The sequence below is a fragment of the Schistocerca cancellata genome, chromosome 4 (assembly GCF_023864275.1).
Source record: "Schistocerca cancellata isolate TAMUIC-IGC-003103 chromosome 4, iqSchCanc2.1, whole genome shotgun sequence".
NCBI classification, from domain to species: Eukaryota; Metazoa; Arthropoda; class Insecta; order Orthoptera; family Acrididae; genus Schistocerca; species Schistocerca cancellata.
The window spans coordinates 268,601,417-268,745,595 of NC_064629.1; positions in this window are offsets into that span (position 1 = coordinate 268,601,417).

Sequence of the window (144,179 nt, forward strand, 5' to 3'; positions counted from 1 at the left end):
CATTCCCTTGCACTTTGCAAATGGTTAGTCATGGTTCTTAATAGTACATAAGCAGTCCTAATGAGATGGCGGGTGTGGGAAAAGGGGGAGGTGAGGAGGGGGGGGGGGGGCAAAATGCATGGGGCGTAGGCTTCACGGGTGCCCTTGTGTCTTAAGGAATTGGGTTCCCCTGGGTTCTCATTTCGCAAAAGTCAGACTGCTGCACTGCTATTGTAAGATAAATTTTGTATAGTATAATAAATAAAAGAACATTATCCCAGCATCAGCATAGCCATTTAAATCTTACTTTGAATTTCAATTTTTCACTTTTGTGGGTCTCACATGTCAACAAATTACAATTCTATTTCATGTTTAATGTTGAATGCACAATATTTTCATTAGACATCATGGACTGAAAGCACTTTGGGAGAGAGTCAAAAATGTGCTTTCTTTAAATGCTGTTGGGAATCCTGCCAAGACATATCACCAAAAAGTGAAAACGACAGCTGCCATGAAACATCAGCATAACTCAGTAGATTTGCACAAGTTGTTCAAACATAAGGGACTTTGAAATCCATCACATGGTGATTTTACATAAAACATTCAGAAAATATTTTGCATTTGTGAGCAAGCACCAAATAAAATATTTCTATTTATATAATTGTCCTAGAACAACTGTAAAGATGAAGAAATGAAGTGATGCAATAGAGGTACATTGGGCACACTGATGCTCAGAAGTAGAGAGGTAATGTTCTTCTTTTCTATGTCTGTTGGATAGCCAACTGACGTGATACGTGATGTCATTGTTTCTCAGTCAAAGAGGTTAGGGTTTCAGAGCATCATCTCACAAAATTGAAGATCCAAATAATGAAAATTTCCTTGCAATATTAAAACTCTTGAGTCACCTTTATCCAGTTCTTACAAAACACCTTAGCAAGGTCAGACAAGGCCAAGGAGCTGGAATATGTTTACAAGGCATTATCTGTCAAGTGATACTCAGAATACAAGTCTAGCTGTGCCCATTATGTCACGACTGCCAACCTGAAATAGAGCAAAGATGAAAAGCGTTATTCCATTACTGTTGATGGAACTCCTGATTCAAATTATGTTGAAGAGACAACGATCGTCCTGTGCTATATTTGCTTCAATAAGTAAACTGAAGAATGTAAAATAAATGAATGGTTTCCGGAATTCATTGAGTGTAATCAAATGCCTGGAGATGCTAGTCCATGTTTAATTTGATCAATACTCACAAAATACCGAATTACAATCAGTGGCTACCATGGGCAAGGTTATGATAAGGTTATGTGAAGCATAGATGAAGGGCAACAGGCAGTTTCCCATTCCTAGATTTCCAGAAAGTGTTTGACATGTAGTCCCACTGCAGACTGTTAACAAATCATACAGAATAGGTTCTCACGTATGTGACTGGCCTGAAGATTTCAGAAGTAATAGAGCTTACTCAAAATTTGTAGTTGGCATGACGAATGACAACATGCTCTAAACGTACAAAAATATAAGTTATTTCAGGTTAACAGGTAAAATGATCCTGTATTGATTGAATACAGTGTTAGTTGTGTACTTTTTTCCCCAGTCATGTCTATTAAATATCTATGCATAGTAAAGCAATATAAAATGGCATGAACACATAAGATTGGTAGTAGGGAAGGCAAATTGTTAACTTTGGTTTATTAGAAGGACTTTAGGAAAGTGTGGTTTTTCTGTAAAGGAGATCATCTATAGAACACTAGTGCAACCCATTCTTTAGTATAACTTGAGTGCTTCAGATCCCCACCAGGTTGTGTTAAAGGAAGACATCAAACTAGTTCAGAGTGGAGCTGCTAAATTTGTTACAAGTGAGATTGATCAACATGCAAGTATTATGGAAAGCCTTGTGAACTGAAGTGGAAATCCCTGGAGGGAACATGATGTTCTTTTACCGAAAAAAAAACTGAGAAATTTGGAGAAGTGGCATTTGAAACAGAATGCAGAACAAGTCTTCTGCCAGTTAAAAAATTCTGCATAAGGGGGTAAAAGATAAGAGCAATTGAGTCTCTTATGGAGGCATATAGATAGCCTTTTTTGCTCTGTTTGTGTGCTGAACAGGAAAGGAAATTACTATTAGTGGTACAAGGTATGTTCTGCCGCACACCATACTGAAACTTGTAATGTATGAATGAATGTAGGCAGAGATGTAGAGTGGGTCTTGTAAAGGAGTGAGGCCACATTTTCTTCAGTTGAATCATCTTGGAAAATTTTCTCTGTGTGATTGTCATAGCCTTATGTGGAACACATGAAGCTGATACCTGCCATGAAGCAGTTACTTTTTTAGGATAGTTCAGTTTCCTTACAACCTGTTCAGTTGCAGTTCATAGTGATAGGAAATCCCAAAACAGTGTGGTGGAAATTCTTTTTGTTCCATGTCTGATACCTTTTGGAGTGCTTGAGTTGACACTGCAAGGCCAATTATGGTTCACTTGAATAAGATGTTTTGGATTATGTGAGGTCTTCCAAGTGTTTATTCACAGCATCAGTTTGGTCAGAATTGTTAGTACCAATTGGCTATAGAAGCAAATTATTACAAACTCAAAATACTACTATTGTTGTTGAGGCAAGACACTGAGTGCTTATTAAATGACTTAAAATATCTACATGAAAACTGTAACACTATTTTCTCTGAATCGAAGGTGGTTGTCAGTGCAATGAATATCAGTCTTGAATTTCCAGGCCTTGCAATAAGAAGAGGAAATTATTTCGTGGTGAAATCAAGAGTGAAGTGACAGATGTGAATTGAGAAGACTTGTTCAAGATAAATGTTTTTCACATAATTGAAAACCTGATGAGAAACAGTGAAGATTTTATGTGAAACGTTTGGGTTTTTATGGAAATACTCAAACATGATTGAAGATCAGTTTGCTCAGGTATGGAAGTTATTTATCAATGAATACCTTAATGGTGTTACAACAGATTTAGAAGATGTAATTAAATATTTGAATACAGTTCATACTTTAAAGTGGGAATGCATTGCTTTACAGTCTTTTGAGTGCTTGAATAATATGCATGAACTTAAAATTTCAAGCTTATTTTCCAATATATGTGCAGCTATGCTCGTCTTATACAATCTTCCAGTTACTTTAGCTGAAGCAGAACTGTCATTCAGCACCCTGGCTTGCATTAAAAATTGTCTGAGATCAACTATGTGATACATGGCAGTTTTACCCAAGACTGTCATGCAAGTTGTCACATATTGTATGCTGATACCTTCATTCAGTGTAGTTTCATTCTTACAGTGCCCGATAATTGCAGACAGTATTTGCTGCTACCAGTGACTGCCCAGCTAATAGCTGATTTTCTTTGCTCCTTTTATTATATTGAGGATTTGATTTTTTTTTTTTTTTTTTTTTTTTTTTCCAGACCTGAAAGCCTCCAAACTGGCTGGGATGAGATAGGAGATTACGCAAAGGAACAGGGAGCAGAATCATAAACATGATAGAACAAAGGGTGAGTTACAGCACAGGTAGGTGTTGGAAGAATTGTCATTGCCTGCCCTCATTCTCCATCAGGTCGACAGGACCAGCTATTTGTTAAGAACTGGAGTTGTTCTCATGTGTGAAAATCATTTTATAAAGATAAAAATCGAAGCCAGAGGGAGCGTTTGAGAGACACTGCAGTGTGAGAAACACTGTTTGCCTCTGCAGCCATACTGTGGAAGAATGTTCCATTTAAACATGTGGAACAGGTGTCCCCATTGTTTCATAATGTTATTTTCTTTAGAGCACATGCTCTCTTGTACATGCCTATATGTAAGACTACTTATTTGTCAGCTTCAGAATTGAACCATGGTGTGGGAGATGTTTCCATTTCCATTAAGTTGTTAATGGATTTTGTGGTCATAGATTTATTAATTTGATGATAATAATGCTTCTAAACATGAAATAAGAACATGAATGATGAGGAAACCATGTTAAACTTTGAAATATAGGTTACCTCAAATACCATTATCCTTTCCTCCCATTCCTGTTACATTTGTGAATAGTGTGTGGGAAGTAACACTGCCAGTTAAACTGCTTATCAGCTCTGATTTTTGCATCATGGGAATTTCATGTACCCATGTACTGAAGGATTAATAATTCCCAGTCTTTCTTGGAAGGTGTGCTCTAAGAACTCAGGCAGCTACTCATGTACAGTTCATTGATAGATGACCTCAAGTTTGTCTGAACTCTTCATTTAGGACTGCTTCTGTTAATGAACACTGAAAGCATACATCTATACCCCACGTATCAGAATACTTCCATGTAGTGGAGAGCACTTCTGATTTAATTCCCATTCCTTTTTGTTCCAGGTACAATGTAATGAGATGTGTTGAAAGTTCTCTTTATGAGCACTAATTTGTCAGTTGATTTTATCTTCATCACATTTGGAGCAATTAGCAGGAGAAAGTAATAGTTTGCCTGACCAATCTTGGAATGTATGTACTCAGAATTTTGACAGAGAATCATTATCAGTGAATTAATAAGCATTTTGTAGTTCTCAGATTTTCTTGTTACAGGGTAATAACATTTATAAATTTTAAAGATCAACATGAATTCTCAGCATACCTACCTAAAAAGTGTAATAATAGGGAACTTGGGGAACCTACTGGTTTCCTCCCATCCCTGTTGCTTTTACGAAGAATGTTTGTGAAGAAACACTCTTGATTAGACTCTCTATTAGCTCTGATGGTAATTTTCAGGACCCAAGTGTTAGAGGATGTTATAATTTGCAAAGTTATTCAGGAACATAGTCTGTTATAGTTTGGGCACTTGGTCGTGTACAGTACTACTTTACAGGGGCATTCAATAAGTAATCCCACTCTTTTTTTACTGGCCAATTTCAGGTGAAAAATGCAGAATTTACCGTAGGACATTATGGAATAATGTTGTTTCAGCTCTTATAATTTTGTTAATTTCTGGTGGGTGGTGGCACCAGACACAGCCTTCAGAATGACAACTGTGACGTAGGTGTATACCAAGCAGAGAGCTGTCATTGAGTTCTTTTGGCTGAAAACCAGTGCATCATGGATATTTGTAGGAACTAGCAGAATGGCTAGGGAGATCTGGCAATGGACTAAAGCAAAAAAGATTTGACTCCCAAAATACTGAAACTAGCTGACACTCTTATTTGAGGTGATTAGTGGATCACAATCAAACATCTTATTGCACATCTCTAAGTCTTTGTTGGTAGTGCTGACACAGCCATCCAGCAGTTGGGATACTCAAAGTTGTTTTCTGACTACCCAACAGTGTGTCATAAAGAGCAATGAAGGAGCATCTGTGCAGAAATGCTTGCATGTTGCTTGGTGAATCGTGATACTTTTTTTGTCAAACATCATGACAGGTGATGAAACATGGGTTTATCACTTCAAATCAGAAACAAAACTGCAGTCCAAGGAGTGGCACCACACCACCTCTCCTCAGAACAAAAAGTTCAAAGCAGCTGCCCCAACTGGTAAAGTCGTGGTGACAGTGTTTTGGGACTCTAGAGGGGGTTATTCTGATTGATAAACTCCCTTATGATAAAATGATCAAATCTGAAGTGTATTGTGCTAACCTCTGGAAATTGTGGATATGACTTCAGTGTGTTTGTCACCACTAATATGCAAATGAACCTACATCACAATACAAACCCTCACACAAGTCTGCACACATGGGGGAGGTCATAACAGTTCGTTGGGTAGTTCTCCCTCATCCACCCTACAGCTCAGATCTCGCAACTTCCTACTCCCTTCCCTTTGGCCCAACGAAGAATGCACTCTGCAGGAAGCAGTACATGGATGATATGGAGGATATTGACATTGACTCATATGAAGACCAGCAGAGTGGTACCATACCAGAATACAAGCCCTCCAGTTAGTGGCATAAGACCATCACATTCAATGGAGAAGATGTTAAAAAATTGAATTTTGTAGTGAAAAGAGTGAAGGGGAGTATGGAATCCCCAATAAAATCAACCTCCTTCCAGAAAAAGTAAATGTTACATTACTTACGGAGCACCTCTCATAATTCTTTGACTTTAAGATGGTCTGATCTCCTTGTTTACCGTTATGTATTTTAACCCTTTCATGGGCCATGGGGGATATACTTGCCACTAAACATATTTCTGAGCAATGTTTGTGGTCCTTGGGCAGCATACGTACCACCATGTTAGGGGTACCCCAAAGCTTTTCTGTCTATGCCTAACATCTTGTGGTAGTACACTGTACCATGAGTATGAAAACTACTACAACAAGTTTGTGTTTGTTGTGGGATCACTACTTTAGTCAGAACACACTGCTTCACTTCTGTAATATACATTATTGTGACCCATATCAGGTCATACCTTTATTGTGTGAAAGAAATTCAAGGACTGTTTTCACATTGTGATAGGTAAATGTTAATACCAGTAACAGTTACTTTTTAAATAAAGGAAAAGAAAACATAAAATAAAAACTGAATACTCTGTTCATTACTTTTTATGTGCAATGGCAACACATAACAGCTTACAAAGGAAAGTGTGAAATTCATTTACCACCACAGTTTTAATACCTCGCAAACATACCATCATGATATATGGTCCTAGATCACAATAACAAAAATACCAAGAAATAAATATAATCAGTTGGTCACAATTCTATCAGCATAGCAAAAAAAATTATCTTTGCTGCGATGCTACAAAAGATGTCCCCCCTAATGGGTTAAAGAACACTGAAAACTTTTTATCTACACACCACATGCCAGCTTATGTTACGTACTGCAGAGAACTTTTGGTTCTGCAGCTATCTCGACTTATTTGAGAAGAATCATGAATGGTATGAAAACACTTATTGCCATTCCTCCTTATGGATTCTTGTGTATCAGATGCTCTTCTCTCTGCAGCTTCTAGTAGCAACTTGAAGTAGGAAATAATATTTAAACTCCACCAGGATTGAAATGTCTGTGAACCACTTGGATTTAATTGAAAATGGACTATTGATGTTGTTGCATCTACTTAATATATAGCTAATAATGTTGACACACATTACAGATCTATGTGTTTATTGAGGAAACCACCTTACAGTCTGTAGTAGGGCATACTTCTCTATTACTTCCCATCACTGTGACATTTGCAAATGGCATATGCCAAGAACTGTGTTCGAATAACATCCTTATAAGCTCCCTTTTCTTCTACATGGAAATTTTGTGTAGACATATACTTGAGGATATAATAATTTTCCCAAGCTTCATTAGAAGTTATGTTGTCATAATTCAGACAGTTAGCCCTATTTAGTAAATAGATAATTGACTTCGAATTTGCGAGATCTTCTAGTTTATGGTTACTTCTGTTCAAGAATATTGTAGATATGTGTCTGTATTCTGTATACCATCTTAGTGGTTTGTGGACATGATATTTTCTGTTTCCACAATGAATTCCATTTATTTCAAATAAAATCATAGCTAATACTGGGGAGCAGAATAGTTGAAAATCATCCTCGTAGGCTCTAAGTAGTCACATATTCTTGTCTGCATAACTTCTATGAGCAATGTGTAGGAGGAAGTAATTTTTCGCCTGACTGATCTTCGACAGTACACTGTCAGAAGTGTTCCAGTGGATCATATTTGTTTAATTTATAATGGACTTCGAGGTTGTCAGATCTACTTCCTACGTTGCTAATCATGTTTATTAACATTAAAGAGCGACATGAGTACTCGGAGAGTACCTTACACTGTGTAGTAGAGAGTAATTCTGGTATCACTATCATCTGCACCCATCCTTGCTGCATTTGCAAATATCACATGAAAATTATGATGGTTGATTAAGCAGCTTATAGAAACTGATTATTCCATCATGCTGATTTTATCAGCCCAGTAATTGGAGGACATTAAAATTACTCCACCTCTCCTTGGAAGTTACGCACACACAATTGGGACAGCTAGTCATGTATGGCAAATGGATACTTGAAATTTAGACTGTCTAATTGTCCTGTTTAAGGTTTCTTCTGTTAAAGGACTCTGAAAACGTATATGTATACTCCACAAGCCAGTTTAATGCCTTGTGATAGAGAGTACCTCTGCTTCAATCCCCAATTAATTTTGTTCCATATACAACCATGAATGTTTTGTATGGTGTCAGCTGTTGATTATACTCAGTATGAGCTCCAGTCCTCAGATCACATTGTCTTCATCATTTTAAGGGAAACTAGTTGGAGAAAGTAAAACTGTGCTCGACCGGTCTTGGGGTTACATATTCAGAATTTTGACTGGACATAATTATCATTAGAAGAACAATGGTTTTTGTGGTTGTCAGATTTACTTGTTTGATGGTAATAATATTTATTAATTTTAAAGAAGAACATAAGTACAGAGAAAACCACCTTACCGTGTGAATTAAAAAGCACTTGTGACACCACTGTCATTTCTACCTTTCTCTGTTGCATCTGAGAATGGTGGTTGAGAAGAAATGTCTTATAAACTCAGACTCTTTTTCATGATAGTAATTTCATGGGCCCTTATACAGGGCTGCTGAGAGCTAGGTCGTGGCCTTGGACAGGATGTGTGGTTGGGACCCATCTCCAAATACACCAGTCCAATTTTAATCTTATTTGAAAGAAGTTCTGACATGATTTACTTCTTGGAGATTAACAAAATTACTTATTGGGATGAAATATAGAATAAATATAATTTCTTATTAAAGACTAAAAATATATTCAAAAATGCAATGTATCATATGGTACTACACTCCTGGAAATTGAAATAAGAACACCGTGAATTCATTGTCCCAGGAAGGGGAAACTTTATTGACACATTCCTGGGGTCAGATACATCACATGATCACACTGACAGAACCACAGGCACATAGACACAGGCAACAGAGCATGCACAATGTCGGCACTAGTACAGTGTACATCCACCTTTCGCAGCAATGCAGGCTGCTATTCTCCCATGGAGACGATCGTAGAGATGCTGGATGTAGTCCTGTGGAACGGCTTGCCATGCCATTTCCACCTGGCGCCTCAGTTGGACCAGCGTTCGTGCTGGACGTGCAGACCGCGTGAGACGACGCTTCATCCAGTCCCAAACATGCTCAATGGGGGACAGATCCGGAGATCTTGCTGGCCAGGGTAGTAGACTTACACCTTCTAGAGCACGTTGGGTGGCACGGGATACATGCGGACGTGCATTGTCCTGTTGGAACAGCAAGTTCCCTTGCCGGTCTAGGAATGGTAGAACAATGGGTTCGATGACGGTTTGGATGTACCATGCACTATTCAGTGTCCCCTCGACGATCACCAGTGGTGTACGGCCAGTGTAGGAGATCGCTCCCCACACCATGATGCCGGGTGTTGGCCCTGTGTGCCTCGGTCGTATGCAGTCCTGATTGTGGCACTCACCTGCATGGCACCAAACACGCATACAACCATCATTGGCACCAAGGCAGAAGCGACTCTCATCGCTGAAGACAACACGTCTCCATTCGTCCCTCCATTCACGCCTGTCGCGACACCACTGGAGGCGGGCTGCACGATGTTGGGGCGTGAGCGGAAGACGGCCTAACGGTGTGCGGGACCGTAGCCCAGCTTCATGGAGACGGTTGCGAATGGTCCTCGCCGATACCCCAGGAGCAACAGTGTCCCTAATTTGCTGGGAAGTGGCGGTGCGGTCCCCTACGGCACTGCGTAGGATCCTACGGTCTTGGCGTGCATCCGTGCGTCGCTGCGGTCCGGTCCCAGGTCGACGGGCACGTGCACCTTCCGCCGACCACTGGCGACAACATCGATGTACTGTGGAGACCTCACGCCCCACGTGTTGAGCAATTCGGCGGTACGTCCACCCGGCCTCCCGCATGCCCACTATACGCCCTCGATTAAAGTCCGTCAACTGCACATACGGTTCACGTCCACACTGTCGCGGCATGCTACCAGTGTTAAAGACTGCGATGGAGCTCCGTATGCCATGGCAAACTGGCTGACACTGATGGCGGCGGTGCACAAATGCTGCGCAGCTAGCGCCATTCGACGGCCAACACCGCGGTTCCTGGTGTGTCCGCTGTGCCGTGCGTGTGATCATTGCTTGTACAGCAAGCAGTGTCTGGAGCAAGTATGGTGGGTCTGACACACCGGTGTCAATGTGTTCTTTTTTCCATTTCCAGGAGTGTATATATTGTAAGAATATAATAGAGGGAAACATTCCACGTGGGAAAAATATATCTAAAAATAAAGATGATGAGACTTACCAAACAAAAGCACTGGCAGGTCGATAGAAACACAAACAAACACAAACATACACACAAAATTCAAGCTTTCGCAACCAATGGTTGCCTCATCAGGAAAGAGGGAAAGAGAGGGAAAGACGAAAGGATTTGGGTTTTAAGGGAGGGGGTAAGGAGTCATTCCAATCCCGGGAGTGGAAAGACTTACCTTAGGGGGAAAAAAGGACAGGTACACACTCGCGTGCACACACACACACACATATCCATGCGCATATACACAGACACAAGCAGACATTTGGCCTTTACAAATGTCTGCTTGTGTCTGTGTATATGCGGATGGATATGAGTGTGTGTGCGAGTGTTTACCTGTCCTTTTCTCCCCCTAAGGTAAGTCTTTCCGCTCCCGGGATTGGAATGACTCCTTACCCTCTCCCTTAAAACCCAAATCCTTTCGTCTTTCCCTCTCTTTCCCTCTTTCCTGATGAGGCAACCGTTGGTTGCGAAAGCTTGAATTTCGTGTGTATGTTTGTGTTTGTTTGTGTGTCTATCGACCTGCCAGCGCTTTTGTTTGGTAAGTCTCATCATCTTTCTTTTTAGATATATATATTGTAAGAGATATAGACGATATAGTTAGAGTGAGGTAACAGTGATTCATTGCGGAGCAGGTTGAATCAGGTTTCATGGTAGTATGCACATGTGTTTGATCGAGCTAGTATTAATGGCACTATGTTTGTCTGCATGTTTGATGGGGTGTTACCCTGTATTACAAACCCTTTGAGCATTAGACACTTATGCAGTCTGTGACACATCATTGCCTTGTATTTTGAAAGCAGCTGCCCTAAAGAAATCAAATGAAGTTTTCTGATGCAGAACAGAAAGTTAATACACAGGTGTATCAAGTAAGTGTTCCTAATTTCCTGATGTCGTAGTGGACATGAACATTAACATTATTTAAGGAAGAAAAGGCAAACCTGCATTTCTAGCATTTGTAGACTTAGCGAAAGCTTTTGACAGTGTTGACTGGAATACTCTTTCAAATTCTGAAGGTGGCAGGGGTAAAATACAGGGAGCGAAAGGCTATTTACAATTTGTACAGAAACCAGTTGGCAATTATAAGAGTTGAGGGTCATGAAAGGGAAGTGGTGGTTGGGAAGGGAGTGAGACAGGGTTGTAGCCTCTCCCCAATGTTATTCAATCTGTATATTGAGCAAGCAATAAAGGAAACAAAAGAAAAGTTTGGAGTAGGTATTAAAATCCATGGAGAAGGAATAAAAACTTTAAGGTTCCCCGATGACATTGTGGAATGGACAGTGTCTTGAAAGGAGGATATACAATGGACACCAACAAAAGCAAAACGAGCATAATGGAATGTAGTCGAGTTAACTCGGGTGATGCTGAGGGAATTAGATTAGGAAATGAGACACTTAAAGTAGTAAAGGAGTTTGCCATTAGGGGAGCAAAATAACTGATAATGGTTGAATTAGAGAGGATATAAAATGCAGACTGGCAATGGCAAGGAAAGCGTTTTTGAAGAAGAGAAATTTGTTAACATGGAATATAGATTTAAGTGTCAGGAAGTCATTTCTGAAAGTATTTGTATGGAGTGTAGCCATGTATGGAAGTGAAATATGGACGATAAATAGTTTGGACAAGAAGAGAACAGAAGCTTTCGAAATGTGTTGCTACAGAAGAATGCTGAAGATTAGATGGGTAGATCATATAACTAATGAGGAGGTATTGAATAGCATGAATGTAGTAAAATAGAAAATAGTCATAAACTATGGATCCAGTTTCCCACTGTAGCTTTGAAAGAACTAACACACCATGTGGATGAACCATGCAAGGTTAAATATACCATAAAGAATACCAACACCATGATCCTTTCAAGATGTAGGAGATTGAAAGAATAGGAATAAATATCAGTTTGAAAAGTAGTGAGTTAGTTATGTGTTCCATTGATCAATAGCACGGAAAACCGTTATGAAGTGGAACATGTCAAATGCACAAGAAGTGCACACAGGAAACAAGATTTTTTGTTGTTTACATTCTAGTGTTATACCTAAATATTTCTATTAGCTATACCATTCCCTTAAATGGCACAAAATTCATATATTATATCTCCAGATTTATATCTCATATTCAAAAATTCATTCATGGTTGGCAAGGAGGTATGTTTTCAATTTGTTCTTGAAACAATTACTGCTGTCTATTGGACATTTTATTCTATCTGGTAATTTATCAAAAGGTTTCATAGCAGCATATTTACCCCTTTCTGTGTCAAAGATAGATTAAGTAGAGGATAGTGAAGGTATTTCTTTTTTCTGGTGTTGTAATCATGAATGTTGCTGTTCATTTTAAACGGGTCCATGTTATTGAGAAAAAATTTCATTACTGAGTAAATGTACTGTGAAGCAGTTGTAAGAATTCCTAACCTTTTAAACAGATGCCTATAAAATGTGTGAGTATGGACCCCACACATTATTCTAATTACTTTCTTTTGAGCAGTGAATACGTTTTGCCTAAGTATTGAGTTGCCCCAGAATATTATTCCAAATGACATCAGAGAGTGGAAGTATGCCAAGTATGTTAGCTTATTAATTTCTACATCCTCAAAACTGACAGTTATTCTGATTTCAAAAGTTGCTGAACCTAGTCGCTTTAGGAGATCCAAAATATGAATTTTCCAGTTCAGATTCTCATATATATGTACACCCAACTACTTAGTATGCTCTACTGACTTCTTTTGATGTGTTATATTTATTGAAGGAATTATACCTTTTGCAGCAGAAAATTGGATGTACTGTGTTTGTTCATAGTTCAGAGCAAGCCCATTTGCAGAAAACCAATTAATAACTTTTCCAAAGAACTTATTTGTATCATTTTCTTTCGGAATTTCTGTTACTGGATTATTAATTATGCTTGTATCATCAGCAAACAGTGTCAGTTCAGCATCTTGTCTCACATGAGAAGGGAGGTCATTCACATATATCAAGAACCGGAGGGGACCCATGATTGAACCTTGTGGAACACCTATTGTAATTTCACCGCAGTTAGATGAAATGGCAAACTCCTTTGAATCAGTTGAAGCATATACAGGCCTTTTGCTTCCTGTTCTGTAGATATGACTTAAACCACTCATCTGCTGTTCCATTTATACCATAGAATTGTAATTTCTCCTACATAAGTGATGGTTCACACAATCAAATGCTTTGGATAAGTCACTGAATATTCCTACTGGTGACATTTTACTATTCAAAGACTTTATTATGTGGACAGTGAAATTGCATAATGCTGTCTCAGTGGAACAGCATCTCTGAAATCCAAACTGTAATTTACAAACCATCCCATTACTGTGAGATGGCTAACCACTCTCGAGTACATTCCTTTCTCTATGATTTTTGAAAATGCTGTACACAATGATACTGGCTGGTAATTGACATATGTGGTTTTCCCCTTTTGTAGAGAGGCCTGAGAATGGTGTATTTTAACCTGTTTGGAAAATTACCCTGAGTCAGTAATGCATTACATATGTGACTCGAAACATCAGCTGTAATTGCTCCACATTGTTTTAATAACTTTTTAGAGATGTCATCTACTCCAACAGAACATTTATTTTTCAAATATTTTATAATATTCCTTCTTTCAAAATAGGTTCTTAGATGAAACTTGAGCTGACTAAAATTTTTCAAAACTGACTCTTCCATGTACTGCCTGGATTTTTCTTCTGAACTATTCTCACCAATTGTTTCTCCTACACTTAAAAAATGTAGTACTGTTCGTTAAGATGATCTTTCTCTTTGACAGTAATACCACCTACCCCAGTGGTTACTTTTCCTGTCTTCCTTCTAACAACATTCCATACTGATTTGATTTTACTGCTGGAGTTTTAATTTCTTCTCTAACATAGATATTTCATGATATCCTTACAACTCTTCTCAGTATGTTACAATACTTTTTATAGTGTAAAACTACTTCTGGATTTGTTCTAGTTCTTGCTGTCTCATAAAGTTTTCTTTTTCTTTTTTGAAGACACTTTAATACCTGTAGTAATCCAAGGTTTCTTTGAAAAGTTTGTGGTGTTACATTTAGTATTTTTCTTTGGAAAACAATGTTCAAAAAAGGATATAAATTTATAAGGAAATATGCTGCATTTATCATTAGCATTTGGCTCATTATATAAATATTCCCAGTTTACATTTCCTAAACTTTCTGTGAAGTCCTCTATAGATACTGGGTTGAGCACCCTCACACTTTTACTTAATGGTTTCTGAAGTGTACACCCTGTTAGGTTTTGTAAGTTAATCAGTTGTGCATCATGGTCAGATAATCCATTTACCACAGGGAAATCATGTGTCTGTTGTATATCCTAGTGCTGTAGTAATACATTATCTATTATAGTACTACTGTCCTGAGCTATATGTGTAGTGAAATTGATCACTGATTCTAATTTATGTTGTTAACAATACTTCTAGTTCACTTTTCCTATCAGAATTGCTAAGAAAGTTAACACTGAAATCACCACAGATTAATAACTTCTTTTTGTCTGACAGACAGCATAATAGGGAGTCAAACTTTCTTATGAATAGCTCCCAATCTCCTAGTGGAGACCTGTACACTGTTGCTAATATCAACACAATATTATCTAGCTGAAGTTCACATGCACATGCCTCAAAGTGCTGATCAACAAAAAATTTGCTTACTTCAACAGTTCTGTATTTATACACTTGTTTTATGAAAATGGCAACTCTTTTATTCATAGTATATCTACAAGTGTAAGGTGCTAAATTATACCAATTTCTACTGACATTTTCCATCCCCAGAGTTAAATGGTGCTCAGACAGACAAAGTATATCAATCTCATTCTTATTCTTGAGATCATTTAAACGCATTATCAGCTCATCTACTTTATTTTTTATTCCCCTGATATTTTGGTGAAGTAAGTTGATACCACCCTTAGCTTTATCCCTATTTGCTGTGCATGATGTTTCTTTTCTTCTATTTTTCTTGGTTGTCGTCTATCTGGAATTTGGCTTTAACCTAAGAAACCTGTCTGCTTGGTCCCAATAACCACAGGCTTCACCCCTTTTGTGACTGTGGCCTGCCTTACAGTATCTGCTAATAGAGAAGCTAACTTATCTTTCGTCTTCCTATTAAGGTGCAGGCCTTGTGTAATGTAACCCCACCTACCAATAGCATCAACTGGAACAACACCCATGAGAGACTTTCCTGGTGTCTGGAGCATCCCGTTCAACTCATTGTTAACTTGCCTTACAGCAGTGTTTACCCATGGTGCTGAAAGACCTCCACAAACCCCATATTTGTGTGCCAAGTTTATGCTCCTATTTTATCCAGGTCACTACTAATACTATATCTTGGATTCATAACCAGGCTGTTTCCTGCTCCCCCCAACTGTAATTATCTAATGTTCCTTCTCAGAGTCCTTGCATAGCTGGCATAAGTTTTCTGTCACCTGGCTATGACTAGCACTTGGTTTCACAAAACTTGTGACCTGGTAGGCTACTCTGTGCCAAATTTCTCCTGAAGCTGTTGGCCCACACCCCTCCTATAACTGATACCTGTAAGCAGAGTTCTTCTATTCCTATTCTGGTTTGTTCCCGACCTGTCTTTTTTCTTTAAGCTGGTATTCTGCTTCAATGTACATTCAACTATATCTGAATGAAGCCCTTCCTCCATAACTTCACATAGCAAGCAAAACTGATTTGCTAACGGAATTTCAGAAGTTTCATCAGTTTCCCTTTTTTGCCCTTTGCTTGCTGCCTTTTCCCAGCGCACAGTCCTTTTGCTCCCTTAGCTTACATAATTCCAAATTCGCGATTTCTAACTCAGACTTAAGGGCATAAATCTTTGCCTCCTGTTCCGTGATTTTTCTGTCCTTTCAACGCAACCTACACTGCCATGGAAGAGCCTCATTATCTACCCTCGTTACCTCTCTACTGCACTCGCCCCAACTAAACCACAACCTACAATCTATACAGAACACCCCCTCTTTCAAATTTCTATGGCAACCACCACAGTTGTCACACATGGTCTGATAGTAAAACGTAACACAAAAGCGGAAAATAACTTCAACGCAATAGTTTCGTAACCTATACTAGTACATAAGTAAACACTAACGTAAACAAACTTATAATCTTGCTTCAGAAACTTTTAATTAACCACACAAATTCTGAATGAGAGACACGAATTAATTTAACTTTGATGTGCTAAGTCTAGTCAAAAACAAATATCTACGCTCATACGTAATTTACGCCTAAGTATGTAAACAAACTCGCGACTGCCGGCCTTTACGAAATAATTCTTTTCGATGTAATTACGTCTAGAAAAGCGAAACCTTCAATAGATAGATTAGATAAGAAGTAAATGAACTAGTCTAAAATGTAATATTAACTACATTAGTCCCCTTATTTCAATATTGATCGCTTAACTAAGTGAGAGCTTCATACACACGCGTCTGCCTGGCTGATGCAGATAGTTGTTCATAAGGAAAGACTACCACAGGTAGGGAAATGAGTGATAGCTTCACTGAGACCTACATTCCAAGACAGAAAAGATACATGAAATTCGAACTTAAAAGTGCACCTTCAGATGCTACTCAATAATGAATTATTGTAAAATGAGTATACACTTTTTTTTTAATTCCATCTTTTTAATTGAATTTATTTTCATTTCTCTTTAAAACAAGACACCAATATTATACTATTTGCACAGTGATGAAATGTCTGTGCCAGTAATGCTGCCATAAATAAGATTAGATTAGATTAATACTTGTTCCATAGATTATAAATACGACCCTTTGTAATGATGTGGAATGTGTCAGGTTAATTAAAGTGCTGTACAAGATATTACATTACACAAAATATTGCATGACACTAATGTTTAACTTTTTCCCCCTTAATTTATATCTAAAAATTCAGCCAATGAGTAGGAGGAGTTGTCATCTAGAAATTCTTTTAATTTGTTTTTAAATGTTAGTTGGCTATCTGCCAGGCTTTTGATGCTGTTTGATAGGGGACCAAAGACTCTTGTGGCAGTATAATTTACCCCTTTCTGTGCCGAAGTCAGATTTAACCCTGCATAGTGAAGATCATCCTTTCTCCTAGTGTTACACCTGTGCTCATTGCTATTACTTTCGAACTGGGTTGGATTATTAACAACAAATTTCATAAGTGAATATATATATACTGTGAGGTTACTGTGAGGATCCCTACATCCTTAAATTGATGTCTGCAGGATGACTGTGAGTGGGCTCCAGCAATTATTCTGATTACACGTTTTTGAGCAATGAATACTTTTCTACTCAACGATAAATTACCCCAGAATATGATGCTATACGAAAGCAGTGACGCAAAGTAGGCATAGCAAGCTAATTTACTGAGATTCTTATCACCAAAATTTGCAATAACCCTAATAGCATACGTAGCTGAACTCAGACGTTTCAGCTTCCAGTTTAACCTCTCAACAATGGACACAGCTAAAAATTTTCAAAATTCTACCTTAGCTACAGACCTCTGTTCAAAGTCTATATTTATTACTGGTGTTGTTCCATTTACTGTACAGAACTGTATATACTGTGTTTTATCCAAATTTGAAGAGTCCGTTTGCTGAGAACCACTTAATAATTTTGTGAAAAACATCATTTACAATTACATGACTTAGTTCTTGGTTTTTGGATTTTATTACTATACTTGTATCATCAGCAAAAAGAACTAACTTTGCATCTTCATCAATGTGGAAAGGTAAGTCATTAATGTATATCAAGAACAGTAAAGGACCTATGACGGAACCCTGAGGGACCCCGTACTTGATAGCTCCCCAATTTGAGGATTGAGCTGTTGTTTTAACATTACATGAACCACTTATTTCAACTTTCTGCATTCTTCCAGTTAAGTATGAATTAAACCATTTGTGCACTGCCCCACTCAAACCATAATGATTTAGCTTGTCTAAAAGAATCCCATAATTTACACAATGAAAGGCCTTTGAGAGATCACAAAAAATACCAATGGGTGATGTCCGGTTATTCAGAGCATTTAACATTTGATCAGTGAAAGCGTATATAGCATTTTATGTTGAAAAGCCTTTCTGAAAACCAAACTGACATTTTGTTAGTACTTTATTTTTACAAATATGGGAGGCTACTCTCGAATACACTACTTTCTCAAAAATTTTTGACAGAGCTGTCAGAAGAGAGACTGGGCAGTAGTTGTTGACATCTGACGATCCCACTTTTTATGCAGTGGTTTTACAATGGCATATTTCAGTCTATCGGGGAAAACACCGTGCTCCAAAGTGCTATTACATACGTGGCTGAGAATCCTACTTATCTGTGTGGAACAAGCTTTAAGTACCTTGCTGGAAATGGTATCAATTCCGTAAGAGCTTTTACTTTTCAGCGAGTTTATAATTTTACTGATTTCAGAGGGAGAGGTTGGTGGAATTACAGTTGTTTCAAACTGCACAGGTATGGCCTCTTCTATTAGTAGCCTTGCCTCTTCTAGTGAAGATCTAGATCCTATTTTCTCCACTACATTTAAAAAAAATGATTATCGAAAATATTTTTAATTTCTGATTGTTTGTTAGTACACTTCTCATTCAGTTTTATGGCACTAAAATCTTCCTGTGCTCTTGGTTGCCCTGTTTCCCTTTCAATAATATTCCAAATTGGTTTAATTTTATTATCAGAGTTACTGATCTCAGACATGATACACATGCTTCTGGACTTCTTAATAACTTTTCTTAGTAACGCACAATAGTTTTTATAATATTGAACACTATCGGGGTCAGTACTCCCTCTTGCTGTTAGATACAGTTCTCTTTTACGGTTGCAAGATATTCTTAATCCTTTAGTTAGCCATGGTTTTTTATACGTTTTCTTGGAATTATGTTCAACTATTTTCTTGGGAAAACAATTTTCAAATACCCCTAAAAATGTATCGTGAAATAAGCTATATTTCAAGTTTGCATCGGGTTCCTTATACACTTCATCCTAGTCTAGCTGCTGTAGGCTTTCCCTACAGTTTGCAGTATTTATATTGTAATTGAACGCACTGCTTTGAAAGTCTGATTTGAGTTACTGCATGGAGCTATGTCATGTACTGTAACTAGCTGTGCACCATGATCTGAAAGACCATTCTGAACAGGATAAGCATTTATGTCTTTAAACATATCTTGGTCTATAAAAAAGTTATCTATCAATGTACTGCTGCTCTTTGTTATCCGAGTAGGAAAATCGATGATGGAGCTCAAATTGAAAGAACTGAGTAATTGTTGGTAAGGCGGGTACCAGGTTGAGATTCATTGGGAGAGTCCTTAGAAAATGTAGTCCATCAACAAAGGAGGTGGCTTACAAAACACTCGTTCGACCTATACTTGAGTATTGCTCATCAGTGTGGGATCCGTACCAGATCGGGTTGATGGAGGAGATAGAGAAGATCCAAAGAAGAGCGGCGCGTTTCGTCACAGGGTTATTTGGTAACCGTGATAGCGTTACGGAGATGTTTAACAAACTCAAGTGGCAGACTCTGCAAGAGAGGCGCTCTGCATCGCGGTGTAGCTTGCTCGCCAGGTTTTGAGAGGGTGCGTTTCTGGATGAGGTATCGAATATATTGCTTCCCCCTACTTATACCTCCTGAGGAAATCACGAATGTAAAATTAGAGAGATTAGAGCGCGCACAGAGGCTTTCAGACAGTCGTTCTTCCCGCGAACCATACGCGACTGGAACAGGAAAGGGAGATAATGACAGTGGCACGTAAAGTGCCCTCTGCCACACACCGTTGGGTGGCTTGCGGAGTATAAATGTAGAAATGTAGATGTAGATCCTACAAGGTCATTCTTCCTATTGCACTCTTTCAGGGAATCAACATTGAAATCCCCACAAATGATAATTTGCTTCACCCTGTCTGACAGATAGCACAACAAAGCAACCAAGTTTTCAAAAAATAGCTGGAAATTCCCTGAGGGGGACCTATACACTGTTACAATTATGAAAGTGCCTTCATTTAGTTTAAGTTCTGTGGCACATGCTTCCATATGTTGCTCTACACACAATTTTGTAGTTTCTAAATTTTTTCAACTGTGGAAGCTTTTGACATATATGGCAGCCCTGTCTACATCTACTTCTGTGAGAGGCTCATCAGTTTCTGACTGAGGCAACAGGTCAAACCTATTTTGTCCATTAATAACAAAGCTGTCAGAAGAATTTCTTGGCCTGTTCCGTATGACTGTTGCCACTTCCCAGCCCTGTTTATCCTTCTCCCCCTTAACCTGCCCAGTTCTCACCTAGCCTCATCTAACTCAGCCTGAAGGGCACCAATTTCCCCTCTTGTTCCACAATCTTTCTATCTCTACTGCATAGCCTACAGAACCACTGTAGAGTCTCGCTCATTTTCCCAATTCCCACGCCACTACAATCGCCCCAATGAAAAAAGTTACTACATCCATTACACCAGACCCCGGAGCTAACGATTCTACGGCATGTCAGGCACTTTACACTCATGGTACAAATCGATTTTAGTGACAGAAAGACAATTAAGTTACCGGAAAACAATGAAAATACGTGTACGAAAAATTAGGCCTACTCGCTACTGTGTAAACAGTGTTCAGAAGTTTTTTTTACTAGAAATTACTTAAGAGATGACGGTTCTCAACAGATATAAAGGGGCAGCAAACGTATTTAGCACACTAAACTATCAGTAAATGCACTTAAAATTGCGGTATGAAGTTTAATCTGAAAGCTCAAAAGTTCGGCCTGGCCGCGATATGTAGGCCTAAACAAAACGAACTTTACGTGATTACTGTGAAAATACGCGAGTAAGACAAAAACTTTTAATGGTACGCTTGAAGCGCACAAAAATAACGTAATAAATTAGTTTAAAGTGTTAAAAACAGTTTATTACTACTTAAATTACTTACCTTGTACGAGAGCTGTGACTCAGGCGTCCGTATAGCAGGCGCAGGGCTATTCTGTCTACGCTTTTTCCCTGGTGTGTCCACACATTTCAGTAAGCAGACAGCAGTGCACTCACAAGCAAATCGCAATGAGTTATTTAGTTAAAATTACCGAATATTCAGCAAGCACATGGACCCCACCACACACAAGTTATGTAGTTATCACTATATTATAACGTACTTGTCTATAAAACTGTCAGTGGCACATTGCAAACATTTGTTCAGCAAATTTCTGATTCACTGAACCAGAGTTTGGTTGCCTTGCCAAATTATATTCAGCTGCAAGGTACCCAAATCTATGAAATGCTTTTGATGCCTTCTACATGAAAGACACACTTTATCATGAGCCACAATGCTGTATGACTTTTTTGTTCCAACTACAGTCCCTGGAAGAGTATGAAGGATGTGCATAACTACACACATAGGCAGACATAAGTTGAACTTTCAAGCCATCCATCTTACTAAAGAGGAATAAGAGTTCAAGAGTAGTGTCTTCAATGATTGAAGCATTAATTGCTTTCAAATATTTACTAAAGCTGTTCTGACATTATTATGGTATTCATTGATTAACTATGTGCATATCTGTGACCTATCTCCAGTCATTTCCATAAGAACCCAAATGTTTCATCAGATCTTCTGAATTTACATCTGCCACTTCATTCTGGGTTCCATGATGAAATTGTTTCCTCTTTTTAGTGTGCACCTCTGAAAATTCAGAACCAATATTAATTTCACCGCCAGTAACTTTAGGTATAGGGAAAATTGTGTTCATATTTTTTGTGCAGATGTTTTAAGTATTTCAATAAGTTCTTTATCTGTTTCACATCAGCATCAGTGGAAGTACTTTGGGCTTTTAATAATTGGCTTCTATGGTCTATTGTTACCAACAACTTTACGCAAATTGATGTCGTGGTTAAGCACTTGAAAAATCTCACATAATCCAAAACACACCACAGCATAGAATGTTTTCCAGCTGACAATTTTAACTTGCTGAGAGTTTGACTAGCAAACTCTGTCTTTGCCAGGTGAACAGCAGTATAAAGAAAACTAATACACTGGTCTACAAGTTACCACTGTTGTGGACAGCAGAAGCATAGGTTGTAAAGAAGTTGCGTTATTATGAAGAAAATATATGCTTCATGACATCTCTCAACTGTGAGTAATTCACATTATAATAAATCAGAGTGTGATGAAACTTTTGCTGAGATAACAAAATATGTGATACCACCTAAATTATGGCCAGATTTGAATTTATTTTCAATGGAAAGTTATGTTATCCATACCTGTGGATGGGCAGCAAGTTTTCCAGTTGTCACGCAAAATCTTGGCATAAATATACTTTTTAATTTATATATTGGGAGGTTGACATACTGCAAGTATACCTATGAAGATAAGTTTGCATATAATTAACAGCAAATGTTCTAAAAACAAAACTGCATTGTTTATTATTATTTCACCATACAACTGTAAATGCAGACGAAAACATATGTTACTATTTATATATGTTTTATTTTTATAATGTTTTTATGTAACCAACAACACAATGTAACAGATTGTGTACATTTTATAAGTATTATCAATGGATCAGATGCATGTGATTGTTATTTGCATAGTGGAAAAAAAGTGCTTTGCGATTTGTTGCCAAACATGCTGAAGTTAACCAATGCTGTTCAGACTATGCACTATATTTAAGTCTCTACACACCGACACCATCTTGAAGTTGAGTGAAATTTGTAACGAACTGTAAAGCGTTAGCCCCCTTAAAATTCGAAGTACATTGCTACAAAAATATTCTACACTATTTTTCAATGTTGTGAAGAGAACGAACAGTTTTCTAATTGCTATAGTAAGCGAGAGTCATTATATGTGGGTGTTCTTGCCAGGATCATAGACGTTTTTGACTGAGGCACTATGAGTTTTCTGAGTTCAGACAAACATTACCAGAATATGTATATGTATGATGCACATAATAAAGAGACTTGGATCCTTGATTGGAGATTGTAAAAGAATTTTACTTGTAGACAGAACACAAGTAAATGAAAAACAAGAAACAACAATTATGAAATGTATAGATTGCTACTCACAGTAAAGATGACACATAAAGTTGCACACATGCATAACAAAAAGACTGTTACACATTAAGGATTGTTCCAATGTGATCTTCAGAAAAGAAAGGGTAGCAAACAGATTTGCACAAAAGACACATCTAATCCACATGCTACCAGTATTTCCAGCTATTCTGGCCAGACTGCCAATCAAGAAACAACCTGACAAAATGCGCATGAGACTATGGAACAAAAAACAAGTGCTCAGACTTACAAAACTCAGTTCTCTTTGGGACAAAATACTTTATAAGAATATTAAAATGAATGAAAGTGAACAGAAAGTGAAGCTCCAGGGGATCTTAGATGTAGGTCAAGGTATTTTTGGCAATTCATATGATGTGCAAGCTGAGAGAAAACGTGATCAGAATGACGTACTAACAATGATATTAGGTAAATGGGAGGGATGCAAACAGAAATGGAAGCTAATAGGGACCAAATGATACCCAACACCAACTTTTTAAAAACGGAACTTCAAAGTATAGTGCAAAAAACCAGTGACCATTCATATTTGAAACTGGAAAAAATTAAAATGCATCTTGGAGGCTAACAGTGAACAAACAAGTAATCAGCTTACTGAAGCAAATAATTCTTTCAACGGCATAGTAAATAAAATTAGCAGCATACTTAGTCCAGTTATTGAAGAGGAACGTTCAGATGTAGAAACTAGTTCTGCTATTGTTGTGCAAGAAAATACTGTTAACATAGCCCCACCAAACATTGTCTTGTCTCTGTTGCACGAAGTAGAAAAAATACTAATACACTAATAGAACTGTCGAGAAAACTATTTCAATTTTATTGATTTATTGATCCATTTTCATCCACAGCTGCACAATGTTCAAGAGATACTTGGATTATTATGTTAATATTAACAGTTTTACATATAATATATATTTGTACATAATAACTCACATTAATATATCTATTAATGATGAATACTTAAATAAATGTTATTACACTATATACAGAGAGATAAAATACAAATGTTCTTCTGAATCAGACCACATTGGGTTAATGCAGAAAAATGTAGTTTTGTAGGTATTCAATTACTGTGTAAAAGCAGTGATCAACCAAGTACAACTTCAGTTTAGATTTGAAGTGACCAATGTTTTGTATGCATTTAATGGTACCTGGTAAGGCACTGTATAGTTTGATACTAGGATAGAGAAGGCCATTTTGAAACAAATTTGTGTTGGCACTTTGAACATGTACATCCAATTTTTGTCTTGTATCATAGCTGTGTATTGTGTGATTTTGAGTGATGAATGGTCTTTTTGTTTGTAAGTTTTGCTTTAAATACATTATATTTTCAAGTATATATATGCAAGGAAGTGTCAGGATCATCCATTTTTGAAACAATGGTCTACATGATTTGCAATTATCTACCCCTTCCATTATTCTTATTTGTTTTTTGAATTTTCAATGTTTTGATGGCATCTCCAGAATTTCCCCAGAACATAATCCCATACTGGAGTTGAGAGTGTACAACTGCATAATATACACACTGTGTTGTGTTGTAGCTGGTACAATTTTTTAATGTGTGTAACACAAAACAAGAAGTACTTAATTTTTTGTTCATTTGCTCAATATGTGCTTTCCGTTTCAAGTTGGCTTCTAGATGAAGTCCAAGAAATTTGGTACAGGCTGTTTTGGCAATTGTCAGTCCATATAGATCTAGATTGGATGATATCAGATTTTTTGTATGTACTGTGTGTGTATCCATAGCTACAGTTTTTTTAGTGTTTATTATTAAACCATTGTCATCAAAGTAACATGTTAGCCGGTCAGTGGCTTCTTTTATTTTTTTTTTACAAGAGTTTCTTCTGAGTTTCCTGTAATTAGCACACTCATATAATCAGCAAACAGAAATATTTTACTTCTGACATTGCATATGTTGAGATCATTTACATTAGGAACAGAACAGGACCCATTAGTGATCCTTGTGGTGCTCCATATTTAACAGTCAGTAGTTTGGAATTATATTTCCTAATGACATTGTCCCTTTCTTGATCTATTTCCACATACTGTTCCCTGTTCTTAAAATAAGAGCTGAGCCAGTTGTTAGCTGTTCCCCTAATGACAAGATTTTCTAGCTTGTGTAGCAATTTGTCATGATTTATGGTGTCAAATGCCTTTGATAAATCTAAAAATATGCCCATGGTAATTTTGTTGTCGTCTAATGCTATCAGTGCCTCTAATAGACAGGAATGAACCGCTAATTCGGTTGAGCAGTTTGTTCTAAATCCATGCTGAGATTCTTACAGAATGCCATTATCCTCTAATAAGTCTGTTAAGCCTCTTATTGAAAAGCCATTCTAATACTTTTGAGAAAACAGAAGTGCCCCTGGTCTTTAGTTGGAAATATCATCTTTGGTTCCTTCCTTGTATAATGGCTTAACTTTTGTTATTTTCAAACATGAAGGAAAAGTTCCTGCAGCAAAAGACAGGTTACATAGATGCGTTAAGGGCCCACTAATCAAGTCCCCACACTCCTTTAAAATGAAATCAGGTGTATCATCTACACCTGCAGAGTATTTCATTTTGAGACTTATTATTGTAACCTGTACTTCTTCTAGATTTGATAGGTACAGAAACATTTATCTGCTTGAGGTTTTTTCCCTGCTTCTGAATCCTGTTTTCTATTAGATGTCTGTTGTAGTAGTTTCTATGTTGCATTTATAAAATAGTCATTAAACATATTAGCTACTACCAGTGGGTTATTAATGTTTTCTGGGGCAGCCTTTAATACTATATTATTAACTCTAGTTTTGTAAGGTTTGGTTTCTTTCTGTACAACTTGCCAGATTGCTTTGGTTCTGTTTGAAGCATCTTCTATGTATTTGTCATTGTCTCATTTCTTTGCCTCCTTTATTATATTATTTAAGATAGATTTATATTTTTTAAAGTAACTATCAAACTCCTGAGTTGTGTTGTAGCTTCTTGCAATATTGTGAAGATATCATTTTCTAGCACAAGATTTCCTTATACCATTAATAATCCACTTGCTGCTTTTAGTGGTTAGAGTTGTTTTGGTTTTCAGTGGAAAAGCAAAATCAAAATAACATTTAAAAATAATCATGAATGTCTGATATTTATCAGAAATACTTTCTGTACTATACACTATCTCCGATGATTCTTGTTGGAGATAACTAAGGAATGTTTGCACTGCAGTATTACTGAAAGTTCTGGCCATGTGTGTAGTCTGCCTCATATAATTATAGGATGGATTAGTGTTTACACAAAAGCTTATAGCCTGTGCATGATGGTCTGCCAGTCCAGCTTTAATTACAACTGATTTATATTTTGTTTTGGAGCTAATTATTATTAGGTCTATGGTAGTACTAGAATGATTCGTTTCACGTGTAGGGGGAGTGGATTGTAGTATCCAATTACCACTTCTTCCTGTTGCTGGGGTGGTAGTAGTTGATTGTTGGTGTTCACTGATACATGTAAAATTATATGTCCTTGGTGATACTTTTGAGACTGGATCTGCTGATATCCTTTGTGGGTCTCCTTTAGGTACTGCTTCTGGTTTCCTGTGCCCAGTTATTCTTGTTGTATCTTGAATATCTTCAGGTGTGGCACTTGGTTCTGCTACTTTTTTTTGGGTTAGATGCTTTTGCCGGTATCACAGCCTGGTTTAGTAGATGGTAGTTTTGTTTCACTTTGTCTTCTATGAGTGATGAAAGTGTAGGGAAGTACGGAAGTGTCCGATACCGCCCGTCTGCTTTGACCCATGACGTCACAAATATGTGGGAAATGACCATAAACCACGATTCCAATATGGCGCATATAAAGTCGTTATGTACACATTATGAGGACGAACATACATCGAAAAACAGACACAAATACAAACAAAAACAAACATATAAACAAGCCTAATGACACAAATGAGAGAAGTGTTGGAAATAGGGGTATTTTGGGTGGGGACAAACTAAATATAAACAAATTTAGACACCCACCCCCATACAAAACCACGCAAAACGACAAAAAAGCCAGACCACAAAACCCCGAAATACCACTTAACACATCATCTGGAATCGGACACTTCCCTTGACCTATAAAGCTCAACAACAACTCACGATCCATTAAATTGGGATTGAACACTTCCCTTTACCTATATAGCTCAACAGCAGCCCCCGATCTCATAAATTGGGATCGAACACTATCCTTGACCTGATATCCTTACGACATTTCCACATACAGCCGTCCGTGGTCTGAGACACCGGAACTTTAAGTAAGCCTCATTACTTCACGGCCTACTAAACACTTCATGACTTCATCAAAAAATCCGAATAGTTGAAGAAATTTTATTAGAGACAACGCACTGTCCCCAATCGTAGCCGACTACCGAAAACTGTTGACCCTGTCAGTCATATCCATACCTACCAAACACATAAAAAAAGCAAACTAAATATAAACAAATTTAGACACCCACCCCTATACAAAACCACACAAAAAGACCAAAAAACCGACATCACAAAACTCCCCAAATACCACTAATCACAATATCGTCTGGAATCGGACACGTCTCTTGACCGATATAGTTCAACAGCAACTCCCGATTCCATAAATTAGGATCAAACACTTCTCTTGGCCTATATAGTGCAAAAACATCTCCCAATACCAATACCAACATACACAGCCTCACATTGGGATCGAACACTTCCCTTGACCTGCGCACTGTTAATTTTATCCGTCACATCCATTCCTGAACAAAGCAATCGATTAATTTTACTAAAATTACCACAAGACGTACAGCAAACAACCCTAAATTAAGCTTCACACAAAATCGTTAACTCACTGATCAAATTCCACTACAAACACAGCCGACACTCTAACAATTCTGGATAATGGGTAAAAGCAAACTGAGCCCATTACGCCACACAGTCAAAAACCCTGAACATACCACCAGAGAGCACAACAAACCACAACACGACGTCATCTAGAAACACGCCACATGCACAAACCAAACTCAGCGCCGTCATGACGTCACACACAACACCCTTACGTCACGGGCCAAAGCCGACGCATGGGATCGGACCACAAACCAAACTCCGTGCCGTTATGATGTCACACACGAAAACACCGTTATGTCACGGGTCAAAGCCGACGTGTGGGATCGGGCGCTTCTGTTTTGAAAGACTGTAAAAACGATAATTACATGACACAAAGTGAATGCATTGTAATACTGGGCGGCGCAAAGGAAGTGTATAAAAATGAACTAATAGTAGATAACAGAGTGTTGAGAGATGCGTTACGTACAACAGAGGATCAAAAAGTTATTGTTCTAGGCATACCACACAGGCATGACCTTACTGAATCTTCTTGTGTGAACAGAAATTCAAAGAGCAAACAGGGTGTATAAAAAGATCTGCAAGACCACTTCAAATGCTTTTTTCCTCAGTACTGACGATCTTGAAAGACAGCATTTCATAAGTCATGGAATACATTTAAAGAAATGGGGCAAATCGCTGCTCAGTCAAAAGATCAAAATTTTAGAAGACAGTGTTCCTCCTAGACGTAAGAAAATTGATCCTATTCCACTACCACTGGTAAAGAACGCCTGCAAAGTATTTTCCCTACCATGTACTCCAGTTGCAGCAGTAACACAACATCAGGTATCACTGATTACAAAAGAATGTGTTGGGAGAGAATAAGCTGTAACTACAGTTACAACAGGTTGAACACCCCATTCAGGAACTAAGATAATAGAAACAGCAAAGGTGGCAGCATATTGACCAACAAGTGTACCAACAGGTGATCCAGCTATCCATTATGCAGCGACATTTGAACTACCTACAGTGGGAACCCAGCCACTTAGATCATGTCATGAACAAGAAGAAAACAGACCTCCAAGAGTAGAAGCAGTATCAAGTGTAGCGGGCAAACGGAAAACTGTACCTCCATTATGTCTAAATGATTTTTAGTAGAAGGCAGCAAGGGGAAGAAGTCCATAAGATAAATAGTCCCAGAGATTTGATAGCCTCTCAGCAAAATAGTGCATATGTAAAGAACGAAAGGTTTGATTTTAGATTTTATAATCTCTTATGTTAACACTGAAGGAGTAAGGGATAAAGAATTTATTTTCAATGACTTTGGAATAGAAAAAAAGTTTGTTATCTTTTGTTTAAGTGGTTAGTGAGAGTGAACTCATTTTTACTAAATTTGATAATTATAATCTAGCCAGTAGCTACTGCAGAAAATTGCATTTAAGAGGTGGTGGGGCAATCTATGTTAAAAAGTCACTTAGTGGCACAGTCAATATATTAGATCTAGGTTTTCTGTGTGATGAACAAAACTTTGAAGCTGCTGGCATAGTAATAGACAGTTTCAAGTTAGTTGTAATCTCCCTGTACAGGTCACCTAGGGGTATAACCAATGTATTTTTAGAAAAACTGGACCTGCTGTTACATTTAATTATAGATAATAGATGGATACATTATGATATTGTGATAGAAGAAGGAGATTTAAATGCTGAATTCGATGTTACATCACAAAAACGTTCTGTCACTGAACTGCAAAACCTACTAAGACAGTGCAACTAACATTCAGTCAATAACAAGCCTACAACAGAACATGCATGTCTTCACAATATTTTTGTAATTTTAAAACAGCAGAAGAATCATGTTTTGTGACAGTATTTCCATATTCTGATCATGATTTAGTATCTTTAAATTGCACAAGTAGGTTCCCTCGAAGAAGAGACAAAATTAGTATCTCTCCCCAGGAATTTAATGACTTTTTATTAAATCAGTTGAGAAGTAGGAAGTGCTATAATTAAACCTGAAATCAGCTCATCACACTTACTGTCAAAAAATGTTGCTAGGTCATCAACAAACACAAGTAACTTCAATTATTCTGAGGTCTCACCTGGTTTTGTGTTAAGAATAGTGAAGCAGTTAAAATCAGACAGTGTAGACATATATGACCTGTTTTGTAACATGCTGAAGAAAGTAATAGACTGTATATTGTACAAACAAGTGTATACAGGAGGGTTTTTTTCCCTGATGAGCTTAAACTGTCTAGGGTAGTTCCAGTACATAAAAAAGGAGATAAAAATTCTGTCTCAAGTTACAGGCCAATATCCAAAGTCCCAGTTTTTACAAAAGTTCCAGAATGCATAATTTACCAACAATTATCTGTTTACTTTGATAACATAGGGTTGACTGTGTAGAACATACACTAAAACTAGAAAAAATGGACTTTTATGGTGTTAAATGTAACAACCATAAGCTATTAAGATCATCTTTAAAAAACTGTAAGCAACCCGTCTGTGTTGGGAAAGAAATGTCCAGTATAGAACAAGATAAGGTAGGTGTTCCACAGGGATTCGTGCTGTGCCCTTTCCTTTTACTAATAATGATAAATGACCTGCCATCATTTATTAAATTCAGAACAGTACTCTATGCTGATGATACAACGTTTCTGAGCAGCAGTAATGAGCAATGAACAAGCTTCACTCTAGTTTAAAGCAAATGGGTTCTTGCTTAATGAAAGCAAAACCCTAGAGATGGTATTTAACTTAAAAGACAAGTTTCCATCAGATGATCCTAGTTGTGTTCAATTTTTGGGGGTATATTTGGTTGACGAACTTTCTTGGAATCCACATATTAAGTATATTAGTGGTAAATTGTTTAGGGTTATCTATTTGTTAAGGCGATTAATGCTCTGTGTACCTAAAATTATGTTAGAGTATTTTATTACTCATTTTTTCAAAGCATCATATGCTGTGGTATTATTTTATGGGGAAACCCCAATTGTGTGCATGATATACTGTTGCAGCAAAAGAAAGCTATTAGAATAATTACAGACTCACCATACAAGGCTCATTGTAGACCTTTTTTTACTCAACAAAAAAATCATGATAGTAATAAACCTACACAAGAAAGAGCTTACCTAAAGAAAAACCCAGGACAAATATACATTGTTACAACATTAGGACAAACAGTTGTATCTATACACCCTACCACAGACTGTCAAAATCAGTTATCAGTTATGAACTTATGGGCTACAAATTATGTAACATTCTTCCACAGGCTATACAAAATTTGCCTGAGCAACAATACAAACAAACACTTTGACTGTTTAGTTGTAAACCCTTTCTATAATATAAAGGATTTCATGACCTGTGATATGTAATGTTAATAACAATTCTGTTCTTTTATACCATGTACTGTATTGTATTATGTATATGACCTTGTCTACTGCTGTAATGGCTTAAAGACAATAAGATTATTATTATTCTTTCTTTCTTTTCTCAGACCTTATGTCTGGTCAAAAATGGAAAGTGACATGGACCTTGATCAAGCGTGACTTCCTTTTAACTGTGCGGTATATGCTATATTGCATTTAGGAACTTTGGGGTAATTGAACATGTATCAATAATTACGGATTTCTGTAGCTGTATATATAAGTTTGGATGTAGCTGTATTGCATTGATGTACTGGTGGATATTGTGTGGTATGACTCCTGTAGTTGATAGTATAATTGGTATAATGTCAATTTTATCCTGATGCCACATGTCCTTGACTTCCTCAGCCAGTTGGATGTATTTTTCATTTCTTCCCCTGTTTTCTTTTGTATATTTGTTGTATTGGGTATGGATATTTCGATTAGTTGTGTTAATTTCTTCTTTTTATTGGTGAGTTTGATGTCAGGTTTGTTATGTTGTGTTGTTTTATCTGTTATAATGGTTCTGTTCCAGTATAATTTGTATTCATCATTCTCCAGTACATTTTGTGGTGCATATTTGTAGATGGGAACGTGTTGTTTTATTAGTTTATGTTGTATGGAAAGTTGTTGATGTATTATTTTTGCTACATTGTAATGTCTTCTGGGGTATTCTGTATTTGCTAGTATTGTACATCCACTTGTGATGTGATCTACTGTTTCTATTTGTTGTTTGCAAAGTCTGCATTTATCTGTTGTGGTATTGGGATCTTTAATAATATGCTTACTGTAATATTTGGTGTTTGTTTGATTCTGTATTGCAATCATGAATCCTTCCATCTCACTGTATATATTGCCTTTTCTTAGCCATGTGTTGGATGCGTCTTGATCGATGTGTGGCTGTGTTAGATGATACGGGTGCTTGCCATGTAGTGTTTTCTTTTTCCAATTTACTTTCTTCGTATCTGTTGATGTTATGTGATCTAGAGGGTTGTAGAAGTGGTTATGAAATTGCAGTGGTGTAGCTGATGTATTTATATGAGTGATTGCTTTGTGTGTTTTGCTAGTTTCTGCTCGTTCTAGAAAGAATTTTCTTCAATTGTCTACCAGTCCATAATGTAGGTTTTTTATGATGATAAATTCCCTTCCTCCTTCCTTTCTGCTTAATGTGAATCTTTCAGTTGCTGAATGCATGTGATGTATTATATGTTTGTGGCATTGTGATCGTGTAAGTGTATTGAGTGCTTCTAGGTCTGTGTTACTCCATTTCACTACTCCATATGAGTAGGTCAGTATTGGTATAGCATAATTATTTATAGCTTTTGTCTTGTTTCTTGCTGTCAATTGTGTTTTCAGTATTTTTGTTAGTCTTTGTCTATATTTTTCTTTTAGTTCTTCTTTAATATTTGTATTATCTATTCCTATTTTTTGTCTGTATCCTAGATATTTATAGGCATCTGTTTTTTCCATCACTTCTATGTGGTCGCTGTGGTTATCCAATAAGTAATCTTCTTGTTTAGTGTGTTTTCCCTTGACTATGCTATTTTTCTTACATTTGTCTGTTCCAAAAGCCATATTTATATCATTGCTGAATACTTCTGTTATCTTTAGTAATTGGTTGAGTTGTTGATTTGTTGCTGCCAGTAGTTTTAGATCATCCATGTATAGCAAATGTGTGATATTGTGTTGGTATGTTCCAGTAATATTGTATCCATAATTTGTATTATTTAGCATGTTGGATAGTGGGTTCAGAGAAAGGCAGAACCAGAAAGGACTTAATGAGTCTCCTTGGTATATCCCACACTTAATCTGTATTGGTCGTGATGTGATATTATTAGAATTTGTTTGGATATTAAGTGTGGTTTCCCAATTTTTCATTACTATGTGTAGGAACTGTATCAATTTAGGATCTACTTTGTATATTTCCAATATTTGTAGTAACCATGAGTGGGGTACACTATCAAAAGCTTTTTTGTAAACAATGTATGCGTAGTGTAGCGACCTTTGTTTAGTTTTAGCTTGATATGTCACCCCTGCATCTATTATCAGTTGCTCTTTACATCCTTGTGCTCCTTTGCAACAGCCTCTTTGTTCTTCATTTATAATTTTGTTCTGTGTTGTATGTGTCATTAATTTCTGTGTAATGACTGAAGTTCATATTTTGTATATTGTTGGTAGGCATGTTATGGGGCAATATTTAGCTGGGTTTGCTGTGTCTGCTTGATCTTTAGGTTTCAGATAAGTTATTCCATGTGTAAGTGCATCAGGGAATGTGTATGGGTCTGCAATGTAACTGTTAAATAATTTAGTTAGATGTGAATGTGTTGAGGTGAACTTCTTTAGCCAGAAATTTGCTATTTTATCTTTTCCAGGGGCTTTCCGATTGTGAGTACAATTAATTGCTTGGGTGACTTCATGTTGCAAAATTATCACTTCAGGCATTTGTGGTATCATCTTGTATGTATCTGTTTCTGCTTGTATCCACCGTGCATGCATGTTATGTTGTATCGGGTTTGACCATATGTTGCTCCAGAAGTGTTCCATGTCTCTTATGTTTGGTGGATCGTCTATTTCAATGTGTGTGTTATCTATTGTCTGGTAAAATTTCTTTTAGTTTGTGTTGAATGTTTGGTTTTGTTTCCTTCTATTTTCACTTGTTTTGTATCTTCTAAGTCTTTGGCCAATGCTTGTAATTTCAGCTTCTTTTCATCTAATTGCTCTATCGCTTCTTGTTGTGAGATTTTACCTAACCTTTTTCGTTTTTTTTCTGACTTTTCATTTCCTATAAATTGTGTTAGCTGTCCGATGTCTTTTCTCAGTTTTTCTATTCTGACCTGTAGCCTGTGTTGCCATGCTGGTTTTGTGGGTTTCTTCTGTGTGTTGGTTGGTTCTGATCTCTGCCTAGTGTGTAAATTTATTGTAGTGAGTGCTCCTATATAAACCAGTAGTTGAAACTCTTCCATAGTTGTGCTTTCATTTATTTTGTTGTGTATGATTGTGTTGATAGTTTTTGTTGTTGTTTCGACTTGTGGGTAATTTGGCGGTCAATGCAAGAATAGTCTAATGTCTGCATTTGTGTCTTTGTATTCTATATATGTCAACTGAAATTTTTCTTCTATATCTAACATGTGTGTCACTTCATGTTCTATTTGTGCTTGTGCTGGTGGCTGTCTTAAGATTTCGTTTTCATCTGATTGTTTAATTGATGCGTGTTGTTCTTTGTTCGTTTGCTCTGGGATGTTTGAGTCCATTACTGTATTTTCTACTTCTGATTACACATTATTTTGTTCCAGTATTCAGAACATGAGGTGTCGATTAACTTCATCTGACCATCTCATCCCCTGCCTTTGTTTTCCTTCGAGGGTGGTTGCAGGAAGCATATCCTGCAAAACACCTCTATTTGGATTTAAATCATTTTCCTGTGGGCTAGCAGTTTCGTTACCATTGTGGGTGGGCATAGGGTTCAAGCGTCGTCCCCGACCATGACAGCGCTTGTCCGAGGGTTCTTTAGTTTTGTCCTGAACCAACTAATCACACTAAAAGGGGGGTTAGCCCTATTAGTGGTTTGTTCTTTTTGTCTCCTTTTCTGACTGGCAGAACATACCAAAGGCCTATTCATTTCCAAGGCCTCCCCGGGGTTTATTATTATTATTATAATTAGTATTAGTATTTTTATAATTAGTATTATTACCATTATTATTCTTAGATAGAGAATCAGTGTCTGACTTAGCTGGAAACCAAGAGAATAATGTTCAGGAACTGTATCAGTAAAGTACTCAGTTGATCACGAGTTTGTGATACAGGATTAGCTAACCTGTGGCGGTGATCCTCTTGCAACATTTCTTCAAAAAGTCTTGAACTAATGTTCTACATGTCCTCGACTTCTCATATTTATATCTTTTTGCAACTATCTCACTATCAATCAACCTTCATCTTTTTCCTAGTATAATAATGATGCTGTAGTAATGCAGTGGCAAATAATCTCAGAGCAATCATTAAATATGTGCTGCTGAAAATGGGACTGAGGATGTGTAAGGAGAAATAAGATTTACTACTGTTTATGTTGGAGAAACATTCAAAAATAAAGTAACATTATTTACACTTCTGAAATAATTCCTGAGGGTCGGATATATGAAGTTCACACAAAATTATGTTGAAAATATGAAACTCCACTTGCTTGTTGCTGAATGTAATTTAATTTTGATTGTTATTATGCAATCTGTGGTATGCTTTTTTATATTTGTTGTTTACAATGTATTTAAGATGTGGTGAGTGTAACAATATATATGTTAACAACATTAACAAATAAACAATAGTCAGGTAATGGACAGTCAATGTTCTGAGATGTATCTCTGGTGTGTGTTTATGTTCTTCAAATTCTGTTTTAAAGCTTATTGCTTAAAAATGTGGTCCTCTTTCGTTTTAGAGGCAAATTAAGTACTTTGTTTTGAAAATGTATCCAAGCATATATCGTCTACCCTAAAGCAGGGACCCCAAGTTTGAGTGAATTTGTTTCTATTCCTGTAAGTGTACTTTAGCATTCTTGTATCATGGATAATCTGGCACTCACAATGATGATGGAACAGCAAGGTTTGCTGATATTCAGCTCTGCTCCTCAGCCTTATGTCCCTGCAGTTCTCAACAATATTTCTGATGGTGACAGTGGTTTCAGATTGGGAAACAAAAATTCTGCCTTTCTGGTTTCCTTGACTTCAGTTGTGATTCACTTAGAGAGAGGCCATTTTCGATCTTCTTGGCTCTGTTTCTGGTGCCAACAGATTTGCTACAGTTATATACCAGTTGGAACTGGGTTTCTCATTGAACAACTGGATGATATTTTAACAAATGATGCATTTGGGATGTTTAAGATACTATTTACAGTGTTTCTTGATACCACTGGAATCACATCTGAGTTGAGCTGTGGATACTGAATTTTGGGCTGTGTTTTCTCCATCAAAATGCTGCATTTGCTTCGCACTTTGCTGGGGCAGAACATTATTCAGAGCAATCAGTGAAACTTTTTAGGCTGTGGTATTTACTTCAATATGTTTGTGCAGTACTATCCAGTTTCTTATACTTTCAGTTGAAGATTTAGCAAAGATTGTGGTTACAGTATCAGTCACTAGTGCTAGTAATAGTAAATCATTCACTGCTTTAAACAAGGTTATGGAGGACGACACTGAACTGCTCATGCCTGGTGAGAGTGGTCTGTAGTTACAGATTTTACATATTTATGGATCTCAAGAGAGCCACATATGGACACAATTGTCTGTGTATTGGCTAGGCTCAATGCTAAATTTGACAACAGCAGGAGGATGAGAATAACTAAGGAATATGAACAGTCTCCTCTCCAAAGTGAACGCTGTTGATACCACAGAAATTTTGCCTGAAGTGCAAGACAATATACAATGCACTGCAATTTCCCAATGCAGACCTACACATGTATAAACTGGTGTCCAAAATTAAAGCAAGAAACTGCTGTTTCACTGTTCTGTGTCTAATTCAAGATATAATCACACAAACCGTCAACAGGAGTCCATATAATCATGTTCAGCAGAGAAGTTGGCATTGTGGTCAATGGACAACCATGACAACGGTGATGTAAGGGTGTCTGTGATACGGGGTAGTGTTTCCCGGGTAGTCCCTTACCCACAATTGTTATGTACTCCATCACAGATGGTGGACCTGCCCTTCCCCCACTTCCCTCGTCCAAGGCCATACCAGTGGCCAATGACTTCACACAACTGACTCTACAAAACTTCGGGATTCTGATGGAACCTATTGTGAGAAAAGGATGATATAAACACTGTATAGTTCATCACATTCACACCACACACAGACAGCCTGTTGTGAGCACACCAAGCGGGATGCCTCCAGAAAAGTTAGTGTGCAAAAGCAGCATTTCATGATATGTTAGTGGATTGGGTACTTTCACACTTACATCATGTAGGATGCACCTTTGCAAATGATTAAGAAATCAAATGTATCCTAACATATATGCAGGAATTATAGCGTCCTAAACTGTAGAAAAATTCCTGACATATAGCCTGTTATAAATACCTTAGACTTTAAATGTAACTTAAATGGTGCTAGTATTTTCATTGTGGCAGACTGTGCCAAAGCATTTGCACAAATATCCATGTCCAAGATGGACAAGCACAAGACTTATGTTATGACTCCATTCATTCACAGGGTGATAACTGTTTATTCTGCTATGTTGACTATGTATTTATCTGTAGGAGTATGGAAGAGAATGTCTACCATTTGCATGAGGTTATGTAAAGCAGAAAAGACTATAACATATGAATTAACAAGGAAAAAAGCCTGTTTGACAAAGGCAAGGTCCCCTTTCTAGGGTACCAGACATAGTTTCTCATACTGGCAACCTTTGTAACCCAGAAAAGGTCTCGGATATTTTGAATGTGCCCTACCAATTTCATACAAAGACCTTTTTAGATGTCTAGGCAATGATAAATTGTTATTGTTGGCATTTACCTCATTTGCCTGAGACTATTTCTCCAACCAATAATTTATTTAAAACGAAAGACACTAAGGGAAGGAGGAAAGTGCCCTGAAATAGTGATGCTAAGGAAACTTGTGGGCTCATAAGACTACTCTGGCATCAGCTACACTTTTCATGGACCTATAGTGGCATTAATTGTCGATGTGATTCAGTCCACATTAGGAGATTTGTCGCAGCAATGGGTGATGGCAAAATGGGATTCATTAACACTTTTATCTAAGAATCTCTCATCACAACAGATGAGCTTGAGCCCTTATGATAGGTAGTTTCTAGTTACTTACCTCACAGTGAAGTATTTCTCCCAGTATCTAGAATGGCAGGAGGTCAAGATCTTTAATCCTTTATTTGGCAAATAGTGAAAATAAACACAAAAAATTTTTCAGTGCCTATATTTATTTATTATGCTTAAAGAAATACAATTCAGTCAGTTTTAGAAATTTTTCACAAAAATTATGAAAATTATGAAATGTTGCTTATAAGCAACATTGCCAGCAGTAGACCACATTTATACATATTATAAAAAAAAGTGTTTGCCAATAACCTCAAACAAAAGGTTTCCTGTACCTGAATAATTTAATTTATAAACACATTGATGCATTCCTGCTGTGTAATTGAGCTGTTTCATTTTCCCTTCTAGTTCTTCTTGCAATGGAATTTTTGGAAACTCCAGACACACCAGCACGAACAAAAATCTTAAAACCCCATTTGTGTGGCTTGTTTTGAATATATTGGCGCAAATTACCTGCTGTTGTACCTTTATATGGAACCATCATCTCATTTATAGAATTTCCCAACTCTTGTTTCTGCTCATTGCAGTTCTTTACAATTGACTCAAGAACAGGTCTTATTTTGAAACGTCTGTCAGAAGAGTTCACAGCATTCTCATTGTTCGTAAAATGCAGGTGTCGGAGGAGTTTCTGAAAGCGCTTCAAACTGAAAATGCTGGTGATTTTTTCACAATTCATTGACAGAGACCAATAGTCAATGTACGAAGGCATAGAAACAAGGCCCATGTATATCAGAACACCGAAAAATTGGAAAAATTGTTCCATTTCATTTATATTGGCGCTTACTGACATGGTAGTTCGTTGCACAGAGTATAAGTTCGTTTCCTGCACAATTTTGTCGATTAGTTCTGAATCAAAGAATCTTCTGAAATAACCCAGTAGTGTATTGCCTTCATCAGAAAACACAGGAGAGAGACTCTCTGCCCTAGCAGTTATATCTTCCTTTACCCACATGTAAGTGACGGCTTTTGTAATTTTCTTTTTTACTTGACTGACACTTTCACTAGAAGGATTCACTGCAGAATATCTTTGCACATGTTCAGCTTCTGAGATTTCACTTCCTGAATCAGAATTAGTTTCTAGTATAACTAGGTTATGGAACTGAGATTGACGCTCTGGAATAAAGTCCGGATAATCATCACTACAGTCTGCCAAAACTTCGAGTTCTGAGTCTTCAGATTCACTTAGATCAGACAAAGCCCGGTTTTCTGTTGGAACTACTATTCCTCTCGCTTTTTAAATTTCATAAAATATTCTGGAATCCATAGCTAAAAAGGCCCCAGAAATAAAAATGTCTACTGTGTCACACCGTAAGGATACGTAATATACTAATGGCACATGTCCCAACTATGGGCAATGTTGCTAACAGGCAACATAAAAGTTTTATACTATTTACGTAATTCAAAAAAATATTACATTGAAATAGTTCTGCTGTAAACTCACCTCTGGGTATTTCTTGAAGAAAATCTGCTAAGATTACAGCCAATTTATTGAAATCCACTTATTCAGAACCAAAATAAGACACCCCTGTTGCTCACACAAGGAGATATCTGTAACACCGCCTCACAAACTGCCATCTCGTGTGGAAAACCTTGAACTATTACAATAACTGGCATTTGCAGTGTGTAAAGGAACGTTGCTTGGAGGCAACAGTGCCAGTAAAAGGCACTTGGAAGTGTTTGTTGTCCCATAAGGCCAACGTAAATTTGATGGTGCTTGAGAGCAACACTGCCAAATAAAGGGTTAAGGAGCATAAACTCTTAACTGTGATTTTCCAAATAGTGTCTGAGCTAAATTCGCCACACCAAGTACAGTATGCAGAACACATTGCTCAACTATGCAGTGATATGAATCGTGTTGCTGGTTTCCAAATGTCATTGCTCATTGTCTGTCACATACCTTCATGGCCATCTCGATGGTGAATTGAGAAAAAGAGGCTACAAAATAGGAAATCAATTCTTTTTCTTTTGAAGTGCCCTTCGTAATCTGTTTCTGCTGGGCTATAGCTACAACAGGTGCAGCTTCATGGATCGCATATTCTGGTCTGGTACGTCATGGTAAATGGTAAGGTGCAACCATTCGTCCCATCATGTTGGGGATGTGTAGTAATCAACGCTCCCCATGAATTGGTGCATTGGTGTAGCTGGGTGTCAAGCAAGAGTATCAGTGGTGAGTCTGTTGTTACCCACAATGCCAAAGGCACAAGACCAGTCACCATAAATCAGCCCACAATGGATGCATTTCCCCCTCCATCTGTTAGAATTGCATTTATGGATGTAGATATTGTTGGTCTCCTTCCTTCTTCTTCTGATGATTTCCATTTTGTCATAACTATGACTGACATATTTACTCGTACATGGTGGCCAGAGGCAATTACAATGCAGAACATTTCTGTGATTTTTGTTGACTGTTAGTTGTGTCTAGTTAGTTTTCAAGATTTGGTATTCCTGAAATCATAGTTTCTGCCAGAGGTAGGCAGTTTGACTGCCAGCTGTTTGACAAACCCACATGTAAATGCTTCAACTGACCTGTCCCCATATGGTACAGGCATTTGTCTACCCAAAGGAATTATTCATTAGTCGTTTTGTGTAGGTTAAGGGATGACACAGTCAACCTACTTGTCTTTTCCCTGTGCAGCAGTCTGTTTCTTGTCATTGATAAAAATGATAAGGCCTTTATTGTGGTTGGGAATGGGAAGAGGCACACTGCTTCAGTTAACTGTTCGACACTGTCATTCTTTGATGTTGATATGTCCCAATTTAGGACACATTGGGGCATATTCATCCCAAACAGCATCTTGCCAGATCTTTTTCCCTTTCTTCCATTCTTCCTACCACACCAATGCTAAAATGCACTCTGGCAGATAACTATTCTTTTCTGTGGGTATGTGGTGCCCTTGGATTCTCTGTTACCATAAATTAAATCTTCTTCTAGCTAGCTCACTGAAAATAGGGTGGGGGGCAGAGAGAGAGAATCTGATACACAGAGTGCAACATTAAATATGGCAGAAATGTTAATAAATGAACAATAGTTGAATAATGGACAGTTTGTGTTATGTGACGTATCTCTGGTGTGTGTTTATATCCTCTGCAGTCTATTCTAGTGCTTATTGCTTAAGTGTGTGGTTCTCTGCCTCTCTATATTTGCAAATGAAGTGTTTTATATAAGAAGTGCATCCTCACATACATTATCTGTCCCAGAAGATAAAAGGTAATGAGTCTTAAATATTATTGAGAAAGTTATGTGCATTAAGAAAAGAAATATTGATTTATACATAAGAAGTAGTCAGATAAACATATTTATTGTTCGTTGGGATTATAGGTAGCTGTTGTTAGTAACACAAAAACATCTAATGTCTTGATACATGGAAAAAATGTTTCAAAAATATGAAAATGTGATTTTTGAAAGCTAGGTAAGGTCCATTGCTGTTGTTGTGCCATTGTGAGAGAATGGCCTTATGATAAATGGTGTTTTTCCGACCAAAGCACAAGAAATGATTCTGAGATGGCAGGTTGTGATGCCTCTTGATCAACAGAACTCGGATGCACAAAGAAAAAAAAGTTCAAGGCAGTATTTTACCTGTCTTCATTTTCTTTTTTAATTACAAATTTTTGAAAGATATATGTGTCCTTTTTGGGACCTGGATGTAAATTTTAAAGTCATTGGTTTAGTAAGATTTCATTTCTTTGGTGAGTGGTGTTGTGCAATATTCTGTGATACCAAGCAAATTGTAAATCAGTAATCTAGCTGTAAGACAATATGATAAACTGAATTGTTAAATTTTTTCTCACACACAATGGTATTGTGGTAGCTGTTGTGTTGAAGCATAGGTAGGGCTACGGTATAAAATTTTAGCATCATTCTCATGTCACATAAGTTTGTGCTAAAAATTTTTGGTGTCCTACTAAGTACATGGTATCTCATTAGAGGAACTGAAACTTAGTGATAATCAATTAATTCTCAAAGAACTGCAACAAAATTCCTTGCCTCTGTGATGTGCTTTGTTTAAAGTATAGCCTTCCATAACTGTGACAGTCAAGTGCAAAGCTTATTTGTTGTCTCTGAACACAGTTATTTTCATAACATGTACTACATTATTTAGTTACCTACATTTTCAACACTATAAGTTGGGTCAGGGTGACACTGTATTGAAGTCTTACTTGAATGCAAAGTAAATACTGCAGCACATGTTAGAGGATTACATATTTATGAAATTGCCTTGAAACTTGTTGTGGTTGTTCTGAATGTGTTGTCTCAATTACTTGTTGGAAGCTTACAAGTATTCTTCTTAATTGTTTTGAATGATCCTTTAAGCACAAAATGGTCACAAATGATGTTCAACCCATACTTGGGCCTAGTCCTCCCTATCCTAGGCAACCTCACACTGTAGCTGCATAGCAGAATAGACACGTAAGTTACAATATAATATATTTTTATTGAGCAACACTTTCCCAAAAAACACAAAAAGTCCCTACTTTTCAATAAATTGGTTTAAATGATACAAATAATATCAAATATTTGATAAAATAAGTTGCATGTGGTAGCCCAGTTAATGCTTTATTATATGGGATAACAATAATGATATCCCATTTTGTGTAGCACTGAACAATGTCCCTCCTTCTATTTATGTGTAGCTATACCTTTATTACCTCATAATATTTAATCTGAATACAAAACCGCTTAAATATTGCAGAATTTCTACAAACTTAACATAACCCTATAAATTTACCTGTAACAGAAAAATATCTCTGAATATAAATGATCACAAATAAGTACCTAACACATCACCCTAACATCATCATGCATCACGTAAATACAGAATACTATGTAAAATTACATCTCAACATAAACCTCCTGAACATTGCAGAATCTCTATAAACATAACTCCATAAACATACATGAAAAAGAAAAATCATTCTGAATGCAATCTGTATATTCCATCCATAATAATACAACATGTGTTTTGAACCATAGATACGTTTTGCATCATAAGCAATCTTTCATGTATCTTATTATAGCCTTACTTGTGCTTTGGTCTGAAAAACATCATTTATCATAAGGCCAATCTCTCACAATGGCACCACAACAGTAATGGACCTTACCTAGCTTTCAAAAATCTCATTTTCATATTTATGAAACATTTTTTTTTCCACGTATCAAGACACTAGATGTTTCCGTGTTACTAACAACAGCTACCTATAAACCCAACGAACAATAAAATTTTTTTTATCTGACTTCTCCTTATGTATAAATCCATATTTCTTTTCTTAATGCACATAAATTTCTCAAAAATATTTTAGACTCATTACCTTTCATCTTCTGGGGCAGATAATATATGTGTGGCATTCCTTTTTATATAAAACACTTTATTTGCAAATATAGAGAGGCAGAGAACCACACACTTCAGAAATAAGCACTAGAATGGACTGCAGAGGATATAAACACACACCAGAGATACGTCACATAACACAAACTGTCCATTATTCAGCTATTGTTCATTTATTAACATCTCTGCCATATTTAAAATTGCACTCTCTGTATCAGATTCTCTCCCCCCCCCCCCCCCCCCCCCCCATTTTCAGTGAGCAGTGAGCTAGCTAGAAGAAGACTTAATTCATGGTAACAGAGAATCCAGAGCGTTGGTGTGGTAGGAAGAATGGAAGAAAGGGAAAAAGATCTGGCAAGATGCTGTTTGGGATGAATATGCCCCAATGTGTCCTCAATAGGGGAAATATCAACATCAAAGAATGAAAGAATGACAGTTTCAAACAGGTAACTGAAACAGTGTGCCTCTTCTCATTTCCATTCACAATAAAGGTCTTATCATATTTATCAATGACAAGAAACAAACTGCTGTACAGGGAGAAGATATGTAGGTTGACTGTGTCATCCCTTACCCACACAAAACGACTAATGATTAATTCCTTGGGATAGAAAAATGCCTGTACCACATGGGGACAGGTCAGTTGAAGCATTTACATGTGGGTTTGTCAAACAGCTGGCAGTCAAACTGCCTACCTCTGGCAGAAACTATGATTTCAGGAATACCAAATCTTGAAAACTAACTAGACACTACTACCAGTCAACGAAAATCACAGAAATGTTCTGCATTGTAATTGCCTTTGGCCACCATGTACGAGTAAATACGTCAGTCACAGTTATGACAAAATGGAAATCATCGGAAGAAGAAGGGAGGAGACCAATAATATCTACATCCATATATGCAGTTCTAACAGATGGAGGGGGAAATGCATCCATTGTGGGCTGATTTATGGTGACTGATCTTGTGCCTTTGGCATTGTGGGTAACAACAGATTCACCACTGATAATCTTGCTTGATACCCAGCTACACAACTTAATCCAAAACTAACCTGGGATATGCACTGATTCCAGGATGCACCAATTCATGGAGAGCATTGATTACTACATATCCCCAACATGCTAGGATGAATGGTTGCACCTTACCATTTGCCATGATGTACCAGACCAGAATATGAGATCCATGAAGCTGCACCTGTTGTAGCTATAGCCCAGCAGAAGCAGAGTCCGAAGGGCCCTTCAAAAGAAAAAGAATTGATTTCCTTTTTTGTAGCCTCTTTCTCCCAATTAATCATTATGATGGCCATGCAGGTCTGTGACAGACAATGAGCAATGAAATTTGGAAGCCAGTAACATGGTTCATATCACTGCATAGTTGTGCAGTGTATTCCGCATACTGTACTTGGTGGGTCGAGATTAGCTCAGACATGTTTTGGAAAATCACAGTTATGGGTTTATGCTCCTTAAAAATCTTAAACTCATGCCATTCTAGATACTGGGAGAAATATTTCATTCTGAGGTAAATAACTACAAACTACCTATCAGAAGCACTCCAGCTCATCAGTTGAGGAGAGGGATTCTTGGAAAGAAATGTTAATGGATCCCACGTTGCCATCACCCATTTTTGCAATAAATCTCCTAATGTGGACTGACTCACATCCACAAATAATGCAACTGGAGCTCCATGAAGAGGGTGTGCAAAAAGTGTAGCTTATGACAGAGTAGTCTTATGAACCTCATGAGGTTTCTTAGCTTTACTATTCAGGGCACTTTCTCCCTTCCCTAAGTTACTTTTGTTATCAATAAATTATTGGATGTAGAGATTGTCTCATCCAAATGAAGTAAATGTCATCAATAATAATTTATCATTGCCTAGACATCTAAAAAGGTTTTTGTATATAATTGTTAGGGCACATTAAAAATATCTGAGACCTTTTCAGGGCTACGAAGATTGCCAGTTCAGGAAACTATGTATGGTCCCCTAGAAAGGGGAACCTCGCCTTTGCCAAACAGGCATTTGTCCCTGTTAATTCATATGTTATATTCATTTGAGCTTTACATAACCTCATGCAACTGTGAGACATGCTCATCCATATTCCTTGAGATAAACAAAACATAGTCAACATAGCAGAATACACAGTCATCAACCTGCAGCAACTCATCCATGAAATGCTGCCTTGTCTGGGCAGTGGTCTGGAGTATAAAAAGTGTTGTGTTATGCTAAGACAAACTGGATGGAGTCATAACATCAGTCATGTGCTTGTCCATATTGGACACAGGTATTTGTGCAAATGCTTTAGCACAGTCAACTACATTGAAAACAGTAGCACCATTCAGATTACATTTAAAGTCTAAGGTATTCAGAACAGGCTATCTGTCAGGGATTGTTTGAGAGTGTAGGACCATATAATTCCTCAAAATGGAAGGATAAATCCTTTTTCTCAGCCATTTACAATGGTGCAGCCTACATAGTATGTCAGTGTGAAACCACACCATCCACTAACATTTCATAAAACACCACTGTAGCACACTTTAACTTTTCTGAAGGCAACGCTCTTGGTGTGCTCACAATGGGCAGTCTGTGTATAGTGTGGACATGATACATTATACAGTTTTTATAACACTCTTTTGTTACAACAGGTTACGTTAGTACCACGAAGTTTTGTAAAGCCATTTGTGTGAAGTTGTTGCACACTGGTGTGGCCTTGGAGGAGGGAAGAGGGGGAAGGGAGAGGTCGACCAATAGAGGTGCAGCAACCATCCACTAGTGACGTATCTCTGCCTGTACGTCTTGAAGTAGCTTTTCTGTAACCACAACGTGTCACCTTTGAACTTCATTGTGTTTGTCCAACAAATCTGCCTCTTCTTGTAACAGTTGATACAAAACAACAACCTGCTCACACTTTGTCCCAACACCACACATTTTATGACTGATGCAGCTACTTCCATAGAATAATGAGATATGTATGGAGAACTCCTCTTGCATGATACATGCAAGTGCATTCTGCAATGTAACAAAGAAGAACATGGGACAACTTTCTGTTTCACAGAAGATACAGGAGTCACAGATATCATCATGCATTTTGTAATGGAGGCATTGCACATAATATGGTCCATTGTGGTTGCAAGCCTAGCTGCAAGGATAATAGTTATCAGCCAACTGTTACATAAGTGTGGTGCTAGGGAGAAATAAGACAGAAAATTGGCACCTAGGATAGACCCCAAAACCTCTGCCACCAAAAAGAATGATGTTGGAGAAAAATCATGTTCCAAATCCACTCTCACCCATCTTCCTGCCAAATGTTTGAATTTGAGAGTTGTTTACTTCTGTTAATATTGGCAAACCAGAGGACTGGGGCACATCATAAGCACTCCTTGGAATCACACTAACCTCAGATCCCAAACCCACTGAGAACCATAATCCTGGTGTCCTGTTGGTTATGAGAAGCTTCTCTGAACCACTCATAGCTGGAACCACACTTGAGACAAGGTAGGTGCTCTGCAACTTTTACATGGGCTCATGTATCTACAATGGTGTCCAAAATTAAACCAACAAACAGAATTTTTCAAGGTTGCATTTATTTTGCCACAAAACAGAATACACAGGTGATAGTAAAGTAGAAACAATGCAAAGAATATAGAATGTAAGCAACAGAAACATGCACAATGGTAGACACAAATATTCTTTATTTTTTCCAACTTAACAGATTTGTGCACACATTCTGACAATCGGTTAATGTCTCAGTATAATGTGTAACCACCTCTGGCAACAATACAAGCATGACAATGATGGGACATTCTGAGAAAGATATCAATCTCATGTTCAGCCAATATCAACTGTTCCCCCTGAAGAGCTGCTAGCAAGTCTTCTACAGTTGTCAGTGAGAGCTGATGTGATGCATCCCACCTGCCTGTTCATTCCAGACATGTTCTAAGGGATTCAAATTGGGTGAGTGAGTGCACAATACAACACGTGTGCAATATCTGTTGTTTCAAAGAAACATCACTCACCAATGCTCTATGATGTCAAGCATTATCGTCCATCAATAGGAAGTCAGAGACCATAGCACCTCACAGTAACTACACATGATGTCCCAAGACCGTGTCAAAATATCTGACAGAAGTTAGACCTTGCCAATTCACCCATACAATTTTGTGAAGGGGTGTTTGTGTGGTTAACATAATCCCCGTACAAACTGTTAGGGATTGTCCTCAATATTGGCCTTTTTCACAATGTTTGGTTCTCAAAATCAAATTCCACATTCCCACTAGATGCGAATTCACCAAGAACCACTCTAGAGACCAAACTGGAAGTAATGTGTGAAAAGAAGACTGGCCCACAGTTCTTCCATCCAGGTGACATGCTGACCTTCCCATCCATGAAGGCGCATTAGAAATGCACACATAGCAGGTCTCTGACAATAAAGATCACTCTGCTAAAGGCTTCTGTACACAGTTTACCTTGATGCAACATGTCCAGTGGATGTTGCAGGGTCGGATTTCTGTTGCTGTGCAGTACTAAGATGATACCATCATTCCCTTACAGCCAAATCATGGTCCTCTCTTTCTGATGCCACAAATGCTTGGCCCTCCCCTGATCTTTGGGATACAGTTTCAATATCCATAAAATGCCACCACATCTGAGAAACAACAGAATGATTCAACATAATTCATCGGGCCCCACTAGTTTACGGCTGTCCTGCATCCATTCTTCCTATGACTCTCCACTGCAGAGAGTTTACTAGGCATTTTCCCTGTGCCATACTCTACCATCTGTGATGGAGTACATAACAATTGTGGGTAAGGGACTAGCAAGGAACACTACCCTGTTTCACAGGCACCCTGACGTCGCCATTGTCACGTTTGTTCATTGACCAGAATGCCACATTCTGTGTTGAACATGATTGTATGGACTTCTGTTCACAGTCTGTAAGATTATATATTGAATTAGACACAGAAAAGGGAGACATCAGTTTGTTGCTTTAATTTTGGACACGAGTGTGTACATGTCCAAGTCCACATTTGAGAAATTGCAGGGCACTGTACATTGTCTTGCCCTTCAGGCAAAATTTCGGTTGTATCAACACCGTTCACTTTGTAGATGACATTGTTCATATTCCTTAGTTATTCTCATCCTACTGCTGTTGTCAAACTTAGTATTGAGCCTAGCCAATTCACAGAAAATTGTGTCCGTAGGTGGCTCTCTTCTGAGCCATAAATATGTAAAATCTGTGACTACAGACCACACTCACCAGGCATGTGCAGTTCAGTGTCATCCTCCATAACCTTATTTAAAGCAGTGAATGATTTACTATTACTAGCACTAGTGATTGATACTTAAACCACAATCTTTGCTAAATCTTCAACTGAAAGTATAAAAAACTGGGTAGTACTGCACAAACATATTGAAGTAATCACCACAGCCTAAAAAGTTTCACTGATTGCTCTGAATAATGTTCTGCCCCAGCAAAGTGAGAAGCAAATGCAGCATTTTTGATGGAGAAAACACAGCCCCAAATTCAGTATCCACAATCCAACTCAGATGTGATGTCAGTCTATTAAGAAACACTGTAAACAGTAAGTAAACATCCCAAAATCATGTTTTGTTATAATATCATCCAGTTGTTCTATGAAATTAAGTTCCAACTGGTATATAACTGTAGCAAATCTGTTGGCATCAGAAACAGAGCCTTGAAGCTGGGAAATGGCATATCTCAAAGTGAATCACAACTGAAGTCAAGGATACCAGAAAGGCAGAATTTTTATGTTTCCCAATCTTAAACCACTGTCACCATCAGAAATACTGTTGAGAACTGCAGGGTCAGAAGGCTGAGGAGCAGAACTGAATATCAGCAAACCTTGCTCATCCATCATCACAGTGTGTGCCTGATTACCCATGGTATAAGAGTACTAAAGTATACTTATGGGAATAGAAACAAATTCACTCAAACTTAGGGTCCCCACTTTAGGCTAGATGATATATTCATGGATACATTTTCAAAACAAAGTACTTAATTTAGCTCTAAAATGACAGAGAACCACATTCTTAAGCAATAAGCTTTAAAACAGAATTTGAAGAACATAAAAACACACCAGAGTTATATATCTCAGAACATTGACTGTCCATTACCTGACTATTGTTCATTTGTTAATGTCATTAACATTTTTAATGTTACACTCGCCACATCTTAAATGCACTGTAAACAACAGTAATATAAAAAAGCATATCACAGTTTGCATAATAAAGATCAAAATTAAATTATGTTCAGCAACAAGCAAGTGGAGTTTCATATTTTCAACATAATTTTGCGTAAACATCACATATCTGACACTCAGGAATAATTTCAGAACTGTAAATAATGTTACATTACTTTTGAATGTTTTTCCAGCATGAACAGTAGTAAATCTTATTTTTCCTGTCCCTTCCTCAGTCCCATTTTCAGCTGCACATATTTAATGATTGCTGTGAGATTATTTGCCACTGCATTACTACAGTATCATTATTATACTACTAAAAAAAAAGATGATAGATTGACAGTGAGAGACAGTTGCAAAAAGAAATAAAGATGAGAAACTGTGGACATGTAAAACAACAGTTCCAGTTTTTTGAAGAAATGTTGCAAGAGGATCATTACTCTCTTGGCTTCCAGCTAAGTCAGAAACTGCTTCTATATCAATGAAAAGATTCAATTTTACCCCCACTCTATTCAGTGGGAAAACAGTACACTGCGAAGAAAAATATCTAAACCACCTTTAAGCTGTGTTTTTTGTTAATCTGAGTCAAATATGTGACTAGAAATACCAATTTGAAATTGATCTTTCCAGATTGCAAGTTCTAGCTTTGTTGATACATCACTGGAGCTAAAATTTGTACAAAAACTTCAAACAAATAAAATTTTGTTACTGAATTTCTTGGATAAAATGGGCATCATTGTTTATGATTTACACTTTTCCAGTATATACATCTTCTACAATTTTACATCTGTCCTTGAAAATAGTTTTCTCGACAGTTCTAAAAGTGTAAACAGCAGCTTTCTACTTCGTGCAACTGAGACACGACAATGTTCGGTGGGGTTGTGTTAATACTACTTTCTTGCACAATGAGAGTAGAATTAGTTTCTACATCTGAATGTCCCTCTTCAGTAACTGGACTAAGTATGCTGATAATTTTATTTACTGTGCTGTTCAAAGAATTATTTGCTTCAGTAAGTTGTTTGCTTGTTTGTTCACTGTTAGTTTCCAAAATGCATTTTAATTTATTCCAGTTTCAAACATAAATGGTAACTGTTATTTTGAACTATACCTTTAAAGAGTTAGTGCTGGGTTTCATTTGGTCCCTATTAGCTATCATTTCTGTTTGCATCCCTCCCATTTTCCTAATATTATTGTTAGTATGTGATTCTTATCATGTTTTCTCTCAGTTTGCACATCATATGAATTGTCAAAAATACCTTGAACTACATCTAAGATCCCCTGGAGCTTCACTTCCTGTTTCTTTATTATCATTCATTTTAAAATTATTATAAAGTACTTTGTTCCAAAGAGAACTGAGTTTTGTAAAGTATGAGCACTTTACTTGGTTTTTGTTTGTAGTCTCTTTGTGTCTTGATTGGCAATCTAGCCAGAGTAGCTGGAAATACTGGTCGACAGTGGATTAGATGTGTCTTTTGTGCAAATGTGTTTGTTTCCCTTTCTTTGCTGCAGAACACTTTGGAACAATCCTTAATGTATAACCGTCATTTTGTTATTCATGTGTGCAACTTTGTGTGTCATCTTTACTATGAGTAGCAACCTGTACTTTTCATTATTGTAGTTTCTTGTTTTTCATTTATTTGTGTTTGGTCTACAAGTGAAATTCCTTTACAATCTTTAATCAAAGATGAAAGTCTCTTCAGTGTATTTTATTATGTACATCATAGATATACATATTCTGGTGATGTTTGTGTGAACTCAGAAAACTCATCATGCCTCAGTCAATAACGTCTACGATCCTGGCAAGAACACCCACCTAAATTGCCTCTCACTTACTGTAGCAATTAGAAAAGTGTTCATTCTCTTGATGACATTGAAAAATAGTGTAGAGTATTTTTATAGCAATGTACTTTGAATTTTATGGGAGGTAACGCTATACAGTTCATTAAACGTTTCACCAAATTCCAAGATGGTGTCAGTGTGTAGTGGCTCTCATGTAATGCATAGTTTGAATATCATTGGTTATCTTCATCATGTTTCGCAACAAATAGTGAAGCACATCTTTTTCACTATGCAAATAATGTGGCAAATACAAAAAGATGATCCACAGTCAGTTTCACAGATTCAGTACACAAGAGTGATACATATGACTTAAGACCACTTGTATTGACCCATGTGACAATGATCTTCACTCATCTTTAAGCTATCAACTCCAAAATCAGTCTGATCCAGTTAGTCTTGGGGGACAATAAAATAAAAAAAATGAACCTTCCAGAACATCCTATGAGTCAATACAGTACCACTATGTCTTCCAGTTTTATATTCTACAACATTCTTAATTCACTAAGTATTGTTAGTGAATATATACGTCTTTAAATGTTTTTAAGTGTGCCAACTGTTGATAATACTTATAAAATTTCCATAATATTCTTCTTTGTCTTTGTCTTTGTTATACTGTGTTGTTGGTTACATAAAAACACTATAAAAATAAAACATATATAAATAGTAACATGTTTTTGTCTGCATTTAAATTTGTATGGTGAAAATAATAATAAACAATGTAGTTCTGTTTTTTAGAACATTTGCTGTTAATTATATTCAACATTGCTGCTGATGTGAGACAGATCAAGATCTTATTAAATTACTTAAAATATCTTCACCAAAATTCGAACAAAATTCTGCCTGGACATAAAGTTAATGCCAGTGAAATTAATATTGATTCCGAATTTTCAGAGATGCGCACTAAAATGAGAAATAATTTCATGATGGAACCCAGAATGAAGTGACAGATGTAAATTCAGAAGATCTATTGAAGATATTTTTGTCATTGGCAACTTGAAAACCTGGTATGAAACTGCATAGATTTTAGATGAAACATTTGGATTTTTACAGAACTACTCAAAGATGACTCATGATTCATCACAGAGATATGCATGTAGTTTATCAATAATACCATAATAATGTGAGAACAGATTTAGTAAATATTTGAAAGCTATTAATGCTTCAATCATTGAAGACACTAATCTTGAAACAATATTTCTCTTGAATAAGACATATGGCTTAAAATTTGTACTTTTTTCTGAATGTTTGTGTAGTTATGCACATCCTTTATACTCCTCCAGGGACTGTAGCTGAAACAAAATAGTTGTGGCTCATGATAGAATGTGTCTTACATGTAGGAGGCATCAACAGGGTTTCATAGGTTTGGGGACCTTGCAACTGAATACAATTTGGCAAGGCAACCAAAGTCTGGTGCAGTGAATCAGACATTTGCTGAACAAAAGGCTTGCAATGTGCCACTGACAGTGTTATAGACAATTACATTATATTATAACATAACTCACTGTGGTTTGCATGTGAGTGCACTATTTTCTGTTTACTGAAATGTGTGGGCACACCAGGGAAAAGTGCAGACAGAATAAACCATCATATTGCAGCATTACTGGCACCAGACATTTCATCACTCTGCAAATAGCATAATATTTGTCTCTTGTTTCAAAGAAAAATGAAAATAAATCAATTCAATTAATAAGATAGAATAAAATGAAGTGTATACATATTTTACAGTATTTCATTATTGAGTAGCATCTGAAGTTGCAGTTTTAAGTTTTAAATTGATAAAAGTTTTTTACCTAGAGATTTAGGTCTCTGCCAAGCCACCACTCATTTCCCTTGTTGTGGTAGTCTTGAGTTGTGAGTAACTATTTGCTTCACTACTTTTTAAACTAGTATATATTCCTATTCTTTCAGTCTCCTACATCTCGAAAAGATCTTGTTGTTGGTATTCTTTAATGTATATTTAAACTTGCATGGTCATCCACATGATGTGTTTGTTCTTTCAGAGCTGCAGTGGGAAACTGGATCCATAGTTTATGACTATTTTCTATTTTACTATATTCCAAGTGATTTTCATTGTACTAAAGCATTACACAGAGTGTATAATATGAACTATTTTAGTTTCCTGGCATAATAGAGAGAATTCAATTAATCAGTTTTCTTAAAATGGCAGTGTTCAATAATGCATCATTATGAACTTGTACTCAGATGAAGGAAGCCATGTGTTGTAATAATAGTGCTGGAAGGACTTCATCCCACAATGAGTGTGAAATTCAGGGCACGATCTTGGCAATGGGTCATCATGTAAATATGATACAAACTGTTTTCTTTCTAAAAAATTATTATGATTAAATATGATGAAAACTGCAACTGTATTTGTGAATGTTATTTAAATGTGTGACTACCACAATTTATTCTAATTCTGACTAAAAATATGTGTAGATATCAGAAATGTGAAGGCAAGCAATGTGCTTGGAAATAAATTACATACAGGAGCCAGAAAATTTAACTTTCAGTTACAATTCTGTAATCAGGAAGTCTGTCTTTCTCCACTTACAAAGATATCTATGTTACATATTTTAATACTTGACACTAAGTAAAGATATTTTCCAGAAGATATTCTGCATCTTATAATAACAAACTAACTTCAGTAGTTCACCATTTAAGTGGTAAGAATGCATGTGTGTTTTCAGTGTCCTTTAACAGAAGAAACCATTAACAAGACAATCAGACAGTCTAAATTTCAAGTATCGATTCTCCATGCATGACTAGCTGTCCCAATTGTGTGTGCATAACTTCCAAGGAAGGGTGGAGTAATTTAAATGTACACCAAGTACAGGGCTGATAAAATGAACATGATGAAATAATCAGAGCTCATAAGCTGCTTAATAAACCATCATAATTTTCATGTGACATTTGCAAGGGAGATGATAGTTGTACCAGAATTACACTCTACTAATCATTTCTTTATAATGTTTCATCAACAGAAGTAATCATAAATAAGGGTACTAGTCAGTCTCGAAGTTCAGTGTGTATTTTCTGTATACAACTGACATCCCAAAGTACAAGGACAGACATTGTGAGAATAGTTTAGCAAATTACTACATCCTCCAGTGTGTGAGTTCACATAATTATTATGATGAAAACCCATAGATCTTAAGGATTTTAATGGAGAGTGGTTCCTCTCTAGCATCATTCACACATGCATCAGGGATAGAAGAAAACAGTGGTACTGGATGTACCTGGTAGCTGACTCAGCTTGATAATTTGCAGATCTTTAATGATCATCAACTTTTAGATAATACATAACAAGTATGTGAGATAACCTCAGAGGCCATTGTTGATTATTATGGATTTTTGGTGAAATATTATATATTGTATTAAATTAACTAAATAAATTTTGGCCTTATGTCACAAACTTCATTATTATGTACAGCCTATGTTTCATGTTATAAAACTGTTTTCTAGTATATAATTGATCCCAAAGATAAAAATCAGGCACACATAAAAATAACTTTTCAATTTAGCTAAAATGGGTGAACAGTGGCACTGAGTTTGTACATAAAAAGATAAATATGGGGATACCCTCACTTGTTTCTTAATTTCTAAGATTTCTGAGTGAGATTTGCACAAATTCCCTCTATGCACAGACTTCATCTATTACATATTTCTGGTTTTCATTTTTCATAACAAAACTCTATCTCAGAATCTGGTAGAAAAACCAAAGAGATTCTGGTCATACATAAAGCGCGCCAGTGGTAAGACGCAATCCATACCTTCACTGCACAGTAATAACAGTGAAGTCACCGCTGACAGTGCCACTAAAGCAGAGTTATTAAACATAGTTTTCTTAAACTACTTCACCAAAGAAGATTAAGTAAATATTCCTGAACTCCAATCAAGAACAACTGTGAAGATGAGAAACGTAGAAGTAGATATCCCCAGTGTAGCAAAGCAGCTTAAATCGCTTAATAAAGGCAAAGCCTCCAGTCAGGATTGTATAGCAGTTAGGTTCCTTTCAGATTATGTTGAGGCGATAGCTCTATATTTCGCAATTATATACAACCGTTCGCTCACAGAAAGTTCTGTACCTAAAGACTGGAAAATTGCTCAAGTCACTCCAATACTGAGAAAGGGATGTAGAAGTAATCCACTGAATTATGGGCCCATATCACTAATGTTGATTTGTAGTAGGGTTTTGGGACATATACTGTATTCGAACAATATACATTATCTCAAAGAAAACAATTTATTAACATATAATCAGCATGACTTCGGGAAACATCATTCTTGTGAAACACAATGAAGCTTGTTATACTCATGAAGTAATGAGCTGTTGACAGTGGATGTCAAATTGAAACAGTATTTGCCAAACTTCATTATCAAGATTCTGTGAGCATACATTCCACATTTGGCAGGTAAAACATTACTTAATCCAAAACATTACTTCAAGAAGTGGTAAAGACAAGAATATCTGACAAATTACAGCACACAAGGATGGTTCTCAATAGTTGTTTTTATATGTACCATTTGCAATTTTATCTGCAATAAATGATGACAGCTGTAGAAACAGAAGTTCTCTCCAGTACACTTCACTGGGGTGGCATGTGGAATATGGACATATGTTTTCAATGTTCTTTAACAGTACTAACCTTAAGAAAGGAGCTGAGACTGTCTCAGTGTCAACTATCTATTCCCAGTACACGTATAACTGCCCAATTTATAAGAGAATACTTTCCAGCAATAACTGCATAATGGAGTACAGATATACACTACTGGCCATTAAAATTGCTACACCGAGAAGAAATGCAGATGATAAACGGGTATTCATTGGACAAATATATTTTACTAGAACTGACATGTAATTACATTTTCACGCAATTTGGGAGCATAAAACCTGAGAAATCAGTACCCAGAACAACCACCTCTGGCCGTAATAATAGCCTTGATAGGCCTGGGCATTGAGTCAAACAGAGCTTGGAGGGCATGTACAGGTACAGCTGCCCATGCAGCTTCAACATGATACCACAGTTCATCAAGTGCAGTGACGTGCATATTGTGATGAGCCAGTTGCTCGGCCACCATTGACCAGACGTTTTCAATTGGTGAGAGATCTGGAGAATGTGCTGGCCAGGGCCACAGTCAAACATTTTCTGTATCCAGAAAGGCCCATACAGGACCTGCACCATGCAGTCGTGCATTATCCTACTGAAATGTAGGGTTTCGCAGGGATCAAATGAGGGGTAGAGCTACGGGTCATAACACATCTGAAATGTAACATCCCATGTTCAAAGTGCCGTCAATGTGAACAAGAGGTGACAGAGACGTGTAACTAATGGCACCCCAAACCATCACGCCGGGTGATACGCCGGTATGGCAATGATGAATACACGCTTCCAATGTGTGTTCATCGCGATGTCGCCAAACACAGATGCGACCATCATGATGCTGTAAACACAACCTTGATTCATCCGAAAAACGACGTTTTGCAATTTGTGCACCCAGGTTCATCGTTGAGTACACCATCGCAAGTGCTCCCGTCTGTGATGCAGTGTCTAGGGTAACCGCAGCTATGGTCTCTGAGCTGATAGTCCATCCCGCTGCAAATATCATTGAACTGTTCATTCAGATGGTTTTTGTCTTTAAACGTCCCCATCTGTTGTCTCAGGGGTCAAGACGTGGCTGCACGATTCTCTACAGCATTGTGGATAATATGCCTGTCATCTCAACTGCTAGTGATATGAGATTAGATTTAGATTAGATGAGTTTTTCGTTCAATAGATCTGCGCTGAGGAGATCCTCGTGGATGTGGAACATGTCACTTTTGTTTTTAACCTGAAATAACAATACTAATAAAATGAGTATACACAATACACCATTTGTTTCTATTAAAAAGTTCATCAATGGAGTAGAAGGAGTTGGCCTGTAGTATATCTTTCAGGCTCCTTTTCAACTGATCTTTATTGGTAACTAAATTTTTTATGTTTTCTGGAAAATTATTGAAGATGAGTGTTCCTGAGTATTGGACCCCTTTTTGAACTAAACTAAGTGCTTTTAAGTCCTTGTGCAGATCATTTTTGTTCCTGGTATTGTATGTATGAACTGAGCTGTTTGTTGGAAAAAGAGATATATTATTTAGGACAAATTTCATTAAGGGGTAAATAAACTGAGATGCAGTAGTTAGTATACCCAGTTCTTTGAAGAGGTTTCTGCAGGACATCCGTGAATTTATTCAACAAATAATATGTGTTACACACTTTTGGACTCAGAAAACTTTTGTTTGACTTGAAGAGTTACTCCAAAATATTATACCATATGACATTATGGAATGAAAGTAGGCAGAGTACACAAGCTTTTTCATTTTTATGTCGCCTATGTCTGCTAATACTCGAATTGCAAATACAGATTTGTTAAGGCGTTTCTGCAGTTCTGTGGTGTGCTCCTCCCAACTGAATTTATTATCAAGTTGTAATCTCAGGAATGGAAGACTGTCAACCTCTTGTATCTGCTCTTCTTCATACTTTATGCATATGCTGGGTGGAAACCTCTTACAGGTTCTGAATTTCATATAGTGAGTCTTTCCGAAGCTTAATGCCAGTTAGTTGGCTTCAAACCATTTATTAATATCCATGAAAATATCATTAGCAGATCTTTCTAGAATGAGGCCATTGGGATCCAGCACGGCGTTCTGTATTACCCTCCTGAACCCAGCAATTCCATATTCTAATAACAGTCATTGGATATCGACCAATGCAAGCAGCAATGTCATGATACGATAAACCGCATTCATGATAGGATACAATCCGACCTTTATCAAAGTCGGAAACATGGTGGTACACATTTCTCCTCCTTACACAAGGCATCACAACAACGTTTCAACAGGCAATGCTGGTTAGCTGCTGTTTGTGTATGAGAAATCAGTGGGAAACTTTCCTCATGTCAGCATGTTGTAGGTGTCGCCACTGGTGCCAATCTTGTGTGAATGCTCTGAAAAGCTAATCATTGCATATCACAGCATCATCTTCCTGTCGGTTAAATTTCGTATCTGTAGCACGTCATCTTCATGGTGCAGAAATTTTAATGGCTAGTAGTGTATGTTTTACATGTTCTTAAAGAAAAGGAACTGTAAACATGGAGATAAGTTTGTCTCACTATCAACTGTCCATCCCATGTACATGTTGCACTGCCCAAACTATAAGAGTATAAATTATTGCAGTCTCCAATATATGAGTCAATGAAATTATCATGTCCTAGATATCTGAGGAAATAATAGTATTGACAGAAGCACCCTGTCTTACACACTGTGAGGTTATTTCCAGTGTACTCCAGCAGCTCATTTATATATATATCAACATTATTATCCACATAGAAGTTAAATTTGACAATCTCAAGTTCATTATTAATTAAATGAAAATTAATATCTGGCAGTATTCTGTGAACATCCATTTCAAGACTTAACAATCTAAAAATTACTTCATCCTATAAACTGCTACTAGGATACATATAGACAAGAGCATCAGACAAATCAGAGCCCACAAGGTCTGTCAACAGTTGTCCTCCCATGTACAATTTATGATATAATCTGGAATAAATGGACATCGATGTTGGACTCAGACTTCTCCCCACTGCACATCATTAAATGAAGTATAGAAATATATTTTTCAGTTTCTTTAACAATTAGATCACACAGTCTCAAAGTCTACTATTTGATTACATACATGACTGTCAAAATCCTTAGAACATGTTCTCGAAGAATACTTGGCAAATTATTACATCCTCCAGTATATTGGGCTATTAAATGTCCTTGGTGTAATAATCAGGGCACATAAAGTGTTTAATTGACAGTGTTTGTTGATGTACACCCTATGCAGATGCAAAAGGATTGGAGGAAAATTGTGGTTACAGAAGCACTCTCCATGACATACTGTGCGGAGGGTTTGCTGAGTAATGGTGATTTTGGATGTCCATAAGCAACAAGTAAATCTGGTGATGACTCATTATCCATTTACCAAAAACCATTTCCTGTCAAAATTCAAAGAATATAAAGTCCAAGATTGGTCAGAAATACTATTTCTTCTTCATACCATTTGCTCCTAAACGTGATAAACATTTAACGATCTGGAAAACTAGAGCTCATAATGAGCTTCTTCAACAAGTGACACTATTTACCATTCTTGGTGGACTTGAAATGAAACAGACTGGGAAATGAATCAGAAATACTCTCTTATCACACATCATTAATCTGGCTTGTGGAGTATACATATGATTTCAATGTCATTTGATGTAAGAAAGTGATACGACACTCTGCACAATGCCGAGAAAATATTTTCCAAGTGTTGGCTGGCTAATTACTACTCCATCCTGTAAATTGCTCTTCAAACTTGTAGCAGGGAGATCACATGACAACTAAGAGCCCATAAGAATGACTGTGAACTGTACTTTTCCTGTGTGTTATTTGCGATTTTATCTGGAATAAATGTAAATTACTGTAGATGCATATGACCTCTCCACTATACAGCATAAAGCTGGTATATGGAATATAAACCTATGTTTTCAAAGTTCCTTAACAGAAGTACCTATAAACTAAGAGCTCTGACATGCCCAAAGCCAAGCACCTATTTACCTTGTGCAACTCACTGTCTGGATTATGAGATAATACCTTCCAAGAAACAAAGCTCATAAGGATTTAAATAGAAAATGGCCGTCTAGGACTTTTCAAATGGAGTTTAGTTTAGTATGGTTTTTTCCAAGCACCATTCACTAATGTCACAAGGATGGGACGAAATGATAGTAATGAATATCGTTTGCTTTCAATGAATATCATGTGAACAACTCATTTCGCCAGTGCTGACCTCTCATGGTGATTCCGAAAACTTTTCAAACCACCCTCATACTTTCTCCTATACATTGCCATTAGAAGTGACAGAGACAAGATTGTCTGACAAATTATAGTTCATAATGAGGTTTTTCAGCAAGTGACTTCCCATCCATTACTCATGAATTCGTCTGGAATAAAGGGAAATGGTTGAGGAACCAGTACATCTCTCCACCACATGGCACTGAGTTGTGATTCAATATTTTTCAACTGAATTACCATAAACAAGGTGGTCAGACAGTCTAAAAGTTGAGTATCTACTTACTGTAACAACTAACTTTTCAAATTACAAGAGAATATAGTCCTAGAACAATTGGGCAAATTATTAAATTCTCCAATTCTTGAGTCCACAGAATTACTGTGATGAAACAATCAGAGCTGATGCAGGTTTAAATATATAGCAGTACTTCACACCATTCATAAATGGAACAGGGATGGAGGAAAATTGTACTGTTGCCAGACATACCTTTTACCACACATTGTGAGATGGTTTGTTGAATGCCAATGTAGGTCTCTAAAGTTCATCAAGACTGTTAAACATCAAGCAAGTAGACCTGACAACCTCAAAATCCATTCTCAGTTAAATGAACATGAACTATCGACAAGATTATGAGAACATATATTCCAAGTTTGGGAAGGGTAAATATTATTTCCTCATACACAGTATTATGAGAGGTGATACACCCAAGAACATTCAGCATGTAGCATTCATTATTTTATCTGTTACATATACAAATGGTTGTTGGTACCAGCAGTTCTCTCCACCAAAGAGCTTTATGTGGGCATGTGGTGTATAGATTTATGTTTTCAATATTCATTAACACAAGTATCCATAAACAAGGAGACCAGATGGTCACAAAGGTCAATATCTATTTCTCATACAGCACCAACTTTCCAAATAATAGGAGTACACAATCCAGAAATAGCTGTGCACAATATTACATCCAATATTATGTGGGTCCAAAAAGTTTTGCATCATAAAAAAGATTCAGAGGTCATACACAGGTAAATCGACATTGTTTCTTCACATGCATCTTTAAAACATGCAACAGGGATGAGAGGAAATTATAGTGGTACAAGAAGTGCTCTGCAGTACACATTGTAGATGCTTTGTGGTTTACTCTTGATTAATCTCCATGTTCATCAATGTTAACAACCATTGGGTAAGTAAATGATACAACCTCACAGTCCATTGTGAATTTATTGTGCATGATTTACTCTCAGAATCCCAAGAGCACACCCTAAAAAATTCATTAATTAAATTATCAATTCTTCCAGTATAATGTTCCAATTCATAATAAAAAAAGGACTTCTGACAAGTTACAGCTCATAAAAAGAACTATCAACAATACTCTTCCCATATATCATTATTGACTAGATTAGATTAGATTAATACTAGTGCCATGGATCATGAATACGATATTTCACAATGATGTGGAACGAGTCAATTTTTCCAATACATAACATAATTAAGTTAATTTAACAACATACTTAAGTTAATGTAACAACTTTTTCATTTTTTGTGTCTTTTATATTTATTTTTATTTTTTATTTTTTAAAAATATTTTTTTTAAATTTATATCTAAAAATTCCTCTATGGAGTAGAAGGAGTTGTCATTCAGAAATTCTTTTAATTTCTTCTTAAATACTTGTTGGTTATCTGTCAGACTTTTGATACTATTTGGTAAGTGACCAAAGACTTTATTGCCAGTATAATTCACACGTTTCTGTGCCAAGTTAGATTTAATTAAACCATTTGTGCACTGTCCCACTCATGCCACAATACTTGAGCTTGTCTAGCAGAATTTAATGATTTATGCAATCAAAAGCTTTTGAGAGATCACAAAAAATCCCAATGGGTGGTGTTCGGTTATTCAGATCATTCAAAATTTGATTAGTGAAAGCATATATGGCATTTTCTGTTGAAAAACCTTTCTGGAAACCAAACTGACATTTTGTTAGTACTTCATTGTTACAGATATGTGAAGCTACTCTTCAATACATCATTTTCTCAAAAATTTTGATAAAGCTGTTAGAAGGGAGATTGGATGGTAATTGTTGACATCAGATCTATCCCCCTTTTTATGCAAAGTTATAACAATAGCATATTTCAGTCTATCAGGGAAAATGCCCTGTTCCAGAGAGCTATTACACAGGTGAGAATCTTACTTATCTGTTGAGAACAAGCTTTTAGTATTTTGCTGGAAATGCCATCAATTCCATGTGAGTTTTTGCTTTTAAGCAAGTTTATTATTTTCCTAATTTCAGAGGGAGAAGTGGGTGAGATTTCAGTTGTATCAAATTGCATAGGTATGGCCTCTTCCATTAACAGCCTAGCGTCTTCTAATGAACACCTGGATCCTACTATATCCACAACATTTAGAAAATGATTATTAAAAATATTTTCAATTTCTGACTTTTTGTTCGTAAAGTTTTCATTCAATTTGATGGTAATACTGTCTTCCTGTGCTCTTGGTTGACCTGTTTCTCTTTTAATAATATTGCAAATTGTTTTAATTTTATTATCAGAGTTGCTGATTTGTGTATCTACTTCTGGATTTTTTAATAACTTTTCTTAATATAACACAGTAGTTTATATAATGTTTGATACTTGCTGGGTCACTACTCTTTCTTGCTGTCAGATACATTTCCCTTTTCCAGTTACAAGATATTTTATACCCTTTTTAAGCCATGGTTTGTTACAAGGTTTCTTACGAGTATATTTAACTATTTTCTTGGGGAAGCAGTTTTCAAATCCATTTACAAAAAGTCATGAAATAAATTATATTTTAAATTGCCATCAGGTTCATGGTACACCTCATAAAAGTCTAACTGCTGTAGGCTTTCCCTGAAATTTGCAATTGTTAAATCGTTGACTGAATGTACTACTTTGGAGGACTGTTTAGTATTGCTGAATGGAGCTATGTCATATATTGTAACTAGCTGTGCACTGTGATCAGAAAGACCATTCTCAACAGGCTGAGCATTTATCTGGTTAAACTTATCTTTATTGTCTGTTCTACAAGATTATGGAATAGGAGGCAAACTTTTGCATGCAATTAAAGGTCTTTACATGGATAGTCAGGCAGCAGTTAGAGTTGACGGTAAATTGAGTTCATGGTTCAGAGTAGTTTCAGGGGTAAGACAAGGCTGCAACCTGTCTCCACTGTTGTTCATATTATTTATGGATCATATGTTGAAAATAACAGACCGGCTGGGTGAGATTAAGATATGTGAACACAAAATAAGCAGTCTTGCATATGTGGATGACTTAGTTGTGATGGCAGATTCGATTGAAAGTTTGCAAAGTAATATTTCAGAGCTAGATCAGAAATGTAAGGACTATGGTATGAAGATTAGCATATCCAAAACGAAAGTAATGTCAATGGGAAAGAAATATAAGTGCCAAATAAGAGGAACAAAGTTAGAACAGGTGGACGGTTTCAAGTACTTAGGATGCATATTCTCACAGGATGGCAACATAGTGAAAGAACTGGAAGCGAGGTGTAGCAAAGCTAATGCAGTGAGCACTCAGCTACGATCTACTCTCTTCTGCAAGAAAGAAGTCAGTACCAAGACTAAGTTATCTGTGCACCGTTCAATCTTTTGACCAACTTTGTTGTATGGGAGCGAAAGCTGGGTGGATTCAGGTTACCTTATCAACAAGGTTGAGGTTACGGATTTGAAAGTAGCTAGGATGATTGCAGGTACTAGTAGATGGGAACAATGGCAGGAGGGTGTGCACAATGAGGAAATCAAAGAAAAACTGGGAATTAACTCCATAGATGTAGCAGTCAGGGCGAACAGGCTTAGATGGTGGGGTCATGTTACATGCATGGGAGAAGCAAGGTTACCCAAGAGACTCATGGATTCAGCAGTAGAGGGTAGGAGGAGTTGGGGCAGACTGAGGAGAAGGCACCTGGATTCGGTTAAGAATGATTTTGAAGTAATAGGTTTAACATCAGAAGAGGCACCAATGTTAGCACTGAATAGGGGATCATGGAGGAACTGTATAAGGGGGGCTATGCTCCAGACTGAACGCTGAAAGGCATAATCAGTCTTAAATGATGATGATGATGATGATGATGACTTATCTTGGTCTATAAAGAAGTTATCTATCAGTGAGCTGCTATCCTTTACCACCCGAGTAGGAAAATCCATAACGGGTGTCGAATTGAAAGAACCGAGTAATACTTCAAGGTAATTTTTCCTATTACCCTCTTTCAGAGAATCTACATTGAAGTCCCCACAAATAATAATTTGCTTCCCCCTGTCTGACAGATAGCACAACGAGGAGTCCAAATTTTTCAGAAATAGATGAAAATTTCCTCATGGGGACCTATATACAGTTACAATTATAAATGTGCCTTTATTTAATTTAAGCTCACAGGCACATGAATCTATATGTTTCTCTACACAAAACTTTTTTGTTTCTATACTTTTTGCACAATGATAACTTTTGACATATATGGCAACTCCTCCTTTCTCCATATTTTATCTCATTACATGTGCAGAGAGCTTATATCCACTTACATTTACCTTAACCATATCAGTAACAATGTGATGCTCAGACAGGCATAGTATATCTATTTCATCCTCAGCTTCTAAATCTTCTAAACAAACCAGAAGCTCATCTATTTTATTCTTTAAACTCCCAATATTTGGATGAAATATACTTAAAATTATTTTTAATAATACTTTCATGAGAACCTTTCCTTATTCTAACATTTGCAGTACTCTCCTGTCTGAGTATCTCATCATTGTGCTTAGGCCTAGTTGCTATACCAGTGGTCATATGGTGTTCAGAGAGGCAGATTATGGCAACTGGGTTGGATGACTTTAATTCATCAATGCAATTACCTAGGACTGAGATACAACTTGGTGGAGATAAAATTTCTGGTGATTGGTGAAAATTTATAATTGACAGTTGTGATTGGTGATCCAATGTGGAAAGAATTGAAATGATTGTGGAACAAAACATATTCTCCACTGCACAGCACTGACATTGTACATGGAGGATAGACCCATTTTTGCAATGTTCTTTAACCATTTATGGTAAACAATGACTTCTGGCAGCATACATTCCAGGAATGGTTGGGCATATTGTTACATCCTCCAACACTTAGGTCCATGTAATGAACTTGATGAAAAAGTCACAACTCACAAGGAAATCATGTCACCCATCACTGAAAATTCCAAAATTATTAACAGTACCCTCCCTGTATAACTATGCTATTATCGTTTTTTGTGTACTGGTTTAGAATCATGGAAAGAGAACTGGTTTGGTCACATTTACAATACAAGAAATAAAGTAAAGCTTATGCTCCCTGTTCATCATTTAACTTACATGATCAAACTACTAAATATGTGGGAATGAAAATATAACAAATTAAAAGCCAAGAACATTTTGAGTATGAATCTAGATTCATTGAAAAGAAACCTACATGGTGCTCTGTTTCAGTGATGCTGTTACTCAGTTGAAGATTCCATGAACAATGAACAGAATATCTGAGCAGGCTGTAGTTTATGAACTGTCTTGTTATCTGAACATGTGAAGGTATCGTTTCACAAAAATGTTACATTAATGTTGAAACAGAATTCCATCTTCTCAACTGTAGCTTTATATCAGTGAAATTGTGTTAACTATATTGTGATGCGTTTCCAGTATTCTGATCAAATAATTAGTGTATGTATGTTATGAGACAAATAATTCACAATTCAACAATTTAATTCAGCTTAACAGTGGTTCTTTCCACACATCTTTCACAAATACAACAGGTATGAGAGGAATGTTACAAAAATACAACCTACTGCACAATAATGGCAGTTTGCTGAGCATCCATGTAGATCTTTTCAGTTGAGCAACATTGTTAAACATGAAGCAGGTAGGTATGATAACCTCAGACCCCATTGTCAATTAAATGAACATGATTTACAAATTATATTCAGTGAAATTACATTCTAGTGGCCATCAGCTTTATTAAACATGTAGCAAGAACTTCTAATAACCTCAATTTCCACTCTCAATTAAACTGGCTCAGTTCACTAACATTACTCTGAGGCCATACATAGCAAGGATGTTTGTGGAAATTATACTTTCACTTGTACATTGCTACGAGATTATAAGGAGGAATGTCATCAACTGTCTTCCCATTTATCATTCATCTTTGTATTTGAAATAAAAGATGTGTGTGTTACCATTAATTCTCTCTACAACCCAGCTTCACGCTAGCATGTGAATTATTTATGTATGTCTTCAATGTCCTTTAACAGAAGTAACAATAAGTGAGATCAGTCTCTAATTAAATTATCAGCACTTGTGGGGAAAACGTAGGATGAATGCATCATGGACAAATAACATAGCTCTATGAAACTGGAATCTTACATAGATGGAATTGCTCCATTATAGTATGGAAAGTAACTGACAGAAATTCACAGTGGGACAAACAGAAATGATTCCTTTATTCAAAGACAATAATTACACTGATCGCTTCATTGTTCATGTTGAAGTGTTCAACATTAAAAAGTCTGAGACATTGTTCATAATATGGTGTATGTTCACCATAGACATAAATTGCAGTATTACTCATGCTAGCCAGAAGATTTATTTATTTATTTATTTCGTCCTTTCTTCATATCTAGTACAACATGACATGTAGCTAGCTACAAGAAGTTGTTGTGGTAGAAAGTTCCATACCTCCTTCAATGTACCTGACAACTTGTGGATGGTCACTGGTGCATGTGAATGTGCTGCAATACAAATTCGCCAATGCATCTCACATGAGCTAGATGGGATTTAAGTTGGGTGACTGAGGAAGCCAGTCCATTTGCTGAATATCCTATCATTCCTAGAGCTCCTCCAGCTGCACTATTTGATGCAGTCTTGCAAACTCATCCATAAAGATGAAATCGGGGCCATGTGCACCCCTGAAAATACACATGTGGGGAAGGAGTACAGTGCCCCAACAATGCAGTGAGTGCAAAGTTTTCAAAGAAGTGATGTACCTTCATATCGTGAGTGGTTGGATTGTGTAATACACCCATAATAATTGACATGTATGACAGTTTTACTGCTCTATGAGGTGCGTTGTGGGAATGTATTATGTTGCATGGATGTACTGACACCATACTCATTGGACATAGTACACTCACCAATTGTGGTAATTGCAACACTGTATTATTTCCCAGTGTGCTTTTTTCAGCAGTTCATTTGGCCATGATTCCATTTCAGATAGTACATGTGGGATGTGTTGGGGAGGCCTATTACAGCATGTCCAAATTCATCAATAACCATTCAGCAGTTGTCAAGTGTGCTGGTGGGGGAATGGAATGCTGTACCACAAGAGCCCTTTACCATCCTGGTGGACAGCACGGGATGATATTGCAGTGCTTTTAATATAATTTGGGGTGATCAAATAACCTATTAAGAATCATGTCCAGGATAACATCAACATAATGAATAATGGTGATTTCACTGCAATTACTGTCTTTGAATAAAAGTACCATCTATTGGTCTCATTATGTAGTTCTGTCTATAAAGATCAGTATAACACTTTAGCAGTTCTCTCAATGTATGGTCAGAGTTAGAACAAGCTACATTACATGGCAGTGACACATCATGTGAAACTAAATTTTTAACTTAAGATTATCAGACCAGTGTATTTACCACACACAACTGATTGTCCAAATTATGAGAGCATACAATCCAAGAATATAATGGCAGGTTATTACAGTCTCCAGTAAATGGTTCCACTAACTTACAATGGCTGAAAAATTAGAGCATATGGGTGGTATTTCTTTGCATGTATCATTCACAAATGCAGCAAGGATGAGAGAAAATGACAGTGTTACTGAAAGTACACCGTTAACAATGGATCATCCCACATACCAATCATAAATGCAACAGGGATGGGAGAAAATAACAATGATACCAGAAGAACACTCACGTACTCACTGTTAGGTGGATTCCTGGTACTCATGTTGATCTTTTAAGGTTCATCAGCAATATTAACCACATATGAAGTAGATCCAGCAACCCCAGAGTCAATTATGAGTTCAATGACAGTGATTCATTGGCAAAATTCTGAGGATAACTATTCCAAGATTGGTCAGGCTAAATATTACTTCTACCTAAACATTGTTCTTAAAAGTGATGCAGACAAGTTTAACAAATAAGAGCCCATAGCAAGCACTGGTCATAATTATCTTCCTATCTAACATTAATCTAGCATGTGGTGTAGAGATATATTTACTCAATGTCCTTTAAGAGAAATAGCCATAAACCAGGAGATCAGATGGTCTCAAAACTCAAATGGCTATCTGTCCAAAACACAAAAGGATGCACTCTGTGAACAGTTACAGATATTATTACATCTTCCAATACGTGGGCCCACATAATTACAATATTGAAAAAAATCAGAGCTGAGAAGGAGTTAAATCAACAGCACTTCTTCCCATGCATCATTAGGAAATGGAACAGGGTAGGGAGTTAATGATCATTCTAGTAGAAGTATACTCTACCTTAAACTGTGAGTTGGTTGCTGAGTACACACACAGATATTTAATTATTACAAATATTATTACCTTGAAACAATTAAATCTAACATCCACAAAATCCATCATCACTTTACTGAAAATAAACTTTTGTCAAAATTTCAAGATCATATGTGCCGAGTTTTGTCAGGGTAACTATTACTTCATTTCACACTTGGCTCCTGAAAGTGATGAAGACCAAAACATCTGACAACTAAAAGCTCAGAAGGATGATTATTGACACTTAGCATCATATATACCATCTGTGATTAAACCCAGATCAAAACAAAATGATTACTGAAATATAGAAGTACTCTCCATTATAGAGCATTAAGGTGGCATTTAGAGTATAGATAATGGATTTCAGTGGTCCACAGAAGTAACAAACAAACAGAGAGCTCTGACAGTCTCACCATTGCGTATCTATTTACCATAAACAATTAAATGGCCAAATGCAAGAGAATATTTTTCAAGAATAGATAGGCAATTTATTACATCATTCAATACGTAGGATCACTAAAAAAGAGGATGATGAAAGAATCTAAGATCTTAAAGCCTTCAATGGATTCTAGGTTATCACATGCACCATTCACAATTACAAGAGGGAAGGAAGGAAATAATCCTGGCACCAGATGTTCACTGTAAGCTGGCTTTCTTAATACTCTTGTATATCTTTAATATTCATCACATAATTAATCACATGACAAGCACATGTGACAATCTGAACATCTATTATCAATTTGCTGATCATGATTAATTCTCAGAATTCCAAGACTATACACTCAAATGTTGTTCTTGCTGTTACATCCAAATAGATATTGTTCCCAAAAGCAGTAAAGACATATGACAAATTAGTGCTTATTAGGAGAATTAGTGACAGTTGTCTTCTCATGTAGCTGGAATAACTCTGGAATCAAAAGAAGTGGTTGCAGTACCAGAAGTACTGTGTACCATAATGCATTAATAAGATATATGGAGAATACAATATTGATCAACAAAATAAACCATCAGAGAAGGTGAACTGACAGCCTCAAAGTATCTTCTTATCACGCATTCCTAAATGTACATATACAGATGTTTATATTCAAAACTTCAAAACGAGCAGACCTGTCAGTGTCATCGTACAGTATTTATTTACCATATGCAAATAACTGCCAGATTCTGAAAGCATATGTTCCAAGGAAATTACTAGTAGTGATACAAGGTGCCCTCCCCCATGCACCATACAGTGGCTTGCAGAGTGTAAATGAAGATGGAGATATACATGCAGAACAATTGGTTAAGTGTCCACAAAATGACCATGATAAGGAAAATAGGGCTCTAAAGGAGCTTAATAGCTTGTGATTTTCCCATTCACCACTTTTGAATGGAACAGGGAAGGCAAGCAACTACAATGCAACTTGACGTGCTCTCCACCCACACCATGTAATATAGGTTTTGGTATAGACATTCAGATTTTATGTTATGATTAACAGATTTACTAACAAACAAGAAGAATGCCAAAGTCTATGTTAGGTTACAGTTTGTTGTATGAGTGTTATTTTTGAAATTCCTAGACTGTACAGTTCAGGGATAGTAGACCAACACACTTTTTACTCACATGTAGTGCACCCAAGACGACCACCATGGTGCAGTTAGTGTAATTAGAATTTATATGCAGGTTTATCAGTAGTAGATCTTCCTGGGCGCCATTCATAGATGGACTATGGATGGAATAAAAGTATAATGGTACTAGAAATGCAATCTACCATACACAACAAGGTGGTTTGTGGAGTATAGCATAGCTATACATCATTCATGAAATAGAGTTTACCATCCAGAAAAGATAATAGTTGATGCCTAAGCAAAATATCAGTTTCAACTTCCAACTGTGCCCATACTCACAATCATGCTCATTGTGAATGTCAATTAGAATATCTCTGGTGTAGTTAAAATAGTATAAATCAACTAGTTTGTGTTTCCAAGATTATTAGAATATTATGCTGAAGAAAGTGGGAAGTGTACATAATACGAGGGACACATACAACAAGAGTTGCCAAAATTTCGTCACTAGGAATACTACTACTAATAAGAATGGATATTATTGCCAGGTGGGAAGTGTAGTTTACACTGAGAGAATAGGAAACAATTCCAGCAAAACAGGAGGCTTGCAGTTAGTTGCAGAAGAAATACTAGGGGAGTATATTTTTACTCAAAATACTTCTGCAGACTGACTCATTGCCAGAGATGAAGGGAAACTACAATGAGATCAAAACCAATGGTATTACAGAAATTAGCCGGCCGGAGTGGGCGAGCTCTTAAAGGCGCTACAGTCTGGAACCGCACGACCGCAACGGTCGCAGGTTCGAATCCTGCCTCGGGGATGGATGTGTGTGATGTCCTTAGGTTAGTTAGGTTTAAGTAGTTCTAAGTTCAAGGGGACTTATGACCACAGCAGTTGAGTCCCATAGTGCTCAGAGCCATTTGAACCATTACAGATATTAGTCATGCCAGTGACACATATTTGAAACCTTGGCGTTGTCAACAGTTAACGACACATACTGAGTGTTTATGAGGACCTGTGCACTATATATCAGAGGGTATACATCATCACATAGTAAATAATACTTAAATTGAATTACTGAGTGCATCAAGATATGTGATGTTCACAAATGGTGCATAAACATCAGAATTTTAAAATCCAATGACATTGAATAAACACAGTTTCTAGAGTGCTTTTGGATTAAGAATCTGAATCCTGGTTTGGTCAATAAGGTCTGCTTTTGGGTTCCAAGAAACTAAAGTTCTCTGAAAAGTTCTTGTTTCATGAGCCAAGTTGTATGTCACACTCTTAACATTGACCACTAGTTGCTCTTCTTGAAATGAATGAACTGGCTTTTAACTATATGAAATACTGTATGTTGTGTGTGCAGCTAATGCTGTTGGGAAATAAATGAACACTTAGCATTAGCTTACTACATTACCATATAATTTCTTTTGAAGAATGTGAAAAGAAAATCCTGTTTTACATGAGGGACAAACCAAATGACACAGAACTGGATAAAGGCAGGCTGACTATTTGTCCCTTCCTCCTAGTTCAGATTCTCAGCACTCTCTTGTGTACTTCCTTATTGTCTGATCTGATAAGCTGACAGTCAAGTACAAGTCAACTTGCTTGAAATACTTATGAATGCAGAAATCCACTGTACTATGTCGGGTAATTAGCAATGGAAATTAAAAAGCTTTGTATATAAGCCTGAAATTTGTGAACAAACTCTTGCACGTCTCTTTACATGTTGACGTCTCTTTACATGTTGTTATGTGTAAACATTTATTGCTCCCATCAAGAATGATCATTTTATATTATTTAAAGAGACTCAAAGAATGTAATATTTAAAAGTATGCAGGAAAATAAGATCTCCAAAGTAAATATATGGGAGCTACGGAGGAACTTCTTATCCACATGCAACCAAGAGTTATATTATCAGCCCCATTACTCAAGTTACTTACTCATCTCCATGAAATATGGTCTGAACATAAAATAGGTCCATCATTTTTTAACTGAGTATTTAATTGTTTTGATTATTTGACTGCTCAATGTAGCTACCATTAGACTGACACTTACAAATTTACACACTAATCTAACTAAAAAGAAACAACAACATGATAGTATCCTGGTCCTGCAAAATAACCTTTCTTCCAATTTAACCCCAGTGTCACTACTTTGGTAATAGTAAAGTATGTGACACAAGTTGACCATAAAAAGCATCAGTTACACAGTAACCCACACATGGGATCACACCATGAGAGGACAGTCCAACATACTGGTCACAGATGTACACCCATCCATCAACCATATCTACCAGGATAATAACATGGAAATCTCAATGGTAAACCCTGAGCTTTCTGGGGTCACAGCTCATGAGGTCAGGCCATAAAGTACCTGCTAGTAGATGTACACTCGGTGAGTCATCCTTTCCCATACGTGTGAAAATGACTGCAGTGTATTTGATTTATGGTCAGATTTCTTATGCACTCTGTATTTGATTGCACTCCCATCAGACAGCACGTTGCATAGATTTTACACTAATGATCATGTAAATGAGTTTTTTCTTTACATATAGCTATAGGATTTGAAAGTCTGTGTCCAGATTTCAGTCTACTAAAGCAGTGCAAAATAATTTCAAAAAATAAAATAAAATAAAAAATGTTGCCTCTCAAATTGAGATTATTTCCAAATCTGTTAAGTGGTGGAATACAATTCACACATGTTAATGAGATGTCTTTAGCTGAACATATAGTGTTGCAGGCTGATAGTGAAACAGTATCTGGTTTGAATCTCCAGTATCACATTTTTTTTACTGTTCTTTAAGTTCTATATTTTTTGTCAAGTGTAAATTAAAATAAACAAACACTGAATCATAATTTTCTACTGAAACTAACGTTATCTTATTTTCAAATATGGCTAACATGAAATAAATTAAAACTTGAAACAGATATGTGAACTGACTTAAATACATCAGTAATGCTCCAGAATGAATTTTTGCTCTGCAGAAGAGTGTGCACTAAAATAAAACTTCCTCACAGACTAAAACAAGAATAATGTGCCAGGAAGTTCCATCAATAATACCTATGCATTTCAAATGCTCAGTTCTCCATAGAGTGATGAAAGAAGAAATTAGTGGACATTAGCAGTAAACACATGAGGTACAGAATACCCAGGATAAAGTGTCTTTGCAGTTGACCAGCAGATCTTTCTGTATATACTGCCCACCCTTTTGAATTTTTATGTACTAGAATCTAATAGATAACTACAGTGAAGCATGCCTGTCACAATAATTGCTTGCAAAAACCAAACTTTTCTGACAATGACTCTCAGAGTTATGTGTCACCATATCAGTTTGTTTCTCTCAAAATCATTCTGTTAGACAGAAACATGGCTGCCATAGAGGCATTGGACATTTCTCTCTAATGACAACTCACTGAGTTAGGTATCTTCTGGCAGCACTAGATACCTGTGGCCTCACACTATTAGATCTGATGACCAGAAAGCTCAGGATTTAATGTCGAGTTGGTGGAAACACACTCAACTCAATCAAGGAATTCACTACCACATCAGCTGCAATGGACACACCAACCTTCACGTGGCTGCTTGGCATGGAGTGCTATTCGTTTCACTTTATGTTTTCAGATTTGGTTCATGGAAACTGTAACCCACTAAACTGTTAAAAAAGTCAACATAAAAACCAATAAATCACAGTGAACTATTAAATAGCTCTAGCTGTCTCATCTGCTTGTGTATTAATTAAGGTGGGTGCCATTGCATATAGAAAGCACTTGAATCTCGAAATCTCCTCCCACTTCAAAGAAGTCACATGCAAAGCTGTTTCACATTCTTACTGTACACATGAAGTTTATCATTCCTTTAAAAAAATTATTCTTTTCTATTTATCTGCCAAAATGCTGTAACACATTTTAATACAAACAAAATGAAATAAAGGCTGAGTTATATACCAAGATAGTATGATGGTCATTCAATAAGTAAAACTACATAATACTTTTCTAAGCCAAATTAAGTTAAAATATGCAGAATCTATTGTGGGTATCATGGAATAGACCCACTTCAGCCCTACAGTTTCATTACGTTCTGATAGGTGACAACATTCCAAGCAGAGAGCGGTCATTGAGTTTCTTTTGATGGACAACCAGAGCATCGCATAAGCATTTGCAGAATGTCCACAGAGACTAGGCAAAAGCATGGTGTGTCATTGGGCAAGGTGGCTGTTGTCATTGAAACTAGGTTGCACAACAAACCTGTCTGATCTCCCATGTGCCGGATGACCACACATAGCTGTGGCTACTGCAGTGTTGGTATATGTGGACACTGTCATTCAATATAATCATAGAATCACAATCGAACACGGTATGAATTTGATTGAATTGTTCTCCCTCATCCACCGTACTCCTCAAATTTTGCACCTTCTGACTTCCATGTGTGTGACCCAATGAAGGATGCAGTCCACAGGAAGAGCACCTGGATGATGGAGTGGTTATTGATGCAGCAAGACATTGACTCCAACATTGACCAGTAAAGTGGTTCCTTGCAAGCTTATGGGCTCTCCCAGTACGGTGGCATAAGGCTTCAAAATGAATGGAGATTATGTTGAGATATATGGACTTGTAGCCAAAAGAATGGGGAATCATATGGTGCACTAGAATCCTGAGTAGAACCAACCTGCTATCAAAAAATCGTGCCCCCCCCCCCCCCCCCTTTGTAAATATATTGTTTAGAAATAAGGGCCCACTTGCAGTACAGATGTTTATAGAGAACATCTTCTGACAGCCTTCATAAGATGTGCACAATACAACCCTTGACTGACAAAGTAGTGTTTGTTCCACAACCAGTCATTACCTTTTCAAATCGATCTTACCAATTTAAATATCACAAGCAGAACAAAAGTACCTGTAAACAATTTGTTTGCACAAATAATGGTACTTATATTAGCGTAATGTATAATGGTGCATACTAAAATCATGCATTACCGAGATGAGGATAAGGAGTGCTCAGGATAATGCAGTAAACTAACTCCTAACTACGTAGTTACTTCTGCTGATGAAATAAGAAAACAATGAAATGCATTCACGGTTGTGAATACCAACAATCATCAACCATGTAATGGAATGATGACGCTGAAAATTTGTGCTGAACCAGGACTTGAGGCCAGATTTCCCATTTACCATGCCCAATCACCTTACCATTAGGCAATCCAAGCATGCTTCATGGTCAGACAGAAACTTCCATTTCTCATCAACCGTATGTCTACCTCATGCATTCATACATTCCGTATGTATATCCTCACACTGGGGAGACATTTTAATAGAAAATCGCTTGCCTAAAGTTGTTGGATAAATATGATATTGCAGTGTGGTCATTTCTCTTCAACCAGAATGTGTAACATCAACTGTGAACTAAAGAAGACTGGATCATTAATAACAATAAGCTCAATATACCAGTAAGGTGAGAGCATTTTCGTAGAACCTGACTGTTGTAAAAAAAGGTATATAAACCATTTAACAATGATATAAAAATGATAATATGAAAATGAAAAATAATAATCAGACAGTTCTCCTTGCTGACAGTCACAGCAGAGGAATTCTAGGAATGCTTAGCTACCATCAGAATGTAAGGATTACCACGTTTATGAAACTAGCAGTTGGACTGTAGAAAAACCTTGAAGGACTACAGAAACAAGAGTTGTGTGTTACAAAATCAATGTCTCATGATTCTAGGTGGTGCTAATGATGTGTACATAAATGAACACAAGCACAGCCCTGAGATACATTTTCAATAAAATAGACATTCATAAGGCAATTTTAATAGGAATACTATGCAACTTTGAGCTTGTGGAATCTTCTATTATAAACAAAGGGATCTAAAAGGTCAACATGATCTACAGACATATTTGGCAGTCTAGTCCAAATGCTTCTTTTCTCAGCATAGATGATTTGGAAAGAAATAATTTTACAGCACATGACATGCACCTGAATAGAAGGGGCACATCATTACTCAGCTACAGAATTAAAGTGTTTTCAGGAAGTGTTCATTATAGAAATGAGAGCTGTGACACTGTTGGAGTGCCACCAGAATGAAAGATATGCAAATCATTGTACACACTCAAGACCATCATAGAGCTGCAAAATCCTTCTTTACCAGATGATGCTGAGAATGAGTATGCTGTCACTGTAAGCCCATCTGTATCTTAAAAAATATTTCATGAAAATATGCAATCCATAAATAATAAAGTGCAGCAACTAGAATTAGAATTACAAACACTTGGCTGTACCATGGTATTTATGACTGAACACTGGTGTAAGGAAAATGAAACTGTATATTTTCCATTAATATCATATGACCTGGCCTGTTCCTGTAGTAAAATTTCCATGAAAGGTGGGGATTCCTGTATTAATGTGAAGAAAATTGTACATTTAAAATTGGAAAAGACCGTCTAGCATTAAGTAAAGACAAATGTTTTGAATTATCAATGACTGAAATAACAGAAAAAAGCATTAAAAAAAAAGTAATTTTTTTGTATAAATGCACCACAGACAATTTTATGTCAAAATTCAATCATAGGCTAGACAAGGAACCTAGTCCAAAACTGAACATTCCCACATCTGGGAATTTAAATATCAACACAATGAAATCGGATGATGTTTGTTGTACATACTTGAATATTCTCTGCATCCCCAACACAACAACACTCATAAACTGTCCAACGAGACTGACAAAAAGTTCCTATAACATAGACCACATAGCAACAGAGATAGAAAGCAAGCACTGTGAGTTACTTGTTCTACAGCTAGGACTATCAGATCATTTATGTCAGATTCAGAAATAAAATATTTTGCTAGAAAAGTCTGCTACACTGAATAAATAAAAAAAAATGGTCTTTTCAGAATCAAACCTATGTCAGTTATCATCCCAGTGTATGCCGAAACAAATGTAAAAAAATGTTTAATACGCTCATGACAGTTTTTAAACTAATATTTGAGGAAGCATTCCCCAAAACACAGAATTCCACCGGACCTTCAAAAAAATATGCATGTGACAAGAGATATCAAAAAGTCCTCTGATAATCTAAGGTTTCTCACATCCATCAAATTTCAGAATTTTACAAAAATTACACTGCTGTCTATTAGACATTTTATTCTATCTGGTAATTTATCAAAAGGTTTCATAGCAGCATATTTACCCCTTTCTGTGTCAAAGATAGATTAAGTAGAGGATAGTGAAGGTATTTCTTTTTTCTGGTGTTGTAATCATGAATGTTGCTGTTCATTTTAAACGGGTCCATGTTATTGAGAAAAAATTTCATTACTGAGTAAATGTACTGTGAAGCAGTTGTAAGAATTCCCAACCTTTTAAACAGATGCCTATAAAATGTGTGAGTATGGACCCCACACATTATTCTAATTACTTTCTTTTGAGCAGTGAATACGTTTTGCCTAAGTATTGAGTTGCCCCAGAATATTATTCCAAATGACATCAGAGAGTGGAAGTATGCAAAGTATGTTAGCTTACTAATTTCTACATCCTCAAAACTGACAGTTATTCTGATTTCAAAAGTTGCTGAACCTAGTCACTTTAGGAGATCCAAAATATGAATTTTCCAATGCAGATTCTCACCTATATGTACACCCAACTACTTAGTATGCTCTACTGACTTCTTTTGATGTGTTATATTTATTGAAGGAATTATACCTTTTGCAGCAGAAAATTGGATGTACTGTGTTTGTTCAAAGTTCAGAGCAAGCCCATTTGCAGAAAACCAATTAATAACTTTCCCAAAGAACTTATTTGTATCATTTTCTTTCGGAATTTCTGTTACTGGATTATTAATTATGCTTGTATCATCAGCAAACAGTGTCAGTTCAGCATCTTGTTTCACATGAGAAGGGAGGTCATTCACATATATCAAGAACCGGAGGGGACCCATGATTGAACCTTGTGGAACACCTATTGTAATTTCACCCCAGTTAGATGAAATGGCAAACTCCTTTGAATCAGTTGAAGCATATAGAGGCCTTTTGCTTCCTGTTCTGTAGATATGACTTAAACCACTCATCTGCTGTTCCATTTATACCATAGAATTGTAATTTCTCCTACATAAGTGATGGTTCACACAATCAAATGCTTTGGATAAGTCACTGAATATTCCTACTGGTGACATTTTACTATTCAAATACTTTATTATGTGGACAGTGAAATTGCATAATGCTGTCTCAGTGGAACAGCATCTCTGAAATCCAAACTGTAATTTACAAACCATCCCATTACTGTGAGATGGCTAACCACTCTCGAGTACATTCCTTTCTCCATGATTTTTGAAAATGCTGTACACAATGATACTGGCTGGTAATTGACATATGTGGTTTCCCCCTTTTGTAGAGAGGCCTGAGAATGGTGTATTTTAACCTGTCTGGAAAATTACCCTGAGTCAGTAATGCATTACATATGTGACTCGAAACATCAGCTGTAATTGCTCCACATTGTTTTAATAACTTTTTAGAGATGTCATCTACTCCAACAGAACATTTATTTTTCAAATATTTTATAATATTCCTTCTTTCAAAATAGGTTCTTAGATGAAACTTGAGCTGACTAAAATTTTTCAAAACTGACTCTTCCATGTACTGCCTGGCTTTTTCTTTTAAACTATTCTCACCAATTTTTTCTCCTACACTTAAGAAGAACTTAAGTTGTTAAATACATTGGCTACCCGTGTACTGTTTGTTAAGATGGTCTCATTCTCTTTAACAGTAATACTGTCTACCCCATTGGTTACATTTCCTGTCTCCCGTCTAATAAAATTCCATATTGATTTGATTTCATTGCTGGAGTTGTTAATTTGTTCACTACCATAGGTATTTCTTGATTTCCTTCCAACTTTTCTCAGTATGTTACAATAATTTTTATAGTGTAAAACTACTTATGGGTCTTTACTAGTTCTTGCTATATCATGCAGTTTTCTTTTTCTTTCTGAAGACACTTTAATACCTGTAGTAATCCAAGGTTTCTTTGAAAAGTTTGTGGTGTTATATTTAGTTATTTTCTTTGGAAAACAATGTTCAAAAAGGGATATAAACTTATCAAAAAATATGCTGCATTTATCATTAGCATTTGGCTCATTATATTCATCATCCCAGTTTACAATTCCTAAACTTTCTCTGAAGTGATCTATAGATATCGAGTTGAGCACCCTCACAATTTTACTTAAAGGTTTCTGAAGTGTACACCCTGCTAGGTTTTGTAAGTAAATCAGTTGTGCATCATGGTCAGATAATCCATTCACCGCAGGGAAAGCATGTGTTTGTTCTACATCCTCTTGCTGTACAAATACATTATTTATTAGAGTACTACTATCCTAAGCTATACGTGTAGGGAAATTGATCACTGATTCTAAGTTATATGTTGTTAACAACACTTCTAGTTCACTTTTCCTATCAGAATTGCTTAGAAAGTTAACATTGAAATCACCACAGATTAATAACTTCTTCTTTTTGTCTGACAGATATCATAATAGGGAGTCAAACTTCTTTATGAATGGGTCACAATCTTCTAGTGGAGGCTTATACACTGTTGCTAATATCAGCACAACATTATGTAGCTGAAGTTCACATGCACGTACCTCAAAGAGCTAATCAACACAAAATTTGCTTACTTCAACAGTTCTGCATTTATACCCTTGTTCTATGAAAATGGCAAGTCCTCTTTTATCCATACTAGATCTACAAGGGTAAGATGCTAAATTATACCCATTTATACTGACATTTTCCATCCCATCAGTTACATGGTGCTCAGACAGACAAAGTATATCATATATCAATCTCATTCTTATTTTTGAGGTCATCTAAACACATTATCAGCTCATCTACTTTATTTTTTATTCCCCTGATATTTTGGTGAAGTAAGTAGATACCACCCTTAGCTTTATCCCTATTTGCTGTGCATGAAGTTTCTTTTCTTCTATTTTTCTTGGTTGTTGTCCGTCTGAAATTTGGCTCTAACCTAAAAAACCTGTCTGCCTGGTCCCAATAACCACAGGGATCACCCCTTCTGTGACTGTGGCCTCCCTTACAGTATCTGCTAATAGAGAACCTAAGTTATCTTTCCCCTTCCTATCAAGGTGCAGGCCCTGTGTTGTGTAACCCCACCTACCAATAGCATCAACTAGTACAACACTCATGTGAGACTTGGCTGGTGTCTGGAGCATCCCGCTCAGCTCAGTGTTAGCATGCCTTACAGCAGTGTTTGCCCATGGCTCATCATGGCGCTGAAAGACCTCCACAAACCCCACATTTGTGTGCTCGGTTTCTGCTCCTATTTTATCCAGGTCACTCCTAATACTGTATCTTGGATTCATAGCCATGCTGTTTCCTGCTCCCCCAACTATAATTACCTTATCTTCCTTCTCAAAGTCCTTGGATAGCTGACCTAAGTTTTCTGTCACCTGACTAAGGCTAGAACTTAGTTTCACAAAACTTGTGACCTGGTACCCTGCCTCCCATGACTACTACCTATAAGCAGAATTCTTCTTTTCGTATTCTGGTTTGTTCCTGACCTCTCTTTTTTCTTTGAGCTAGTATTCTGCTTCAACCTACATTCAACTACATCTGAATGAGGCCCTTCCTCCACTACTTCAGATAGCAAGGCAAACTGATTTGATAACTGAATTTCAGAAGTTTTATCAATTGTTTCCCTTTCTTCCTCTTTGCTTGCTACCTTTTCCCAGCGCCCAGATTCCTTTTCCTCCCTTAGCTTACATAATGCCAAATTCGTGATTTCTAACTCAGCCTTAAAGGCACAAATGTTTGCCTCCTGATCCGCAGTTTTTCTATCCTTTCTACATAACCTACACGGCCATGGAAGAGCCTCATTATCTTCCCTTGTTTCCTCTCCACTGCACTCGCCCCAATGAAACCACAATCTACATACTATAGAGAACATCCCCTCTTCCAAATTTCTACGGCAACCACCACACTTGTCACACATGGTCTGACAGTAAAATATAACACAAAAGCGGAAAATAACTTCAACACAATAGTTTCGTAACCTGTAGCCTACTAATACATAACTGAACACTAATGTAAAGAAACTTATAAACTTTCTTCAGAAACTTTTAATTAACCACACAAATTCTGCATGAGAGACACGAATTAATTTAACTTTGAAGCGCTAAGTCTAGTCAAAAACAAATATCTGCGCTCGTACGCAATTTACGCCTAAGTACGTAAACAAACTCGCGACTACTGGCCTTTACAGAATAGTTCCTTTTCCATGTAATTACGTTTAGAAAAGCAAAATCTTCAGTAGATGGATTAGATAAGAAGTAAATACACGAATCTAAAATGTAATATTAACTAAATTAGCTCTTATTTCAATATTAATCGCTTAACTAAGAGAGAGCTTCATACACAAGCATCCACCTCGCTGATGCAGATAGTTATTCATAACTCAAGACTACCACAGCTAGGGAAATGAGTGATATTTTGACTGAGACCTACATTCCAAGATAGAAAACTTTTATGAATTTTGAAATAACTGTGCACCTTAAGATGCTACTCAATAATGAATAATTGTAAAATGTGTATACACTTCATTTAATTCTACCTTTTTAACTGAATTAAGTTACATTCATTTCCCTTTGAAACAAGAGACCAACATTATACGATTTGCACAATGATGAAATGTCTGGTGCGAGTAATGCTGCAATATGATGGTGTATTCTGTCTGCACGTTTTCCCTTGTGTGCCCACACATTTCATTAAACAGACAGCAGTGCACTCACATGCATATCACAAGGAGTTATGTAGTTAAAATTACCAAATATGCAGCAACCACATGGAGCCTACCATTCATAATTTATGTAGTTGTCACTATATTATAACGTACTTGACTATAACACTGCCAGTGGCACATTGAAAGCCTTCTGTTCAGTAAATGTCTGATTCACTGAATCAGAGTTTGGTTGCCTTGCCAAATTATATTCAGTTGCAAGGTCCCCAAATCTATGAAATGCTGTTGATGCCTTCTACATGAAAGACACACTTCATCATGAGCCACAATGCTGAATGTTTCAGCTACAGTCTCTGGAAGAGTATAAAGGATGGGCATAACTACACACATAGGCAGAAACAAGTTAAACGTTTAAGCCATACATCTTATTCAAGAGGAACAATGGTTCAAGAATATTGTCTTCAATGCTTGAAGCCTTAATTGCTTTCAAATATTAACTAAATCTGTCCTGATAGTATTATGGTGTTATTGATAAACTACATACATATCTCTGTGACACATCATGAGTCATCTTTGAGTATTTCCATAAAAACCCAAATGTTTCATCTAAAATCTACACAGTTTAGTATCAGGTTTTCAAGTTGACAATGACAAATAAAAATATCTTCAATAGGTCTTCTGAACTGACATCTGTCACTTCATTCTGGGTTCCGTGGTGAAATTATTTCTTCTTTTTAGTGTGCACCCCTGAAAATAAATAAATATTAATTTCACTGGCAATAACTTTAGGCGCAGGGAGAATTGTGTTCAAATTTTTGTTGCAGATATTTTAAGTAATTTAATAAGTTCTTGATCTGCCTCACCTCAGCATCAATGGTAGTATTTTGTGCTTGTAATAATTGGCTTCTATGATCTATTGTTAAAAACAAATTTAAGCAAATAGATGTCATGATTAAGCACTTGAAACATCTCCCATAACACACCACAGCATAGAATGTTTTCCAGCTGACAAATTTAACTTGCTGAGAGTTTCACTAGCAAACTCTGTCTTACCCAGGTGAACATCAGTTGGTCTTACAGTGTGAACCTCAGCACTATAGCAAGTATCAGACACTCAGTATAAAGAAAACAAACACACTGGTCCAGAAGTTACCTATGTTGTGGACTGCAGGAGAATCGGCTGTAAAGAAATTGAGTTATTATGAAGAAGCATGACAGCTCTCAACTGTGTGTAATTCACATTGTAATAAATCAGAATCTGATGGAACTTTTGCTGAGATAACAAAATATGTGATAACACCTAAGCTATGGCCAGATTGGATTCATTTTCAATGGAAAATTATATTATCCGTATCTGTGGATGGGCACCAAGTTTTCCAGTTGTAAGGCAAATTCTTAGCATAAATATACTTTTTTCATTTATATATTAGTATGTTGACATACTGCAATCATACCTATGAAGCTAAGTTTGCATATAGTTAACAGCAAATGTTCTAAAAGACAGAAATACATTGTTATTTATTATTTTCACCATACAACTTTAAATGCAGACAAAAACACATGTTACTATTTGTATATGTTTTATTTTTATAATGTTTTTATGTAACCAACAACACAGTATGACAAGGAGTTTGCATGTTGAATATTGTGGACATTTTATAAGCATTATCAATTGCTCCACCCTTAAAATCCTTTAAAGAATTATATATTCATAAAAATACTTAGTAAACTAAGAATGTTGTAGAATATGAAACTGGAAGTCATACTAGTATTGTATTTACTCATAGGTAGTTCTGGACGGTTCATGAAAAAATAGCATTTCTTATCTTATTGCCCCCTGGGAGGAACTGCATCAGACTGATTTTGGAGATGATAGCTTAAAGATGAGTGAAGATCATTGTCATATGGGGCAACATAAGTGGTGTTAAGTCATTTGTATCACCCTTGTGTACTGAATCTGTGAAACTGAATGTCGATCAGCTGTATGCGATTGCCACATTATTTACATAATGAACAAAATATTCTTCATGATTGGTTGCCAACCATGCTGAAGCTAACCAGTGATATGCAAACTATGCTCTACATGAAAGCCTCTACACACTGGTACCATCTTGAAGTTGAGTGAAAATTTTAATGAACTATATAGCGTTACCTCCATTAAAATTCGAAGTATATTGCTATAAAAATATTCTACACTATTTTTCAATGTCATGAAGAGAATGAACAGTTTTCTAATTGCTACAGTAAGTGAGAGGCAATATAGGTGGGTGTTCTTGCCAGGAATGTAGACGTTTTTGACTGAGGCATGATGAATTTTCTGAGCTCAGACAAACATCACCAGAATATGTATATCTATGGTGCACATAATAAAATTCACTGAACAGACACGGCTCTTTGATTGAAGATTTGAAAAGAATTTAACTTGTCAACAGACCACAAGTAAATGAAAAACAAGAAACTACAATTATGAGAAGATACTTTTCGTAATTGCTACTCACAGTAAAGATGACATAAAGTTGCACACATGCATGACAAAAAGATGGTTACACATTAAGGATTGTTATAAAGTTATCTTTAGAAAAGAAAGGGAAACAAACACATTCACACAAAAGACACATCTAATCCACAGGCATCCAGTATTTTCTGCTCTCTGGCCAGACTGCCAATCAAGAAACAACCTGACGACTTGGGCATGAGACTATGGCACAAAAAACAAGTAAAGTGCTCAGACTTTACAAAACTCAGTTCTCTGTGGAACAAAGTAATTCATAATAATATTAAAATCAATGAAACTAAAGAAACAGGAAGATTGGTTCCAGATTATCTTAGATGTAGGTCAAGATATTTTTGGCAATTCATATGATGTGCAAGCTGAGAGAAAACATGAACGGAATGACAGGCTACCAATAATATTAGGAAAATAGAAGGGATGCAAACAGAAATGAAAGCTAATGGGGACCAAATGAAGCCAAACACAAACTCTTTAAAAACATAACTACAAGGAATAGTGCAAAAAAACAGTGACCACTTTTGTTTGAAACTGGAAAAAATTAAAATTCATTTTGGAGGCTAACAGTGAACAAACGAGCAAACAACTTACTGAAGTAAATAATTCTTTCAATGGTATAGTAAATAAAATTAGCAGCATACTTAGTCCAGTTACTGAAGAGGAACATTCAGATGTACAAACTAGTTCTGCTCTTGTTGTGCAAGAAAATACTCTTAACACAGCCCCACCAAACATTGTCTTGTCTGTGTTACACAAAGTAGAAAAGCTGCTGTTTACACTTGTAGAACTGTCGAGAAAACTATTTTCAAGGACAGATGTAAAACCATAGAATATCCATATACTGGAAAAGTCTACATCATAAACAATGATGCCCATTTGGTCCAAGAAATTCAATAATATGATCTCATTTGTTTAAAGTGTTTGTGCAAATTTTAGCTTCAGCAATGTATCAACAAAGCTAAAAATTGCAATCTGGAAAGTTCAATTTCAAATTGGTATTTCTAGTCACATATTTGACACAGATTAACAAAAAAAACAGCTTAAAGATGGTTTAGATATTTCTTTTGGCAGTGTGCTGTATTTCCACTGAATACAGTGGGGGTAAAATTGATGCTTCTCATTGATACAGAAGCAGTGTCTAACTCAGCCAGAAACCAAGAGAGTAATGTTCAGTAACTGTAGCAGTAAAGCACTCAGTTGTTCAGGAGTTTGTGATACAGGCTTAGCTAACCCATGGCCATGATCCTTTTGCAACATTTCTTCAAAAGTCTTGAACTGTTGGTCTACATGTCCTCAGCTTCTCATCTTTATATCTTTTTGCAACTGTCTCTCACTATCAATCTATCATCTTCTTTTTACTAGTCTAATAATCATGCTGTAGTAATGCACTGGCAAATAATCTCACAGCAATCATTAAGTATGTGCAGCAGAAAATGGGACTGAGGAAGTGAAAGGAAAAATAAGTTTTACTACTGTTTATGCTGGCAAAACATTCAGAAATAAAGTAACATTTTTTACGAGTCTGAAATTATTCCTGAGTGTCAATATATTATGTTTATGCAATATTATGTTGAAAACATGGAACTCCACTTGCTTGTATCTGAACATAATTTAATTTTGATCTTTATTATGCAAACTGTGGTATGCTTTTTTATGTTTCTGTTGTTTACAATGTGTTTAAGATATGGTGAGTGTAACATTAAATATGTTAATGACATTAACAAATGAACAATAGTCAGATAATGGACAGTCAATGTTCTGTGGTATATCTCTGGTGTGTGTTTATGTTCTTTGAAGTATGTTTTAGAGCTTATTGCTTAAGCATGTGGTTCTCTGTCATTCTAGAGGCAAATTAAGTAATTTGTTTTGAAGGTGTATCCAAGCATATATCATCTACCCTAAAGTGGGGACCCTAAGTTTGAGTGAATTGGTTTCTATTCCCACAAGTGTACTTTAGCATACTTGTACCATGTCTAATCTGGTACTCACTGTGATGATGGAAAAGCAAGGTTTTCTGACATTCATCTCTGCCCCTCATCTTCCTGCCACTGCAGTTCTCAACAATATTTCTGATGGTGACACTGGTTTGACCTTGGGAAACATAAAAATTCTGACTTTCTGGCCAACTTGACTTCAATTGTGATTTACTTAGAGAGAGGCCACTTTCAAGCATCGTGGGTCTGTTTCTGATGTCAACAGATTTGCTACAAGTATATACCAGTTGGAACTGAATTTCATTGAACAACTGGATGATAATTTACCAGAACATGCTTTTGGGATGCTTAAGATACTGTTTACGGTGTTTTTTGGTACCGCTGAAATAACATCTGAGTTGAACTGTGGATTGTGAATTTGGGGCTGTGGGTTCCCCATCAAAAATGCAACATTTGCTTTGCACTTTGATGGGGCAGAAATTATTTCAGAGCAATCTGTGAAAGTTTTTAGGCTGCGGTGATTACTTCAATATGTGTGTGCAGTACTACCCACTTTCTCTAAACTTTTAGTTGATGATTTAGCAAAGGTTGGGGTTACAGTAGCAATCAATAGTGCTAGTAATAGTAGATCATGCACTGCTTTAAACAAGGCTATGGAGGATGACACTGAACTGCCCATGCTTGGTGAGTGTGGTCCATACTCACGGATTTTGCATACCTATGGATTACAAGAAAGCCAGCTAGGGACACAATTTTCTGTGAATTGGCTAGGCTCAATGCCAAGTTTGACAACAGCAGGAGGATGAGAATAACTAAGGAATATGAACAGTCTCCTCTCCAAAGTGAACGCTGTTGATACCACAGAAATTTTGCCTGAAGTGCAAGACAATATACAGTGCACTGCAATTTCCCAATGCGGACCTACACATGTATAAACTGGTGTCCAAAATTAAAGCAACAAACTGCTCTTTCAATGTTCTGTGTCTAATTCAAGATATAATCATACAAACTGTCAACAGAAGTCCATATAATCATGTTTAACACAGAAGGTGGCATTCTGGTCTATAGACAACCATGACAACGATGATGTCAGGGTGAATGCGAAATGGCATAGTGTTTCCCAGGTAGTCCCTTACCCACAATTGATATGTACACCATCACTGATGATGCAGTATGGCACAGAGATAATGCCTACTAGACTCTTTGCAGTGGAGAGTCATAGGAAGAATGGTTGCAGGACGGTCGCAAACTCATGGGGCCCACTGAATTAAGGTGAATGATACTGTTGTTTTTCACATGTAATGACTATTTATGGAGACTGAAACTGTAACCCAAGGATCAGGGGAGGGCCAACCATTTGTGACAACAGAAAGAGAGTACCATGATTTGGCTGTAAGGGCATGACAGTACTGCTTTAGTACCGCAAAGCAACTGTCATCTGACCCCGCAACATGCACTGGACATGTTGTATCAAGGCAAACTGTGTACAGAAGCCGTCAGCATAGTGGCCTTTATTGTCAGAGACCGGCTGTATGTGTATTTCCAATACACCTTCATGGATGGGAAGGTCAGCATGTTACCTGGACAGTTGAAATGTGGGCCAACGTTCTTTTCACTCATGAGTCCCAGTTTGGTCTGTAGAGTGATTCTTGGTGAATTTGAATCTGGAGGGAATGTGGAACGCAATTTTGAGAACCAAACATTGTGGATAAAGACTGGTATTGAGCACGGTCCCTAATAGTTTGCACAGGGATTATGTTAAAACCTCACGAACATGTCTTCACAAAATTGTATGGGTGAAATGGCAAGGTTTAACTTCTGTCAGCTATTGTGACAAGATCTTGGGACATCATGTGTTGTTACTGTGAGGTTCTGTGTTCCCTGACTTCCTACTGACGGGTGATAATACTTGACCTCATAGAGCATGGGCGAGTGATGTTTTCTTTGAACGAAAGATACTGCACAGATCGTGTGGCGTGCTCACTCTCCCAATTAGAATCCCATAGAACATGTCTGGAATGCACAGGCAGATGGGACGCATCACGTCAGCTTCCATTGACCACTGTCCAAGACTTTCTACCAGCTCTGCAGGAGGAACAGGTGATATTGGCTGAACATGAGATAGATGACATCTCTCTTAGCATGTCTCATCATTGGCATGCTTGTATTGCTACCAGAGGTGGTTACACCTCATACTGAGTGCATTAACCGATTGTCAGAAAGTGTGCACAAATCAGCAGTGAACAACTGCCGAATTCAAGCATTTGGCAGGAAATGGGAGACACTGGATTTGGAACAAGATTTTTCGTCAACATCATTCCTTTTGATGGCAGAGGTTTTGAGGTCTATGCTAGGTGCCAATTTTCTGTCTTATTTTTCCCTAGCACCACACATATGCAACAGTCAACTGATAACTATTACGCTTGCAGCTAGGCTTGCAACCACAATGGACCATGTTATGTGCAATGTCTCCATTACAGAATGCATGATGATATCTGTGACTCCTGTGTCTTCTGTGAAATGGAAAGTTGTCACATTTACTCCTTTGTCACATTGCAGAATGCACTTGCATGTGTCATGCAAGTAGGTTTCTCCATATATATCTCATGAGTCTACAGAAGTAGCTGAATCAGCCATAGAATGTGTGGTGTTGGGACAAAGTGTGAGCAGGTTGTGGTTTTTATACGAACTGGGACAAGAAGAGGCGGATTTGTTGGACAAACACAATGAAGTTCTAAGGTGACATGTTGTAGTTACAGAGAAGAACTTCAAGATGTACAGGCAAAGAAATGTGGCTAGTGGATGGATGCTGCACCTCCACTGGTGAACCTGTCCCTTCCCCCTCTTCCATTCTCCAATTCCATACCAGTAGCCAACGACTTCACACAAATGGCTCTACAAAACTTTGTGGTGCTAACGGAGCCTGTTGTCACAAAAGGGTGATATAAACAATGCATTATGTATCACATCCACACTACACACAGACAGCCAGTTGTGAGCGCACCAAGAAAGTTGCTTTCAGAAAAGTTAAAGTGTGCTAAAGTGGTGTTTCATGAAATGTTAGTGGATGGGGTGGTTTCACACTCACATAGTATGTAGGCTGCTCTGTTGGAAATGGTTAAGAAAAAGGATTTATCCTTGTATTTTAAAGAACAATCTCTGACAGACAGCCTACTCTGAATATCTTATAATTTAAATGTAACCTGAATGGTGCTACTGTTTTCATTGTGGTAGACTGTGCTAAAGCATTTGCACAACTACCCGTGTCCAAGATGGACAACCATAAGATTGATGTTATAACTCAGTTCAGTTTGTTTAGCATAACACAATACATTTTATACTTCAGAACACTGCCCAGACGAGACAGCATTTCATGGATGAGTTGCTGCAGGGTGATGACTGTGTATTCTGCTATTTTGACTATGTATTGTTTATCTCAAGGATTTTGGAAGAGCATGTCTCCCATTTGCATGAGGTTAGGTAAAGCTGAAATGACTATAACATATGAATTAACAGGGACAAATGCATGTTTGGCAAAGGTGAGGTCCCCTTTCTAGAGTACCATACATTGTTTCCCGAACTGGCAAACTTCGTAACCCTTAAAAGGTCTCAGATATTTTGAATGTGCCCTAACAATTACATACAAAGATCTTTTTAGATGTATAGGCAATGATAAATTATTATTGATGACATTTACCTCATTTGGCTGAGACTCTTCCTCCAACCAATAATTTATTGAAAACAAAAGACACTTAGGGAAGGAGGAAAGTGCTCTGAGATAGTGATGCTAAAGACGTTTTGAGGCTCATAAGTCTACTCTGGCATCACCTACACTTTTGGCACACCCTCTTTGTGGGCCTCCAGTGGCATTATCTGTGGATGTGAGTCAATCTACATTAGGAGATTTTTTGCAGCAATGGATGACGACAACATGGGATCCATTAACATTTTTTCCAAGAATCCCTCTCCGCAACAGATGAGCTGGAGTGCCTATGGTAGGTAGTTTCTAGTTATTTACCTCAGAGTGAAATATTTCTGCCAGTATCTTGAATGTCATGAGTTCAAGACCACTTAACTGTGATTTTACAAAAAGTGTCTGAACTAAACTTGTCCCACCAAGTACAGTATGCAGAATACATTGCTCAACTATGCAGTGATATGAACCATGTTGCTGGCTTCCAAATTTCATTGCTGGTTGTCTGTCACATACCTGCATGACCATCATGATGGTTAATTGGAAGAAATAGGCTAACAAAAAGGAAGTCAATTCTTTTTCTTTTCAAGTGCCCTTCGGACCGTGCTTCTGCTGGGATATAGCTACAACAGGTGCAGCTTCATGGTTCTCATATTCTGGTCTGGTACATCATGGTAAATGGTAAGGTGCAACCATTCATCCCAACATGTTGGGGATGTGTTGTAATCAATGCTCTCCATGAATTGGTGCATACTGGAATCAGTGTATGCCCCAGGCTAGTTTTGGATAATGTTGTGTGGCTGGGTATCATGCAAGATTATCAGTGGTGAGTCTGTTGTTACCCACAATGCCAAAGGCACAAGATCAGTCACCATAAATCAGCCCCCAATGGATGCATTTCCACGTCCATCTGTTAGAATTGCATATATGGATGTAGACATTATTGGCCTCCTCCATTCTTCTTCTGATGATTTCCAATTTGTCATAACTGTGACTGACATATTTACATGGTGGCCAGAGGCAATTCCAATGCAGAGCATTTCTGTGATTATTGTTGACTGGCAGTTCTGTCTTCTTAGTTTTCAAGATTTGGTAATCCTGAAAACATAATATCTGCCAGAGGTAGGCAGTTTCACTGCCAGCTGTTTGACAAGCCCACATGTAAATGCTTCAATTGACCCATCCCCATATGGTACAGGCATTTTTCTATCCAAAGGAATTGATCACTACTCGTTTTGTGTGGGTAAGAGATGACACAGTCAACCTACATGTCTTTTCCCTCTATAGTGGTCTGTTTCTTGTCATTGATAAAGCTGATAAGATGTTTATTGAGGATGGAAATTGGAAGAGGCACACTGTTTCAGTTAACTGTTTGTAACTGTCATTTTTTTATACTGATATTTCCCCTGTTGAGGACAAGTTTGGGCATATCCATGTCATTCCCTTTCTTCCATTCTTCCTACCACACTAATGCTTGAAATGCACTCTGGTAGATAACTGTTCTTTTCTGTGGGTATGTGGTGCCCTTGGATTCTCTGTTATGAATTAAGTCTTCTTCTAGCTAACACACTGAAAAATGGGAGTGGGGTGCAGATTCTGATACAGTGAGTGCAACATTAAATATGTCTGAGAAGTTAATAAATGAACAATAGGTGAGTAATGGACAGTCAGTGTGGTGTTGCATGTCTCTGGTGTGTGTTTAAATGCAGTCCATTCTAGTGCTTATAGCTTAAATGTTTGGTTCTCTGCCTCTCTATATTTGCAAATAAAGTGTTTTATATAAAAAGTGCATCCACACATATTTTATCTGCCCCAGAAAGTAATAGGTAATGAATCTCTAGTATTTTTTAGATTGTTTTGTGCGTTAAGAAAAGAAATTTGGATTTTTACATAAGAAGAAGCCAGATGAAAACATATTTACTGTTCGTTGGGATTATAGGTAGCTAGTGTTAGTAACACAAAAACATACATGGAAAAAATGTTTCAGAAATATGAAAATGAGATTTTGGCAAGCTAGGTAAGCTCCATTACTGTTATGATGCCATTGTGAGAGAAAGGCATTATGATGAATGTTAATTTTCAGACCAAAGCACATGAAAGTTACATGAAAGATCACTTATGATGCAAAACATATTTTTTGGAGCAAAATACATGTTGTATTATTATGGATGGAATATACGAATTGTATTCAGAGCAATTTTTCTCTTTCATGTATACTTATGGAGTTATGTTTATGGAGATTCTGCAATGTTTCAGAGGTTTATGTTGAGATGAAATTTTATGAAGTATTCTGTATTTAAGTGCTGAAAGATGATGTTAGGATGATGATGTGTTAGGGACTCATCTGTGATCGTTTATATTCAGAACAATTTTTCTGTTACAGTTAAAATTATAGAGTTATGTGAAGGTTGTAGAGATTCTGCAATATTTAATCAGTTTTGTATTCAGATGAAATATTATGGAGTAGTAAAGGTATATCTACACATTATTAAACAGAGGGACATTGTTCAGTGCTATACAAAATGTGATATCATTATTGTTATCCCATATATTAAAGTGTTAACTGAGCTACCACATACTACTTACTTTATCAAAAATGTGATATTATTTGGATTATTTAAACTAATTTATGGTAAAGTAGGGATTTTTTGTGTTCTTTGCGAAAGTGTAGTTTAATAAAATATGTTATATTGTAACTTATGAGTCTATTCTGCAATGCAGCTACTGTGTGAGGTTGACTGGGAGGGGGAGGTCTGGGCCCAAGTAAAGGCTGAACATCATTTGTGATCAAAACGTTTGTCTAACATTTTGTGCTGATGGGATCATTCAAAACAATTAAGAAGAGTAGTTGTAAGCTTCTGACAAGTAATTGAGAAAATACATTCAGAACAACCACACAAAGTTTCAAGTCAATTTCATAAATATGTACTCCCCTAACATGTCGTACAGTTTGCATTCAAGTAAGACTTTAATACACGGTCACACTGACCCAACTTATACTATTGAAACTGTAGTTAACTCAATATGTAATACATGGTTATGAAAATATCTGTGTTGAAAGTTTCATTCTGTTCCATTCTGACCAGTATTGACGATGGAAAATAAATGCTTTTCTTACAAAACAGGTTGAAAACATTTATTTACGATGACATGAAAATATTTGTATATGTTGTGCGGTGCTTTGGTACTTAACAGGGGAAGGGAAAATATTGTAACAGCAGTGCATGACAATTAGTTTATTTTGTATGCCATTAGCACAATCTTGCCACAATCATTTACTATAACAATACAGATGGACATACATGTACATGAGCCCTACCATGTCGATAGGTCGCGGTATGTCTACTTTACCTCTAGTGGAGGGTGAGCCATTTTGGAATAAACAAGTAACACTTTCAGAAGTGGGACAGACATCAGCAGGAAGTGAACCAGGAAGGATCTTCAGGCACGGCATGTTGTCATTTGACCCATATGATCTATCCGTATCGGATAACTGGACCTCAGCACTCTACCTGTTGCCATGTCTCCGAGTAGAAGGTGTCAGCCTGGTGGCTCTGGAGGACTTGAGGTGGCTGTAGTTATTCCTACTGCAGAATTTCATGGTTGTGATGCCTTGGTTAAGATGGAAGCATGGAGTCTTAGAACTATTGTAAGGTACTTTACTTCTGTTGAAAGAATTTGGGGACAGTGTGAGGATAAAAATGTGTTCCATTCTTTTGTCTTCACAGCAATTAGAACTCTAAAACTACCAATTCACACTTCCTGTTTGGTTAAGCCATGGTTGTGAGTACATTGATTGTGAGTTCAAGAGGGCGGCACATGTTTGTACCAACTGCTTATTGTACCACCAGTAAATTTGTGATTTTCCATAATTACGACATGGTCTGCTTTTACCTTCTTTTATATGACAGCTTTGTGGACACTGGTTTACTCGTAAGATGCCTCATTTATTGCTGTGAATGGCTTTGATACTTGCTAGTCAACATGTTAATTCTAAGAGAAAAGGATTCATGCCAGTTGCTTTGTATTTAAAGTACTGTCTGCTAATGTAATGGAAGTTTGTTTCCTATCCATGTGCATCCATTCAAATCTTGTTGATTCTCTATCCTGCATGGTGGCCCCTTGTTACAGTTATACCATCAGGCATTGTTTTGAAACTGAGTTGCAGCTGGCTTTTTATCTCCTTGTTGAGGTTTTTGTACCTCTTCAGTAATAAGGCCCAACTTTTTTTTACTATTAATACTGGAGGGTTTGGTCTCTGCCCATTTATTGGTATGTGGTTATGAAATTATGCTCTTAGCCAAATTGTCTTCAGTTTGATGATAGAGAATTAAAGATTATTTATGTATTACTTATATGTTGAATTTAAAGATCCACTATATTGCCAGGTAATATTAACAGTTAGCAGCGCTATGCACAGAATTGCCTCGATTGTCTGGGAGATGTCTGTATCTGATTGAAGCTGAGTCACTACCTGGGTTCGATTGGTTGGATTCTGAGATGGCAGGTTGTGCTGCCTGTTGATCAACAGTACTCAGGCAGCAAAAAAAAAAAAATAAGTTGGATGCAGTATTTTATCTGTCTTCACTTTCTTTTTTAATAACGTATTTTTGAAATATGTATTCGTCCTTTTTGGGACGTGGATGTAAATTTTAGAGTCATTGTTTTAGTAAGTTTTCATTTCTTTGGTGACTGGTGTTGTGCAATATTCTGTGACACCAAGGAAATTGTAAATCAGTAAACTAGCTGTATGACAATGTGGTAAACTAAGTTGTTAAATTGTTTGTCTCACACATAGTTATTGTTGTAGCTGTTGCATTGAAGCTTAGGTACTGTATAAAATTTTAGCATCATTCTTATGTCACATAAGCTTGTGCTAAACAATTTTGATGTCCTAATAATTACTTGGTATCTCATTACAGGTACTGAAACTTAGTGATAAGCAATTAATTCTAAAGGAACTGCAGCAAATTTCCTTGCCTCTGTGAAGTGCTTTGTTGAAAGTATTGCCTTCCATAACTGTGACAGTTAAGTGCAAAGCTTTATTGTTGTCTTTGAACACAGATGTTTTCATAACCGTGTTCTACATTTTGGGTTACCTACATTTTCAACAGTATAAGGTGGGTCAGTGGACAATGTATTAAAGTCTTCATTGATTGACTGATTGATTATAACAGGAGAGCTAAAACAGCTTAGGTCTAACCCACCACTGCCTGCACTGAAACTAGGTTTATTGTGCAGTATTGCTGCCTCTATATCTAGTGAAGCCAACCAGTGCCCTTAAATAGTGCAAGGAGTCCCTCTATTAGTTTTTTGCTAGACACAATTTCTTCCGGTCTAGTTGTCCCAAAGATTCTGCATCTCTTACTCCCCAATGCCGTACAGTCAAAGATTAGGTGTGATGCAGTTTCTTCACCCTAATCATTTAGGGTCCTTTCCATTATACCCATCGTGTGTAGGTATTTTTTGAAGTTCCCATGGCTGGTCATCAATCCAGTCATGAGTCTGATCTCTTTCCTGTTCAATCCCAGGATTACAGACCTTCTATTAAAACATGGCTTGGGCATCATTACCTTACCATGTTTTTGTTTGTGGACATCGGTCCAATATCCTATGTGCTGTTTCCTAAGCCAGTTCCTTAGTTCTAATTGGATCATAGCCTTGGTGATTGTGAAGACAGGTTCCGAACCAATAAATGGAGTTGTTGCTCCCATCCTAGCCAGTTTATCGGCTTGTTCATTGCCACAGATCCCTGAGTGGCCAGGGACCCACACTAGGTACACCCTATTGCTTCCCCCTAGCTCCACCAGAGGCCTGTGGCAATCTGCAACAATCTTAGATCTTGTTGCAGGAGCTGCCAATGATATCAGGGCTGCCTGGCTGTCTGAGTAGATGTAGATGCTACGGTCATTGTAGCACCTACTTATGTTCTCCTCCACACATGCCCTGATTGCAGTAATTTTGTCTTGAAATACAGAGGCCAGTTTCCCTAGAGAGATGCTGCTCTCCAGTCTTGGCTGAACCCCATACAACCCTGCCCCAATGCCTTGATCTGTTGTCAACCCATTGGTTAACCAAACGATGTCGAACTGTTTCCTCTCACTGCTCCCTATTTCCAATTATTATGTTGTTAGGCTTGTCAAAGCAGTTGGGAGTAATTACATAGTCAGCAGGCATTTCCCCAGCCATACCTATTTTTACCTCACTCACTTTATTAAAGTCTTGCTTGAATGCAAAATGGTAGGGGAATACATATTTATGAAATTGCCTTGAAACTTGTTGTGGTTGTTCTGAATGTGTTTTTTCAATTACTTGTTGGAAGCTTACAAGTTATCTTCTTAATTGTTTTGAATGATCCTTTAAGCACAAAACGTTAGACAAGCATTTGGGTCACATATGATGTTCAACCCTTACTTGGGTTTAGTCCTCCCCCTCCAAGACAACCTCACACAGTAGCTTCATAGCAGAACAGGCACGTAAGTTACAATATAACATATTTATATTATGCAACACTTTTCCCAAAAAAACAAAAAGTTCCTACTTTTCAATAAATTAGTTTAAATGATCCAAATAATATCAAATTTTTGATAAAAGAAGTAGTACATAGTAGCCCAGATAATGCTTCAGTGTATGGGATAACAATAATGATATCCCATTTTGTTTAGCACTGAACACCGAAACACTGCAGAATCTCAATAAACATAACTCCATAAATACACATGCAAAAGAAAAATCGTTCTGAATACAATCTGTATATTCCATCCATAATAATACATGTATTTTGAACCAAGAAATATGTATTGCATCATAAGTGAACTTTCATATAACTTGTCATAGCCTTTATTGGTCTGAAAAACAACATTTATCATAATGCCTTTCTCTCACAATGGCATCACAACAGTAATGGAGCCTACCTAGCTTGCAAAAATCTCATTACCGTATTCTGAAACATTTTTTTCCATGTATCAGGACATTAGATGCTTTTGTATTACTAACACCAGCTACCTATAATCCCAACCAACAGTAAAATTTTTTCATCTGACTTCTTCTTATGTAAAAATCCAAATTTCTTTTCTTAAAGCACATAACTTTCTCAAAAATATTTAAGTTCCATTACCTTTTACCTTCTGGGGCAGATAAAATACACTCCTGGAAATTGAAATAAGAACACCGTGAATTCATTGTCCCAGGAAGGGGAAACTTTATTGACACATTCCTGGGGTCAGATACATCACATGATCACACTGACAGAACCACAGGCACATAGACACAGGCAACAGAGCATGCACAATGTCGTCACTAGTACAGTGTATATCCACCTTTCGCAGCAATGCAGGCTGCTATTCTCCCATGGAGACGATCGTAGAGATGCTGGATGTAGTCCTGTGGAACGGCTTGCCATGCCATTTCCACCTGGCGCCTCAGTTGGACCAGCGTTCGTGCTGGACGTGCAGACCGCGTGAGACGACGCTTCATCCAGTCCCAAACATGCTCAATGGGGGACAGATCCGGAGATCTTGCTGGCCAGGGTAGTTGACTTACACCTTCTAGAGCACGTTGGGTGGCATGGGATACATGCGGACGTGCATTGTCCTGTTGGAACAGCAAGTTCCCTTGCCGGTCTAGGAATGGTAGAACGATGGGTTCGATGACGGTTTGGATGTACCGTGCACTATTCAGTGTCCCCTCGATGATCACCTGTGGTGTACAGCCAGTTTAGGAGCTCGCTCCCCACACCATGATGCCGGGTGTTGGCCCTGTGTGCCTCGGTAGTATGCAGTCCTGATTGTGGCGCTCACCTGCACGGCGCCAAACACGCATACGACCATCATTGGCACCAAGGCAGAAGCGACTCTCATCGCTGAAGACGACACGTCTCCATTCGTCCCTCCATTCACGCCTGTCGCGACACCACTGGAGGCGGGCTGCACGATGTTGGGGCGTGAGCGGAAGACGGCCTAACGGTGTGCGGGACCGTAGCCCAGCTTCATGGAGACGGTTGCGAATGGTCCTCGCCGATACCCCAGGAGCAACAGTGTCCCTAATTTGCTGGGAAGTGGCGGTGCGGTCCCCTACGGCACTGCGTAGGATCCTACGGTCTTGGCGTGCATCCGTGCGTCGCTGCGGTCCGGTCCCAGGTCGACGGGCACGTGCACCTTCCGCCGACCACTGGCAACAACGTCGATGTACTGTGGAGACCACACGCCCCACGTGCTGAGCAATTCGGCGGTATGTCCACCCGGCCTCCCGCATGCCCACTATACGCCCTCGCTCAAAGTCCGTCAACTGCACATACGGTTCACGTCCACGCTGTCGCGGCATGCTACCAGTGTTAAAGACTGCGATGGAGCTCCGTATGCCATGGCAAACTGGCTGACACTGACGGCGGCGGTGCACAAATGCTGCGCAGCTAGCGCCATTCGACGGCCAACACCGCGGTTCCTGGTGTGTCAGCTGTGCCGTGCGTGTGATCATTGCTTGTACAGCCCTCTCGCAGTGTCCGGAGCAAGTATGGTGGGTCTGACACACCGGTGTCAATTTGTTCTTTTTTCCATTTCCAGGAGTGTATGTGTGGATGCACTTTTTATATTAAACACTTTATTTGCAAATGTAGAGAGGCAGAGAACCACAGACTTAAGCAATAAGCACTAGAATGGACTGCATTTAAACACACGCCAGAGACATGCCACACAACACTGACTGTCAATTACTTAGCTATTGTTCATTTATTAACTTCTCAGACATATTTAATGTTGCACTCACTGTATCAGAATCTGCACCCCACTCCCATTTTTCAGTGAGTTAGCTAGAAGAAGACTTAATTCATGTTAACAGAGAATCCAAGGGCACCACATACCCACAGAAAAGAACAGTTATGTACCAGAGTGCATTTCAAGCATTAGTGTGGTAGGAGGATTGGAAGAAAGGGAAGAAGATCTATCAAGATGCCGTTGGGATGGATATTCCCCAACGTGTCCTCAACAGGGGAAATATCAATATAAAAAAATGACAGTTTCAAACAGTTAACTGAAACAGTGTGCCTCTTCCAATTTCCATCCTCAATAAATATCTTATCACTTTTATCAGTGACAAGAAACAGACCACTATATAGGGAAAAGAGATGTTGGTTGACTGTGTCATCACTTACCCACAGAAAATGAGTAGTGAACAATTCCTTTGGGTAGAAAAATGCCTGTGCCATATGGGGATGGGTCACTTGAAGCATTTACATGTGGGCTTGTCAAACAGCTGGCAGTGAAACTGCCTACCTCAGGCAGATATTATGATTTCAGGAATACCAAATCTTGAAAACTAAGAAGACAGAACTGCCAGTCAACAATAATCACAGAAATGCTCGGCATTGGAATTGCCTCTGGCCACCACGTAAATATGTCAGTCACAGTTATGACAAAATGGAAATCATCAGAAGAAGAATGGAGGAGGCCAATAATGTCTACATCCATATGTGCAATTCTAACAGATGGACGTGGAAATGCATCGATTGGGGGCTGATTTATGGTGAGTGATCTTGTGCCTTTGGCATTGTGGGTAACAACAGACTCACCACTGATAATCTTGCATGATACCCAGCTACACAACATTATCCAAAACTAGCCTGGGGCATACACTGATTCCAGTATGCACCAATTCATGGAGAGCATTGATTACAACACATCCCCAACATGCTGGGATGAATGGTTGCACCTTACCATTTGCCATGATGTACCAGACCAGAATATGAGATCCATGAAACTGCACCTGTTGTAGCTACAGCCCAGCAGAAGCACGGTCCGAAGGGCACTTGAAAAGAAAAAGAATTGATTTCCTTTTTGTTAGCCTATTTCTTCCAATTAACCATCATGATGGCCGTGCAGGTATGTGACAGACAACCAGCAATGAAATTTGGAAGCCAGCAACATGGTTCATATCACTGCATAGTTGAGCAATGTATTCTGCATACTGTACTTGGTGGGACAAGTTTAGTTCAGACACTTTTTGTAAAATCACAGTTAAGTGTTTATGCTCCTTAAAAATCTTGAATTCGTGCCATTCTAGATACTGGCAGAAATATTTCACTCTGAGGTAAGTAACTTGAAACTACCTATCATAAACACTCCAGCTCATCTGTTGCGGAGAGGGATTGTTGGAAAAAAATGTTAATGGATCCCATGTTGTCATCACCCATTGCTGCAAAAAATCTCCTAATGTAGATTGACTCACATCCACAGATAATGCCGCTGGAGGTCCACAAAGAGGGTGTGCCAAAAGTGTAGGTGATGCCACAGTAGCCTTATGAGGCTCAAAACGTTCCTTAGCATCACTATCTCAGAGCACTTTCCTCCTTCCCTAAGTGTCTTTTGTTTTCATCAACTTATTGGTTGGAGGAAGAGTCTCAGCCAAATGAGGTACATGTCATCAATAATAATTTATCATTGCCTAGACATCTAAAAAGATCTTTGTATGTAATTGTTAGGGCACATTCAAAATATCTGAGACCTTTTAAGGGTTACGAAGTTTGCCAGTTTGGGAAAGTATGTATGGTACCGTAGAAAGGGGCTTTGCCTTTGCCAAACATGCATTTGTCCTTGTTAATTCATATGTTATAGTCATTTCAGCTTTACCTAACCTCATGCGAATGGGAGACATTAGCTTCCATATCCCTTGATATAAACAAAACATGGTCACCACAGCAGAATACATACTGATCACCCTGCTGCAACTCATCCATGAAATGCTGTCAGGGACCACAGCACCTCACAGCAGCTACACATGATGTCCCAAGATCTTGTCACAATAATTGACTGACAGAAATTAAACCTTGCCAGCTCATGCATAGAATTTTGTGAAGAGATGTTTGTGTGGTTAACACAATCATTGAGCAAACCAATGGGGATCTTCCTCAATATCGGTCTTTTGCCAATGTGTTTGGTTCTATAAATCGATTCCACATTCCCTCTAGATGCGAATTCACCAAGAACCACACTACAGGCCAAACTGAGAATCAACTGTGAAAAGAAAATAGGCCCACAGTTTGACTGTCCACATGACATACTGACCTTCCCATCCATGAAGGCGCATTAGAAATACACATAGAGCAGGTCTCTGACAATAAAGGTCACTCTGCTGAAGGCTTCTGTACACAGTTTGCCTTGATACAACACGTCCAGTGGATGTTGCGGCGTCGAATGCCAGTTGCTGTGCAGTACTAAGGCGGTACTGTCATGCACTTACAGCCAAATCATGGTCTTCTCTTTCTTATGTCACAAATGGTTGGCCCTTCCCTGATCTTTGGGATACAGTTTCAATCTCCATAAAGTGTCACCACAACTGAGAAACAACAGAATTATTCACCTTAATTCATTGGGCCCCATGAGTTTGCGACTGTCCTGCATCCATTTTTCCTATGACTCTCCACTGCAGAGTGTCTAGTGGGCATTATCTCTGTGCCATACTGCACCATATGTGATGGTGTACATATCAATTGTGGGTAAGGGACCACCACGGAAATACTACCCCGTTTAGCACGCACCCTGACATCATTGTTGTCATGGTTGTCCGTAGACCAGAATGCCACCTTCTGTGTTAAACATGATTGTATGGACTTCTGTTGACAGTTTTAATGATTATATCTTGAATTAGACACAGAAAAGTGAAACAGCGGTTTGTTGCTTTGTTTTTGGACACCAGTGTATACATGGCTAAGTCCACATTTGGGAATTTGCAGGACACTGTACTTTGCCTTGCCCATCAGGCAAAATGCCTGTTGTACCAACACCATTCAGTTTGGCGAGGAGAATGTTTATATACCTCAGTTATTCTCATCCTGCTGCTGTTGTCAAACTTGGCATTTAGTCTAGCCAATTCACAGAAAATTGTGTCCCTAGCTGGCTTTCTTGTAATCTATAAGTATGCAAAATACGTCAGTATGAACCACACTCATCAAGCACGTTCAATTCATCCTCCATAACCTTGTTTAAAGCAGTGCATGATTTACTATTACTAGCACTATTGATTGCTACTGTAACCCCAACCTTTACTAAATCATCAACTAAAAGTTTAGAGAAAGTGGGTAGTACTGCACACACATATTGAAGTAATCACCGCAGCCTAAAAAGTTTCACTGGTTGCTCTGAAATAAGTTCTGCCCCACCAAAGTGCAAAGCAAATGCAGCATTTTGGATGGGGAACCCACAGCCCCAAATTCACTATCCACAGTTCAACACAGATGTGATTTCAGCGGTACCAAAAAACACTGTAAACAGCATCTTAAACATCCCAAAAGCATGTTTTGGTAAAATATCATCCAGTTGTTCAATGAAATTCAGTTCCAACTAGTATATAACTGTAGCAAATCTGTTGACATCAGAAACAGAGCCATGAAGCTGGAAAGTGGCCTCTCTCTAAGTGAATCACAACTGAAGCCAAGTTGTCCAGAAAGTCAGAATTTTATGTTTCCCAAGGTCAAACAACTGTCACCATCAGAAATATTGTTGAGAACTGCAGTGGCAGAAAGATGAGGAGCAGAGCTGAATATCAGTAAACCTTGCTGTTCCATCATCACAGTGAGTATCAGATTAGCCATGGTACAAGAATGCTAAAGTACACTTATGGGAATAGAAACAAATTCACTCAATCTTGGGGTCCCCACTTTAGGGTAAATGATATATGCTTGGATAAGAGAATTTGCCCCTAGAATCATGCAGAACCACATCCTTAAACAATAAGCTCTAAAACATACTTCAAAGAACATAAACACACACCAGAGATATACCACAGAACACTGACTGTCCATTATCTGACTATTGTTCATTTGTTAATGTCATTAACATATTTAATATTACACTCACCACATCTTAAACAAATTGTAAACAACAGTATCATAAAAAAGCATACCACAGTTTGCATAATAAAGATCAAAATTAAATTATGTTCAGAAACGCGCAAGTGGAGTTTCATATTTTCAACACATTTTTTTGTAAATGTCATATCTGGCACTCAGGAATAATTTCTGAACCGTAAATAATGTTATCCTATTTCTGAATGTCTTTCCAGCATAAACAGTAGTAAATTTTATTTTTCCTTTCACTTCTTCAGTCCCACTTTCAGCTGCACATAACTAATGATTGCTGTGAGATTATTTGCCACTGCATCACCACAGCATGATTATTAGACTAGTAAAAAGATGATGATAGATTGATAGTGAGAGACAGTTGCAAAAAGATATAAAGATGAGAAGCCAAGGACATGTAGAACAACAGTTCAAGACTTTTGAAGAAATGTTGCAAGAGGATCATGGCCATGGGTTAGCTAAGCCTGTATCACAAAATTGTGATCAACTCAGTGCTTTACTGCTACAGTTACTGACCATTACTCTCTTGGTTTTCAACTAAGTCTGACACTGCTTCTGTATCAATGACAAGCTTCAACTCTACCCCAACTGTATTCAGTAGAGAAACCGCAGACAGCCAAGAAAAATATCTAAACCATCTTTAAGCTGTGTTTTATGTTAATCTGTATGAAATATGTGACTAGAAATACCAATTCGAAATTGAACTTTCCAGATTGCAATTTTTAGCTTTGTTGATACATTGCTGAAGCTAAAATATGCACAAAAACTTCAAACAAATAAAATTGTATTGTTGAATTTCTTGGATAAAATGGGCATCATTGTTTATGACGTACACTTTTTCACTATATAGTTCTTCTACGATTTTACATCTGGAGCAGAACTAGTTTCTACATGTGAATGTTCCTCTTCAGCAATTGGACTAATTTTATTTACTATACCATTGAAAGAATTATTTACTTCAGTAATTTGGTTGCTCATTTGTTCACTGTTAGCCTCCAAAATGGATTTTAATTTTTTCCAGTTTCAAACAAAAGTGGTCACTGTTTTTTTGCCCTATTCCTTGTAGTTATGTTTTTAAAGAGTTCGCGTTTGGCTTCATTTGGTCCCCATTAGCTTTCATATCTGTTTGCATCCCTCCAATTTTCCTAATATTATTGTTAGTATGTCATTCCGATCACGTTTTCTCTCAGCTTGCACATCATTTGAATTGCCAAAAATATCTTGACCTACTTCTAAAGTAATCTGCAACCATACTTCCTGTTTCTTTAGTCTAATTGATTTTATTATTATTATGAAGTACTTTGTTCCACAGAGAACTGAGTTTTGTAACCATCTTTTTTTCATGCATGTGTGCTACTTTATTTCATCTTCACTGTGAGTATCAATTATGAAAAGTATCTTTTCATAATTGTAGTTTCTTGTTTTTCATTTACTTGTGGTCTGTCAACAAGTAAAACTCTTTTACAATCTTCAATCAAAGATCCATGTCTGTTCAGTGAATTTTATTATGTGCATCATAGATATACATATCCTGGTGATGTTTGTCTGAGCTCAGAAAATTCATCATGCCTCAGTCAAAAACGTCTATGTTCCTGGCAAGAACACCCACCTATATTGCCTCTCACTTACTGTAGCAATTATAAAACTGTTCATTCTCTTCATGACATTGAAAAATAGTGTAGATTATTTTTATAGCAATGTACTTCGAATTTTAATGGAGGTAACGCTGTACAGTTCATTAAAAGTATCACCCAATTTCAAGATGGTGTCAATGTGCAGAGGCTCTCATGCAGTGCATAGTTTGAATATCAGTGGTTAGCTTCAGCATGTTTGGCAACCAATCATGAAACACGTTTTTCTCATTATGCAAATAATGAGGCAATCACATACAGCTGATCCACATTCAGTTTCTCAGATTCACTACACAAGAGTCATACAAATTACTTAACATCACTTACATTGTCCCATATGTAAATGATCTTCAATCATCTTTAAGCTATCATCTCCTAATTTAGTGTGATGAAATTACTCCCATTGGCCAATTAAATAAGAAATGCTTTTTTTTCATGAACCTTCCAGAACATCCTATGAGTGAATACAATACTAGTATTACATCCAGTTTTATATTCTACATCATTCTTGATTTACTAAGTTTTGTTTGTGAATATAAACTTCTTTAAAGGTTTTTAATGGTGGCAGCCATTAATAATACTTGTGGAATGTCCACAATAGTCAGCCTGCAAACTCCTTGATATACTGTGTTGTTGGTTACATAAGAACATTATAGAAATAAAACATATATAAATAGTAACATATTTTTTGTCTGCCTTTAAAGTAGTATGATGAAAATAATAATAAACAATGCATTTACGTTTTTTACAACGTTTGCTGTTAATTATATGCAAACTTAGCTTCATAGGTATCCTTGGAGTATGCCAACATACCAATATGTTGTTATTGTTGTTGTGGTCTTCAGTCCTGAGACTGGTTTGGTGCAGCTCTCCATGCTATTCTATCCAGTGCAAGATTCTTCATCTCCCAGTACCTGCTGCAACCTACATCCTTCTGAATCAGCTTAGTGTATTCATCTCTTGGTCTCCCCCTACGATTTTTAGCCTCCACGCTGCCCTCCAATACTAAATTGGTGATCCCTTGATGCCTCAGAACATGTCCTACCAACCGATCCCTTCTTCTGGTCAAGTTGTGCCACAAACTTCTCTTCTCCCCAATCCTATTCATTACTTCCTCATTAGTTATTTGGTCTACCCATCTAATCTTCAGCATTCTTCTGTAGCACCACATTTCGAAAGCTTCTATTCTCTTCTTGTCCAAACTATTTACCGTCCATGTTTTACTTTCATACTTGGCTACACTCCATACAAATACTTTCAGAAACAACTTCCTGATACTTAAATCTATACTCGATGTTAGCAAATTTCTCTTCTTCAGAAACAGTTTCCTTGCCATTGCCAGTCTACATTTTATATCCGCTCTACTTCGACCATCATCAGTTATTTTGCTCCCCAAATAGCAAAACTCCTTTACTACTTTAAGTGTCTCATTTCCTAATCTAATACCCTCAACATCACCCAACTTAATTCGACAACATTCCATTATCCTCATTTTGCTTTTGTTGATGTTCTTCTTATATCATCCCTTCAAGACACCATCCATTCTGTTCAACTGCTCTTCCAAGTCCTTTGCTGTCTCTGATAGAATTACAATGTCATCGGCGAACCTCAAAGTTTTTATCTCTTCTCCATGGATTTTAATACCTACTCCAAATTTTTCTTTTGTTTCCTTTACTGCTTGCTCAATATACAGATTGAATTACATCAAGGATAGGCTACAACTCTGTCTTACTCTCTTCCCAACCACTGCTTCCCTTTCATGTCCCTCAACTCTTATAACTGCCATCTGGTTTCTGTACAAATTGTAAATAGCCTTTCGCTCCCTGTATTTTACCCCTGCCACCTTTAGAATTTGAAAGAGAATATTCCAGGCAACATTGTCAAAAGCTTTCTCTAAGTCTACAAATGCTAGAAACATAGGTTTGCCTTTCCTTAATTTTTCTCCTAAGATAAGTCGTAAGGTGAGTATTGCCTCACGTGTTCCAACATTTCTACGGAATCCAAACTGATCATCACCGTGGTCAGCTTCTACTAGTTTTTTCATTCGTCTGTAAAGAATTCGTGTTAGTATTTTGCAGCTGTGGCTTATTAAACTGATTGTTTGGTAATTTTCACATCTGTCAACACCTGATTTCTTTGGGATTGGGATTATTATATTCTTCTTGAAGTCTCAGGGTATTTCGCCTGTTTCATACATCTTGCTCACCAGATGGTAGAGTTTTGTCAGGACTGGCTCTCCCAAGGCCGTCAGTAGTACCAATGGAATGTTGTCTACTCCGGGGGCCTTGTTTCGACTCAGGTCTTTCAGTGCTCTGTCAAACTCTTCATGCAGTATCGTATCTCCCATTTCATCTTCATCTACATCCTCTTCCATTTCCATAATATTGTCTTCAAGTACATCACCCTTGTATAGACCCTCTATATACTCCTTCCACCTTTCTGCTTTCCCTTCTTTGCTTAGAACTGGGTTTCCATCTGAGCTCTTGATGTTCATATATGTTGTTCTCTTATCCCCAAAGGTCTCTTTAATTTTCCTGTAGGCAGTATCTATCTTACCCCTAGTGAGATAAGCCTCTACATCCTTACATTTGTCCTCTAGCCATCCCTGCTTAGCCATTTTGCACTTCCTGTCGATCTCATTTTTGAGACGTTTGTATTCCTTTTTGCCTGCTTCATTTACTGCATTTTTATATTTTCTCCTTTCATCAATTAAATTCAATATTTCTTCTGTTACCCAAGGATTTCTACTAGCCCTCGTCTTTTTACCTACTTGATCCTCTGCTGCCTTCACTACTTCATCCCTCAAAGCTACCCATTCTTCTTCTACTGTATTTCTTTCCCCCATTCCTGTCAATTGTTCCCTTATGCTCTCCCTGAAACTCTGTACAACCTCTGGTTCTTTCAGTTTATCCAGGTCCCATCTCCTTAAATTCCCACCTTTTTGCAGTTTCTTCAGTTTTAATCTACAGGTCATAACCAATAGATTGTGGTCAGAGTCCACATCTGCCCCAGGAAATGTCTTACAATTTAAAACCTGGTTCCTAAATCTCTGTCTTACTATTATATAATCTATCTGATACCTTTTAGTATCTCCAGGGTTCTTCCATGTATACAACCTTCTATCATGATTCTTAAACCAAGTGTTAGCTATGATTAAGTTGTGCTCTGTGCAAAATTCTACCAGGCGGCTTCCTCTTTCATTTCTTAGCCCCAATCCATATTCACCTACTATGTTTCCTTCCCTCCCTTTTCCTACACTCGAATTCCAGTAACCCATCACTATTAAATTTTCGTCTCCCTTCACTATCTGAATAATTTCTTTTATTTCATCATACATTTCTTCAATTTCTTCGTCATCTGCAGAGCTAGTTGGCATATAAACTTGTACTACTGTAGTAGGTGTGGGCTTCGTATCTATCTTGGCCACAGTAATGCGTTCACTATGCTGTTTGTAGTAGCTTACCCGCATTCCTATTTTCCTATTCATTATTAAACCTACTCCTGCATTACCCCTATTTGACTTTGTGTTTATAACCCTGTAGTCACCTGACCAGAAGTCTTGTTCCTCCTGCCACCGAACTTCACTAATTCCCACTATATCTAACTTTAACCTATCCATTTCCCTTTTTAAATTTTCTAACCTACCTGCCCGATTAAGGGATCTGACATTCCATGCTCCGATATGTAGAACGCCAGTTTTCTTTCTCCTGATAACGACATCCTCTTGAGTAGTCCCCACCCGGAGATCCGAATGGGGGACTATTTTACCTCTGGAATATTTTACCCAAGAGGACGCCATCATCATTTAATCATACAGTAAAGCTGCATGCCCTCGGGAAAAATTACGGCCGTAATTTCCCCTTGCTTTCAGCCATTCGCAGTACCAGCACAGCAAGGCCGTATTGGTTATTGTTACAAGGCCAGATCAGTCAATCATCCAGACTGTTGCCCCTGCAACTACTGAAAAGGCTGCTGCCCCTCTTCAGGAACCACACGTTTGTCTGGCCTCTCAACAGATAACCCTCCGTTGTGGTTGTACCTACGGTACGGCTATCTGTATCGCTGAGGCATGCAAGCTTCCCCACCAACGGCAAGGTCCATGGTTCATGATAAAAGTATATTTATGCTAAGATTTTGCCTGACAACTGGAAGACTTGGTGCCCATCCACAGGTATGGATAACATAATTTTCCATTGAAAATGAATTCAATCTGGCCATAACTTAGGTGTTATCACATATTTTGTTATCTCAGCAAAAGTTCCATCACATTCTGATTTATTACAATGTGAATTACACAAAGTTGAGAGCTGTCATGAAGCAGATATTTTCTTCATAATAACTCAATTTCCTTAGAGCCCATTCTCCTGCAGCCCATAACATAGGTAACTTCTGGACCGGTGTGTTAGTTTTCTCTATACTGAATGTCTGATACTTGCTATAGTGCAGAGGTTCACAGCGTAAGACCAACTGATGTTCACCTGGGTAAGACAGAGTTTGCTAGTGAAACTCTCAGCAAGTTAAATTTGTCAGCTGGAAAACATTCTGTGCTGTGGTGTGTTTAGGATTATGTGAGATTTTTCAAGTGCTTAACCAGTACATCAATTTGCATAAAGTTGTTGGTAACAATAGACCATGGAAGCCAACTATTACAAGCACAAGCTACAACCATTCATGCTGAGGTGAGACAGATCAAGAACTTACTAACGTTGATTCTGAATTTTCTGAGGTGCACACTGGAAAGGGGAAATAATTTCGTGATGGAACCCAGTATTTAGTGGCAGATGTAAATTCAGAAGATTTATTGAAGATATTTTTTATTTTTGTCATTACCAACTTGAAAACCTGATATTAAACTGTGTAGATTTTAGATGAAACATATGGATTTTTATGGAAATACTCAAAGATGTATCATGATACGTCACAGAGATATGCATGTATTTTATCAATAATATCATAGTAATGTCAGAACAGATTTAGTAAATATTTGAAAGCAATTAAGGCTTCACTCATTGAAGACAATACTCTTGAATCATTATTCCTCTTGAATAAGATGTATGACTTAAAATTTCTACTTATTTCTGCCTGTGTGCGTAGTTTTACACATCCTTTATACTCTTCCAGGGATAGTAGCTGAAACAAAAAAGTCGTACAACATTGTGGCTGATGATAAAGTGTGTCTTACATGTAGGAGGCATCAACAGGGTTTCATAGATTAGGTGACCTTGCAACTGAATATAATTTGGCAAGGCAATCAAAGTCTGTTGCTGTGAATCAAATATCTGCTGAACAAAAGACTTGCAATGAGTCACTGACGGTGTTATAGAGAAGTGCATTATAATGTAGTGACAACTACATAACTTATTGTTGTTCATATGTGAGTGTACTGCTTTCTGTTTACTGAAATGTGTGGGCACACCAGGGATAAGTGCAGATGAAGTACACCATCATATTGCCGCATTACTGGCACCAGACATCAATTCTGTAATCAGGAAGCCTGTCTTTCTGCACTTACATAGAAATCGATGTTACATATTTTAATACCTGACACTAAGGAAGGAAATTTTCTGCATCTTATAATAACAAACTAACTTCAGTAGATTATCATTTCTGTGGTATGAATACATATATGTTTTCAGTGTCCTTTAACAGAAGAAACCATAAACAAGACAATCAGGCAGTCTAAATTTCAAGTATCCATTTGCCATACATGACTGGCTGTTCCAATTGTGTGTTCATAACTTCCAAGGAAGGGTGGAGTAATTTTAATGTACCCCAACTACTGGTCTGATAAAATGAGCATGATAAAATAATCAAATCACATAAGCTGCTTAATCAACCATCATAATTTTCATGTGACATTTCCATGGGAGATGATAGTGATACCAGAGTTACTGTCTACTACACACTGTAATGTACTCTCATGAGTACTCATGCAGCTCTTTAATATTAATAAACATTATTAACAATGTAGAAAGTAGATCTGACAACCTCAAAGTCCATTATAAATCAAACAAATCTGATTCACAGGAAAACTTCTGACCACACACTGTCCAAGATTGGTCAGGCAAAAAATTACTTCCTTCTACACATTGCTCATAGAATTGAAGCAGACAAGAATGTGTGACTGATTAGAGCCTACAAGGATGATTTTCATCTATTCTGCTCCCCAGTATTAGCTGTGAATTTATTTGAAATGAATGGAATTCATTGTGTAACCAGAAAATATCACCACCACACACCATTAAGCTGATATACAGAATACAGACACATATATACAATATTCTTGAACAGAAGTAACCATAAGCTAGAAGATCTGACAAATTCAAAGCCAATTATCTATTTCCTATATAGGGCTAACTGTCCAAATTATGAGAACATACCTTCTAATGAAGCTTGGGAAAATTACTACATCCTCCAATATATGACTCCACAAAATTTCCATGTAGAACAAAACACAGCTCATAAGAATGTTATTCGAACATGATTCTTTGCATACGCCATTTGCAAATATCTCAGTGGTTGGAGGTAAGGTAGTGGTACCAGTAGTATGCCCTACTACACTCTGTAAAGTGGTTTCCTCAGTATACACATAGATCTGTAATGTGTGCCAACATTATTACCTTTATATTAAGTAGATGCAACAACATCAATAGTCCATTTTCAATTAAACCAAAATGATTCACAGACATTCCAAACCTGGTGGAGTTTAAATATTACTTCTTAGTACAAGTTGCTTCTAGAAGCCACAGAGACAAGAGCATCTGAAACACAAGAACCCATAAGGAGGAGTCTCAATAGGTGTCTTCATACCATTCATGATTCTATCTGGAATAAGTGGAGATAGCTGCAGAACCAAAAGTTCCCTCCAGTACATAACATAAGCTGGTATGTGGTACGTAGATAAAAAGTTTTCAATGTTCTTTAAACCATTACGAGACACATCTTTTATAGCATCTCAGCGAAGATAAGTTTTTTGCTATGTTGATAGAATTGTGATCAACTGACCGTATTTATTTCTTGATAATTTTATTATTGTGATCTAGGACCAAGAACTATGGTGGTACATATATCACCACTCCATGTTTGTGAGGCATTAAAACTGTGGTGTAAATGGATTTCACACTTCCCTTTGTAAGCTGTTATGTGTTGCCATTACACATAAAAATTAATGAACAGTGTATGATGTTTTTATTTTATGTTTTCTTTTCCTACCACGATGTGCAAACAGTCCTTGAAACTTTATCACACAATAAAGGTATGAGCTGATACAGGTCACAATTATGTATATTGCAGAAGTGAAGCAATGTGTTCTGATAACAGTAGTGTTCCTACAACAAACAGTAACTGGTTGGTCTTCAATGGAGCCAATGCCATGCTGCATCAGTATCCTCCTCATCATCCACATACAGCTTCCTGCACAGTGCATCCTTCATTGGGCCAAAGGAAGGGAGTAGGAAGGTGCAAGATCCGGGTTGTAGGGTGTATGAGAGTGAGCAACCCAATATAGCTTTATGACCTCCTAAAGGTGTGCAAACTTTTGTGAGGTTTTGTATTCTCTTGTAGGTTCATTTGCATATTAGTTAGTGGTGACGAACACACTGAAGTCGCTTCCTCAATTTCCTGAGAGTACACAATACACTTCAGAGTTGATTATTGAATCATAAGGGAGGATATCAATCAGAATAACCCCTTTAGAGCCCCAAAACACTGTCACCATGACTTTACCAGTTGAGGGCGCTGCTTTGAACTTTTTCTTATGAGGATTGGTGGTGTGGTGACAATCCTTGGACTGCAGTTTTGTTTCTGGTTTGAAGTGATAAATCCATGTTTAATCACCTGTCGTGATGTTTGACAAAAAAATTGTCATGATTCACCATGCAACGTGCAAGCAATTCTGAACAGATGCTCCTTCATTGTTCTTAATGACACTCTGTTGGGCAGCTAGAAAACAACATTGCGTATCCAAACTGCTGGATGACTGTCAGCACTACCAACAGATACTTACAGATGTGGAGCAAGGTGTGTGATGGTAATCCATTGGTCACCTCAAATAAGACTGTCCGCTTGTTACATTATTTCAGGAGTCAAATCTGTGTCCGGCCAGACTGTTTGCAGGACTTCAGACAGGTTTGCACAACCTTGTTATGGTGATGACAGATGCCTTGCCTAATGAATGACAATGCCTTTATCCATTTCCAGATCTCCCTAGCTATTCTGGAAGTTCCTACTGGTTTTCAGCCAGAAGGAACACAATGACAGCTCTCTGCTTGGAATACACCTACCTCACAGATGCCATTCTGATGGCTTCGCGTGGTGCCGCCACCAACCAGAAACTAATGAAACTATAAGAGCCGAAACGACATTATTCCATAGTGTCCGACAGTAAATTCTGCATTTTTTCAACTGAAATTGGCCTATAAATAAGTGTTGCACTACTTATTGAATGCCACTCAACTGTAGTACTGTACACAACCAACCATCCAAACTATATCAGACTATGTTCCTGAATAACTTTGCAAATTATAACATCCTCCAATACTTGGATCCTTAAAATTCCCATCAGAGCTCATAGAGAGAATAATCAAGAGTGTTTCTTCACAAACATTCTTTGGAAATCAACAGGGATGGGAGGAAACCAGTGGGTTACCGAAGTTCCCTCTATTACACATTGTAGGTAATTCTGCTGAGAATTTATGTTGATCTTTAAAATTTATAAATACTATTACCCTGTAACAAGTATATCTGACAACTTCAAAATGCTTACCAATTCACTGATAATGATTCTCTGTCAAAATTCTGAGTACATACATTTCAAGATTGGTCAGGCAAACTATTACTTTCTCCTGCTAATTGCTCCTAAAAGTGATGAAGATAAAACCAACTGACAAATTACTGCTCATAAGGAGATCTTTCAACACATATCATTGATTGAATCAGAAGTGCTCTCCACTACATGGAGTTATTATGATATGTCGAGTATAGACGTATGCTCTTTGCCCGAAGCAGTTGTAAATGAAGAGTTCAGACAAACTTGAAGTCATTTCTCAATTAACTGTACACGACTAACTGTCCGAGTTCTTAGAGCATAGCTTCCGAGAAAGACTGGGCAAATTATTATATCCTTTAGTATATGGGTCCATGAAATTCACGTGATGCAAAAGTCAGGACTGATAAGCAGTTTTAAGTGGTAGTGTTACTTCCCACACACTATTCACAAATGTAACAGGGATGGGAGGAAAGGATAGTGGTACTTGAGGTACCCTCTATTTCACACTATAACATGGTTTCCTCATTATTCATGTTTATCTTTAATGTTTAGAAGCATTATTATCATCAAATTAATAAATCTATGATCACAAAATCCATTGACAACTTACTGGAAATGGAAACATCTCCCGCACCATGGTACAATTCTAAAGCTGAAAAATGAGTTGTCTTACATATGGGCATGTACAAGAAAGCATGTGCTCCAAAGAAAATACCATTATGAACCAATGGGGACACCTATTCCACATGGATTCATGCAAAGTGTTTCGCGGGAACGGAAGAATGCGACGCGAAATGTGACTGTGGCATGGAATGCTGCACTCTACTAACGGTAGTTTTGTCAAGATACGATAACTGCATAGAAGAAACTGTTACTGCATCGTTTCAGCAAGACCTTGTGCTTGCTAATCGTTACGTAAATGAGTTAGAGGAACTGCTAAACCACCTGAAAACTGTCGATTTAAAAAATGAGTGTAATGAAAAATACCGGCAATTTTCTTTCGAAACAAAACTTCTGCTAGTAGTGAACGAAATCTTTCTGGCGGTATGAAATCATCAGTTAATAGAGTGCAACGAAAAACGGGTGATGAAGACACGACAGGATGAAATGTGAACTCAAAAATAGGACAAGCGAAAGTTGAAGGAATCTAGATCATGTGTGTGTTTTAACGAGAGAAATGTTTCTTCAAAGTGTACTATAAAGCCAATGGAACGAGGGCACTTGGAGAACAACAAATACGCTATCAAATTTGTGTATTAGGTGATAGTCATGCGAAGGCACAAATAATAAATGATCGGCAGTCGCAATTTATAGTAACAGGCATTGTCAAACCTGGCGTTCCCCTTAATGAAATAGTAAATAATTGTGGAAACTTAGTTAAGACTGGAACATGCTGTGTGTTAATTGGTGGAGCAAATGTCATATACGAAAATGAAAGCCAACTAGCGACAAGGGCACTTCAAACAACTTTTAAGAAAGCTGTCAGATCTAAATTTAATGGTTCTCGTTGTAAATATGCCACATAGACATGATATAATCGAGGAATCATGTGTAAACAAAGAAATAAAGTCAACAAATATTAAATTTAGAAAGATCTGCTGTGCTTTTAAGTGTGCAACTTTTGTGGATGCAAACAGCTCAGAGAGAAATCACTTCACGAGGCATGGACAGCTTAGGAATTATTCTGGAAGAAAATATGATGCGTGAAAGATACTAGAAGAAATAAGCCATATATCAATATAAAAGCTCCCTAAAATCCCACTCCAAATGAGGGCAGAAGTAGAAAAATGAAAACCTTAACAAGAGCAACATTAGATGAAGCACTAAAAACATCAACATCTGCTATAGTTTATTTATTTTATTTATTTATTTACGTCCTGAATCTTTGAAGTACACTACTATACGCTAGATGTTTGACAAAATGACATTACATTAATATACTGTTACATTGATTGTATACATTACATTTATAAATTGTTATATTGCTATATTGTTAGATTACATTTTTATATTGTTACAACAGAAATTAACTTAGTTTTCAAGATACTGTGTTACTGAGTAAAAACAGTTTTCCAAGAGATATGAAGTTACAGGCTTTTTAAAGCTATGGATTTGTTTATGGCCTTTAAGTTACTTGGCAACTTATTAAACAAATGTGAACCTGAGTGATATACACCTTCCTTTGCAGTCTGGTATAACAATGATGACTGTGTATGTCACCATTTGCCCTTGTATGGTGTTCATGTACAGATTTATTTTGAACAAATACATTTCCATTTTTTACCACACTTTTTTTTTAGATACATTACAACTTCTAGTATACATATATATGGTAGGCGCAGAATCCCCAGTTCTTTAAAGAATGGTTTGGATGATTTTTGGCTATCAGCATTTTTCATTATCCTCACAATCTTTTTTTGTTTCCCCAGAATATTATGCCATATCTTAATAGGGAGTGTATGCAAGTGTAATACACCACTCTAACTGTTTCAGGACTTGTGTTGTTCCATATAATCCTCATCGCATAAGGCATTTTCGATAGTTTAGAATTTAATGATGTCATGCGGGAATTCCGTTTCAAATGTCTTGTAAGGAGATGCCAAGAAATTTTGTTTCAGTGACACTGTTAATTCTTTGGTTTTCCATGGACATCTTTGGTTTTGATGGGTTTTTATTTTTTTGTGTATGGAAGCGTAAGATGACTGTTTTTTGAGGGTTTATCAGTAATTTGTTCTTCAAAACCACTCTGTGACATTTTCATTTGTGACTTTAGCATTTAAACTTAGAGCCATTTCATTTTCACCTTCAATTAATATGCTCATGTCATCTGCAAATAGCACTGGTTCGGAGTGTTGAACGTGTAGGGGGAAGTCGTTTATGAAAATTAAGAAAAGAAAGCGACCTAAAATTGACCTTGTGTAGGATTTCAGCCACTCGTGTGGCAGGCCTCTTACACCATACCACTCTTTCTTAGGAGAATTTCGTGGTCCATTAAATCAAATGCTTTTGTTTAATCCAGGAAAATCCCCGAAACATTTTTGTGACTATCCACTGAACTTAAAATACGATTTATAAGGCTAAAAGCGGCTGTTTCAGTACTGCACTGAGGCCTGAAGCCATGCTGATATCCTGAGAACATATTTTCTTTGTTAAAGAAATCAGTTAATTATGACAGAACTAGTTTTTCAATGATTTTTGAATAACCTGAGAAGAGTGACACAGGCCAATTGTTGGCTATCTGCTGCCGATCGCCCTTTTTGTAAAGGGGTACAACTTCTGCAGTTTTTAACTGTTGTGGGAAAATACCACTTGATAGTGAAGAACTGCATATATCTAGCAGTGGTATGAGTATCTGTTCAGCTGATATTTTTATAATATAGTGTGGCACATCGTTAACTCCGGCTGAATATTTATTTTTTAACGGCTTTATGGTGGTTAACAGTTCTTCCCTACTTATTGGTCAAAGGAACATGAATGTATTTTGTTGCACTATTTCCAGAAATTTCCTGTAATATTTTGTTTCATGTTTTTCCCATTTTTTCCTTCACTGGATCACCAGCAATATTGGTGTAGTAAGTATTGAAGTGGTTAGCAATTAATTTTGGATCAGTGATCTTGTTGTCCACCTGTGACAATACAAATTTTTTGTATTTTCTAGCGTTAAAAGGTTTTTTGGCTTTTCACATTTAACCAAATATAACATTGATGTTGATAATTCATGGCAATGTTTGCCGACAAGATAAAGAATGCAACCTTTTAACACTAGATTGCGTACTCACGGCAGTTCTCCTTGGCCGTTTCTTGGTACGACTTGGAAAAAGAGAAAAATTAATGAATGATCGATGATGCGTCGGTTCTCGATTGTGTTTAGGAGACGTACGGATTGATTACGTGAAAATAGTTTCTCAAATGACCTCTTAACCCGGATTGCTTTCACGCAATCAGACTCTTCAATGAAATTACCTAAGGGACCTATTTGAATAATAAAAAAAAATTGGAAATGAATGCAAAACAGTGAAATTTTGTAAAAAAAAGTTGTCAGATCGTAAACTGAACACGTTAATGGTCTCCCAAATACAATCGACACACCGCGATAAAGAGCGAACCTGTAACAAAGTTCATTTAAACATAAACATTATTTGTGGTTAATTTAAAGAAAAGAATAAGCATAGATTTTCTGTATAGTGGAGGAAAAGTATATTCTCAAAGAAGAAAGGCGTTAAACTATAAACATTACCAAACTTACAATGAATACAAAACTTACATTTTTATGTTTTTCTCATACATGGAGCAGTCCAACAATCGCTGCTTTTGTATGTGTGATATTTTGTAAAAATTAAATGTCCTGGCGTGCGCGTAAGTATTTTTTTTTCCTCACTAAGTTTACAAAAGCGTTTTCTTTCTTGATGATAACGTGGTTTTTCACACTAAACTTGTAGCGGTGCTACACAAAACGTCTTAACAAGTCGGCAACCAAACATCAAAGGTAATGAAGTACATGTTAACATATCGGCGACCAGAAGTACAACTAACTATAAAGACTCTAGAATTTTCCTAACAAATGATAAATTGTTCTTTCTTCTGTTTCGCAGCTTCTTGCTATCAAGCGCTGCGGCAATGATTTTAAATATCTGCGCCCAGCGAGTCATAGTATTTAAAAGTACCTTTTAAACGCTGGCCGCGCGTCTTGGTGTAGGCGAACGTTATAAACAGATTTCGTTTTTTTTTTTTTACTCTCGTGTTGTCATGCTTAGTATCACTGCAAACTACAGCTTGGTGGCTGTCATTTTCTCATATGCAAAATGTCTGAAATCCAATAATATCACATTGCTTCCCGCGTGAGGAGCGATGACTTCGTCAGGATCATCGAGACTCACGCGTAGTCGTGACAGTATTGCTTTCGTGAAACAAGTTAGTATTACTTGCAAAAATTCTTTACAATAGATTTTACATACTGCATCAGACAAAGTGATTAACATACAGAGTATCAGGTAAGTATATTCGTACGACTGAAATTGATAGTAATTTGTCCATAGGGTAACTACATGACAATTGAACTGTGCCCTTTCTAATATATTGTACAAGGATAACAAATGTTCATTTCTCGGTAAAAGATAATGAAATTAAGATAAAGAGACACATACATAGATACATTATACATGGCATAATAAATATAAAAAAAAACAAAGAAATAAATTACTTGACTTCGCAGGAAGTCTGGGTGCTGTGTGCACTCGTGGAAAAAATATGTTACAAAAGATTGACATTCTTGTTTTACAATGGCATATTACAGGAATATTTTTGTCGTTGTTTCGTCGAAGATTTCTTGCAGTAAATACGTAGCACTTTACTTATTTGTGGCTTTTATGACCTGCAAAAAAAAAAAAAAAAATGTTTCACTACACTTGGGTAGGTATGAGTTGCACTGGGAGTGGTAGAACTTCGGGTATAAATGATAGCACTGCACTTGAGTGGGGAAATTGATTACACTTTCACAGTGGAGGAAAAGTAGGGCATCACTTTCACTGTGGAAGTTGGAGCAGTTGTCGGAGTGTGATGTTGCGTTGGAAATACGTCGTGGGTCAGGAACTGGAAGATTGGTTCTGCAACATGTTGAGCCGTATGGTGGCGGTCTCTATTTCACTTGACACTTGTCCGTGCTTCCATTTATGTTTTCGTACATGAAAAATACAGAAAAAAAAATCTGTATTAGAATGTGCTTACTTACTAATAACTTAGTCTAAAAGAAAATTGGGTTAGGTAAGGATAACAATTGTTTATGTACATAAGGTCTCATTCTCTTAGGAATGCTCAGTTCTCATATTTATCTATTTTTCTGGTTTTATTTGGTTCGACACGTTTTCGTCATTACTCGGCCTGGTCAGTAAATTCGGTAGCTATTGTCAAAATCGAGCTTAAGACTCTTCCGATTAGTGTCTTTATAATTTCACAAGGTACATGAGTGCTTAATTCATTGCTTTATCATATTTTATTTTGAATGCATTTGAAACACATTTGGCATCCGCGCTCGTTGTGCAAAGAAAAATTGATTGTTGAGCGCTCAGGGTACACAGTGTTACGTCCGTTGGTCACAATCACGTGATAATAACTTGACAGTTCCACAACGCTAGCAGCATTATTCTGCGAGAAGCAGAGCGTTAGGTGTCTACTAGCCGTGGTGTGAATTTTTACACAGTTTTTCATCGACTCTGGATTACGGAAGCAGCCAGATGCGGCGACTCCCGCAGCTGTTTCGAAGAATGTGTCCGTGGAAAGGCGTACAGTACCGTTTGTGGTAAGTACAACACTTATTCACTTTCACTCTTCGGCTTTCTACATCGTGGTACAAGTACTTATAACATTACTTCACACGCGGTATTTCACACGTGTCCTTGGAGTTATCACCTTTTCAGTTCACACTTTATTATTAATTCGTGTTCACATTTATTTGGTCGTCATGTTAAGGTTCACACGCACCACTTTTATACGTGTCCATTAATTACTTGTCTATAGTCGGTTCACACGCAGCAGCACATACGTGTCCATTTATTACTGACTGCATTATTACTAAAAAGTACAGTTAACATTTAGTATACATATCATGTCTAAAAATTACTTACAAAGAAATGTTTAGTCTCTGTGACTACAAGGCCTGACGAAAAGCGTGTCTCTTGTTCGTAGTTTGTGCTTCCAAGGCACTTTAGGTTTACACTTTGTTCGAAATCTTGTTATTCTTTTCTTTTTACAATAGTTACTTTTTTCGCAAGTTCAGCTCTTTTATTTTCTCTCTATTACGTCGTTAGTTTGAAGACATAGTCAATGTGGCTTCGTTTACGTGATGAACAGTTCGTGTTCAAACTACCATTAGGGTAATTGGGAAGCTTGGTGTTCCCTGTCGTGCAATTGCACATACCAAATCTTAATTGAACTCGCAATTTGCGAAGAATAAGCATAGCCCGTCGACAACCAATGTGTCACGACTATCCATTCGTATAGCCTGTATGTATCAATCATGCAACCAGCTCGTAAAATTCACTTCTCTACTGGATAAGGTAGGATGGTAAGGATACTGGTTAGAGGAAAACACAAAAGACTTTTATGGAGTGAAGAGATTTGAAGACACAGTGTTAATGACGTATGATATGATGAGCTTAACATAAATTATTAACACCTTAGTTTTTCATGACAAATAGTATAATTAAATCGATACAGTAGTTTCAGTGTCGTCTGATCCAGCTCTCTAAACAATTTTCTATGCATATCTAAAATTACTTAAACCATGCATTAGCAGTGAACTGTGTCTGTTAACTATTTTCTGTTCCATGTATCGTAAAATTGTTTTCTAAAAAAAAATCGTCGTATCTCGAGGACCTGAAATAGATATTTCTAGTACTAAACTAATTTATTTATAAATGATCTTTGTATTTCAGCTGCACTGTGCCGTAAAATTGTTATGAGCGTATACGGTTTTCTCCGTATTATAATAAAATGATTGAGTTGCGCACTTCTTTCCTGCTACCTGGATCGTTATTGACTTACTTGATTCTTATATGCTAAGCTGCTGCTTTTTGCCTGCTGCGTTTCATAGGTGGTCTCATAAAATTTGTTGTCACACACTCCTTATGCATAACATAACATTTACCTCATTAGAGTAAGCGACCTTGATAATTTTTTTTAACCTACGAGCAATCATTCTGGTCTGAATGATCATTTTAATTTATTTCATTCAAGAGGAGAGAGCTTTGCTATACTTAAAACTAGTGGTAGCAGGTGGCACTTAGCACGTCCCTACTATAATATTTATTTGTCAGCTCTTTCGGCTGTGGCCGTTCATGGCTCAATTAACTTAAAACTAACTTACATCTAAGGCAAATCTTGCTCTCCTACAATAAATGTGTTTTACTTAAGGTGCTCATATAAATTACTTATCTTGTTGTGGCAGGTCGACAGGGTGTTAGTCCTGTGCATTACTCTTACATACGTTGGTACTTCACACATAGTATGACAACTTATAGTGTGTGTGTATATTTTCTTTTAGCAGCTTAACTTAACAGATATTTTCAATGGTTGACTCGGTATTTCTTCAAGTCTGCGTGATGAAACAATCCTTTTATTCGTCCAGATACAGGGTCAGCTAATAGATAGCAACCAATGTGCGGCTTTCTTAAGATAATATATGGTCCTTCATACAAGTGCTGCCACTTGCGATTCTTATGATGAATCAAAGATGGTTTGAAGTGGGTCTTTAATAGCACTCGTTCATTTATACGATACGATAAGACTTTGCTAATGTGTTTGTCATGCGCCTTTTTTCTTAGGTTGGCATGAGTTGTTAAAGATATGAGAGCTTGTCTTAACTTGTCGTCTAATGTTACTTCAGGGTGTTGTAATTTTGGGATGGGGTCTACCCATTCATTTCTTTCTAGTCGTTTAGAGACTAGTTCTGATGGTGTGAAACCAGTTGATGTGTGAGGTAAATTATTAACAATCTCTTCAAAGGGTGTGACGAAATCAATCCACCGTGTCTGCTGGTTTGGTATATACGTTCGTATGAAACGATTGAACTCTTTGAATACTCTTTCTGTGGGATTACTTTGCGGTCGATACCGGGATATCAAAATTTGTCTGATGTCGTTGGTTGCAAGGAAATTTCTCCATCGTTTCCCCACGAAAGTTGATGCGTTATCAGATAACATGGCTTCAGGCTTGCCAAAGCGAGGAAAATAGTCTTTCTCAATACGTCTAATTAGTGGAAGTATATTAGATGACTTCATTGCATAGAGTCTCACGTGTTTGGTAAAAAGATCTAACAATACGACCAGATACTTCACACCTCCTCTTCCCTGAGGAAGTGGACCTGCATAATCCAAACTGACGATTTGGTTTGGTCTTTCTGTACGTATCGGGTTTAAAGGTAAGGCATTTGACAAGTTGAAAGGCTTCGCCTTTTGGCAAATGGAACAATTTCTTAATAATTGGTGCACCTTCTTGTGAAGATTAGGTACATAGCAGTATGTTGAAATCTTGCGTTTGCATTTTTCTGGGCCATAGTGACCCCAGGAGAGGTGAGTGTACCAAATGAGATGTTCAACATAATCTTTAGGAATACAGACACACCACCTTCCTGTCAACAGAGAAGTTCGGTGAAACAAAACTCCATTGTGTACTTTATAAAATTTTGACAACGAGTGATCAGGGTTGTCTTGAAGAAGCTGTTTAATTTCTAGCCAATTGCGATCTGTGTCTTGAAGAGTATTCATTTGACGGCAAAGACGCAGAAAGTAACTCCGATGTAGAGGATCTTTCATAAGAAGAATTTTGTGATTAGAAATCTGTTCTATTAATTCAGTAGGCTCCGGCAATCCTTCCGGCATACGTGACAATGCATCAGCAATGATGTTATTCTTGCCCTTTACGTAAATAATTTCAAAATCATACTCTTGTAGAAATAAACACCATCGAGTAAGCCGAGGATGATACAGTTTGCAAGAGAGTAAGAAGCTCAGTGCTTGATGATCTGAGTATACTCTGATTTTATGACCATAAATATAGTAATTAAAGCGGCGAAAAGCCCACACAACGGCTAATCCCTCTAATTCGGTTACCGAATATGATCTCTCACATTCGGTTAAGACCCGACTGGCAAAGCTGATTATTTTGACTTCCTCCTGCCCATCAGTTTTGTCTATTTGAAATAAACATGCACCTAATCCTTGAAACGATGCATCGCAAGAAATGCAGAAATCTAAACTCGTGTTTGGATGACTTAAAATGTTACTCTTTAGAAGAGCTTCTTTGATCTTGTCAAAGGCTTTTTGGCATTCAGAAGTCCACATCCAGTGGACGTTTTTCTTGAGCAAATTTAACAATGCGGGATTGTTCATTGATTGATTCGGAATAAAGCGACGGAAGAATGAAGCTAACCCAATGAAACCTTTTAGTTGCCTTTTAGTGCAAGGCACAGGGAAATTTTCTATTGCTGTTAACTTGCTGGGATCAGGTGAGATTCCTTCCGAAGAAATTATATGTCCTAAAAACTTGACTTCTTTCTTGGCAAATTTGGATTTTTGTAAATTTGCGGTAACACAAAAATCAGAGAATCTTTGAAAGATCTTTTGTAGGAGAGTTAAATGTTCTTCCCAAGAAGTCGTTGCGATCAGTAAATCATCAACATAGACGGTGACTTGGTCAAGTAACTCTGGTCCTAGCACATAATCAAGTGCTGCAATAAAAACACCAGAACTTATGTTGAGACCGAAAGGTACTACACGAAAATGATAGGATCTGCCGGCAAAGATAAAGGCTGTGTACTTCCTCGATGATGATGATAGTTTCACCTGCCAATAGCTACTTCGGAGGTCTATTGAGGATAAGAACCTCACACTATGGAATTTTTGTAGTTGTTCCTCCAGTGGTTCTGGTCTTGTGCATACTGGAATGATGATTTTATTAATATTCCTTGCGTCCAAGACAAGTCTGACGCTTCCATCGTTTTTGAAAACAGGTAACAACGGGCTACTGTAGGGAGAGTCGGACGGTTCTATGATTTTCCACTTAAGCATTTTACGTATTTCTTGTTTGACGGCTTCTTTACGGGACTGCGGAACTGAATAGGTTGTTTTGCAAAAAGTATCATGGGGTTTCACTCTCATGTTAAATTCATAGTCTGCTATGATACCTGGTTTTCTGGAAAAAATGTTCACAAATGTTGCTAATAGGTCGTGTAGTTCATACTTCTGTCTGTCGTCGAGTCCGTCTGTTTCCACAATTTTTATGCGTAACTCGTCGGCAGTTGGTAATAAGTCAGGGTCATTGTTGACGTCACTGAACTCGTCAACCGCACGGTGGTAATGTTGCCTGTCAGAAAGTCTACGTATTTTCACTTTACGTTCCAGGTTGGTTATCCTGACTTTGGTTCTCATTAGATGAATGACCAGTGTCCTATCATCTAGTCTTAACGTGCACTTACCTTCAGCTAAATCAATGATGGCACGATTTCTTCGTAGAAAGTCCATTCCTAACAAGCATGGCACTGACAGGTTCTTTACTACTAAAAATGTGCACGGTATACAGTCGGATTTAAATTGTATTGTTGCTTGTACTTGCAAGCTAACCTTCTGTACTAGGGAGCCTACTGCTCCGGATACAGTACATCCTTGTACAGGAAGTGAAAGAATTTTTGTTACAGAGCATACCTTCTTATATACACACATAGACATAGCATTAATATTTGCACCTGTGTCGATGATGGCAATGATTGGTATATCATAAATGTGAATCAGAGTTGACGCTTGTACTTGGTTTTCCCAAAAGTCGTTGTTTTCGTAGGTGTTCTTTTCGTCTAATAGTTCGTCCCGTAAGTCTCTGTCGTCTTCGTATCTAATTACGTTGATATGTCTTTTAATGAAGTTGCCCCCCATTGGTTCCGCAGCTTCCCCGTGGAGGCCTAAAGAAGCTGCTAATGGTTTTCCGACTGTGGTGGAGCTGAAATGTCAGTTATTTTTACTTGACTAGTATTTTGCGACCTGCCAGGTCGAAAATTCGCGTTCGTATCCCATACGACCTGTGCATCACTTGATTGCGTGTTATTTGACATCGCGTTTGGTGCTTGGCTCGCCTGTGTGTAAAAAATAGTCGGATTTCCTTGGCTATTATAACCGGCTGTGTCAGGAAAAGCATCCGACGAATTGTCCTGACTATTGTTCCTGAACTGTTGGTTCGGTTGGAGAGAAAATGTCGCATTTTTCGGCTGGGAAAAATTTATTTGCTGAGAGGGAGTGAAATGACTCGGCTGACTGTACTGTTGTGGTCTGTTATAATTGGTCCATTTCTTTCCCTTGTGACGATTTCCATTATTCGTCTTGTTGTTCTGGTACTGGTAATTACCGTTATGATTTATCGGTGAATTACCGTATTGCTGCTGTGTGTTTTGATAAATCGGATTGTATCTATTCTGGTGCGGATATTTGTTATATTGTTTTCCATTACGGCGGTTAAAACTGTTATGATTGCCGTAAGGCTGAGCGTTTGGTTGTCCCGTGTTATGTTGGTACGACATTCCATTGACACAGTTTGTTATGTGCTGCTGCGGAGCGGGCGGTCCATTATTATAATTATTCCGCGCGCTCGCACGCACATCCTTATAGATCATATCCAAATTGTCAAGAACAGAAAGAAAGGCTTCTAGGTCTTCTTCACTCACATTAACTAGTTTTTCTCTTATTGACACAGGAAGTTTTGACTTTAAGATCATGATTACATCTTTGGTTGAAATGGGCGTGTCCCAATACTGAATTTTACGTAGATATTTTTCAAAATAACGTCTCAAACCTCCTCCTTTGGTGTTGAAAGGTTCGGCGTTGTAAACCTCCTTTCGGAGTCTTTGTTGTATACCTGAACTCCAGAATTTATTCAAAAAATGCTTTTCAAAATCTGCATAGGTGTGACATTTGTTTATTATTTCTGTACCCCAAATTGATCCTTCACCGTGTACATAGCCTAAGATGAACTGTATCCGCTGCCTGTCGTTCCATGATTCCGGAAAAGCACCTGTGAATGATTTTAGAAATACCATGGGATGTATATTTCGTTTTTCAGGTAAAAAAGGCTGAAAAACTCTGTGTTTGAGCACACTCTCGTCTCGCATTAGTTCAACGAGTGTTAGTTGATCGGCATGACTACGTGACGTAGAAGTTTCGCCACGCGTATTATTTACTGTTGGTGAGAATTGTACCTGACACTCGGGATATTGACGATTATCGTGTTCTGGCGGTAGCGAATACTCACTTTGATTGTCACCTTGCAATTCCGTAACTTGTCGTCTCAGTTGATCTATATCATTGCTTAGCTGACGTTTCCATTCCGGAAGATCGTGGCTGAATGCTCGTCTGATTTCACCTAATTCACTGGTTAAAGTGTCACCAGAAGTACCGGGAGCGGTTAAGATTTCTGCTGTAGCAGATTTAACCGTACCCTTTAGTTCAGCGTGTACCTTGCTGACAATGTACTGTTCTTTGGATTGCATCCACTCTTCAAATTCCCTATTAAGTGTATTGCTTATACCGGTGTTGACATCTGCGATCTTTTTGTCAATATTGACATCGGATATTTGCTGAGCAAGGTCTTCGACTCGCTCGCCAACGTGGTTGACACTTTCTGTCAATTGGCTTACTCTCTTTGAAACATCACTGTAATGTTTCAAAGAGTCACTCGCAGTTGATTTACACACATCTATTTGGGCCTGCATATCTATGAACTTGCTACCAATATTGGTCTCGGCGGATTCCACCATCGAAAGAACACTATCAATTTTTGCGTGTACGCTTGCGTTTAGCTCGCTTGCGTAAGCAGTGGTAATGGCTTTAATTTTTTCCTCCATGGTGTCATTCGATTTTTTGATTTGTGCTTGGATGTCAGTAATAACAGAATTTATATTGTTCATTCGCACTTGAGTGTCCTCTACCCTTGATTCTAAACTGTTGAACCTGCTGTCACTTTGATTTGCTAACTGACTGATTTGCGTTCCGAGATTGTCACTTTGGTTTGTTAACTGACTGATTTGCGTTCCAAGATTGTCACTTTGGTTTTTTAACTGACTGATTTGCGTTCCAAGATTATCACTTTGGTTTGTTAACTGACTGATTTGCGTTCCAAGATTATCACTTTGGTTTGTTAACTGACTGATTTGCGTTCCAAGATTGTCACTTTGGTTTGTTAACTGTGCCATTCGAGTGTCAAGATTACCCATGTTTGCTTCAAAACTGGTTTTCATATCAGCAAACAATTTTAGTATATCTGACAGCGAGCATTCACGTGACTGCGACGCGGTCTGTGGCACCGACAGCTCACGTGTCGCTTCGTCCTGTGTTGTTCCCTCACTACGAGATTCAGGTTTGTTTACACCCGCGCGCGGTCTAAGTTGCCTTGGTTGCTCATCAGCCATCGTAAATTTAAAGTAGTTACACTGCACGAGCTAGAAAATATATATATATATATTTTTTTAAATTATGATTTTCACTTGTCAGGTGCGCCAAGGATTTCGCGTCCTGATTTCTCAGATATTACTTGCGCGTTATAAACAATTGAAACTCTGACACACGAAAATGCCAATATGGCAACGAGAGAGATAAAATAAATGAAAAACACTTATAGAGCACTGAAACTGGCGGCCATTGTGATTTACTAAAATGCACAACAATGGAATTCTTGCTAACTGTTTCTAACTATTGTAAGCGAAATGATGTGATAGAGGCGGATCTAATAGCAAAAGGAAACAGAAATTTTGAAATTAAATTGCTTGAGGAAAAGGAAAAAAGCGTAGAGAGTGAATGTCACGAGCCGACTGAATGCTCGGTACGCAAAGCTTCAAACGTAATGAAACATCGTACTCACATTAGTCGTCTTGCGCGCTGCTATTTATTGCTGTTGTGGATTCTTGCTGCGATTTTCTGCATATGCGTCCTTTATTTATCACTGGTTTTGGCTTCCAATTTTCTCCAGATGGTAGCATGAAAATAAAAAGAACAAATTAGTTTTTTAGTCGAGTCCCTGTTCGGGCGCCACATCTAGCGTTAAAAGGTTTTTTGGCTTTTCACATTTAACCAAATATAACATTGATGTTGATAATTCATGGCAATGTTTGCCGACAAGATAAAGAATGCAACCTTTTAACACTAGATTGCGTACTCACGGCAGTTCTCCTTGGCCGTTTCTTGGTACGACTTGGAAAAAGAGAAAAATTAATGAATGATCGATGATGCGTCGGTTCTCGATTGTGTTTAGAAGACGTACGGATTGATTGCGTGAAAATAGTTTCTCAAATGACCTCTTAACCCGGATTGCTTTCACGCAATCAGACTCTTCAATGAAATTACCTAAGGGACCTATTTGAATAATAAAAAAAAAATTGGAAATGAATGCAAAACAGTGAAATTTTGTAAAAAAAAGTTGTCAGATCGTAAACTGAACACGTTAATGGTCTCCCAAATACAATCGACACACCGCGATAAAGAGCGAACCTGTAACAAAGTTCATTTAAACATAAACATTATTTGTGGTTAATTTAAAGAAAAGAATAAGCATAGATTTTCTGTATAGTGGAGGAAAAGTATATTCTCAAAGAAGAAAGGCGTTAAACTATAAACATTACCAAATTTACAATGAATACAAAACTTACATTTTTATGTTTTTCTCATACATGGAGCAGTCCAACAATCGCTGCTTTTGTATGTGTGATATTTTGTAAAAATTAAATGTCCTGGCGTGCGCGTAAGTATTTTTTTTTTCCTCACTAAGTTTACAAAAGCGTTTTCTTTCTTGAAGATAACGTGGTTTTTCACACTAAACTTGTAGCGGTGCTACACAAAACGTCTTAACAAGTCGGCAACCAAACATCAAAGGTAATGAAGTACATGTTAACATATCGGCGACCAGAAGTACAACTAACTATAAAGACTCTAGAATTTTCCTAACAAATGATAAATTGTTCTTTCTTCTGTTTCGCAGCTTCTTGCTATCAAGTGCTGCGGCAATGATTTTAAATATCTGCGCCCAGCGAGTCATAGTATTTAAAAGTACCTTTTAAACGCTGGCCGCGCGTCTTGGTGTAGGCGAACGTTATAAACAGATTTCGTTTTTTTTTTTTTACTCTCGTGTTGTCATGCTTAGTATCACTGCAAACTACAGCTTGGTGGCTGTCATTTTCTCATATGCAAAATGTCTGAAATCCAATAATATCACAATTTCCACCTTTCCAGTAAGTCTCTGTACCGTGTTCCACATTGTCTTAGATTTGTTTGATGATTCCATAATAAGTTTGTCATTTTTCCTCAATTTTGCTTCCCTTATTACACGACTTTTATGTTTTGAAGTAGTGAGCAAATTCAGGGTTGCTATCTATTTTTGATAGTGCTAAAAGTTCTCTTTTTCTTCTACATGATACTTTGATCCCGGATGTAATCCAAGTTTTGGCTTTGCTGGGGACTTAACAAATTATTTTCTTTTTTAGAAATGCAATTTCAAAACAATGCCTGTAAATTTTCATGAAATTATTGAGCTTTTCATCTGTGTTTTAACTGTTGTAGATTTTAGTCCACTAGTGGGTACTTAGCATATGTTTGAAGTGCTCGGTATTTTGCATGCTGAATTTTCTCTTGTAGATAACACTTACATTCCTAGACAAGTCAATACTTCTGCATACGGCAAGTAGCTGTGCATTGTGATCACTGTAATCAGTATTAAAGTTTTCTGAGGTGTGTATGTCTGTGTTTACAAAGATCTGATCAATAAGTGTAGCACTAGTTTTTCTTGTGTGCATAGGGAAGTTTTATTTAGTGCACAGCTTACATTCTTGAATAATATTAAGGAATTTTTCTCTTTGGGAGCTGTGTCTTAAGAGGTCAATATTAACACAGAACTACAGTTTTGCAAGTATTTTTAAGTTTCCCTAGTGCAAGGTCAAGTTTTTTAAAGAAAATGTTTACATTGCTGTTGGGTGATCTGTAAACACACATTATTATAGCTTTTCCTGGTGTTATTTCAATAACTGAGGCTTTAAAGCGTTTTTCACTTCCTAAGTGATTTTCACAGTCTATTATCTTATAGTCTAAGTGTTCTTTTACATAAATGCAGCTTCCTCCAAGCTTTCATATTGATCTGCAAAAGTAGTTTGCCAGAGTGAAACCGGTTATGTTTGAATACCGTAAATGGTCCTTCTCTAGCCAGTGCTCACAAAAACATGAAAATTATACCTCCTTCCACTCACTGCTAAGAAGAACATTTATTTCATCAAGTCTGTTTGGTAGGGACTGTACATTTTGGTGAATGACTTTATAAGTATAAGTTTGTTCTGTAACACATTCCCCTGTGGCACCCTCAGGTACTCTAAAAAACGTCTACCTGTCCCTTGGTGTGTGTTTCTTCCCAGCCATTTATCCAACGTGTTTTGGACCATTTTTGTGTTAATCGTTCTTTCCTTGGGTTTCATCCTTTCTTGTGAGTCAATTTGGACCCCTTTAACATGTTCTGTTTGGTTTTTTGGGCTATGATTGCCTCTTATGAGCAAATTATCCAACGTACTGGTAAGTTTTCTAGTGTAATGCTTTACAAAATTACATATTTTCTCTGTTAGGTATTGTTTACCAGCATAGTTTAGATGAAGTCCATGTCTGGTGTGCATGGATTTTTCAAGAGTGCTTACATCTATTACATTTGCATGCTCAAATTTTCCACAAACATGCTTTATGTCAGAGTTTATATTAACCACTAATTTATTCACACATGACCTGGGAGGTAGGTCATGCCTGTGTGGTTGGTTAATAACTAACACATTCGTGTGGATTGTCTGCTGCAATACACATTTAAGAGCTATTTTTATTTCGTGGGCTTGATCCCTTGCAACATCGTTCGTACCTCCAAAAATTACCACGCAGTCTTATGGTTCGAAGTTCTTACAAGAGCTTTCAACTGGTTTTGTTACTTCCGAAACACGAGCTGCTGGTTTCACGAAACCCATGATATTGTAATTTGGTAAAAGGCTAGACACTCTTTCTGCAATTTGACGACCGTGACTGTCAGCGAGTATAAGGGCCTGTCGATCATTTTTTGTACAGTCTCATCTGGTCTATATTGTTTTGTTCTGTGTTGTTTATCATAGCGGTACCCGAAATGCATGTTTCTGTATATTTTTTATTGTTTGACACAAATGGGCATTTTTGGGTGCTGCTATTTATTGACATACCGTGATCTGGGCAGTTTTCACTACGCAACACTGACTGTTCTTTACTGCTTGAATAAAGTGAACTTTTTTAGTTATAATACTTGCGGTCTTAGCTTGGGAAATGTAGTTTTGTTCAAGACTTACGTTCGGGTTAGATTTTGAACTCGTTTTTCCTATGTGGACTCTGTTCTTCTGATCGTTGTTTACGTTGCAGTTGGCAGGTTGCTTGAGGGTAAGGTCTTCACATGTCCCATTGATGACTTCTTTCTCTCGCAGTTCTTGCAGTTGACTTCTTCAAGCGGCAACTAACTTTTTTAGTTCGTTGATTTCACTGCTTTTTACCGTTAACATGCGGCGATAATCGACACACTGGCCACAAGAATGAATAACTCGCGTGTTTGAATTTGTGACTGTTTTGCATTTCGATTTTGACCTAGTTACGATTTCGTTTGCATTTTTAAGTTTCAAATAACAACGGTGGCACATTCCAGGATTCTCTAAACTAACTTTTACACATTCTTCATACAGAACATTTTCGTTATCGGCATGATTTACAGAGCGAAATATTCGGGAACTTTTTATTTCCGCCATATTGTTAGGTGGTTAGTATTAAAATGTCATCAGCTGCCACAGCTAGTATAAACAATCAATCAGCATCATCCATTTCAAGTAGGAAAAGCAACAGAAAGAAGAAACCTGTGGTACAACAGGATTTTTGGTAGCCGGCCTTAATGAAAACTCCAAGTTGACAGTGTTAAACGAAAGGAGATATACCATCGGTGCTCGTTCCCCTGTTCTAAAGATTATGACTCTAAATATGCAGTGCTTCAAGAACAAATATTGTGAACTCGAAATAGCAGTAAGTAACACCCAACTTGATGTCTTGTGTATTACTGAATACTGGTGTAAGGACCATGAAATTAGTATTATTCATATTAATCCATTTATACTGGCAAATCATTATAGTAGGAAAATTACAAAAGGTGGTGGAGTCGGTATTTACCTTAGACAAGAGTTAGAATTTAGAAAGAGATGTGAAGCAGAGAACTTAAGTATTGAAAAGTTTTTTCAAGCAGGTGCTGTCCACCTAAATGGCCTGATGAAAAAACACATAGTCATAACAGTGTATAGGACACCATGTGGACACATAAAAATCTTTTCTGATAAATTAGAATTGTTGTTAAATAGTTTTTACAAAAAAATGTAATTATTATTTGCGGTGATTTCAATATTAATCTTCTAGTTGAAAGTCAACATAAAAGGCAATTTTTGGACATATTAAAGAGTTTCAACATGTCACCACACATAAACAATTCAACTAGAATAATAAACAACTCCAATAGCCTCATATATAACGTTTTCTCAAATATGTCAACAACTGACATAGAGGTAACAAACATAGATTTACGATTGTCTGACCACAATGCTCTCACCATTGAAATCCCTTTAAGGTCAAAGATAGATAATGGTGTAAATAATATTTACAAAAGAAACTTCTCTGTGGACAGCTGTCATCAATTCATAAGTATCTTAGAAAATGAAAATTGGTTAGATGTTATGAAACAAACAAGCACAGGGGAGGCGTATAGTGTATTTGCATCAATTTATATGATGAACTTTGAGATGTGTTTTCCAAAGAAACAGACCTGAATCAAGTCTACTGGAAACATAAATTCAAGTTCTTTGATGATTCTTGGCATTAGGAAATAATGCGGAAACATGAAAAAGCTCAATTCAGAGTTGAGGGAGTGTGCAGGTACTGATTTTATAGAATATGTAAAAAGATATAGGAAAATATACTGCAGAGTAATTGTAAATGCAAAGTTACAGAGTAATGACATGGAAGTAAAACAGTCCTGAAACAAAACTAAAATAGCATGGAAAATTGTGAGAAAAGAAACGGGTACCTATCAAAGATAAGGAAATTATTCTAAAAGATGTGGAGAATAAAATGGTTGATAAATATGCCATACGTAATTATATAAATAATTACTTTTTAAATATACTCTGACATTAAGCAGGAATTTTGGGGAGCAGATTAAGAAAGCAGCACCCCTAGGCAGCCAGCAGTATGATGGCAGTCCAAAAGGAAGTTTTAAATGTGATTAAAAGTCTGAAGTCCAAGATGTCAGCTGGAGTAGATCAGGTGCCAATAATACTAGTAATGAAAACAGCTAATCAAATAGCGAAACCATTGGCGCACATAGCTAACTTGTCAATGGCTGAGGGCGTGTTTCCACAGAAACTGAAAGTCGTTCCCCTGTTGAAAAAGGGTGATAAGCTTAAAATAGAAGACTACAGACCTGTCTCACTTCTCCCAACTTTCTCTAAGGTTTTAGAGGTACTAATGAAATATAGAGTCACCCATTATCTTAATATCCACAATCTGATTTCAAGCTGAGAGAAGTACGGAAACAGCTGTAGTGGAATACACAAAAAAAAATAATCAGTAAATTGGAAGTGGGCAAAAGTGTAGTTGGGATAAATCTACATCTGTAAAAAGCCTTTTGACACTGTTGACCACAGCATATTTTTGGAAAACCTTGAAGCTATAGGTATCAGAGGACCGGTAACAAAGTGGTTTGAGCTGTATCTGGAAAAGAGGATGCAAGTTGGTGAAATTACAGCACCAAGTATTAACCAAAAAATTAAACTAAGATTAGTTCCAAAGGAGGTCACAGTAGTAGTACCGCAAGGAAGTATGTTAGGCTCCTTGCTGTTCCTCATTTACGTTAATGATATTCAGGTGTCAGAGAGAAAAGCTAGAATCATGTTATTTGCTGATGATACTAGTTTAATAGTTAGTGATATGAAGCAGTCGTTGCACAGTACTGTGGACCATGTCCTACAAGATATACAAAAATGGTTTAGTGCAAACAAGCTAACACTGAATGCAAAAAAACACTAATTATGTGCAATATGGAAAAATAAGTGAACATGATGACCTAAATCCCACCATGGAGGGCAAACAATTTGAAAGAGTACAGCGTGCAAAATTATCATGTATGCAAATTGATGAGAAGATAAACTGGAAAGACCATGTGGTGAACTTACCACTAAAACTAAATTCAGCATGTTTCGTACTTAGAATAATTTCAAGAGTTTGTAGTAATGACTGTACCAAATTATTATATTTTGGCTATTTTCAGTCCATTGCATCCTATGGGATAGTATTCTGGGGAAAAACAAATTATGGTTCTAAATGAGATTTTCAAATTACAAAAACCCGCTATTCGGATAACGACCCAGAGCCCACCTCAAACACATAGTAGGCCCCTTTTTAAAGCATTGAAAATCATAACAATTCCATCATTATACATTGTGAAATGTCTGTTGGTGATCAAAAGAAATCGGGACAAATTGAAAACCAATACAGACTACCATAATTACGATACAATGTAAAGATCTCTACTTACAAGCTGTAACAAGGTCCTGAAGTCAGAAACATGTGTATAATCAAGGTATTACAGTTTCTAATGCACTAACAAAACATATCAAAGAGCAGGAAATTGAGGATAAATTTAAAACTGTTATAAAGAATCACATGTTTGACAAATGTTATTACTGCATAAGTGAATATCTCTGATCAACTGTATAAGAATATATGATATCATAAATGTGACAAATGAAATCATTACCTCAAGGAATAGCTCAGCCAATCACATTAGAAATTATGTTATAAAAACACTTATTAGTTGTATATTGTATTAAACATAAGATAAATTCATATGAATTCAGCACAGAAAATACAGTAATTTTGTATAGATACTACATAGTTGTTGAAATGTAGCCTGGCAAATCCTATATCACAAATGTGATAATTGGGATGATAGTAAATAAATAAATAAAAAATAAACGTTTAAATCGAACATTCTTCCACAATGTGGCTGCTGAGGCAAACAGTGTTTCTCACACTGAAGTGTCTCTCAAAGGCTCCCCCCTGGCTTAGATTTTTATCTTGATAAAAAGATTTTTCACGCATGTGAACAACTCCATTTCTTAACAAATAAATGGTCCTGACAACCTCACAGAGAATGAGGGCAGGCATTGAGAATTCTGCTCATGCTTACCTGTGCTGAAACTCAGCATTTAGTTGTATCATGTTTATGATGTTGCTTCCAGTTCCTTTAAGTAAACTCTTATCTCATGCCAGCCAGCTTGGAGGCTTTCAGGTCTGCAAAAAAGTAACAATCCTCATCACAATAAAGGGACCAAAGAAAATAAGCTACTAGCTGGGGAGTCACTGGTATCAGCAAATACTGTCTGCAGTTATTGTGCACCATAAGATTGAAACTACATTGAATGAAGGTATCAGCATATAATATCATGTAACAACTTGCATGGTAGTCTTGGGGAAAACTGCCATGTAACACACAGTTGATCTCAAACAATTTTTAATGCAAGTCAGGTTGCTTCAGCTATAGCCAATGGAAGATGGTAAAAGATGATCATATATTGGAAAATAAGCTTGAAATTTTAAGATCATGCATATTATTCAAGCAATCAAAAGACTGTAAAGTAATGCATTCCCACTTTAAAGTATGAATTGTTTACAAATATTTAATTTCGTCTTGTAAATCTGTCGTGACACCATTAAGGTATTCATTGATAGATAACTTCCATGCCTTAGCAACCCAATCATCAATCATGTTTGAGTATTTCCATAAAAACCCAAATGTTTCACATAAAATCTTCACTGTTTTTCATCAGGCTTTCAATGATGTGAAAAACATTTATCTTGAACAAGTCTTCTGAATTCACATGTGTCACTTCACTCCTGGTTTCACCATGAAATGATTTCTCTTCTTAATGCAGGGCTCTGGAACTTGAAGACTGATATTCATTGCGCTAGCAACAACTTTCAATTCAGGGAGAATAGTTTTCCAGTTTTCGTGTAGATATTTTAAGTCATTTAATAAGCAATCAGAGCATCTTATGTCAACATCAATATTAGTATTTCGAGTTCGTAATAATTTGCTTCTGTAGTCAATTGGTAACAACGCCAAATTGATGCCATGAATAAAATCTTGAAAGACCTCACACAATAGAAAACATACTGTACCATAGAATGTGTTTCAGCTGACAAATTAAACTTACCAAGAGTTTCAACAGCAATGACAATCTTATCCAAGTGACCCACTATTGGCCTTGCAGTGTCAACCCAAGTACTCCAAAAGGTATCAGACATGCATTCTAAAAGGTCTCAGACATGGAACAAAAAGAATTTCCACCACACTGTTTTGGGATTTCCTATCACTGTGGACTACAACTGAACAGGTTGTAAGGAAACTGAATTGCCCTGGAAAACGTGGCTGCTTCATGGCAGGTATCATCTGCATGTGTTCCACATAAGGCTATGACAATCAAACAGAGATAATTTTCCAAGAGGATTCAACTGACGAAAATGTGTCTGCACTCCTTTACAAGATCCTCTCTACATCTCTGCATACATTCATGTATTACTAGTTGCTGTATGGTGTATGGCAGAGTGTACCTTGTACCACTAGTAGTAATTTCCTTTCCTGTTCCACTCACAAATAGAGCAAAGAAAAGCTATCTATATGCCTCCATAAAAGATTTAATTTCTCTTATTTAATTTTTGTGGACCTTATGCAGAATACTTTTAACTGGCAGTAGACTTGTTCTGCATTCAGTATCAAATGCCAGTTCTCCAATTTTCTCAGTAGTGCTTTGTGAAAAGAACATCATGTTCCCCCCAGGGATTTCCACTTCAGTTCACAAGGCATTCTATAATACTTGCACGTTGATCAAACCTACTTGTAACAATTCTAGCAGCTCCATTCTGATCTGGTTTGATGTCTTCCTTTAACCCAACCTGGTGGGGAACTAAAGCATTCAAGTCATACTAAAGAATGGATTGCACTAGTGTTCTATAGATGGACTCCTTTACAGAAGAACTACACTTTCCTAAACTTCTGCTAATAAACCAAAGTTAACTATTTGACTTCCCTACTACTGTTCTTATGTGCTCATGCCATTTTATATTGCTTTACTATATTGTGCATAGATATTTAATGACTGGGGAAATATACACTAATAACACCATTTTAAAAATTACAGGATCATTGTACCTGTTAACCTGCAATAACTTATGTTTTTGTACATTTAGAGCAAGTTCTCATTCACCATACCCACTACAAATTTTGAGAAAGCTCTATTACTTATGAAATCTACAGCTCAGTCACATATGTGAGAATCTGTTCTGTATGCTTTGGTAACAGTCTTCAGTGGGACAACATGTCAAGCACTTTCTGGAAATCTAGGAATGAGGAACTATCTGTTGCCCTTCATCCATGCTTCACATGAATTTATCATAACCTTGTCCATGGTAGTCACTGATTGTAATTCAGTATTTCATGAGTATTGATCAAGTTAAATGTGGAATAGCATCTCTTGTCCTTTGATTTCACTCAATGAATTCCAGAAACAGTTCGTTCATTTTATACTCTTCAGTTTACTTATTAAAGCAAATATAGCCCAACATGATTGTTGTCTCTGCAACACAATTTGAATCAGGAGTTCCATCAACAATAATGGCATAACGCATTTCATTTTCTCTCTATTCCAAGTTGACAGTCCTGACATAATGGGCACAACTAGAAGTATATTCTGAGTATCACTTGACAGGTAATGCATTTAAACATGTTGTAGGTTCTTGGCCTTGTTTGACCTTGATAAGTTGTTTTGCAAGAACTGGATCAAGGTGACTCAAGAGTTCTAATATTCCAAGGAAATTTTCATTATTTGGATCTTCAATTTTCTGAGATTATGCTCTGAAACCCTAACCTCTCTGACCGAGAAACAATGCCACATCACGTGAGTTCCCATGTCAGTTGGCTATCCTACAAACATTCCACCTCTGAGCATCAGCATGGCCAATGTACCTCTATTGCATCATTTCATTTCTCCATCTTTACAGTTGTTCTAGGACAATTATATAAATGAGATATTTTATTTTGTGCTTGCTCTCAAATGCTAAGTGTTTTCTGTATGTTTATGTAAAATCACCGTGCGATGGATTCTGAAGTCCCTTATGTTTCAACAATTCGAACAAATCTACAAAATCATAATGATGTTTCATGGCTGCTGTCATGTTCACTTGTTGGTGATATGTTTTGGCAGGACTCCCAACAGCATTTAAAGAAAGCTCATCTTTGACTCTATCCCAAGGAGGTTTTAGTCCATTATGTCTAAAGAAAATATTGTGCATTCAACATTAAACATGAAATACAATTGTATATTATTGACATGTGAGAACCACAAAAGTGGAAAATTGAAATGGAAAGTAAGATTTAAATGGCTATACTGCTGCTGGGATAATGTTGTTTTATTTATTATACTATAATAAATTTATCTTACAATAGCAGTCTAGCAGTCCGACATTTGCAAACTGAGAACCCATGGGAACCCAATCCCTTAAGACATAAAGGCACCAGTGAAGCTTGGGCCCCATGCATTTTGCTCTTCCCCCCCCCCCCCCAAACTTTCCATCTCATTACAGCTGCTTATGTACTATTAAGAACCATGACCAACCATTTTCAAAGTGCAAGGGAACATGAAGAATAATGGTGACTTCAGTGTAATCATTGCATGTTTCTGTCAATTAATATCAGTATTATACTATAGCATTTCTCTCTACACAATTTTACAGTATCAATGAGCCATGTTACTTGGCTGTGGCATATCATATAAAATTAACTTTTGCTCAACAGTGGATTTACTATGCATGACTAACTGTTCAAACTATGAGAGCTTAAATTCCTAGAATTCCATTGCAAATTATTACTGACCACATTAAAAAAATTAGAGCTTGTAAGGAGTTGAATCAACAGAGGTTATTCCAATGCACCATTCACAGATGGAACAGGAGTCAGAGGAACTGACAGTGGTACCAGAAATGCCCTTTACTACAAACTGTAAGGTGGTGTGCAGAGCACCCATGTAGCTCTGTAATGTTCATGAGCATTACTAACCACGAAGCAAATAGATCTGATAACCTCAAAGCCCATTATCTACACAGCACTAGGCTGGCATGTGAAATGTAGTTATATGTTTTCAATGTTCTTTAACAGAAGAAAATATTTACACAACTCTCCAGATTATGAGAGCATACATTTAAAAAATATGTCAGCTATTTAATACCCATACATGAATAACTGTCCATGTTATGGGAGTAAACATTCCAAAAATATATGGGCAAATTGTTACAACCTCCAATATGTAAATCAATGAAGTTATTATCATAATGAAGTAATCAGAGCTACTGAGGAGTTTATGCAACAGTGGTTCTTCCAACAGAGATAGGATGGTAATGTGGTCAGAATTTCCCTCTAATACACACTGAAAGAAGCACTACTCGTACTACACAATCTAAGGTGATATGTGAAACACCCACATAGATCTTTAATGTTCATCAACATTGTTAAACATGAAGCAAGTTGATCTCTTAACCTCAAAGTTCATTACACTGGTCTTCAGTTCAAAACTTTTCCTCTGAGGGCATGGGTATTTCTGGTGATCTTCCTTAATTAGTGCGTACTGAATATACAAATTGGTGCTGATTGAGCTCAGGCAAGTCATGTTTTTTCACAACCTCATTATCGTAATAATAGCTTATTATGTATATAAGCCACTCAAGTATTGGTAATTTTTAGTTGTATTGTCACAAAGATTAATTATCTACACATCAAGTAAGTATGTGAAATATAAACTATCCAATAAATATGATTAACAATATGTGAAAAGATACTTCTAAGCATTTGAGTTTTGTTTACAACAGTAAAAATGAAACTAGAGATGCAGACATAACTGTTAACTTTGTATACAGAGATTGAGGTGGGAACCCTGTAGGACACAGAAGTGTGGTTGAGCTGACCTTGCTTCTAGGTTGTAGCAACCTGCAAGTCAGTATGACTTGAGCTTTCTGAGTGAAAACAATATCATCACAAAATGAAACCACAGTCAAGAATCAGCTTGACCGATTTTGCTATATTTGTGGTAGTGTCATCATGCCACATAGTAAGTTAAAAGTAGCTCCTAGTGAGAGAAACATTATCATGCATAGTTTAGAGTTGAAACTAGTGATAAGGACAAGTCCTATTCTCCAGATTTATGCTGCAAATGACTATTGGAAGTCTTTGGAGGTGGACCAAAAGACAGCAGAAGTGCCTGAGTTTTGGAATACGTAGAATTTGGAGGGGAGAAAGAGATCATACTCCGAAGTGATTTTTCTGCATGACAGATTTAAAAGGTATTTAATGACTTTCATTCTCATGAACTTAATACATCTCTTTGTTAGTGGTTTTAAATTAATTAGAATAAGTACTTGAATTAATTCAATTGAATAAGTGTATGTGCTTTTACTTTTAGGATAAACCAAAAAACTAAATAAAAAAACAAAGTGTGAAATATCTCCAGACATGCCATCTGCTTTGAGATTAGTGCCTCATGGACGGGGATTTCCAATTCCATCACCATCCGGTAGGCAGAGTGACTTTTCAGGTGAATCAAAGAAATCACCATGATTAAACGTGCAGAGCCCATGTGGAGTTTAATCAGCAATGAATTACCCCATGTACCATTCAAAAATGCTACAGGGATGGCAGGAAATGACAGTGGTAAGACTGACTGACTGATTGATTGGTTCATCAGTGGAACAATGTTCACTGTATGGTTGCCATCAAATGTTTGTGCAATATGTCTTATTAACATGAAAATGCCTCTTACAGTAGTTGTAGCTGTAATACTTACCCCTACTTTTCTAAACATGTTATAAATAGTTAGACAGTACAATGGCAATGGACATTAAATTACTATAATTGCTATCATTTATTAAATATTTTTAGCCGCTGGCTGAAGGTGGTGAAGTCACTCACATCTTTCATTTCTTGTGGCAGTCTATCGTAATTTTTTTTCCATGGAATGATACACTATTTTAAGATTTTAAATTGTTTCTTCAGTTTAGATGTAACAGAGACTGGATTTGTTTCCATGGTTATGTATTGTGCTGTTTGTGCAGTTCAAATTAAAATATTTTCTTATGTAAATTATATTGTGAGAGATGTATTCACTTGGAACAGTCAGAATTTCTAGCTGTTTGAATAAATCTTTACAGTGTGCCCTGTTACTACTATTCATTACTATTTGTTTAGCACTTCTCTGTATATTGAAACTAGTATGTATGTTCCCAACACTTATTCCTCAATACAATATCCCACTACTGATGATTGAATATATATATCCAAAGTACGTTACCTTGAGTCTTGAGATATGCACAATGGTGCAAAGATTTTTAGCAGGGCATAACATGCTGAGCGTAGCCTCTTTGCCAAAATTCTCATCTATTCTGTTCATTTCAATGAACGGTCTACCTTCATCACCAAGAATTTAGTATCAGTTACACAATATAATAAATTATTATTTACTTTAAATTTAGTGTCACTGGGTTTTCCATTTAGTCAGAAGTTTATGCAATTTGTCTTTTTCACATTTAAAATAACTCTGTTTTTTAATGATCAGTTGTGAACATCTGTGAGAGCTGCATTGGATTTTTATGTTAACTGTGTTGCATTTCTGTCTGTGATCACTATGATGCTGTCATCAACAAACAGTCTTTTTCTCTTACCTGACACCTTGGGGGAACTATTTAAAGTTATAAGGAGGAGGATGGGGCCAAATGCACCTCCCTGGGTGATACACAGATCAACCAGAAAAATTTTATCACCTACCTAACAGCCGATGTGTCCCCTTTGGCACAGATAACAGTAGCACTGCATTGTGACATGGAAGCAATGAGGTCTCGGTAGATCACTGGAGGGAGCTAGCACCACATCTGACACACAAGTCTATATCTACATTTTTATTTATATATGTATTCTCCATGGACAAATACAAGGATTTGTTTTGGATAGTTTACAAATTGATCATTTCCCCTTATAACATTGTGGGAAACAATTATACAAAATAGGTGTAACAGATAAAAAATTATGTTGCTATTTTCTTTTTGTACTTGTAAATACTAGTTATACCAATATATATACTCCGCTAGCCACCACATGGTCTGTGGTGGAGGACACTATATATGCCAAAGTCATTCCCCCCCCCCTCCCCTCTGTTCCAGTCGCAGATCGGGTGAGGGGAAAACGACTGTCTGAACACCTTAGTACCGTAACTCACACCACAATCAGTCACATGCCAGATGTGTTTGATTGGGTTCAGATCTGGTGAGTTGTGGGCCAGCACATTAACTTGAAGTCGCTGCTGATTTATTGAACCACTCCATCACACTCCAGGCCTAGTGACATAGTGCATTATCACATTAAAAATTACACTGTCATCAGGAAACATGACCTTCATCAATGAGCTTATGTGGTCTGCAGTCAGTGTATAACACTTTTTGGCTATATTGGTGCATTACATATGGTCCCCTGGACCCTTGGAGGTTGACATGAATGTTCCCCAGAGTATATGAGAGCTGCTGCCAGCTTGTCTACATCCAACAGCACATTAACCGGAAAAGGGTACATCTCGAACCGGGGGCTCAAGGATGCAACAGTTTGGAACAATTTACGAAGCATAGTGCCGCACTGCCCGCTGGGTGCCTAGCCAGCTGGTTACGCAACCCGCTTGGCTAGGCGCTAGGCCGGCGCACCATTTAAGTAGTAGCTGCAGATGTCGTGGTATAAACACTGGCACATGCGTAGGTCATCAGCTGTCGAGGCCAATCGTTAGGAGCATTTGGTGCACTCCATGTTCAGACACACTTGTACCCTGCCCAGCCACCTGTCTGCTTAACCATTCTGCCCAGCCTATGACATCCAGCATCTGTAATGAAGGGTGGCCACCCAATCCTATGATGTCGGGACATGGTTTTACCTTAGTTTTGTCATGTGTTGAAGACACTCACCACAACATTCCATGAACACTCAACAACTCTTGCAGTTTTGGAAATGCTTGTGCCAGGCTTCCGGGCCATCAAAATCTGCCATCACTCAGACTCAGATAGATTGCTGGCCTTTCCCTTTCTACACACAGACAGCACACTCACTGTTACTATAAGCACAATGGGTGTGCTTTATTACCAGTCATTGTTTACCATGTGATGCATCTATCATGTGGGTGGCTTTATATTGATAGTAGGTCAGTGGTCAACATGTCTGGCTGACCAGTGTATGTTAATATATTTTTTATCTGATAAATGTTTTACTGCTAGTCTTTTAGAAATACGTGAGATTTTAATATCTTACATCAACTTTTCCAAGTATGACTTAAACCACTTCTCTACCATTCCCTTATTCCTAAAAGGTCTAATTTGTGTAATAAAATTCTGTGCTCAACTGTGTCAAATGCCTTCAATAGATCCAAAAAAATGCCTGTTGCATTCTTGCCTTTGTCTAGTGCCTCGAGTTCTATTTTGGTAAACAGTGTTTTAGCTGACCATTTACCTCTTCTGGGCCTGAAAATGAATTGTTCATTGAAGAGAGTGTTGTATTTATTTCAGTACTTCATTGGCCTGTATTCCTATATGGTTTCGGTTGACATTGAACAACAAGGTAAAAAAAAAGGTCTGTGGTTTTCTACTTTTTCGGCATCACCATTTTCTTCTATTGGAACTACTTTTGCTTGTTTCAAGTATTCAGGAAAGCTGCCAGATCTGAAAGATTAATTGATTATTGTACATTTTTAGGGACACTGACTTGAATCTCATTGAACCCTTTCATTTTTTATTGTTTCATTGGTGTATTATCTGTGCAATGTCTTTCTCTGTATTTGGAAAGAGCACCACTGAATGTT